The following is a 118,926-nucleotide window of genomic DNA, read 5'->3' on the forward strand; positions in this document are numbered from 1 at the left end:
TTTATTGTGTAATCTGTAATAGCTATTTGTGGCATACTAGGTGCAATGCTCTGTGCTAAGCATCTTCTATATGTAATCCTATTTAATCTTCATAGGAATCCTATAGATATTCTTGATTTCATAGAGAAGGAAACTGAAGTTGAGAGGTCACACAGCTAGTAATAACTGGATTCAGACAAATCTTTATGACCATTAATTTTAATTTTACGTACTTGCAATCATAATGCTCAGTAAGTTTGATACACCCTTTCCACTTAATATTACATACATCACTTTGAAAAATATTCTACAGCATCGTTGTGCTGTTTCCGTCACATTTTGGATCCTATTCTCATAGGTCTTGACGTAGTGAAGGGTGAAAACGACTCCTGATGTATATTCATGAAATCGGTCTGAATGGGTTGTAGCGTTTTGAAATGCGGAAAATTTTTGTCTTGAAATATGGACAGTTTCAACACTTTTGCAGCATTTGGAATCAAAATAAAGCCTCTATAAAGCAAGAAAGTACCTCAAATTTGACTTGAATTTCTTTGAAATTTCTCCTTTCACTTATAGGTTCTACTTCTCACCTAGAATGCTTGACTTTACCTCTCCCATGACAACTTAGAGTTAGAAGAGGCCTCAGAAACCATCCAGTTGAAATCTCTCTTTTTCCAGATTGGGGAAACAGGTCCAGGACAAGTAAGTGGAGGGCTACGGGCAACACCCACCAACGCAGGGCATTTTTTTCTGCTATCTTACTAGCTCCAACCTAGAGTCTGACTGGTTGTTAGAAACGACAGTAATACATTACAATCAAGGCAGGCCTATCTCTGCAGTATTCAAAGCCTTTTGATACGCATTTTGTCACAAAAAAGAGCTGGGTATCTTTTGGTCAGTAGACAGACCCAGTGAGGGGTGGAGCAGGGCCTCTCTGAGCTCTTCTACTGGCTATATTAACAAGAAAAAAAAAGCCCAGCTCGAACTGAACCACTCTTTGTAAAGAAAGACTTTTTTAAAAAGACATCTGCGGGGTACCAGGTTCGCATCCAGCGGGGCCGAGGCGGAGCAGGGCCAGGCCCACCCGGCGGAGGGAGCGGTCCAGCGCAGGGCATTGCGCAGGCGCAGGCGTGCACCTGTACTGGTGCAGGGGCCGCGCGCCCGCGCCTGCCGGCGGCCTCGCGCGGCTTCCCCTCCCACCTCCCTCAGCTCTCCACCCTCCAGGCCCCGCCTCGCCCGCTCGGCGCGCCGGGTTTTCTCCTGCAGTCGCCCTGTGGCTCCGCGGGCGGGCAAACTGCGTGTTGCTGCGTCATCGCCAGTGGCCGGTTTGAATGAGACTCTCGTCGCACCCGTGCTGCCGCCACTACCGCGCCTCTGCCTTGGCTGCCGGCGCTGCTTCATCGCGTCCCTTTCCCTTCGACGCCCTTGCCAGGCCCAGCCTTCCTGCATCGCCGCCGTCTCTTGTGCCGCCATGCCGCTTTATTCCGGTGAGCTCCTTCCTCGCCCTGCAGTTCCGTCCTGCGCTAGGCCTCTGAGGAGGCCGGGCCTGCAGGGCAGGCACCCGGCTGAGCACGGGGCGGGGGAGGGGACCGGTCAGGCATGGGTGGGGGGCACTGCGGCGTGGCGACGACTTGGCCCCTTTCTCTCTGCCCGCTATTTCCGAGCTCTACAACCTGAGGGATCGCTGTCCCTTCTGGCCCGGGTGGGTGGCGAGTGGAGATGGGGAGCACGAGTCAGCTCCTCGGAGTGGTGACTCTGCAGAATAGTTTTTGTCGCTGTCCTAGTGAGCCACGAGAGGTGAGGGTGTGTCCTCCTCAGGTACCCGGGACCAGGCTAGAGGTGTAGTGGGATTTTCTTGGACTCCTTAGTGGTAGCTGTGGAAGGGGAGGGTCAAGGAGGGGGAAGCCTGAGGTAAGGGAGGGATGGAAGGTTAGCTTTCATGGTGCTTGGGGTTTCTCTTAACAGCTCCCCATAGCTTACGCCTTGCTGCCTTTGGCTCAGACACCCATTTTGTACGAATTTCAGTTTTATCCCGAGGTAGACTGTGAACTTTATGCTTTGTTTTCATTTCATCAAACGTTATATTGGGTTTCTACGTCTGAATCAATAGTGTTAGCTTCGAGACTTAGGTGAATGCAAATACCCGCAGGCGTCATTTCCTTTTAAAAGGCGTTTGACAGTTTTTATTTTATTTTGCTTGAGGCAGTCCAAGGTATTAGCCGGGGATCACATTTGCATTTAGTTAATGGACCTTGCTGTTCTTAGTCTTATTCAAAATGGCACCTAAAACGTATGTGTTGACTTCGGTTCACTATGGATGTATGATTCATTGGCCATTCCTAACTCTATCATAATTCCTTTATTGAAGATTCAGCATTTTCAAAGAATGATACGAAACAAAGGAGTAATGTTTAATTTCGAGGTGGATTCTTGGTGTTCTAGAATCTTGAATGGAATGCCTTAATGATTGCTCAACCTCTTTATAAAGCCAAGATTAAGAGTAGAATGGTACTTGAAATTTTCTATTTATGCACTGTAGAATTGAGGGGTTATTAATGAGTGATGGCGATAAATACCAGTGTATGCTAATACTTAAACACACTGGTAGACTCACATACAACACCACTAACCCCCCTCTTTGTTCCCCTCAAAAAATACTTATATTCACCAAACTATCTATCTTAACATTAAGTTTTTTCTTAAATATTTAACCGTATCTTTTCCTTATTTCCAAAATGAGAGAATTGGAGTAGATGTCTCAGGTTTCTTCTTTGACCTCTCCATATTCAGAATTTATATTTTCAGGATCTGCAAAAATCCCTATATTAAAATGAGAATATTTTAAGTACCATTTCATAAGTTTTAGTAGAAAATTAAATAGTCCGATTTGTATATGGTTAAGGATAAGTGCTGTAAAAATTAATGAACACCTGTATATCTGGCACAAAGCTAGTGTTTTTATACATGTTGCTTTGTGTTAATCTTCAACATAATCCTGTGATACTGGTATAATTCTCTTTGATGGGTATGCAGAAAGTTTAAGTAACTTGTTCATGGTGACGCAGCTAAATCAATTTCAGATAGGTTCCTCTTCATTCCTTTTTTTTTTTTAAAGATTTTATTTATTTATTTGACAGAGAGAGAGATAGCGAGAGCAGGAACACAAGCAGGGAAGTGGGAGAGGGAGAGCAGGCTTCCTGCCGAGGAGGAAGCCCGATGTGGGACTCGATCCCAGGACCCTGGGATCATGACCTGAGCCGAAGGCAGACGCTTAACGACTGAGCCACCCAGGCGCTCCCCTCTTCATTATTTCTGATACTGTTTTGGTTTAGTCTTATCTTTTACTTGTACATTGTTCTCTGTTCCTAGTTTATTTAAAGATTACAGTTGTGCCCTCTTCAAACCCATTTTTCCCAGCTGCTGCTAGAGTGATCTGATGTTCAAACCAGACTAAAGTGGCCTTTATGGAAACTTTTCACAGATACTGCACTTCTATAACATTAAAGCCCAAAGCCTGTATGTTTTACCATGACTTACGTTATCTTTTGTGACTTGATCATTCACCAGCTTCTAGTTTCAGCTTCCTTCCCTTTTCTCAAGGAATTACTTAAATCTCAGAACACGTAATGTTTTATGCTTTTGATGTTTTTCTTATCTTTTCCAGGAATGCTTATATTTTAAGTGTCTAACACCTAATATTTTTCTTTGAGACTCAGAGTTGATAGTTAGAACCCAAAGTTACCACTTCCTCCAGGGAATCCTTCACTCATGAAGCATTCCTTTGTGATCCTGTAGCATTTATAATATTTATATTGTTAATTATTTCAATCCTTTCTCCCCCTTTTCTCTCTCTTATTAGATTCTAAGGTCATAGCATCTTCCCAGTGCTTGTCCTGGGGCTTATTGAATGAATGCTAAACACATTAATTGAACTAGTGAAGGAGTTGGGATTTGGAGTAAGGATTAGTTTTTATATTTTGGTTTTATTAGGAAAACAGGGGCACGTGGGTGGCTCAGTCTTTGAGCATCTGCCTTCAGCTTAGGTCATGATCCCAGCATCCTGGGATCGAGCCACACACTGGGCTCTCTCCTCAGCGGGAAGCCTGCTTCTCCCTCTCCCACTTCCCCAGCTTGTGTTCCCTCTCTGGCTATATCTCTCTCTGTCAAATAAATAAATAAAATCTTAAAAAAACCAAACCAGACAACTGTTAGTTGTGGGATTCTCATTTGAGTAGGTATGAAGTTTTCAGTGGAAATAAGCTATGTATATCCTTAGGTTATTTTTATGTATTTCAAAAGTTAGCTATTTCATGAGGCCAATTGAAATTTTTTTATTATATGGTAAAATATATGTAACAAAAAAGTACTATTTTAACCATTTTTAAGTGTACATTTTTGGTGATAAGTACATTCATACTTTTGTGCGACCATCATCACCATCCACCTTCAGAACTTTTTCATGTTCCTACACTGAAATTCTGTACCCATTGAACAGTAACTCTCCATTTCCTCTTCCTCCCAGCCTCCTGGCGACCGCCATTCTACTTTATGTCTCTCTGAATTTGACTACTGTAGATACCTCGCATAAGGGAAATCATAATGTTTGACTTTTTGCATCTGGCTTATTTTGTTTAGCATAATGTCTCCAAGGTTCATCCATGTTGTATAGCATGTATAAGCATTTCATTATTTTTTAAGGCTGAATAATGTCCATTTTATGTCTGTACCACATTTTGTTTATCCGTTTATCTGTTGATGGACACTGGATCACTCACATCTTTGAGACTTTTGTGAATAATGCACTATGAACAGGGGTATACAAATAGCAGTTTGAGTCCCCGCTTCACACTTTTGAGTATATACTTAGAAAGGAATTGCTGGATCATATGATAAGTTTAATTTTTTGAGGAACCACCATACTTTTTTCTGCAGTGGCTGTACTGTTTTATATTCCCATCAGGAATGCTTGAGGGTACTAGGTTTTCTACATCCTCACCAGCACTTGGTATTTTCTTCTTCGTCTTCTTTTTTTAATAGCCATCCAAATGACTGAAGTAGGATTTCTGTATTTTTTAATGATTTAGTTATATCTTTGGATTCTTAATATTTAACCACCTCTTGCTTAGGAACCACACCTTTCAATTCTCCCATGGAACGTTTCTTATAATTCAGTATAATTCAGTATTCCTTAACCTGTTTTAAATATGCTTTATTTTTCCAAAAAATTTTTTTTATCTTTCTAATTTTTCTTTACTCTTTCTATTCCAGCAGTATGTACTGATTTTAATAATTGTTAAACACATTTTGAAGTCTGAACCTTATTCTGGGAAATATTCCAGAGTGATCATATTTTTCTGAGAGTATTAGAGTAGGATTCAGAAGGCTTGAATATTTGCCAACTAGTTTTGTGACTAGTAAATCAATCATCTTCTCTTAAGTCTCCGTTTATGAAATGAGAAGTTGGATTGGGTTCAGTTAAGTTTTATTCACGACCTACTACATTCAAGTCACTCCTGATGAGGTAGACAGTATGAGCATATAAAGAGGAATGACATAGGCTAGTTCTTGAAAGCCAAACTAATGGGTCCTCTAGGGATCTTCTAAATCTGAAGTCCTTTTATTTTATAAATGAAAAAAATAAATTATGGTTTTGCTTGCAGTTACCGTGAAATGGGGAAAGGAGAAATTTGAAGGTGTAGAGTTGAACACTGATGAACCTCCAATGGTATTCAAGGCTCAGCTTTTTGCACTGACTGGAGTCCAGCCGGCCAGACAGAAAGTTATGGTGAAAGGAGGAACATTGAAGGTAAAATTTAGTCCAGATTTTCATTCTATACTATTATATAATTAGTGGAAACAAACACCAGAAAATGTAGCACTTGAGGTTTTTTTTTTTTTTTTTTTTTTTGGTGAGAGTACTAGTCTATATGAATTTAAAACTGTCTTACTCATGTTAGGGTAGGAAAAAACATTGTAGCCATTTCAAAACACTGTGTTATAAAAGCATCATTAAAATTTTCATTTTAAAATGCTTTGTATCAGTGACTACTCCTAGGAGTCAGGGGAGTGAGGAACTTTCCATTATCTCTGTTGTTTGGATTTTTTTTCTCTGAGGGTGTGTTAAAAGTATTTTATTTTGTTTAGATTAATACAAAAATCTATATATCCTTAGTAGTTTTCTGTTATGGGGCGGAGAAAATTTTATCTCTGTTAAAAATACGGAACAGTATGGTAGATTAAAAAAAAATACAGAAGGTATTTTTTTACATGTATTCAAATGTTGAAATTCAGAATAGTTCAACATCTTTATCAAAGCCCCACTTCTGGAATACTGGAAAATTGTTAATTTTTTCTTTTGGCCTGTTTCATATTCTACCCATTAAAAAAAGGGCTCCTATCATTTAGGGTGTATCACTGTGTAAAAACTGTTTGGAGGTGGGAGAAAAAAAATTTTTGTTTAAAAGGAGAACATAATTTTTCCTTTAGTTTCCTTGGAATGGTCATATTGACTACAGTTAGGAGTCTGTAAACTTACTGGCATCATTGGTGACGGGCCACAACAAGGTGCAAGTATTATTGTTTGTAAAACTATGGAAGTAGAGTTTTAAAAAAATATTATCCTCAAGAGTTTGGTGTGAAATGCCAAAGAGCTGTAGTTAACTTTAGAGATATGGCTTGGTTGCCCCTGTCAGCTGGGCAGTAAAATTGATGTTGGTGAAGAAAACATTGTTTCTCCTCCAAGTTGCAGTATGAGCTTTTTAGTCATTAGTGAACTTGATAATTGAATTTGTGATGAGCTGTGTACTGGTGATGTACTGTGGAGAATTAAAGAGAAATGGTATGTAAATGAAACTGACTATTAATAGCTATCACTTACTGAATAATTTTCTGTGCCAGGCTTTTATTTTCTTCAATTCTCAACTCTTTGTTTTCTAAAAATGAACGTAAATATATTTTAAAATTTTCATAAATGAGAAAACTTAGCATCAGAGAGATTTAAGTAACCTATAGCAAGGTACTGGAAGAGCCTGTGATTTATAAGTCAAGCCGATCTCGGTTCATTTTTCAGCTTGGTGTGACCTTAGATAAGTGATCTGAGGGAGCATATATAGTTATCATTCCTTATGATTAATAGAAATGGCCCTTAGACTGAGAAGGACATTTAGGAAGTTACTGTTGCACTTTGAAGCAGGATGTCCAAAGAGATAATTAATGGCACCACCAAATGGAAAAGCATATTGCATGCCTGGCATCTTGTCTAAGAAAGAAGTAATGTGGAAATGACTTTATCCTGTGAAGGGAAAGGGCTTAGCTGCAGTAGGCCAAGATATCTGGGGGCCAGTCATGGCATTAAAAAAAATTGTTTTAACTGAATATATTGAAGTGAAAGTAATTACTTCATAGATATGAAATTTAGGACTTTAAAAACATTTGTGGACACAGCAAATGTTATTAAGGGTTAGTTTGCCTCTGGTAGTGCTGGTATAACTAAAAAAAATTTTTTTTTAAAGATTTTATTTATTTGACAGAGAGACAGCAAGAGAGGGAACACAAGCACGGGGAGTGGGAGAGGGAGAAGCAGACTTCCCACTGAGCAGGGATCCTGCTGTGGGACTCGATCCCAGGACCCTGGGACCATGACCTGAGTCAAAGGCAGATGCTTAACAACTGAGCCACCCAGGCATCCCGTCCTGGTATAATTTTTAATAGCACTTTCATTCTCAAGAATCTTCTGCTTTGGAGGCACCTGTGTGGCTCAGTTGTTAAGTGTCTGCCTTCGGCTCAGGTCATGATCCCAGAGTCCTGGGATCGAGCCCTGCATTGGGCTCCCTGCTCCGTGGGAAGCCTGCTTCTCCCTCTCCCACTCCCCTGCTTGTGTTCCCTCTCTTGCTGTGTCTCTCTCTGTCAAATTTAAAAAAACAAAACAAAACAAAACTCCTGCTTTGGATAGTAAATTATATAATCATTCTAATTATGTAGACCTTATTTCATAAGTTACTCTTTATTCCTGTCACATAAGCTAATTATTAGTTTTGCTGGTTCCATACATGTAACAAACATGCAAAAAAATTAGTATCTGTCATTGTTTTTTAGTCCTTTTGGTACAGTTAGGTTTATTGTCTTTTAGATTGTGTCTTTTGTAGTTTAAGCAACTGTAAGACTTACTGACTTTAAGACTGCATTTTTAAAGTACTTTTGATTATAGCAATTTTAAGTAAAATCTGCAAACAAAAAATTTATTCTATTTTGGAGTAGCTTAAATTCATTGATTACTAGAATATGTTCAGATTATACAGGAGTGGTTAAATGTTTTTCATTTGTTTTTAAAACAGGATGATGATTGGGGAAACATCAAAATAAAAAATGTAAGTATTATCATAAGAGCACTTACTATATTTCAGTTTCTTAATTATTACAAATGCAGTCCAAATGCCTTTTTTCCGTATATATATCCAGTTGTTCCAGCACTATCCTTTGAAAATACTCTCCTTTTCCCATTGACTTGTCTTGGAATCTTTTTTGAAAATCTGTTATAGGTTTACTTTTGGACTCCTGTTTCATACAGGATACATTTCATTATAACTTATGCTGGTACACATGGTCTTAGTGATTAAAGCTTTATAATAAGTCTTGAAATGAGATAATGTAAGTTCTCCAACTTCTGCAAGAATAGTTTAGCCGTTTTAGCTTCTTTGCATTTCCTTATAATTTTAGAATAAGTGTCAATTTTTACAAATGGACTCTTGGAATTTTGAGATTGTATTGGTTCATTGTTCAGTTTGGGGAAAATGGGCATTTTAACAGTACTGAGTATTAAAATCCTTAAAATGTACTCTATTTAGGTCTTTATATTCTCTTAAACTGAGTTTTGTAGCTTCTTAGTGTAGGATCTTCATGGTTTTTGTTAGAGTCTCTGAACTTAAGGTTTCGTGGCTGTTAAACGATATTTTAAAAAATTTGTGTTTTCTGGTGTTCATGGGTAGATTATAAAAATACAGATCCTTTTCATCCTGTAACCTTGCTAAATTCACTTAATAGTTTCATTAGTTATTTTCTAGATTCCACTGGAGTTTTCTTTTTATGTACATGAGCATGTTATCTGCAAATAGAGGTATTTTTACTTCCTTTCCAGTCTTTATGACTTTTATTTCTTTTTATTGCCTTGTTTCTCTGGGCTATATTATTTTTAATAATACAGTGTTGAATAGAAAGTGGTGAGAATGGGCATCTTTGTCTTATCCTAGCTCATTCACTAAGACCTTTTAAATTATGAATGGCTGTTGAATTTTGTTAGGTTATTAAAAAGATCATATGATTTTCCTACTTTCTGATAATCTGGTTAATTTCATTGATTTTTATTTTTATTTTTTTAAAGATTATTTGAGAGACAGAGCACGGGTGCATGAGCAAGGGGGGGGGGAGGAGCAGAGGGAGAGGGAGAAGCAGACTCCCCACTAAGCAGGGAGCCCGATGGGCTCGATCCTAGGACCCTGAGATCATGACCTGAGCCAAAGGCAGACGCTTAACCGACTGAGCCACCCAGGTGCCCCTCATTGATTTTTTAATTGTTAAATGGTACATTCCTGGGATGTGCAACTCTCAGTTTTTTTGGTTTTTGCAGCCCCATTTATACTCTTAAAAATTATTATTTTTAAACCCCAGAGTTTCATATATATTAGTTATATCTATTGACGTTTACCATATTAGAAATTAAAACTGAAATTAAAAAACCTATTTATTTAGAAATAACAATGACAAACCCATTACATGTTAATTTTATATTTTGAAATGTTTTCCCAAAAATATCGTGAAAGGACTGGCAGTGTTCTGTATTTCTGCAAATCTCTTGAAAATCTAGCTTAATAGATATAATTGAATTCTCATATTTGCTTTTGTATTCAGTCTGTTGTGATATGTTGTTTTAGTTGAGGTGTATATAAGAAACCTGGCCTCACATAAACAGTTGGAAAAGGGGAGGTATCCTTTCGGATAAAATTGTGAACATTTTTCTTTCATAGTACATCCAAACTCAACATATAATAGCTTATCATTGGTTAGTTTGTGGTAGAAACCACATCAGTGACCTTTCGTGCATAAAAATCTATTTGTAACAGGGAAGGTGCCAAGTACATAGTGACAGATATAAAATTCTAATTTTCTCTCAAAAGCTCTAATTTTGTCATTGGCAACTATATGTAGTCAGTTTTTCCTAAGGCAGCAAGCTCACTTCATTTATTTTTGAGAAAATGTTGGCTAAATACTTGAGTATAAAAACCCATAATTTGTAGTTTTAAGTAAAAATGATATTCCATTGAAAAAGCAACTAGTCCAGTTTGCAACTCAGACATTTACACAAGCTTATCCTGAAGAAAATGATCATATTTTGGTATGCAGATGTGTTATTTCTTGATTATTTTCATATATATTTTATTGATTGGTTGATTTTTTTTTTAGAGAGAGGGAAGGGGTAGGGGCAGAGCGAGTGAGAGAGAGAATCTTAAGCAGGCTCTGTGCCCAGCAGGAGCCTGACACAGGTCTCCATCTCACAATCCTGAGATCATGACCTGAGCCAAAATTGAGTCGGACATCAAGAGTTGGATGCTTAACCAACAGCTATCCCGGCGCCCCACTGATAGATTTTTAATAGACTTTATTTTTTAGAACAGTTTTAGGTTCACAGCAAAAACTGAGTGGAAGAAACAGAGCTTTCATAATATATCCTTTTCCCCACACATGCAGAGCCTCCTCCATTACCAACATCCCCTACCAGGATGGCACATTTGTTATAATTTTTCTTTTAAAGAGTTTGTCAGAGAGAGCATGTGTGCTTGCGAGTTCACAAGCAGGGGGAGCGGCAGGCAGAGGGTGAAGCAGGCTCCCTGCTGAGCAAGGACCCCCCCGATGTGGGACTTAATCCCAGGATCCTGGGATCATGACCCGAACCGAAGGCGGAAGCTTAACCGACTGAGCCACCCAGGTGTACCACATTTGTTATAATTGGTGAACTTATATTGACACATCATTGTTGCCCAAAGTCCGTGGTTTACATTAGGATTCAAATCTTGGTGTTGTACATTCTGTGGGTTTGGACAAATGTATGATTACATGTATTTACCATTATAGTGTCATACAGAGTAGTTTTATTACCCCCCCAAATTCTGTGTGCTCTGCCTATTCATCCCTTCAGCCCCCTGACAACCATTGATATTTTTACTGTCTCCATTGTTTTGCCTTTTTCCAGAATGTCATGTAGTTGGAATCCTACAGTATGTGTCCTTTTCAGATTGACTTCTTTCACTTAGTAATATGCATTTAAATTTCCTTCATGTCTCTTCATGGCTTTGATAGTTCAGTTCTTTTTAGTGATGAATATAGTCCATTTTCTGAATGTACCACAGTTTTATTCACCTACTGAAGGAGATCTTGGTTGCCAGGACAAGTAAGTCTTTTTTGAATGGGTATTTCCCATTTCATAACACAGAATATCACAAAGAAATGTATTCAGAGGTTGAGATTTAATAAAATTAATCATTTTAACCAATTTATTTGATATCATTACTTCGATGTGTGCTAAACTATTAAAATTTTTAGCCTCAAGTGATTTTCCACCATTAATGCAGATGTCAGCACAGTGAAAAAGGGACAATAACATCTTAGCCTTATGAAAATAGTTTTGATCTTGCCCTGTGAAAGAATTTCAGAGACCAACAGGGGTTCACAAACACTTTGAGAAGTGGGACAAACCCATTGAGTCATGATGTATTTATCTCATTTATGCATTGCTGGATTTAATTTTCTCATTTTTTATTTTTTTATTTTTTTAAAGATTTTATTTTATTTGAGAGAGAGAATGAGAGAGAGAGAGCACACGAGAGGGGGGAGGGTCAGAGGTAGAAGCAGACTCCCTGCTGAGCAGGGAGCCTGATGCGGGACTTGATCCTGGAACTCCAGGATCATGACCTGAGCCAAAGGCAGTCGCTTAACCAACTGAGCCACCCAGTCGCCCTAATTTTCTCATTTTTTAAAAAAGATATTTGTATATATGTTCATGAGGGGTATTGATATTTTTATTTGGGGACATATTGCCCTCTCTTTTTTTTTTTATTTATTTATTAGAGAGCACAAGCAGGGGGAGCGGCAGGCAGTGGGAGAGGGAGAAGCAGACTCCCCACTGAGCAGGGAGCCCAATGCGGGACTCGATCCCAGGACCCTGGGATCATGACCTGAGCCGAAGGCAGTCCCTTAACCAACTGAGCCACCCAGGTGTCCCTGCCCTCTCTTTTCTAAATGAGTTTGTGTAAGACTGGTATTATTTCTGTAAATACTTGAAATAATTTACCAGTGAATTTTTTCTGGACCTGGATTTTCTTTGTGGGAATTTGATTGATATTTAATTCCTTTACTAGATACAGGGTATTTAGATTTTCTGTTTTTTATGTCACTTTTGATTAATTTTCTCTTTTGAGAAAATTTGCTTAAATATATTGAATTTATTGGCATAAAGTTGTTCATAATATCCAGACTTCATTAATTATTCTTTTATATCTGTTATCTTTATTTGTTGAAGTCCCGCCTCTCCCCCCCCCCCCCTTCCTGATATGCTTTTGGTGTTTTGTTTTTGGTCAGTGTTGCTAAGGATCTATCAATTAATCTTTTCTATTTTTTATTTTATGTATTATCCGTTTTCTACTTTACTGATAACTACTCTAAGTTATTTCCTTTTTTTCTACCTTGGGTTTAAATTGACTTCATTTTCTTTTTAAGGTGTGTGCTTAAATCATTGATTTTTTTTTTTTTTTTAATAACTTCTTTCCTTATGTAGGTGCTTAAAATTATTACTTCTCTTTAATCACTTGTAGATACAACTTTAGATGTGCTATGTTTTTATTCAGTTAAATATTTTCTTATTTATGTTGTGGGTGTTTTGTTTTGACCCATGGATTGTTTAGAACTGTGTTGTTTAATCTCCAGTTATTTTGGTCTTTTTCTAATATATTTGTGTTACATAGTTCTAATTTGATTCTGTTGTAGTCCCATAACATATCGATATTATTTTGGTCGTCTGAGATTTATTGACCCTTTTTTATGGCCCAGAAAGCCTATGTTTATTATATGGTCCTTAATAGGAAAGGTTTGCCGACTCTTGGTATAAAGGGTGCTAAGACGATGTCTTTGAACTGCTGCTCTAGGATTTATATTCTATATCTTTAACTTATCATCCTCTGCCTTAAATGACAAATGACTTCAGGTATAGTGTAAGATTCTTAAAAGAGTATACTTCCATTTCCCTGGTCCTTGGTGCTATTGTTACACAGTTTACTTCCACATGTTAGAAATCTTATACTTCATTCGTATTTTTGCTTTAAATAGTCAATTATCATTTAAAGAGATTAAAAATGTTTAAAACTCATATTTACCATTTTTGGCATTCTTCCTTTGAAATCCAAATATAAATTTCCATCAGATATCCTTTTCTTCTGTCTCAAGGACTTACATATTTCTTGCAGAGCATATCTATGAATTTTCTCTGCTTTTGTTTTTTGAAAAGCTCTTTATTTCACCTTTTTTTTGTTGTTTTTTTAAGATTTTATTTAGTCATTTGATAGAGAGAGACACAGCGAGAGAGGGAACACAAGCAGGAGGAGTGGGAGAGGGAGAAGCAGGCTCTCTGCTGAGCAGGAAGCCTGATGCAGGGCTTGATCCCAGGACCCTGGGATCATGACCTGAGCTGAAGGCAGACGTTTAACGACTGAGCCACCCAGGCACACCTCACCTTTATTTATGAAAGACATTTTGGTAGGTATAGAATTCAAGATTAACACCTTTTCTTTGAATACATGAAAAATGTCTTCTGATTGCATAGTTGTGGTCATTCTTTGTTCCTTTGCATATAATGTGTTTTGTTCCTCGTGATGCTTTTGAGATTTTTCTCACTGTTGCTTTTCAGCAATTTAATTACATGTTTTGGAGAGGTTTTCTTATGTTTATTCTGTTTGAGCTTCTTGGATTTGTGGGTTTATAGTTTTTACTAAATTTGGGAAAGTTTCAGCTATTTAAGCTTTTTTTCTGTGTGCCCTTCTCTCTCCTCTTTTTTGAGACTACAATTACAGATGTTGAGTAGTTTTGCCCATTGTAGAATTTTGGTCCCTTTTATTTGTGTTGCGTGTGGGTGTGCTGCGTGTGGGTGTGTGTTGTGTGTGGTGTGAGTTGTGTGTGTGTGGTGTGGCGTGTGTGGTGTGGGGGTGTGTGTGGGTGGTGTTTGTGGGGGTGTGGGGGTGTGGGTTGGGGTGTGTGGGTGTGGGTGTTTGGGTGTGGGGGGTGTGTGGGTGTTTGGGTGGGTGTTGTGTGGGGGTGTGGTGGGTGTGTTGTGTGTGTGGTGGGTATTGTGTGGGGGTGTGTGTGGGGTGTGTTGTGTGTGTGTTGTGTGTGTGTGGGGTGTGTTGTGGGTGTGTGTGTGTGTAGGGGGGTGGTGTGTGTGGGGGGGTGGTGTGGGTGGGTGTGGTGGGTGGTGTGTGTGTTGTGTGGGTGTTTGTGTGTGTGTGGGTGGGTGTGGTGTGCGAGACTTCTGTTTTCTAAAACTTTTACAAGTTTTAGTTATACTTAGGTATATTATCTGTTTTGAGCAGACTTGTGTTTTTTGTTAAGTAATGGTGGAGGTTTATTTTTTTTTTCATATGAGTGGTCAGTTGTATGAGCACATGTAAGTTTGTTTCTGGATTCTGTTCTTCTCTTGATTTGTATATGTACCTTTACATCGATACCCACTCCCACTGTCTTGATTATTCAAGATTTGAAATCAAGTAGTAGGAGTCTGATTGTTCCTCTTTTTCAGAACTATTGGCTATTCTAAGATCTTTGCACGTCCTTTGTACGTTTTAGACTCAGCTTATTTTCTACAAGAATCTGCTGGGATTTTGATTGGAATTACATTGATACTATATATCAAATTGGGATGTCTTTTTAAAAAATTTTTAAACATTTTTTAATTTTGAGAGAGAGCCTGTGTGCATGAGTGGGGGGTGGGGCAGTGACAATAGCAGCAGGAGAGCGAGAGAGAATCTTAAGCAGGCTCCACGCCCAGCATGGAGCCTGATGGGGGGCTTGATTTCACAACCCTGAGATTATGACCTGAGCCAAAATCAAGAGTTGGACACCTAACTCAGCCATCCTGGACCCCCAAATTGGGACATCTTAATATTGAGTCTTCTAAAAAAAATTTCTCACAGCAGTGTTCTATATTTTTTTTCTTTTTTTTTTGAAGGTTTTATTTATTTGAGAGAGAGTGTGTACATGAATGGGGGGCAGAGGGGGAGGGAGAAGCAGACTCCCTGCCAAGCAGGGATCCTGATTCAGGGCTTGATCCCAGGACCCTGGGATCATGACCTGAGCCAAAGGCAGACATTTAATTGACTGAACCACCTAGGGGCCCTGTTTTCTTTAATTTCCTTTGCCTTTCCCCTTTCTTCCTTTTCTCTTCAAGATTTATTTATTTGAGAGAGAGAGAACATGTGCGCACTGTGCGCGTCAGGGGAGGGGCAAAGGGAAAGAATTTTAAAGCAGACTCCCTGCTGAGCATGGAGCCCAAGGGGTTTGATTTCACGACCCATGAGATCATGACCTGAGCTGAAACCAAGAGTTGGATGCTTAATCGACTGAGCAACCCAGGCACCCCTTTTATTTTCAATACAGGATCGTACACGTTTTTTTAAAAATGTCATTAAGTATTTCATGGTATTTGGTGCTATCACAAATGGTGTTTTTTAAATGTCGTTTTCTAATTGTTCATTGCTAACATATAGAAGTAGAATTAATTATTGTATATTGATCTTGTATCCTGTGATTTTGCTGATTTTTACATATTTGTTTAGGATAACGTAGATGGGATACAATCATGTTGCAAATATGAAAAAAATTTTTTTTTCTTTTTCAGTCTCCATGCCTTTTATTTTTCTTTTTCCTTGCTTTATTTCACTGGTTAGGATGTTCAGCACAATATTGAGTAGAATTGGTTCACAGTAGGATTTTTCCTGATCTTAGGAGAAAAGTCTCTAGGTTTGGTTGGAGTTGTTTTATAGATGTTCACCATTAGTTTGAAGAAGTGCTCTATTTGTAGTTTGTTGAGAATTTTTATTCATGAATGGGAGTTGAATTTTTCAAATACTTTTTCCATATCTATTGCAAAGATCATTTTTTATCCTTTAATCTGTTAATGTGAAATACATTGACTCTTTTGAATAATAAACCAACTTTTCATTCTTGGGATAAACCCCACTTAGTCATTATGTATTTTCCTTTTTATATATTGCTGGATTCTATTTGGTGGTATTTTGTAAGGGATTTTTGTATTTCTGTTTGTGAGAATTACTGGCTTATAGTCTTCTTGACTTGTCTTTGTCTGCTTTTGCTATCAGTGTAATCCTGGCCATATAAAATGGGTTAGGGAGATATCCCCCACCTCTCCTCTTTTCTGAAAGAGATTTTCTTTAAATGGTTCATAGAATTCTCCAGTGAGGCTTGGAGCTTTCTTTGTGGGAAGACTTTTCATTTAGGAATTTAGTGTATTTAATAAATGTAAGACTATTCAGATGTTACATTTTCTTTGACATCTGTTTTGGTAATTAGCATCTTTTAAGGATTGTCCATTTAATTACAGTCTTGTCAACTTGATTGGCATAATGCACTCTTATTATCCTTTAATTCTGGAGTCTCTAGTGGTGTTTTCTCTCCTTTTTTTCCCCCTGGAATTGGCAAATTGTGGTTTCTCTCTCACTTTCTTCATTATCTACCCAGAGGTTTGTCAATTTCATTGATTTACCCCCCTCGCAAAGAATCAACTTTTGCTTGTTCATTTATTATTTTACTGATTTCACCTCTTTGCTTTATTTCCTTTTACTTTGGTTTTAATGTATACTTTTTCTAGCTTCTTATGGTAGAAGCTTTATTTTAAGCCTTTTTGTTTACTGTTTATATCTTTTGTCCAGTTTTCTATTGTGTTCGCATTACTGATTTTTTTTTTTTTTACGTGCTTCTATATAGTGTAACCTTTTTTCCATTTTTTCCTTTTAAATTTGACTGGTAATGTTTTGCAGACGTTTTCAAGGTATATGTGGTAACATTAGTCCATTCATCTTTTATGTCAATTTTAGAAAATATTCCAGCAAAGCAAGATTCTTTTTTTTTTATTCACTTACATGTTTTGATAATTATATGTTTTACTTATTTATTTTAAAGGACTTTATTTTAGAGAGAGCGTGAGCTCATGTGTGCAAGTTGGGGGAGGGGCAGAAGGAGAGAATCTACAAGCAGACTCCTGGCTGAGTGTGGAGCCCATTGTTGTGGGGCTTGATCTCCCCACCCATGAGATCATGACCTGAGCTGAAACCAAGAGTCGGATGCTTAACCCATTGAGTCACCCAGGCGCCCTTTGTTTTATTTTTTAAGTCTTTAATTTGTAATTCATTTTGGGTGCTGAAAAGCAACAGTGGGGTGGAGAACTGATATTTTTTTCTAAATTATCCAGTTTTTCTCAACATTCTTCATTGTATAATCTATTTTCTTACCTTAAATGGCATTATTTTAGTCTTTATTCTTTTTTAGAAATTTCTTAGCTGTTATTATGGGTGTAAACTTGGTACATGAATGAATCATTTTGTAAAGTTTCAAAAAAGAATTAAATTTATTAATTTGGAATCACATCTTTACAGTAATTTTTCCTGTCTAGAAATTGTTCATGACTTTTCAATGTATTATTTAGGTGTTTTTTATATTCCTAAGTAAAACTTTATAGTTTTCTTATTAAAGTATTACATATTTTGTTACGTTTATTCTTAGATATTTACTGATTTTCTTTTCTATCATATTTCTAACAGACTATTTGCTAGTACATTGTTTAAATATTTGGTTTTTCTGAGAGAGTAGTCTTTGGAAAAAGATTCTTTAGTGATGGTTTAGTATTCCTTTGCTATTATCTCACAGAAAGTTTAAGTAAAAATAACAGGTGATAGAATAAAGGTTATTGGATTTCAGCATAGGTGCTCTCAGGACTGAGTTTGTTATCCTTATTTTCTTCTAAAAAATTTTTTTTTAAAGATTTTTATTTTTAAATAATCTCTACACCCAAACATGGGGCTCAGACTTAAAATTTTGAGATCAAGAGTCCATGCTCTACTGACTAAGCCAGCTGGGCGCCCTGACCTTATTTTCTAATTTTAATCCTCATCTGGAAATTTTTATCTTCTCTTTCTTTTTTCTTTTTAAACTTCCATTTCTGGCTCTTTTTTTTTTTTTTTTTTTAAATCTCCCTACTTTTCTTTGTCTTCTACACAGATCATGTTTATGTCTTCCAGAGTAAGTTATTGTTAACATTTCAGGATTATGTGATTTAGGGGACAGTATCTTCATTGTTTTTCTGTTGTATGGAATGTTACATATGTGTTGAATATGAATATTCCCTTAGGTTAGTAATGTAGAATTATAAAATTGGATATTTTGAGCTAATTTATGTGTTTGGTGTGATGTTTTCCAATAATGGAGGGTTGGGTGCTCTCAAAATAATTCTATTCATTTGTAAGTAATTGTTACAGTTATACAATAGACATTCACAGAAAGAATGCTATCTGCATTTTGTTTGTTATGGGAAGAAGTGATTCCACTAAACGTTAATGATCATTTCGAGAATGCCCTCCCCTCCAATATTATAACATTCTCAACTGTCTTTGTGACAGTATTTATTTTTCCCCTAGCTTCATTGAAGTATAATTTATATGGATTAAAATTCACCTATTTTTCGTGTACAGTTTGAATTTGGTTAGTTTAATACAGTCACGTAACCACCACCATACAATCAAGATACAGAATATCCACCATTCTGAAAAGTTTCCTTGTGCCCCTTTGCATATAAGCAGGTGACCTCTGGCCTGGAGCAGCTACTTTAGTACTTTTTTTTTTTTTTTACTGTTAGTGATTTTTAGTATATTGACAAGATTGTGTAACCTTCACCACAATCTAATTTTAGAACATTTCCATTACCCCAGAAAATAATAGGTGTCTGTTTAAAGTCACTCCCTCTTCCCACCTTTAGCCCTAGCAATCCCCAGTCTCCTTTGTGTCTCTGTAGATTTACCTTTTCTGGCAAATACAAGCATACAGTATGTTTTATTATTCTGTGTCTGGCTTCTTTCATTAGACATAAACATTATCAACTTTTGAGCATTTTTATGAAATTAAATTTTTTTTAAAACAGGGAATGACTCTACTAATGATGGGGTCAGCAGATGCTCTTCCTGAGGAACCCTCAGCTAAAACTGTTTTTGTAGAAGACATGACAGAAGAACAGTTAGCATCTGCGGTAAGATATACCACGTTTTATATATTTGATTGCTACAGGTACCAAGATGCCTTTCAGAAAGTAGCATCTAAATGTTTTAAAGATTTGGGGCGCCTGGGTAGCTTAGTCGGTTAAGTGTCTGACTCTTGATTTCGGCTCAGGTCATGATCTCAGGGTTGTGGGATCAAGCCCTGTGATGGGCTCCACCTCTAAGAGGAGTCTGCTTGAGATTCTCTCCCTCTCCCTTTGCCCCTTCCTTCCGCTCAAGTGCACACACTCTCTCCCTAAAATAAATAAATCTTAAAAAAAGTAAGTGTTTTGAAGATTTGATTGGTAATATCAAGGTGTATGCTTTTGTTTATTTTAAAGATTTTATTTATTTAGAGAGAGCGCATGCATGAGTTGGGGGAGGGGGCAGAAGGAGAGGGAGAATTTCCAGCAGACTCCACGCTGAGTGTGGAGCCTGACCTGAGGCTCCCCAATACGTATGTTTTTAGAAGTAAAACGTTTTATTTTTGAAATTGGCTTTTGAGGAGTCCTTGTCAGTGTAAAATCAGTGTCTTTAAAAAGTATCGGGCAGTGCTAACAGTGCTATTATTTTATGGGAAAAGAGGCTTATAGAGGATAAGTAGTTTAAATGCTGGGATGTTAAGTCTTAAAACTTTGCTGAAAATACATACAATTTATCTTTAACTGCAACATTGGTTTAGAAAACTGGTCAGCACACACTTGTCAAATGTCATTTTTTTACCATCCAGCATTTTTATAGTATTTTCTTTTTTTGAAGTGTTCTATGTATACTTTGTTACCCCATTCTAATGATAAGCTTTCAAAGGCAGGGGGCAAGACTGATTTGATTGATCACATTATTTTTGAGAAGGGAATTAAAACACAGAATGTTTCTCAACATAATGCAAGTGAACATTTCTGTTAGGAGTATAAAACGTTACTTTTGGGTAAAGTTGGAATAAATTGGTAGGAGTTGGTAAATTATACTTCAAAGTGTGAACTTTAATGATTTTATATATGCTATGTCATTTTATAAAAATGTGTTAATCCTTGTCCTTATCAGATGGAATTACCATGTGGATTGACAAACCTTGGCAACACTTGTTACATGAATGCTACAGTTCAATGTATTCGTTCTGTGCCTGAACTCAAAGATGCCCTTAAAAGGTAAGACAGAAGATAAATGTTGTGAGTCCTTTTGGTGGGTAAGGGAGGCTCACATTTGGATGAATAGTGTTTTGTGTATAAATGTGTGTATAATTTTTTAGCAGCTTTACTGAGATACTCATTTATTGTACAATTCATCCATTTAAAGTATTCAGTTAAATGGTCTTTATTCAAAAGGTTGTACAACCGTCACCACAGTCTAATTTTAGGTTCTTTTCTTACCCTCCGAAAGAAACCTTACATTCACAGTCACTCATTTTACCTTTCCCACCTCCAGCTCTAGGCAACCAATTTTATGTGCTGCTGAAGTGAGCAACCATTTATCCACTTTCTGTCTTAGAGATTTCCATATTCTGGACATTTCATATAAATGGAATCATGCAGTGGGTGACTTTTTGTGACTGGTTTCTTTTACTTAGCATAATATTTTCTGGGTATAGTCATGTTGTAGTATGTATCAGTACTTATTTCCTTTTTATGTCTGAATAATATTCCAGTATTAGTGGACATACTACATTTTGTTAATCTGTTCATCTGTTGATAAACATTTGATTTGTTTCCATTTTGTAGCTCCTTTAAGTAACTTCACTGTGAACATTCAAGGACAAGTTTTTGTGCAGACCAGTTGTTTTCATTTCTTTTGGTTATGAGTGGCTTGCTTGGCCACATAGTAACTGTTAAACAGCATTTTGAGGAGCTGCCAAACTGCTAGGCACCATTTTCTGTTCTTACCACCAATGTAAGGGAGTTCTAATTTCTCCACCTCCACGCCAGTATTGTTATTGTATGTCTTTGATTATAGTCATCCTAAGGGTAAAATGATCTCTCATTGTAGTTGTCGTTTGCATTTACGTAATGACTAGTGATGTTGAGCATCCTTTCATGTGCTTACGGGCTTGTATATCTTCTTTGGAAAAATGTTTAAGTCCTTTGCCTGTGTTTTAAATGGTTCCTCTTTTTATTATTCAGTTATAAGTGTTCTTTATATATTCTGGATACAAGTCCTTTTTCAGATAGATAATTCATAAATATTTTCATTTTGTGAGTTGTCTTCACTTGATGTCATTGTTTTGTAAAAAAAAAAGTGTTTATTTTTTGATTAGTTTAATTTTTCTCTTGTGTTTTGTGTGTGTATCTTATGTATGAAACCATTGCCTAATCCTAGGTCACAAATATTTACTCCTATTTTTTTTAAGAGCTCTATAGTTTTAGCTCTTAAATTTAGGTCTCTGATCCATTTTTATTCTGATCCATCTTCAGTTAATTTTTATGTATAGTGGGGAGTTGATATCCCATCCTCTTCTTTTGTAAATAGCTATCCGGTTTTTTGAGTACCATTTGTTGAAGACTACTCTTTTCCCTGTGGAATTGCCCTAGCACACTCATTGAAATTCATTTGACCATATGATGTATGTAATAAGATTTATTTCTGGACTCTTAATCCTAGATTGGAAATAAATACATTGATTTGTACTGATTTGTCCTAGTGCTAGTGAGTAATGGTTTTACAAAGAAGTAAAACTTTTATACCATTATACAGACGAAAAAAGAATAATTATCCATGTTTTGATAGCCTATGAAATAGTCTATAAATGAGAATCCCTTCTCAGTGAGTATAAATATGTAACTTAAAATATATAACTTAATTCTGACTAAATTTATTACAGCTGTCTTGGTATATACATTGCCACTTCTTAATGTAGGGTAGAATTGTAAACTACAATTTGGATTCTTAGCCAGCTTTATGAATGTTGATTTTTTTTTTTCCTTAGTGGCTTGGGAAATGCTTTGATAGAACTGAGCAGTAGAGAGGAGAAAGGATTTTGCAGAAACCTGAGAGTAACTGAAAGTTTTCTAAATTTCTCTGAAGTGAATACTTGTCAGGTACCTCCAGAGTTGCCTAGATTGTAGCTGATGTAGTTATTAGTGTACAAGACACAGGACCTGTGTTCCAGGCACTTACAGTCTTAATTGAATTGAGAAAGGCTATCAAGTTTGGGACTGTTTCAGAACTGCTTTGATGGGAAATGTTCCTCAGAGGTTTATAGTTATTTCTCCACTATTTTCACATGCCCATAGTTACTGATGAGAGATCTAATATCATTTTCATTTCTTACTCTTTTCTGTTAATAACTTTTAGGATTTTTTTATTTTTGTTTTTCAGTTTTCCAACAGGGTAAGTGTGGGGTTTTCTTTCATTTATCTTAGTGCTGAGTGAGCACTTTTTTCTTTTTTTCCTTTTTAAGATTTTTTGAGAGAGAGCGAGCGCACCAGTAGGGGAGAGGGGCAGAAGGAGAAGTAGACTCCCTGCTGAGCAGGGAGCCCAATGTGGGGCTCTGTCCCAGCACCCTGGGATCGAAACCTGAACCGAAGGCAGATGCTTAACTGACCGAGCCACCCAGGTGTCCTGAATGAGCACTTTGATTCTAAGGACTCTTGTCCTAAACTGTGGACATTCTTGACTGTTATTTCTTGAGAAAATGCTTCTCTGTTTTATATAACTTCCCTAATACTCTGAATAATAGAATTTCTGGATCTATTTTTCATGTTTTTTTTCTCTGCACTTTTAATTTTTTATTTTTATGTGCTGTGTTCCGGGAGAGTGCCTCAGTTCTGTTTTACATTTCACTGATTTGTGCATTAGCTTTGTTTCACAGCTGCTTATTTATCACAGCCTTTTCTTTAATCTCCTGTTCTTAATTTTGGATGATTCCTGCTTTTATTTCTCCGAGGCTCTGACGTACTCTTATTTAACCACCGCCACCACCCCCCCCCCCCCCCCGGCCAATTTGGTCCTTTCAATTTTAACTCTGTTCTCTTTAGATGTAAGGATTGATCTCTCCATTTGTTTGAAGATTGTGTACTTAGGCAACCACTTTCTCTTCCTTATGTTCCAATTGCAGATGATCTATGAGCAGCTTGCTGGGCAGCTCCCTGCCCTGGAAGGTAGCTACTTGGGACAGACTTGTCTTTATTCCAGGATTTCCTCTGTACTTTTTTCATCTGGGATACCTTCTAGCTTCTATTCCAAAGAGAACTCTTTCATGTTTTGGAGTTATTTCTCTGAGTTTTCTTTTTTTTTTTTTTTTTTAAGATTTTATTTATTTATTTGAGAGAGAACGAGAGAGAGCACGAGAGGGAAGAGGGTCAGAGGGAGAAGCAGACTCCCTGCTGAGCAGGGACCCCCCCCCCGATGCGGGACTCGATCCCGGGACTCCAGGATCATGACCTGAGCCGAAGGCAGTCGCTTAACCAACTGAGCCACTCAGGCGCCCTCCGAGTTTTCTATAAGCAGAGGAGATTTCATCCTGTTGAGTTTTCTTGAAACCAGATGAAGTATTTTTTGAATGCTAAGTTTTTACAAGAGGTTGGAAACCCTTCTACTAAACTAACTTAATACAAGAGGACATGGATGGGTTGTATGTCTTTGGAAAAATGGCATTAACTGATAAAATAGGAAGGAAAGAAAATTTCCATGGAAGGTGTTTTACAGCTGGTGATGCTGAAGCTCATCCTTAAATACTTAAGGATTTTTATTTGGCAGGTTCTGGAGAGTGGGATGTATTTTATAAAGGCTAGAAGGAAAGTAGACTGGGTTAGCTGAAGAGGCAATGAGGGCCAAGAACCAGAGCTGCAGGTGAAATCTGGTTTGCTTGATGCTGCCCAATAGTGGAACCTCATGATAATGTAAGAGTTCTGAATTTAGAACTTAAAGTGAAAAATGTATATAATAAAAATTACCCTTAAATTCTATGAATTACTTACAAAAGACAGCATCTCATGGCCATATTTTTATCTAACTGGAAACTGGCAAGGCACCTTTTGGTAAGAACCACATAGTTTTTCATTAGCAATTACTAGGTTGCTGTTTTACTTGCATTTTCAAATTTGTATGATTGATCTGTTCTTGATAGAACTTAACTATAAAATTGGTGGGACCCAGCCCTTTTTTTTTTTTTTTTTTTGCATTTTAAAGGTACATTTTCTGTGTCTTTTAGAGTAATTTTTTTTTTTGATTTTTTTTTTTTTAAAGATTTTATTTATTTGACATAGCGAGAGCAGGAACACAAGCAGGGGGAGTGGGAGAGGGAGAAGCAGGCTTCCCGCTGAGCAGGGAGCCCGATGTGGGACTCGATCCCAGGACCCTGGGATCATGACCTGAGCTGAAGGCAGACGCTTAACGACTGAGCCACCCAGGCGCCCTTTTAGAGTCAGTTTTTAAAATTTGTTTTCCTATGAATTTGTCCTTATGTCTTTAAGATATTTTAGCATAAGAGTTCTCTATTTTGGACCTGTATTTTCCCCCATTTTCATTTCTTATTTGCTATATGTATAGAAATTTATATATATAAATTTCCCCTTGATTATCTTGCCAGAGGTTTGTATATTTTATTTTTCACAGAAATCAGCTATTAGATTTATTCAGTCACTTCTTTTCATTGTCTGATTCATCCTACTTTTGATTTATTTGTTTTCCTTAGGCTGCTTTATTTTCTCAAGTTGTACACGTAGGTCATTTATTTGTTCTTGTGTATTAATGAAAGTACTTAGTTTTGAGTTTTTGCCTCTATTCCCTATTCATTAGATAAGGCTGTTCAGATTTTTTTTTTAAACACTATAAAATCTCTTCCTTTTGACCCCAAATTTGTTTTTAATTATTGATACAGCCATTAACATACAGAGAAGTGTGCGAACGAATTATCCCAGAGTGAACACATATGTGTAACCAACACAAACAGAACCCTATCAGCTTCTAAAAATCCCCTCATGACTCTCCCTTCCTGATCGCTACTCCACCTTTCTGTTCAAAATTGTTAATACTAGTGTGACTTTTAACCTCATAGATTAATTTTACCTATTTGGAACTCTTTATGAACAGAAACCTAGATTGTGTTCATTTGGGTCTAGCTCATTATTTTTGTGTGTAGTTGTAGTTCGTGTTTATGCTATATAGTGTACCACTGTACACTGTACTACCAAATAATTATCCATTTTTCTGTTGATGAATGTTTGGGTTGAGCATGGTGTATGATTGATGTGAATATTTCACAGATGATAGAAAAGTCAAGGCATACTCTTTTTGTAGGTGATAGATAGGTATTAATAGACATTAAGTTGATGAATTATATTCGTTATATTCAGATTTTCTATATCATTCTATATCATTACTTAATTTTTATATATTATTGACTTGATAGAGACTAGAAAAGGTACTCTTTTTTGGGGGGTGGTCTGTAAAACCTCTCAGTATTTCTGTTATATATCTCAGTACTCTTGTCAATTCCTCCTTTCTAACAGTTTTTCTTTGTAAAGTTCAGTTGTTAATGTTATTTGGTTTATTGGATGGTTTTATTTTACTTAGGAATTAAATGTTGGCGTAACGAGAGTTTTTTGTGGGGGTATGGTATTAAATCACTCATGATTTTCCATTCTCAGTTATTAAAAAAAGATAATTCATTAGTGTAGCCTTTGCCATAAATGTAGGAATAGTTACTTAGCAATGTCACCCTGTAACTAGAAGGAGAATCAGTAACAGCGGCAGTTGTGTCATTCCATACTTCACTGATCTTTTGGGGTACACTTGCTTTATTAGTGCTTTATTTCAACTTCAGAAATGCCTTTTAGGTAGTTGTAAACTGAGTGGGAAACTGTTATGATTTTCACTTTTTAAAATGAACATATGTAATTTAGACATTGTTATGAATTGTATATTGAAAAATTAAAAAAAAATTTGAGCCATAGCAATTTCTAAAAGATCTAAAGAAACGAAAAAGAAAAACAGAACTTCTTAATTGGATATAATTTAACATATTTTTTCTGACCTCTTTCATTCTACTTAGCGCAGAGGTTTTTTTGTTTTTGAAATCAAAATATTTACATATAGTAAATACCAAATATCTTGTGTTTGGTGTGATCAGTTTTGATAAATGCAAATTCTGTGTTACCCATTTTACAAACTGTAGGACATTTCCCTCACCCCAGGATGTTTTTGTACTTGTACCTTTTCCCAGTCCTCATCGCCTCCACCACCCAGCTCTGCAAGCAGCTACTGATCTCTTAATAGTTTTGTGCATTCTGGAGGTTAAATGTACAGAATGTAATTTATTTTTGGTTTGGCTTAGTTCATTCAGCATGGTCTTTGAAGTTTACCCATGTTATTGATGGTGTGGATAGTCTCGTTGCTCCACATTCTTGCCAGTCTTGGTTGATTTCAGTTCTTTCGTCTTAGTCCCTCCAGTGGGTGTATTAATCAAAGTGAATAGGCAGTAATTCCTCTGCCTCTCAATGTTTGATACTATCTGAGTGATAATTTCTGATCCTATGTCATAAGACATTGTATGAGTGAATACTATCGTTTATTTCCTTTGGATGGCCAGTCCTTTGTGCTGTTGTAAATTAAATGAGAATTATAAATTGAAAGTGAATTTAGAAGTCATTTAATAGAAACACTCCAGTATATAGGTAGCAGACGGACTTGAAAATTAAGTGCCTTATTTAATGTTACATAGCAAGTTAATGCTGAATGTAGGTGTATTGACTTTGATTTAATGTTTTTGACCTAAGGCTTTTTTTTATTTCTGAAAGCGTATTTTCTTTGTAATAATGGACATTAAGAGTGTACTTTTTTGTTTGACACTGTTTTCAGGAACTTTTTTTTTTAATAAGTTAGGAGAAAGAATTTAAAATAGGCTTCATTTATCTAAATTCCCTTTTTTTCTTAGTCATGCTTAAGGGAATAAGACCAGAAGAGAAGAAAATAGAAAGATGGGAACAACTCTGATAAAGTTGCAGTTGAAGATGTCATCATAAGCTCTTTTAATTAGTTTCTTCCCTTTTGAGTTTCAGAATGAATTAAATCCTATTTAATTCTGCCTTAATGTTCCCAGGTATGCAGGTGCCTTGAGAGCTTCAGGGGAAATGGCTTCAGCACAGTATATTACTGCAGGTCAGTATCTTAAATATACTCCTTTTTTGACAGGGCAGTGTAGTATTCAATAAATGTTATTTTTCACTTACAGTTTGTTTAGTAGCTTTCTGTTTACAAAATGTGTTTTGTAAAACATCTCATTAAAATTGGAGTATTTATACTTAAGCAACTTAAAGACTTAGTTTATTGTTCAAATTATAAACCAATGATCTCTCTCTTTTCTGAAAAACAGTCTGGATGTTTTTGGATTAAAGTTAATTTTGGCTTTGGGTTCTATTAGTAAAATATATCTCTGGGGACATCCAGAGATAGATTTTATTGTAGTTGATGCAATCATTATAAGAGAGAGTCTTAGTGTAAGGATATCATGAATGAGGTATTAGGAGAAACTGAAATTCTTAAAGGCTAGAAATAACTTATTTCTTCATTGCATGGGACCATGTATTCTGTCCCCATTTGTTTTGGGCTAGTTTTACAAATGAATACTCTTAAGGGTTAGGTCGATAGGGTATTTTTATAGCCATGCCTTCTTGGGGGCAGGGGTTAACAATTTTATTGAGATATAATTCATAGCCCATATAATTTACCCACTTAAAGTGTACAATTCATTGTCTTTTAGTATATGCAGAGCTATGCAGCCATCACCACAGTCAATTTTAGAAAGTTTTCATCAACTTGAAAAAGAAACTGTAACATTTAGCACTCATCCTATTTTCTTCTCACCACTCCCAGCCCTATGCAACCACTAATCTACTGTCAGTCTCCATATATTTGCCTATTCTAGACTTTTGACATAAATGGAATTATACAGTATGTGGTCTTTTTTGACTGGCTTCTTTCACTTAGAATGTTTTCAAGGTTCATTCACATTGTAGTATGTATTAGTACTTTATTCCTTTTTATTGCTGAATGAGATTCTGTTGTGGATATATCACATTCCATTTGTCCTTTCATCCTTGATAGACATTTGGGTGGTTTCCACTTTCTGACTATTACAAATATTGCTGAAAACTTGTGCAAGCATTTCTGTGGACATAATGTTTTTATTTCTCTTGGGTATGTATCTGGGAGTGGAATTGCTCGGTCATATGGTAACTATATTTAACCTTTTGAGGAACTGCCAGACTGTTTTCCAAAGCAGTTGGCATCATTTTATATTTCTCCCATGAATGAGGGTTCCAATTTCTCTTGATAATACTTGGTATTGTCTGTCTTTGATTATAACCAGCCTAGGGGTGTGAAGTGGTATCTCATTGTCAGCTGTTAATTTGTAATACTATAAACAGTAGGTTTCTCTGTGTCATTTGGAGTTAGAGATTTTCCTTTGACCTTTGTTTCCTGAAACTAGATTTATTTGTTGAAGTTTTTAATGAGAAAAATATCACTTATATCTAGTTTACTTGATTGCTTGTGTATCTGAGAGTGACTCAGAATTTCAGCAATTCTCCAGTATCCTATGAGTCTTGTAGTGAAGGGATGAAAGATACTGTTCTTCATTTTTAAATTTTATTTTGTGCTAAATTATAAGAACAGTTCCAAGGATTCACCAGTTATTAACTTTTTGTCACATCTGGTTCATCATTCTCTATAACCATGTTCTTTATTTTCTGAACCATTTGAGAGTAAGGTACAGACATCCTGTCTTATTCCTAAATACTTCAGTATGTATTTCCCAAGTATAAGTACATTGATAACCACAAGAAAATTACCATTTTTCAAAATCTAGGAGTTTAACATGGATAAAGTACTCTAAAATACAAACTACTTATATTTTGGCAGTTGACCCAATATTGCCCATTATAAAGTTGTTTTTCTTTTTTGCTTTGGGAGCCAGTTTAGGATCACATATTGATTGCAGGTTGTCATGTCCTACTAGTCTCTTTTAATATACAGTGAGTGCATTTTTTACTTTATTTCAAACTAATGAAATACTTTGAGATGCTCTCTTTATAGGATATGTTAAATCTTAAATCATTTATTTTGAGTAATGTGTACCTTAAAGTGTTATTACAATTTAGCCTTTTTTATTTTAAGAAACATTAGATTGGTAGATAACGTGATTTTTAGCTGTCCCTCCCCCCCAAATTTTTTTTTAAAGTTTTTTTTTATCTGTCAGAGAGAGAGCACACATGCACACAAGCAGTGGGAGCTGCAAAGGGAGAAGGAGAAGCAGGCTCTCCATTGAGCAGGGAGCCCGATGTGAGGCTCGATCCCAGGACCCTGGGATCATTACCTGAGCCGAAGGCAGACACTTAATGACTGAGCCATCCAGGTGCCCCCTAAAAATATTTTTAAACACCATGTTTAGTTGATTTATTTGGGAACATTTTATTAAACACTGGCTTTGTGTTGGGATATAATATTTGCTGGGCTTCAGTTTGTATAATAATGGTAGATAACATTTTACATATTAGCTAACAAAATAAGTCAAGCTAGGCTAGACTAGAATTTTGCCATACATGAGGTAAGGGCAAGGTGTGATAGCTAGGAAGCCAGCAGAGGAAAAGTATTCTGAACGCCCAGAGCGGGGCTGAGTCTATGAGCATGAGATTTATGAAGGTGAGAGAGGACAGTGAAGGAAGGATTTTGAAGAAGGTTTTTAGCTCTCACTAGAGTCAGGAAGTATGTTTAACAGATTTTAAAATTTCAGAGTTGAGTAGATGGGAACCAAGTACAGGCTTAAAGGGAGGTGGGTTGAGCGTGGTAACCTGATGGCCTGATAATGGCATAGTAACAGAGCACTAACATTAGCCTATTTGATCCCTAGACAGAGGTTATGTGTTTTCTCTGGTGAATGAATATGCCCTGCTTTGTTTGGGAGACAAAGGCTGGCAAGGAGAGAGACTGAGGGGCAGGACTCAGAAGTTGTTCATAGTTAGTGATTACGTTATAAAGTCTGGTCAGTTCTTCAAGATTTAAAAACAAATCTTATTGGGAATTTGACAACTACAAAAGGAGTAGATACGCTTAAAAATATTCCTCAGCAGTTTTGTTTGTATTAATCTAGAATTAATTTACAGTAACATGTATTAAATATGTCACATTTATTAAAGCAGTGTTTGCTTTGTTTTTAAGCCCTTAGAGATTTGTTTGATTCCATGGATAAAACTTCTTCTAGTATTCCACCTATTATTCTACTGCAGTTTTTGCACATGGCTTTTCCACAGTTTGCAGAGAAGGGTGAACAAGGACAATATCTTCAGCAGGTAAACAGGGCAAGGTTCTGTGGTTTTCATTTTGTAAATGTAAAACCTAGGTGCTGTACACTTAACCATGTTTATTTGTATTTCCAAACATACTCCCAATTATCAGTCCTTTCTAGTTCACAACATCATTGTTTCTGGCCTAGAGTGGTCTGTTAACTATTACCTTGCTTCTGTTTTTGTCCTGCAGTGTTTCTCCACACAGCCTCCAGAGTCCTTTATAAAATGTAAACAGGATTATGTTGGTCCCTTGTTCGTTACCTCTAGTGATTTTCTTTCCCTGTCCTGAATAATCTAGCCCCTGGCTTCCTATCTGAGCTCCTCATGTGCCACTCTCCCCCTTGCTTACTTCTTTGGCTCTCAGACACACTGGCTTCCTGGTTATTTTTTAAACCCTTCAGTATCCTCTTTCGCAGGGTCTTTGCTCTTATTTCTGTGGCTCTCAGATAAGTGCATGGTTTGCTTCCTCACCTCTTTCCGGTCTCGTAGCTCAAATGTCAAGGCATCACAGAAGTTTTCTTGACTATCCTATTGAAATAGCACACTTCTTTCCCCTCATCACTTTCTGCTCCTGTATTGCTTTTTTTAATTCATAACTCTTCTCTTTAGATGAATTTGTTATATTTTGTTTATGTCCCCATTGAGAACTTTTTCTGTGTTGGTTACTGCTATGTGTCTAAAAAAGAGGATAGCAGGAAGGGCAGAATGAAGGGGGGGGAATTGGAGGGGGAGACGAACCATGAGAGACTATGGACTCTGAGAAACAAACTGAGGGTTCTAGAGGGGAGGGGAGTGGGGGGGTGGGGGTGGGTGTTAGCCTGGTAATGGGTATTAAAGGGCACATACTGCATGGAGCACTGGGTGTTATACGCAAACAGTGAATCATGGAACACTACATCAAAAACTAATGATGTAATGTATGGTGATTAACATAACATGAAAAAATAAAAATAAAACAGTGGTTAGCATAAGGAGGAGCTCAGTAAACATCTCTTGAATGAATGAATATTCTCGAATCCTCACTGTTTTGAAGATCCTATAATATCTAATTTGACTTAATATTTTTAAATTAAAAAAAAAACAGCTTTCTTCCCCTTCCCTAAGGAAACAGCAGTTCTTTTGGAAGGATTTTGTAGATAAAACAGTATCAACAGCCAGGATTATTTACTTTTGTCATTTTTAAATTACAGGATGCTAATGAATGTTGGATACAAATGATGCGTGTATTGCAACAGAAATTGGAAGCCATAGAGGATGATTCTGTTAAAGAGGTAATTGACATGTTTGTGATTATAGATTTTCATTATACCTTGATAAGTATACCCCCCCGGCCCCAAAACTTGAAATAAATTCATCCTAATAGACATGTACTTGAATACTTTAGATGCTCAATCCGTAGTTGGAATTTGAAAGCTTGCATCTGACGCTTGAATTCATTGTATTATTTATTAAACTTAATTGATATTATTGAGCATCTGTGGTCTTTTGGTAATGTTTTTTGAACAGTAGAAGGATTTTACAGAAAGGGATTACATTTTAAAAAGCTTAAAATATGTATTTACTAAACTGGATTGTGTGAGGAAAAATATACATTAGTACCTATATGAAGTAAAATTGGAATTTTTATTTCATTTTAATTTTTGCAGACAGATTCTTCATCTGCATCAGCAGTGACACCTTCTAAAAAGAAAAGTTTAATTGATCAGTTCTTCGGAGTTGAGTTTGAAACTACGTATCCTTATGAGCCAAGATTTGTAGAGACTACTCATAACTTAGTAGAAGTGAATTGGTATCAGTAACATTGTTGACTGATTGGAGTGGTTGGTGGGGTATGTAGAAAAAATCTTCAGAGGCTTTTATGCCTAAAAGATAAAATGAAACTTTAGGAATTTGGAAAAATACCTCATCAGAGTAATCCTAAAGTTTACATAAATGTACACTTTAAGGGTATTATTTTTTCCTAAGAATATCTTTAGCAGAGTCAGCCTCATTAATTCACTTCATAGGGAATTAATTTTTAATTGTATGAAAGAGTATATCAGCCAGATTATATACATGAGATTGAACCAATTCATAAAACGTGAATTCAGAGGAGGACTATTTTCTAGGTCATGGGTAGAAACTGAAAGATTTCTGTTTATATATCTTTGTGTTAAAACCATTTTAAGACTGTGTAAGTACCAGCTTATATTTTTTTAGAGTTTATCCTTTTTTATTCATTACTCATATTGTTGGTAAGTGCATGAAGCACTTTATGTTGAGACAAATGTGGGGAACCAAAATATTTAAAATACCAGTGAACGATGCTAATTAATTCTTTTAATTCCAGTATGGTTAATATACAGTGTTATATTAGTTTCAGATATACAATATAATGATTCAACAGTTCCATACATTACTCAGTGCTCATCACAATCAGTGTACTCTTAATTCCCAATACCTATTTCACCCATCCCCCACCCACCTCCTTCATTCTTGTTGAGAATGGAATCATATGGTATTAATCTTTCTCTGACTTATTTCACTTAGCATTATACACCTTGGATCCATCCATGTTGTTGTAAATAGCAAGATTTCATTCTTTTTTATGACTGAATAATATTCCATTGTATATACCCCCCCATGATCTTTATCCATTCATCTGTTGATGGACACGGGTTGCTTCCATAATTTGGCTATTGTAAATAATGCTGTAATTAAACACAGGGGTGCATATGTCTTTTCATATTTTTTTTTTTTTTTAAAGAGAGAGGTTGGGGTGGGGGAGAGGGAGAGGGAGAATCTTAAGTAGGCTCCATGTCCAGTGGCAGAGCCTGACATGGGGCTCAATCTCAGAACTCCAAGATCATGACCTGAGCTGAAATCAAGAGTCAGATGTTTAACCAACCAAGCCACCCAGGGGCCCCTAACACTTGTTTTTTGTGTTTTTGATTTTAGCCATTCTGACAGGTGTGAGGTGACATTGTGGTTTTGATTTGCATTTCCTTGAGGATGAATGACGTTGAGCATCCGTTCGAGTGTCGGTCATCTATATGTCTTTGGAGAAGTGTCAGTTCTCTTTATGTCTTCTGCCCATTTTTTTAATTGAATTATTATTTTGGTGTCATATAAGTTCTTTATATATTTTGGATACTAACCCTTTATCAGATATCATTTGCAAATATTGATGCTATTAATCTTAATACCATTAGGATAATTTATTTTATTCAACATACAATTTATTATATTAGCGCAGATTGATTACCTGTTGGTATATTCCTTATCTTATTTCTCAAAGCATGAAATGTACAGAATCTGAAGAAGAAGAGGTCACTAAAGGAAAGGAAAATCAACTTCAACTTAGCTGTTTTATCAATCAAGAAGTCAAGTATCTTTTTACAGGACTTAAATTGGTAAGATCAGTTACAGTTGATCCTCATTATAAATAGATTCTCTATTTGCAGGTGTATCTACTTGCTAAAATTTATTTGTAACTGTAACAACAGTACTTGGTGCTTTCATGGTCATTTGTAGACATGTTCCGAGTGGCAAAAGTTTTGAGTTGCCAGACACAGTCTCACCTGAGGTCCAAAAAAGTGATGCTCTCCCTTCTTGTTTCAACTCATACTGTTAACAAGTGTCCTTTTACTGTAATTTTAGTACCACAACTTTCTGCAATTTTGTGCTTTTTGTTGATTTGCTGTTTAAAATGGCCTTCAGGCATAGTGCTGAAGTGCTATCTAGTGTTCTAAGCCTGAGAAGGCTGTGTGTGAATGTTTATTAGATAAGCCTTAAGGAGAAAATAATGTTTGTTAGATAAGCTTCATTTAGGGATGGGTTATAGTATAGTTGGCTGTGAAGACAGAGTTATCATTAAATAGAAACACACATGACACAAGATTGTGTATTGATAGGTAGACAGAAGTGTTGTGACCAGAGGCTTGCAGGAGGCCTCTGAGGGTATTATAATGAGAATTTATTAGTGATGAGGTATCAACTGGGATTGTACTGTGTAAATCAGGCCACGTAGGCCCTCTGCCTTTGCACCAGTATTGCACCTGAGGCCCTGGAATGTAAGTGACTTCATTGCTTTGTCACAGAGCTGTGTCTAGAACTTGATTCTCTCATTCGCCAGTTAGTACTCTTTCCCCAGTTTCATACTACAGAATGCACTCTAATGAGCCGATTGATAAAATATAAGTTTTGCTTGCTAATTTAGTACTTTGATATGGTTTGGGAAATATGTACATGTTTTGAAGGATAGGCAATGAATTGGGGCAGGGAGTGCATTGATAAACAAGATAATTTGTCATCAGGGAGTTCCCATCTACAACTTGGGGTAAGATCAGTTAGGGGAGTGGTTGGTAAATACATAAGAGGCAAAGAGAGAAAGTAATATTCTCTGTCCTGTGATACTGAGGGGGAGTGTAGTGAGGCATACTGGCTTTTGAGAGAAGTTCATTTTAAAAGCTTAAAAATAATGGCTAACCCCTGAGAGTCCTATAACAAATTATGTGCAAATTTCAGGACATCAGAACATGAAACATAAATGTAATTGGAGAGTATTGAATGGAATGTTTTGGCAGGGACTCTTCAGGATGATATTTTTTTCTTCATAATTTTATAAAATTCCAGAAAAACTAAATGTACTTGGAGCTTCTAGGTGATAGTGGATTGGTGATAATATGTATAGCTTACCTGACGAATAACATCACACCAGATATGTGTTCTTGAAAAGCATGTATTTATGAGATGTATTGTCTTGCCCATTGTTTAGATGCTTTATCATCATTTGTTCTGATTATTCTAGAGTAATTTGGTTCCATATTTCTTTACCCTTTTGCTGTCGAACAAACTTGATTAAATGTTAAAAAGCTACACGGATGGTGATTCCTTCTGTAATGAGATTAGTAATTTTTGGAAATTAAAAAAAATTTTTTTACACAAGTAACATGCTTATAGTGAACATTAACAGTAGATTTTTAACTCTAATTTCTTGTGTATTAATGTTCTTACAAAGCAGAGCACATTAGTAGTGCTTTTTTTAATATTAGAAATAGTAGCTTATTGAATTCATTGAATGTAGAATGTATGCCAAATGGTTGTCCATGTTTTTTTACATGTACTAACTTATGCAGTTCTCACAACAGCACTATGATATAGATATTATCATCATTTCTATGTGATGCCCAGAGGGGATAACTGTCTTGCTCAGTGTCACATAGGCTGTAAAAAATGGAAAGGCAGACATGATGGTTAAGATATGTATAGTGGCTAAAGGCTTTTCCACATTTGTTAGATTAACAGGTTTTCTTTGTGATGACTTTTCTCAAATTTGAGAACAATTGGCTCTAGAAGGCTTTTATACATAAAGGATAAAGAACAGGGGTTTCCTACATTCTCATAATTGTCCTCCTGTGTGAGTATTCTAATAATCTGTATGTAGGCAGAAGCCATAAAGGCTTTTTTACAGTGTAAACTCAGAATCTGAGCAACATTTGGGTCACAATTTAAAACTTCAGACATTATTTACATTCTGAGGAGTTCACACCAGTATAAATTGATACCTTTTAAGGACTGAATTGTATCTAAAAGCCTTCCTACATTGTCTTCATTGAAATTATTTTTCAGTGGCATGAATCCATTGACGTATATTGTCTATTAAGGAGTACTAATTTTTAAAAGAATTAAAAATGTGATTCTAGGGGCACCTGGCTGGCATGCAACTCTTGATCCTCGAGGTCATCAGTTAAAGCCCCACTTTGGCTGTAGAGCTTACTTTAAAAAAAGTGTGATTCTATATTGCAGAAAAAATACTTTAAAACTAAAAACGTTTGGTCTTCTGTTCTTTTTTTAGCGACTTCAGGAAGAAATCACTAAACAGTCTCCAACATTGCAAAGAAATGCTTTATATATCAAATCTGTAAGTTTTGCATTCCTTTTGAATTTGAATCCATTTTGATGAAAGGTTTCAGTTAGTTAATTTTATGCAGTCTTTGTTTTTTTACCAAACATTAAAAACTTCTGTGGTATTTGCATGTGATAGGATTTCTTGCATTTTCTTTCCCCTCAGTCTAAGATCAGCCGACTACCTGCTTACTTGACAATTCAGATGGTTCGATTTTTTTATAAAGAGAAGGAATCTGTGAATGCTAAAGTTCTTAAGGTTAGTAATGAACTTCAGTATAATAAAATATTGTAATTCTTTGACGGCAATCCCCAATTCACAATAGGTTTCTTTCTTCCTTTAGGGATAAACTTTCTTTGAAATATTGTAAGTAGGGACGTTATTAACATTAGACAAGTGGTTCTTTTTTTTAAGATTTTTATTTGTTTGTTAGAGAGAGGGACAGCATGCACAAGCAGGGAGAGCAGGAGGCAGAGGGAGAAGCATGCTCTCTGCTGAGCAAGAGACCCATGTGGGACTCGATCCTAGGACTCTGGGATCATGACCTGAGCTGAAGGTAGACGCGTAACTGACTGAGCCACCAGGCGCCCCTGTCCTTTTTATTTTAAATCATACACATGCCTGACTTTCACTACCAGCCCACCCCTAGCAGTTGATTAAGTAGGACCTGAAGTCCTAAAAATTTTTCATAAGATTCCCAATTAGTTCTGATGGATGCCCTCCACTCCCCAGAAATCCTGCTCTAGACCAGATCCTCAACTCCACAGATACTGACCCCAGCAGGTTTAAAGGATGGAAGTGTGGGGTAGGAGGCATGCTGCACTCTCTCGTGCTGTAGTTGTAATCTCTTGAGTAAGAGCCAGCCTTATGATGTAGCTGTTCTGTAGAACTGTAGCTCTGCTACATATCCACAGTCCGTGATCCCTGGGAGAGGTGTCTATAATTCTATCCTCTTGACCTGAAATTCATAATACACTTTCAAATATACTTACTGTTACATCAAAAACTAATGATGTAATATATGGGGATTAACATAACAATAAGAAATAAAAAAGCCCCAAAAAACCCAAAAAACACAAATATACTCACTGTCATATGATAAGGTTAAATGTAGTTGGAGTATTTACAATGTTAACTTTATGTATTAATATTAGTTTTGAACCGTATCACTATTATTTCTTTGTAAAGGTGTATTTCGAATTACAAAAGTCATTAAGTGACCCCATTTGTAAATTGATTCCATTGTCAGTTTTAGGTATCCATTATTTTCACAGCAACTGTTGTGCTGTGTTTCTGAAATGCTTCTTTTGTCATATAAATTTGGTGACTCTTCTGTGGTCAGAGTCTTGGGTTTAATTGGAAAAAAAAGCTAAACAAATGTTTTTAATCTTAAAAAGTTAGAACCAGGTGCCTGGTTGGCTCAGTCAGTAGAGCATGCGACTCTTTATCTTTTAAGATTTTATTTATGTATTTTACAGAGAGAGTGAGAGACAGAGACAGAGCATGAGCAGCGGAGAGGAGGAGGCAGAGGGAGAGGGAGAAGCAGACTCCCCGCTGAGTAGGGAGCCCGATGTGGAGCTCCATCCCAGGACTCCTGGGATCATGACCTGAGCTGAAGGCTGATGCTTAAGCAACTGAGCCAACCAGGTGCCCCCCCGACTCTTGATCTTAGGGTCATGAATTCAAGCCCCACACTGGGCATGGAGCTATTTAAAAAAAAAAAAAAAAAAAGTTGGGACCACATTGAAAATAAGCACTATGATGTTTTCAGCTGCATAGATTTGCAAGTGATTTTTATGAATTTTATTTTCAACTTCATTTGAATTATGAAAGTACTACTATAAAAGTATGATAGATATTTTAAATAAGTACCTTTATAAGGGTGTTTACACATATTCTTTCTTTTTGGTTTGTATATAGGATGTTAAATTTCCTCTTATGTTGGATGTGTATGAACTGTGTACCCCAGAACTTCAGGAGAAAATGGTCTCTTTTCGAACAAAATTTAAGGATCTAGAAGATAAAAAAGTGAATCAGCAGCCAAAGACAGTAGGTTCTTATTGCTGATTTAATCAGTGTTCAACAATTACTGTTAATCTCTTAGTAATTACTTTGTTAATCTCTTAGTAAAAATGGATGAACCTTTATTTTATTTAGCACATATACAAAGTTTTAGGTGTATTTTAGCATAAGAAAAAGAACTCTAGTTATGGTAAATAGGCCCTTTATGGTAGAGTAAGCTTAATATTTTCTTTTTTCCTGGATATCTGTAGCCTATATTTCTTTTATATTTATCTCCTCAAAGCATTTCACATAAAGTGTTGTCTAGTCTTTTCAGTGTATTTTATTGTTTTCCTTGTAAGTCATGGAGTTATTTCTATTTTTAGATGGAATTAGTGGTATAGAATATTGGCTCATCTATGCCTATAGTGACAAATAAGTTGTATCTTTTTAATTTTGTATTTAATTTTTATTTAAATTCAAGTTAGTTAACATAGAGTACAATATTGGTTTCAGGAGTAGAATTCAGTGATTCATCACTTACATACGACACCCAGTGCTCATCATAACAAGTGCCCCTCTAATGCCCATTGCCATCTAGCCCATCCCCCACCTGCCTTGCTCCAACAACTCTCCATTTGTTCTGTATGGTTAAGAGTCTTTTATTGTTTATTTCCCTTTCTCTCTCTCTCCCCCCCCCCCCATGTTTATCTGTTTTGTTTCTTAAACTCCATATGAGTGAAATCATATGGTATTTGTCTTTCTCTGACTGACTGACTTCACTTAGTGTAATACACTCTAGCTCCATCCATGTCATTGCAAATGGCAAGATTTCGTTCTTTTTGCTGGTTGAGTAATATTCGCGTGTGTGTGTACACACGTCTTTATCCATTCATCAGTCGATGGACATTTGGGCTCTTTCCATAGTTTGGCTATTGTTGATGGTGCTACTGTCAACATCAGGATGCACGTGTCCCTTCGAATCTGTCTTTTTGTATCCTTTGGGTAAATACCTAGTATTGCTGTTGCTGGGTTGTAGGGTAGCTCTATTTTCAACTTTTTGAGGAACCTCCATCCTGTGTTCCAGAGTGGCTGCACCAGCTTGCATTCCCACCAACAGTGTAGGAGCCTTCCCCTTTCTCCACATCCCGCCAACATCTGTTTCCTGACTTGTTAATTTTAGCCATTCTGACTGGTGTGATAAATTGTATCTTTTAATAAGTGCTGCTTGTATGCCTGCTGTAACTGCTAAAATCACAACCTGAGGAAACTTTGTATTTAATAAGTTGTATTATTTTAGGTTCAGATAGGGTACAGCTGAACTGTGTTGGATTATTTTTTTCCACAATGAAAAAGATCTTTCCTGATAACTAGAAATATTTCCAGTGTGATATTATATATCAGATTTAAATTCTGCAAATTACTGTGTGTGTGTAGTGCGTGTGTTAGTTTTTTTAAACATTAAAATTTATTTTGAGATAATTGTAGAATCACATGCATTTATAAGAAATAATATGAAGAGGGGCATCTGGGTGGCTCAGTGCATTAAGTGACTGCCTTCTGTTCAGGTTGTAATCCCAGTGTCCTGGGATTGAGCCCCGCATCAGGCTCCCTGCTCAGCTCCCTGCTTCTCCTCCCCCTGCCTGCCACTCCCCCTGCTTGTGAGTGCACTCTCTCTCTCTCTCTGTCAAATAAATAAAATCTTTAAAAAAAAAAGAAATAATATGAAGAGATCCAGGTACCTTTTACCAAGTTTCCCCTGTGGTAATAGCTTGCAAAATAATAACACAGTATCACAACTTGGATATTGACTTTGATGCGGTCTAGATACAGTACATTCTCATCACTACAAAAATTCCACATACTGCCCCTTTGTAGACAAACCCACTTTCCTTTGGCCCCTGCCTCCTCTTCAGTTCCTAGCAACTGTTAACCTGTTTCTCCATTTCTGTAGTTTTGTCATTTTAAGACATGAAATGGAATATATATATATATAATACTCTATTATACATATACTATATATATACTGTATAAATGGAATCCTATCATATATAACTTTTTGGGATTTTCTTTTCTCAGCATACATAATTCTCAGGAAATTAGTCCAGGTTATTTTGTATAGCAGTAGTTCCTTCTTTTTTGTTGCTAAATAGTATTCCATTATTCATATACCATATTTTGCTCAACCATTCAGCTATTGAAGGACAGCTGGATTGTTTCTAGTTTCATTTATTTTGAATAAAGTTGCTATATGTATTCATGTACCATTTTTTTTTTTAAAGATTTTTTATCATCTGAGAGAAAAAGCATGAGCCAGGGGGAGGGGCAGAGAGAGAGGGAGAAGCAAACTCCCTGCTGAGCAGGGAGCCTGATGTGGGACTCGATCCCAGGACCCTGGGATCATGACCTAAGCCGAAGGCAGATGCTTAACCGACTGAGTCACCCAGGTGCCCCTCATGTACCAGTTTTAGTGTACACATAACTTTTCATTTCTCTGGAAATAAATACCCAGTAGTATAATTGCTAGATTGCATGATAGTAGTATATTTAATTTTTAAAGAAACTGTCAAAGGTTTTCCATAGGGACTATACCATTTTAAATGCTCATTAGCAGTATATGACTGATCCACTTTGTGCATTCTTGCTAGAATTTGGTGATGTCAGTATTCTTTATTTTAGCCATTTGTTTTTTTTTGTTTTTTGTTTGTTTTTTTTTAAAGATTTTATTTATTTATTCATGAGAGACAGAGAGAGAGGCAGAGGGAGAAGCAGGCTCCCAAGGAGCAGGGAGCCCGATGCGGGACCCGATCCCAGGACTCTGGGATCATGACCTGAGCTGAAGGCTTAACCATCTGAGCCACCCAGGTGCCCTATTTTAGCCATTTGATAGGTTTGCAGTGATATCTCACTGTGGTTTTTAATTTGCTTTTTCCTAATGGCTAATAATGTTGAGTGTGTCTCCATGTATTTATTTGCCATTTGTATATCCTCTTTGGTGAAATGTTTCTTCTTGTCTATTCATTTTCTAATTGTGCTATTTTTCACTCTTGAATTTTGAGAGTTCTTTATATTATAAATACTAATCCTTTGTCAGATACATGGCTATCATATATTTTCTCCTTGCCTTTGTCTTTATCTTTTCATCTTTTTTAGGGTCTTTTGCAGAGGAAAAGTTTTTAATTTTTAGGTAATCCAGTGTATTTTTCTTTGGTTGTTCTTTTGGTGTCTTATCTAACAAACCATTGCCTAGTCAAAGGCCACAAAGATTTATGTCTGTTTCTCTTATAAGAGTTTTAAAGTTTTAGTTCTTCCCATTTAGTTCTTCCCTGGTTTTTGATCTGTTTTGGGTTAATTTTTGTGTGTGGGATGAGGTGCATATCCAAATTCATTCTATTGCGTGTGAATATCCTGTTCTTTGCCCACTGAATGGTCTTGGTACCCTTGCAGAAAATCAGTTGACTATAGAGATCTATATATCTGGACTCTGTTTTATTCCACAGGTCTTTATGTCTGTCCTTATGCCAGTACCACAGTCTTGATTACTGTAATTTTGTAGTAAGGATGTAACAAAGTATGAGCCTTTCAGCTGTTCTTCTTTTCAAGATTGTTTTGGCTCTTATGAATGCCTTGTATTTCCATTTTTTTAGGATCAGCTTATGTATTACTTCAAAAAAAACAATTGGAATTTTGATAGGATTGCAGTGAATCTGTAGATAATTTGGAAAGGATTGCTATTTTAACAGCATTAAGTCTCGGCAGTCCATGAACTTGATGTCTTTGTATTTATTTGTATCTTAATTAATTTTTTAACAATGTTTTATAGTTTATAGTATATAAATCTTATACTTTGGCTAACTTTATTCTTAAGTATTTTATTCTTTTTTGATGTTTGAGTAAATGGCATTGCTTTCTTAATTTCATTTTTAGATTATTCTTTGTAATTGATTTTTGTATATTGATCTTTGCTGAACTGGTTTATTAACTGTTTCTTTTTTTCTTTTATTTTTTGAAAGATATTGTAGAATTAGTGTTAATTCTTTTTTAAAGGTTTGGTAGAACATTGGTAGAAAAAAAGCAGCCTGGAGATTTTTTTCCAGGCATTTTTAAATTAAATATTTGACTTCCTTTGTAGTTATGGGCTATTCAAATGATGTATTTCATATTAGGTTTGTTTTGGTACTTTGTTTTCATGGAATTGATCTGTTTTATCTAGCTTGTCAATTTTGTGTTGTAGAGTTGTTCCTTGTATTATTTATTTATTTTTGATGTCTGCAGGGTCTGTAATATCTGTCCCCTGTTTCATTCCTGATATTGGTAATTTGTCTTTTTTTTTTTTTTCCTTTGTCTTGTTAGAGGATTGTCAGTTTTATGATCTTTTCAAAGAACTGGCTAAATGGATTTTTCTCTTTTTCTGTAATATTAATGATTTCTACTCTTCTGCTTGTTTGGGGTTTATTTTGTTCTCCTTTTTCTAGTTCTTAAATTGTGGGAGCTTAGATTTTTGACTTCAAACTTTTCCCTAATGTATGCATTTAGTGCTATACATTCTCTCTCAGCAGTGCTTTTACTCTGTCCTACAAATTGTTATATTGTATTTTCATTTTCATTCTGTTCCTTGTAATTTTTTTTTTTAAAGGTTTTATTTATTTGAGATGGAGAGAGAGCACAAGAGTGAGAGCATGACCAGGGGTTGGGGAGGGGCTGAGGGAGAGGAAGAAACAGATTCCCCACTTGGATCAGGACTTGAGCTGAAGGCAGATGCTTAACCAACTGAGCCACCCAGACACCTCTCTATTCCTTGTATTTAAAAAAAAAAAATCTCCCATGGGACTTCTCTTTGAATTTGGATTATTTAGAAGTGTCTTGTTTAGTTTCCAAATATTTGGAAATTTATTATCTTGCTGTTACTGCTTCTAGTTTGATTTCATTGTGAGAGAACACACTTGTGTGATTTAAATTCCTTTAAATTTGAAGTTTGCTTTATGGCTTAGGATGTGATATATCTTGGTATATGTTCTGTGGGTACTTGGAAAAAAAATTGCATTTTATGGTTGTTGAATGGAATGAATGTTCTGTAGATGTTGATTAGATCCAGTTGGTTGATGGTGGTGTTGCATGTTCCTGTAACCCATGCTGTTTTTCTGTCTAGTTCTATCAGTTTTTGTGAGAGGAGTGAGGAAGCTAAAATTGTGGTTTTATGTGTTTCTCCATTCAGTTCTGTCCACTTTTGCTTTTCATGTTTTGTAGCTCTGTTATTTGGTGCATACACCTTTAGGATTGCTAAGTATTCTTTTTTTTTTTTTTAAGATTTTATTTTATTTATTTGAGAGAGAGAGAATGAGAGATAGAGAGCACGAGAGGGAAGAGGGTCAGAGGGAGAAGCAGACTCCCCACAGAGCAGGGAGCCTGATGTGGGACTCGATCCTGGGACTCCAGGATCATGACCTGAGCTGAAGGCAGTTGCTTAACCAACTGAGCCACCCAGGTGCCCTAGGATTGCTAAGTATTCTTAAGTGGAGTGACCCTTTTATTATATGTGCTGCTGAAGCGAGCACTGGAGTGACCGTTTTATGTTATGCAGCGTCCCTCTCTGTCCCTGGTAGTTTTCTTTACTCTGAAGTCTTCTTTTCTGATACTATTGCCAATGCTGCTTTGTTTTTGTTAATGTTTGCATGATGTCTTTTTGTATTCTTTTACTTTAAATTTGCCTGTATTATATTTGAAGAGTTTCTTATAGACAGCATAGAGTTGGTCGTGTTTTTTAATACACTGTTAATCTCTTATTGCTTTATTTAGACCATTTACATTTAATGTAAGTTGATTTGTTAGTTAATTGTGTTATATTTTGCTTTCTCTTTGTTCTGTTTTTCACTTCTTTTTATTGCCTTCTAGGTTATTGAACATATAATAGAATTCTAATTTGACTTATCTACAATTTTTTAAAGATCTTTTTCTTTGTATGCCTTTTTCTATGGTTACTCTAGGTGTCAAATTTTAATACAAAAAGGAATGGTTGACTTAATTGCCATTTTTTTGTTGTGGGAGCCTTTGACTTCTTGTCACTCTAGTGATCTTTAAACTACTTGCATTGTGTTCATTACCATTATAGTTTTCAAGAACTTTGTGCCCATATGCCTAGATAAGTTTAATTTTTTTGTATTACACACTGAAATGGGTTGAGGCAGGGAATTCCCACCAAAGATCTTTGTCTAAAATAGTGAATCATCTCTTTCAATATTAGGTAAATATTTGCTGAATTAAATATTTCAGCTCATTTAAGCTAAGTTCATTCAGTTCATTTGAGCAGGTGGCCATGTCTTAGTAGGTTTAATGTTAGTTGCAGTAATTCCACTTTTCTGTTTCATTGAGGTATCTTTTTTTTTTTTTAATCCTATGTGGTTTGATAGGATTTTGGTAAAAATATAGAATTGGGTTTTCCTTTCCTACCCTAGAGCATTGTTTGTACTCTTATATTCACTGATATGCTGTAGGTTTAGAGGCTTATAGTTGGTCCTAGAATTAGAGGGTCTGTTACTGTGCATACAAGATTGTATATTGTTGAAGTATAGCTCCTTTGGGTTTACAGTTTTGTGTTAACTATAGTTATATTGTTTTAGTAATTTGTAAGGTAGTGTTTTGTATTGTAGTCACTAAATATTTGTGGAAAGAATATTTATTGAATAGAATACAAATTTTATTTCCAGTATCATGATTTAAAATTAATTTTTTTTCCTCTCAGAGTGACAAAAAGAGTAGTCCCCAGAAAGAAGTTAAATATGAGCCTTTTTCTTTTGCTGATGGTAAGTGGAAAAAAAATCATTTCAATTGAGTTACTGTGTGTGTGTGTTTAAGGTAAAATTATTGTCTTGGCACTTCTCTATTTTTTTTCAGATATGCTTTTTTAAAAAGAATCATTTTTTTAATTAAAGATTTTTTAAAATTTATTCATTAGATAGAGAGGCAGAGGGAGAGGGAGAAGCAGGCTCCCTGCTGAGCCGGGAGCCCGATGTGGGGCTCAGTCTCAGTACCCTGGGATCATGACCTGAGCCGAAGGCAGACACTTAACCATCTGAGCCACCCAGGTGCCCCAGAAAGTCAGATTTTTAAAATACAATTTACCTTAATTAGACACACAGTAAAAATCAGTCTTTTTAGGATGTAGTTCTATGAATAATATCATACATCTTAAAATATCTTCCATAAATCCTTAACTTTGAACTGTAGTATCTTATTGAATTCTAATAATAGGCTAACCTATTGTTACCTAGCTGGAGAAATCACGTCTCTTCATTATCTAATATTGTTGGATTTACATCTTTCTTCAGACATTGGCTCCAATAATTGTGGATACTATGACTTACAAGCAGTGTTAACACATCAGGGAAGGTCTAGCTCTTCAGGCCATTATGTATCATGGGTGAAAAGGAAACAAGGTGAGGATTGTTTTTTTTTTTTTCTTTCCCAATAGTTAATTTAACAGTTTACTTAGTACAAATTTTTTGCACAGTGGTTTTCAAACTTTTTGGTCTCAGAACTCTTTTACATTCTTAATTGTTGAGGTCCACAAAGAGCTTTTGTTTGTGAGGATTTACTATAATAGAGATTAAAACTGAGAAATTAACTCATTGGAAACTGACAGTAATAAACCCATTACATAAATAACAAAGATAACAGTATTTTCCAAAACAAAAAAATAGCAAGAAATAGTATGGATTTGTTTTTGTAGGTCTGCTTTGTCTGGCTTAATAGGAGACACCTGTTTCTGCATTCAGTCTCTTGCTTTATCACACATCCTATGACTTCTGGAAAATTCCAAAGCACACTTGAGAGAATGAGGGAAAAAGGCAAATAATACTTCAGTAGTGATATAAAAAAAATTGTGACCTTCATGGTACCCCTGAAATGGTCTTGAAACCTGAGTAGTCCCTGGACCACACTTTGAAAAATGATAGTATGGCAGATGGAATACTGCTGTGCATAAAATTACTCAGTACCTTTTTTGAAATGGAACTGAGAAAACATGTATGATATTTCATTTTCTTCTCTTGTTCTTTAGATGAATGGATTAAGTTTGATGATGATAAAGTCAGCATCGTGACACCAGAGGATATCTTACGGCTTTCTGGTGGTGGAGACTGGCACATAGCATATGTTTTACTCTATGGGCCTCGCAGAGTTGAAGTAATGGAAGAGGAAAGTGAACAGTAATCTTCATTTTAGCTATTTATGTTTAGGTGTGAAATAAATGTTACTTGTTGATCATTTCTATAATTCAGAGCTGTAGAGGAAGATATTTAGGTGGTTTTATGTGTTTCCCCTCTCATGTGGAACAAAAGAGGGTGAAGCAGACCACTTTGTGGATCAAACTAAAAATTACAGAAAAAAAATTGCCTTTGGACTGTGTGGTTGCAGGAAGACATTTTTAAAAAGCTTATTTCTTGCATTAATTTTTAAAAATTCTGATTTGAAATGCCTTTCAGCCATTACCTTCTGTGATAAATTTTTTCTCCCTGCCTTTTTCAGCCCAGGATTCAGCAATTAGATGTTTATTGCACACCTATTACTCTCTTTGTTGTTGTTGTTCTTGCATGGTTCAAACCACCGGTGATTCATAGCTGCCCATCCTTTGCCTTATCTAACAAAAATTTTGCCAGGAAGGTGGAAAGGAAGGAAGTGTTGCTCTCATTGTGTTACTCAGTGCTGCTGCCCACATCCCATGGAAACATGGGTACAATCAAGTATTTGTCCAGCCTGACTGTTGCTGGCTTTTCATGACTTTAAAATAAATTGTGATCAGTAATAGTACATTTGATTATACATTCATTATTGTGTCTCTCTGATGTACTATGGTTTGTATATTTAACTTTGCAATGGTTTTGTAGTAATCAACCTTAAAAAGTTGACAAGCTCTCATTGCTTATTTTTAGAAAATGAGGATATTTAATAAAAAAAAAAAAGAGGGACTAACAGCTTCTGACCTCAAGTCTTTTGTCTACTGAGTGTTGGAGCTTGGGTTAAGTTTAGGTATATTTAATATCACACAGTTGCTGCAGGTTGTTAGTTTTACTCTGCTGTTAAGCATCCATTTAAAAATGTTATCTCTTCTGCCTCACATTATGTTCTGTTTAAAAGAAATATAAAGTTGTAAAAGTAACGGAGTTCTTTGGATGCTGAATGCAACGATGTTTATTGGTCTGTCTTTTCTTTGGCTCAGTTTTTTACTCGTCTGTTCCCAAAATCTTAATGTGTATCTCAGAATTGAATAATAGCAATGATTTTTAAAGTGATGGTAAAAGTACCAAGAGTAAGTGGTGTTTCAGTATGGTAGGTTTCTTACATTTTAATATATTCTAATTCCTCATCTTTGTTTCAAGAGCCTTGATTGCTAGACAGAGGATAGGAAATTAGCTCATTTGTCTCTGATTTTGAGTTAGGTATATAAAATGAAGCTTGGGGGATTATCATGAAATCACCTCTCTTAACCCTGTTTTCATGCTCTGCAGAGCATAGCACCAGTAACTATTAAATTCCTAGAGAATAATGGCCAATTTCCTCTCAACTTTGAACAATGTGATAAAACCTGAGAACCCTAGGAGATAAAATAAGCATTTCAGGGAAACTTATTTGTAAATAGCTTCTTCAGCTAAGTGGTGATTACTGGCAATCATTATTCCCTTCGCCTTGGCGGAGGGTGCAGAATAGAATAAGGAAGAGGAGACCATAAGAAGTGTAATGATTCTTAGATATTGCTATGATGCTTGTGACTCTGCATTTTTTACTTATGGTCTTACTTGGTCTGAACAATTTTGAGGACATAAATTTAGCGATTAGAATTGATTTCTGACTTGCAGGATGCTGTAGCTAGTAGATGAGGTAGGTTTAGAACAGTGTATGTCTTGTATGGAGTTAAGATTTTTAAAATTGTAATTCCTTGTTTTAAAGATGGATTTCATTTTATTTGACCCAAATAAGCATTATTCCAAAGATTTTTTTTTTTTAAGAAATTGGACTTATACCAGTATTTTAAACTACTAAGGCTATTTGAGTTCAGCCTTGCATATAAGGTCTTTGAGAAGGGAGAGTGATCAAGAAAATGTCTTGATTTTTGTGTGCCTTATATGCTGTGCCATGAGCACTGAGGCCCTTTTGATATTAGAGCTGTGGTGTATCACTGCTGGACTAGCCAGTGAAGTTAAGTCCAAGCAAGAACATTTATGGTGTAATAAGCACTTAGGTGTATTACGCACTTAGTAGCCTTTCAGGATACAAAACATACAATGATAACCTAATGTTAGAGCCCTACAGGGTAATTATGCTTATGTGGGAATGGGAAAAGTAGATGGTACTGTCTCCAGCCATTATTACATAGTGCTTTGCTGTTTATAGATAGCTTTCACCTATATCTCAAACTTCACATCAATCCTGGAAGTATGTCTCCCTATTTAAGGACTTAGGATTTTAGACTTCACCCTGTTTTTTTTCAAGTTGGGGGCTGGCAAACATTTTCTGTAATGGGTGGGGTGGATAGTAAATATTTTAAGTTCCGCAGGCCACAGTCGTTGTCACAGCTTCTTAACTCTGCTGTTGTAGCATGAAAGGAGCCATAGATACTTAAATCAGAGCTGTGTGCTGATAAAATTTTACTTGTAAAAACAGGTGGGAAATGGGCCAGTGTTTACTGATCCTCTGCTTTAAAGCATAAATAAGAAAGACTAGAGCAGTCATGTTTCAGAAAGTCATTCTGGGATTTTTAGAACAGCAAGTTAAATTTTGTAACTATTAATGGCATGTAGGAAATGAAGTTGGCATAGTGTATCTTAGGAAACACCATGCTCCCTAAATATTGCTTACTGACTTCATTATAAGTATTTTAACAAAAAATATGTGACCTTGAGGTCGCTTTATTTTGTCCATTTTCTCAACCTACTCCCTTCGCCTGAAACCCTGAGGTCAGTTATCAAGAGCCAATACGCCTTCTGTTGTTCGTGGAGCACCAGCCAACTGTACAACAACTGTTATAAAAATGTTTATTGTTTACCAAAACCATTGGACCTCTTATCAAATGCTGCTTGGTAACAAAATCTTATCACAGTTTTAATAAAAGAAAGAAAGAAAGAAAGAAGCTAACTATTTGTCTCATTGTCATTAGTTAGACTTTCTGCAAGGTCACTTAATCCGGACTTATTCAGTGCGTTCATCAGATTCTCAGGTGTTGCATGTACTCCCTCTTGATCTTGCCAGGCGACCAGTAGCTGCTTAGCTCTCATCTTCATGTCTTCGCTGTCACACTCAATTTGTCTAATTTCTGAGTCTTTCATTTCCAAATAGGGAGCCAGGATCTTCCATTGCTCACCCAGTTTACTGGCAAACACCTCTATTTGTTCCCCTGTTACAGGTTTGTCTCGGCGAACATCAGGGCCTAGAAAACAGAGGAGATGTAAATTATGTACAAAGCGTGAGGACATGTACAATTCAAAATATACAACAGAACAGGGAAGAAACAGGGCCACTGAAATACTAATTACCTTTCATAAGCTTTATTTTAAAAGTAAAAATTCCTTTCTATATTTTTCATGGGGTGAATATTGTTCTTATAGTCATGATCACTAGGTGTCAATACTTTTAAAACTAAAGCTGTTGGCTCTGTTGTAATTATGAAGGCCTCCCCTGAAAGCAGGTGCTCTCTTCTAACCCCCCCAGCCATTAACAAACAGGTGAGTCACCTTCAAATCTAAGTACTTTCCTTCCCATCCCTTCCAAATTTTATTGCATAAAGTATAATATTTTAAAAGTTGTCAAGCAATGTTTAAAATTCCTCACTATAAGAAATAGCAGAGATAAATGGTAGAGGTTGAGAAGTAGATCAAATAACGTACCTCTCAACAAAGAACCCCAATCTTTTCCAATTTTGTAAAATAGCCAAGAAAATTCAATTCTTACTTTCATTTTCCTTCAGTAAAGCATCATTATCTTCCTCATCTTCATCCTCACCTGTTTTTATTTCTTCAGAAGGAGGCTAAAATGAGGAAGAAGAATGTTTAAAAGAATGCCAACTTGTAAAATAACGGGATACTTTTGGTTTAGATATGAGTGGTTGAGATTCCACATTACAGGGCACAGAACTTGATCCTTGAGCGTGTTAAATGTGAATGTCAGGTAAGGATCACAAATGGGATGGTGTTAACCTGGAGAAGGAGTGGACGGGAAAGACTCCCCACCCCCCACACATGGGAAGAAGGGAGAGCCAGTAAAGAGTATGGTAAGATGATTTGCAAATATCTAGCATATAGTAATGATGGGCTGGAGAAAACTAGGGGAGCAATTGGGTTCTTAAAAAATTTTTTTAGTAATTTTACAATATAGTTATTACCATATTGTAGTAATACAATGAGAAAATTGTATTGGAAAGGAGAACAGAGTAGAAAGGTAGGTCAAGGTACCTACTGCTACCCGTTAGAGATCCTGTCTGATAAAAGACAACACATTGGCAAATAGGAAAAATTCATGTCTGAGTTTACAGGTGAGATGATTGTTTAACCAAAATACTGTGGGCTTTAAAATTAAATTACATGCTTTATAAGAAATTTATCAACTTATGTACTTCCTGTAAATCTACACTCAAATGCATTTTTCCTTATTCTTAAACATGAAGGTTTGTGGATTGTTTTTTTCCACACGATAAACTGTAAATTCAGCTTAGTGATAGTAGATAGTAGTTTTAAATAAGATAACGAAGAATATGAAAATGTTGATCTACATTACTTACTGGTAATTCCTTTGCTAGCTTTATTACCATGTTTTCGAGATATTCTGGCAGACTTTTAAATTGCTGATTGGTTGGCTGGAAGAAGTGAGGGCTTCTCCGTGCTAATAGTCTCAGGGCTCTCCAACCATAATTGGAATTGTTCACAGCCCTAGGAAAAGAAATGTCAGTCTTGTAATTTATGGTTTTTTATTTCTATATGCCTTCCAGTTAGTGTATAGAGTGTCACATGGCAAATTACATTAAGTAGCTGAAGGCACCATTCTTTTCATTCTGATCTTATTCCTAAAGAACCTCTGAGTATGCAGTACACTTATAAATTAACACTAGAAACAGCAGAATCTGATGATGCAGGTTCATATGCAGCAAACACATCTGAAAAGTTTAATACACATTTTACTTAATTTAAAAAGTCAATTAGTATGTGTATAGTAATAACTAGGTGTTCTGTGTGTAGGACAGTAAACATCTACGTCTTCAGAAAAAAAAAATTAATAGGCTTACTATATTCAGTGAGCTGATACCCATACTGGCAAAGCCACCTGCAGGTGTGAATTTCAGAATATAAGTTCAACACTGAGTTTTGACCATATTCAATCAATACATCATTCTCCATTTATATAAGCATCTCATTTTAGTTTAATACCAAAATGAATAAAAATGGTTCCAAAGCTAAAAGGGAAACCTCCAATAGCCACCCCAGTGAGCAGTGATACAGAGTGATACATAGTAAGATGAGAAATGGAAACCTCACAAATTCTAAAGATAATGTTCCAGAACCAGCCAAGCTGGAGAAGAATCCAGAGCACAAATTTACTCTGTGAATTTTTGCAAGTCATTTGGAAGATTCCCCCTAAGTTCTTAAGGGTAGCAACCTGGTTTATTTAGTCCTCCTCTTACAAATGAGCCTCTACTTTTAGCAAGTGCATAACTACTACACTGGTCTTGCCAACTTAATGTCATGGTACAAGGCTTTGCCTGATCCGTTAACCAGCCTACCTCTCTGACACATTTCCATTTAAGCAGTTTGTCTTTTAAGCATTTTCAAAATTCCACCAGTTACACATACAAACTTTCTTACTCTCCAGAAATCCATACCATTCAGGTTCTTAAACCAAGGTTCGTGGAGAACTCTCATTCATTCAACAAATACTTGGTGAGCTGGGCACTCAGACCTTAGGGGTACCCTGAAGACTGGAGACACTACAATCTTGCAGTTAAGAGCAGGGCCCTGAGGCCAGAGTGATTTCCTGGCTCTGGCATTTACTAGATGAGAACTTCAATACATGATTCACCCTCTCTCTCACTTTAACTGTAAAAGGGAGATAAGGGCAGTTTCTACCTTAGACGTATAGGTGGTAAGTACTTAGGGAGGACCAGACAGTGAATGTGGAAATGTGTTGGCAAGCATCATTACTATGGATAAACACAAGGTACAAGAATTTCACACAGTGGTAAGGGATAAGAAGAACATGAGAAATGGGAATTTCAGATAGGGAGGAGCTTCTGGGCCAGGGAAAACTGCCCTGAGACAGTATCTGAGAGGAGAGCAGAAATGAGCCCACACCACAGGAATAGCTTGGGGAGAAGTGGAAAGACCTTTGAATTGAAGAACAGAAACCTGGCTGGTGTAGAGCAGAAAGAAAATGAACAAAGAGGAGACGTGATTGAAAGAGTAGGCAGCAGCCAGACGGGTCTTTTAGGTCCTGGTGAGTTTGGATTTCATCCTAATTTTACCAGGCAGTCACTGGAAGAGTTAAAGCAGGATATCAGACTTGTGAGTTTAAAGATCACAGTTCGCATGCTGGAGAACTGACCAGAGCATCATTAGTTAAGAGATCACAGTAACTAACTCGTAACTAGTCACAAGGTCACACGAGTCAGAGCACTGTATTTCCTGTGTGCTAGCTACATGTCCTGTGTGGCTCAAAGTGAATCCTCTTATTTTATCCTCAGAATAACCTCATGAAATGGGTATTACACTATTTAGCAATGAGAAAACAAGCAGAAAGGGGTTATAGTAGCCCTAGACGCCTAGCCAGTGAGTGACAGTGTCTTGGGATTGGAACCCAGGCAGTCTGATAAGAGGGTCCTTGCCCTTAAATGATGACACCAAAATGCCTATTTAAAACCATGGGGCTGGGACTCCTGGGTTGCTCAGTCGGTTAAGCGTCTACCTTCGGATCAGGTCATAATCCCCGGGGTCCTGGGATCGAGTCCCGCATCGGGCTCCCTGCTCAGCGGGGAGCCTGCTTCTCCCTCTCCCCCTGCCTGCAGCTCCCCCTGCTTGTGCTCTCTCTCTCTCACAAATAATCTTTAAAAAAATAAAATAAAACCATGGGGATGGGGTGCATGGGTAGCTCAGTCAGCTGAGTGCCCAGCTCTTGGTGTCAGCTCAGGTTATGGTCTCAGGGTTGTGAAAGTGAGCCCAACGTAGGGCTCCACCCTCAGCGTGGAGTCTGCTTGACATTCTCTCCCTCCGCCCCTCCCTGCTGGCACGCTTTCTCTCTAAAATAAGTAAATAAAATCTTAAAAAAAAAAATCTTTAAAACCACAGGGCTGTGTGGTGTTGCCTAGAAGATTAGATGAAAAAGCTGAGACTGAGTCCTGAGGTTACTCCAAAATCTGGGAGCCAGCTGAGATGCAGTGAGGCAGGAGTGTAGTTTAATGGATGTCAAGAGAAGAACACATTACCTAAGGAAGGAGAGACAAGTGGTGAATGCTGCTGGGAGGTCAGAAAAAGATGCCATGACCTTGAGGAGCACTATTTCAATGGAGGGATGGGGAGGCCACCCAGTGGCAGTGAGCTGACAAGAATGGGAGGTGAGGAAATGAAGGCAATGGTTATCAACACGTCTCGGGAGACACTGATTTGAAGGGGAAAAGAGGACTGTTGGGAGGGAGGTAGGAGGCCCAAGGCATTGTTCTTATTTTTCGAAACAAGTGTGATTCTACTTCGTGTTCGTCAGTGGGCATGGTCACTGAAATCAGGAGTGTGCACTAATGTGAACTTGGTACATAAATTCACCTAAGAGGAAAAGTACTACCCTATCAATGGTCTCCCTTAGTGTTCTAATGTACATACAATTCCTAAAAAAAATACTGTAGAATGTTAGCGCATAAGAAACACTACTTACTTGTATTCATTTTCAACCATGTTTTCAGGGTCTGCCTGTTCAATGGCTTCCTCAAAGAATTCCTCCAAAGTTGGCATGTATTCCCTGGGTGTTAAAAAACAACTAGTGAGGATCATGTGTGTTCGTTCTTAATAATAAAATACTCCTAAAACAGTGGCATTGAAAGATTCTAATTATGACCCACACTTGAGTTAGTTACATTACTTAGGAACCCAGATTTTTAAGGGGGTAAATGACTCAAAACTGAACTTCTCAAAGAGGACCATAGAGGGGCAGTTCGGTGCTACACTGTGTCATATACTATACTCCATGTAACCTAACGGTCACTGGGCTCCACACTAATATTACTGGTCACACGGACGGCTGGGGCTTTCACAGCATTTGAACTTCCCCAGCAAGGAGGAAAATGTCACATCCAGTGTCCACATCCAAGAATGTTTTTTCCTTAAGCCAGAATTAATAAAACCCACACTAATAACCAGACCATACTGAGATTTAAAGAGTTTAACTGTGAGCTTATTTTAGGTCACTCCCATGACAGCATGGTTGGTTTTTAATTGGATCTTTCTGGAATTTGGTTTTAGAAATAAGATTTTGGTAGCCAAGCAAATAAACAAGATCCAAGGGTCTGATTAGAAGACAAGTTGACTAACACTAGAAAAATGGGCTCTGTAAGGAAAACTCAAGCACCCAATCTTACAACTTTCAGTACAATAACACACTCTCTAACTGGTAAACATAAGAGGGCTGGAAGGTTTCCTTGGAGTTTACCACCACTCTTTTATATGTCACGCTAGACAAAGCAAGGTGACACTAAAATCCCAACCATACTATCATTGATCAGTGTTTGGAACCATTTATTAGTTTAAAAATTACTATACAGTTGACCCTGGAACACCACTGAGCTTGAGCTATGTGGGTCCACACTTATTTGTGGATTTTTTTCGATATAGTACTCTAAATGTATTTTTTTCTTATTTTAATATTTTCTCCAGCTTTCTTTAGTTAAGAATACAGTATATAATACATATACAAGATGTGTTGATATTTTGTGTATCAATCATATCACCTGTTTATGTTATCAGCAAGGCTTCCAATCAACAGTAGGCTGTTGGGGAATCAAAAGTTACTTGTGCATTTTTTACTGTGTGGGGGTTGGCACCCCGAACCCTGCGCTGTTCAAGGGTCAACTATACAGTGATCAATCAAGACTAATTAACAGAATGAACCTCCCAGGCACTGCCATATCTGACTTTTACAAACTACAAATACAACTCTCCTCTCCGATCTCATTCTCTTTCCCCAGAGGTGGCCACTCTTCAGAAATTGGTATTTATCACTCCCGTTGTTTTTTTTTTTAACTGAGCGTATACCGTTTTGAAGCTTTTCAAACTTTTATAATGGAACCATGCTTGTACCTTCTACAGCCCTGATTTTTCTGAAGTACGCCTGTCTGATACAGTAGTCCTCAACCTCATTCTGGTGCCCGATGTACAGCGGTCCGCTACACGAACGTGTCACACGTTATCCATTCTTCCACTGATATTTAGGTAGTTTCCCCATTTTTGCTATGACACTGCTAAACGAACATTCTTGTACCTGTCTCATTTGTGCAGGTGAACTAGTTTCTTTAGACATTATGGTGTTCAAACTTCCCCTACAACTCACAGTAAGGAATTAATTTTATATTACAACCCAAAACACACACATAAATGCAAGCATGTGTATCAAATGTAAGTAAAGCTAACGTTTCACAAAAATATATTTTCTATTTCCCTAAAAAAAAAAATGTTGGTGGCAACTAATAAACTGACTTCACAAATCACTGATTCTCAACCTGAAGTTTTAAAGGAATTACTTTAAAGATCAACCAACCCAGGAGTGGAATTGTTAGGACGTAGAGTATGCACATCTTTGACTTTTAGTTACTGCCAAATTGTTTTCCAAAGTGGCTGTACCAATTTAGGCTCCCACCAGCATCACTGGCAAATTATTTATTAAAATTAACATGTAATGTATTTGTTTCAGGGGTACAGGTCTGTGATTCATCAGTCTTACACAATTCACAGTGCTCACCATAGCACATACCCTCCCCAATGTCTATCACCCAGTCACCCCATCCCTCCCACCCCCCACCACTCCAGCAACCCTCACTTTGTTTCCTGAGATTAAGAGTCTCTTAATGGTTTGTCTCCCTATCTGGTTTCATCTTGTTTCATTTTTCTCTCCCTTCCCCTATGATCCTCTGTCTTGTTACTCAATTCCTCGTATCAGTGAGATCATATGACACTTGTCTTTCTCTGATTGACTTATTTCGCTTAGCGTTAATACCCTCTAGTTCCATCCACGTCGATGCAAATGGTGGGTATTCATCCCTTCTGATGGCTGAATAATATTCCATTGTATATATGTACCACATCTTCTTTATCCATTCATCTTTTGATGGACATCTAGGCTCTTTCCATAGTTTGGCTATTGTGGACATTGCTGCTATAAACATCGGGGTGCACGTACCCCTTCGGGTCCCTACATTTGTATCTTTGGGGTAAATACCCAGTAGTACAATTGCTGGATCATATGGTAGCTCTATTTTCAACTTTCTGAGGAACCTCCATACTGTTTTCCAGAGTGGCTGCACCAGCTTGCATTCCTACCAACAGTGTAGGACGGTTCCCCTTGCTCCGCATCCCTGCCAACATCTGTCGTTTCCTGACTTGTTAATTTTAGCCATTCTGACTGGTGTGAGGTGGTATCTCATTGAGGTTTTGATTTGGATTTCTCTGACGCCAAGTGATGTTGAGCACTTTTTCATGTGTCTATTGGCCATCTGGATGTCTTCTTTGCAGAAATATCTGTTCATGTCTTCTGCCCATTTCTTGATTGGATTCTTTGTTCTCTGGGTGTTGAGTTTCATAAGTTCTTTATAGATTTTGGATACTAGCCCTTTATCTGGTGTGTTATTTGCAAATATCTTCTCCCATTCTGTCGGTTGTCTTTTGGTTTTGTGGACTGTTTCCTTTGCTGTACAAAAGCTTTTAATCTTTTTTTTTTTTAAAGATTTTTTATTTATTTGACAGAGATAACGAGAGCAGGAACACAAGCAGGGGGAATGGGAGAGGGAGAAGCAGGCTTCCCGCGGAGCAGGGGGCCGGATGTGGGACTTGATCCCAGGAACCTGGGATCATGACCTGAGCCGAAGGCAGACACTTAACGATGGAGCCACCCAGGTGCCCCAAAAGCTTTTAATCTTGATGAAGTCCCAATAGTTCATTTTTGCCCTTGTTTCCCTTGCCTCTGGCAAATTATTCTTACCCACAATTCATACAAAATCCCGATGCATTTAAATTATTGAATTTCTTGGCTATGAAGCTGCCTGCTTTGGTTTTTAATCTGATGTTTCTAGTTACTACTGATGTTGAGTATTAAGATTTCCACTTTTGAAATTGTCTATTTCTTTGTCCATTTTTCTACTGGGTTGACTTCTCAGATTTGGCAGGGATCTAAATGTACTAATTGGCTTGCTAGCATTTTTAAAATTTTCCTAGTTTTTAAAAAAATATTGGTTTTGCTGATGCTATTATTTGTTTATCTTACCGATTTCCAGATTTATTTTACTTTCTTTGTAATTTACTTGGTTCAGTGTTACATTTTTTTTCCAAGTTTTTATTAAATTCTAGTTAGTTAATTTACAGTGTAATATTAGTTTCAGGTGTAGAATCTAGTGTTTCATTACTTCCATACATCGTCCTGTGCTCATTACAAGTGCCCTCCTTAATCCCCATCACCCATTTAATCCATCCTGCCACCCCACCTGTTCATTCTCTCTAGTTAAGTGTCTGTTTTGTCTTTTTTTTTTTGTTTCCCCCGCCGTGTTCATCTGTTTTGTTTCTTAAATTCTACATATGAGTGAAATCATATGGTATTTGTCTTAGCATAATACACACTAGCTCCATCCATGTTGTCGCAAATGGCAGGATTTCATTTTTTATGGCCAAATAATATTCCATTACAGACACACAAACATCTTCTTTATCCATCAGCTGATAGGTAGACTCTTTCCATAATTTGGCTTTGTAGATAATGCTGCTATAAACATTGGGGTTCGGTGCTGGATTCTTAATTTTAAGTTAACTCTTAAGTTTATAGACATTTAAGGTCGTAAGTTTTCTATTTCTCAAAAGTTTAAACCTATAATACATTTATCAGTTAATTCTGTTTTCTAATTTACATTATGATTTTTTTTTTTAAAGATTTTATTTATTTGAGAGAGAGCTAGAGTGAGAGAGCACAAGCAAGGGGAGCTGCAGGCAGAGGGAAAGGCAGAAGCAGATTCCCCACTGAGCAGGGAGCCTGATGTGGAGCTCGATCCCAGGACTCCAGGATCACGACCTGAGCTGAAGGCAGCCGCTTAACCGACTGAGCCACCCAGGCACCTCCTTATTCATTAATTATTTCCACCTGTGTCTAGTCTACTATTTAACATGCCTATTAAATCTTATAATTCGATGACTATATTTTCTTATTGCTAGAATTATTACTTGTTTTTTCAAATTTGCTTGGTCCTGAGAGTGTCCTCTTCCTTTTAAGTTTCAATTCCTTGTTTTATGTCCTTAACTATCTTAAATATACTTATTTTAAGCTGTATTTACTTGATGGTTATATTAAGTGGTTGTCTAACTTCTGTTGTTTGTTTTGTTTGTTCTATCCCCTGATCCTTTCTCATGGTAGATTGTTTTCTTGAACGTTTTAAGTTCAGATGGTTGAGTACCTTCAGACTTTTATCTATAGGATCCTTGTGTGGCTTAGGTTGAAGGTGTGACCTCCAGAAAGCTTTGTATCATCACACTGAGACATCTAAATTCACCCCCTTAGCGAAGGGGTTCCTTTACACTGCTGGTAGTATAAATTTAAACTGGAGGACTCCATGACAGCAGACTTGTGGTTATAATTTCTCCGGGTGTACTTTTCTCCTTTTCACCCATACCCCAGTTAGAAGTGGACAAGCTTGTTTCCTGCGCCAGTGATCAAGTCCTTCCTCCCCAGTCTGCTCTTCTTTTTATGTTTAGTGTAGTGCTTCAAGGGCTTCAGATTTATTCAAAGGAAACTCAGTTACAAATCTGTGCAGGCCCAAGGCCTTACCTTCTGACCTTTTGTGGCTCTTAAAACCTAAGTTCCCTGGTTCCCCAAAGTGGGAAGCATCTGCAAGCTTCCCAGCTAGAAGCAACCATATTGGCTCATACTTTGGTTTTCAGTTCCCCCTTCTTTTGTGAATTCATATTTTTCTGTGATTTCTAAAATTATTTTATCAACATTTCTAGGTGTTTCATGGTGGGAAGCCATATTCTGCTATGCCAAAGTCAACCATAATAAATTAATTTCATTCACTTAACATTTGAGAAAAGCAGTACCTCATGTGAAACATTTTAAACTTGCCTTGTCTCTGATTTGCAAGCTTCCATATTATCAGGACAGAGATTCCAAAGCCTTGTTAACTCCTCACTACAAAACAGACACATAAATAAATACATTTTTAATGGACATCATCCTCATATGCCGTAAAGTTGTAAAAACACTTAAATAGTGAATTTTTAGGTGGTGATAGAATGAGTTTTAATTTTTCTCCATTAATTTTTGGTATTTGGCAAGTTTTCTATAGAAGTATATATTTAATGATACAATCCTTTTTTTTTTTTTAAACATTCAAGCAGAGTATAGAGCAATGAATAATTAACTGGAAGGTAACAGAAATTGAAGGATTATGGTACCTTGCAGCAACCAGAAGTGAGCTGGATCAATCTAACAGTGACTGTATTGTCTATGACATGGAAAACGTGGAACAGCCTAGAGCCATGGATTTGGGAAGCAGGAGACAAAATGGAAGCTTATCTTTCTGCATGAATTCATGTAATGGGCCCTTGAGACTGAGAGCGTGTGGTCTGTTTTAATCATCTATGTATGTACCAAACACCAAAAACACGAAAAACACATACACTGGGGAGCTCTTACAGTAACATCTTCAAACTATTAAAAAAACGAATACCATCCCACATATGGAGACAGGTTAACCTACTTTCCCATCAGAATCTTTTTGTTGGGTCCTTTCCCTAGGAAGTCCTCTGGTGCTGTTCTCTTGCGAGCTACTCTTGTCGGCTTGGTGTCTGATGTTCTGTGGTGAATGAAACAAACTGGAATTACAAATGGATAGCACACATAAAAAGTGTTTAATGTAAAAGAAAATTCAATTATTGTTTTCTTCCTATAAAAATATAAAAGCTTCCTATTATTATAGAACACTCATCAGATAGAAGACAAAAATGCCACACCAGGGGACAAATTACAAGGAGTGGGTATATAGCATTTTTTTCAATAATAATAATTTGTTCTGGGAACTTAATGATAAGAAATCTGAGGTGAAAGATTCAACTAGAAGTAAATCAAAATGGTTGTATGCTTACAGAGTTCAACCTATACTTTTTAATACGAAATATATACATATATACTTCTATACATCATGTAAAATAATCACGTCAAACTGTATTTTGAAATGCCTTTCTTCTCATAGTGCTTGGGTATATATTTACCTTTCTTTCACAAAACTTGGGCAGCCTTCATTTTTCCATGAGTTCCAGTTTTCTTCAGTGTTTAATATATGCTGGAAAAAACAAAGAAATTACATTTGTATAATGAAGGCCTTTGAAATTCTATTTGGTGCTAAGAAGACTGTAAATATAAAACACATACCTCTACCATCTTTGAAAATCGTTCTCCATCGGGGGGGTTTTCAGATAGTAGCTGTGATTAGAAAGAATATACTAAGCTTTCAACAACTTTCTGCATCATAGGAGTGGTTTGTAGGCAGAGGACCAAGAAGTGTTCGTGGTCTTGTACCTGAGCTTAACTTTATCCTTATTTTCCTATTTGGGGCTGAAACAAAGAAAATTCTAAATTTCCATTTTGTTCAATCATGGGTTTGTTGCATGTTGAACTTACTTGATAAACTGATTTTGTAGTATCTTCAATCCAGAGTGATTGCTCATCAGTTAAAACATAGTTTGAACTAGGAAAAAAAACAATAAAAGCATGCTTGAGTTATAGCAATGTATATTCAATTTTAAGGCTTATATAATGTCTTATAAAAACCCAAGGCATGTAACAGATAAGTTAACCATACTAGTGTCAAAAATTACCAAGATAAGAACAATCACAAATGAGGGGATTATAAGAGAAAATTCTTGCACTTCATTTAGGATTGTTAGAATTGAAGACACAAAGGTGGATGAGGGAGGATGACACTCTTATCAGTCTGATTAACTATGAACAGAGCAATGAGTGTTTCCTAAAATAAGAAATTTAATGTGGAATGAAAACCTCTGAGACAATATTAACATATTCCTCTCCATGTTGCACATTCAGATATATTCCTTTAAAAGGCAATCAAAACACAATGAATAAAAAACTCCCAAACCTTAGAGAAAGCTGAAGGCAGACCCAAAGTGTTAATGGGTGCCTTTAATTCAGCTCTCACTAGCACTGGATGCTTTATAGCCAGCCAATAATAGTGATAGACTACTGTGCCAGGATCTGAGCACTTTGGACACATTATTCATTTAATTCTCAGAATGAGGATGTGTGCGTATTAAACAGAGACCATACAGATAAAGCTTGAATTCAAACCGAGGTCTGGCTCCAAAGTCCTTGATCTTCCTACCATGCTATATTAAAACTCAACAACAGAAGGATAAGAAATAACATTTTGAGTACTTGCTATGTGTCATCTTAAAAATCACAAGTCTGAAACAGCTAAATTGCACTGAGTCATGAAAGTGGGATTCAAAGCCAGCAGGTAGTAAAGGCACGTTTTCCACACAACTAATAAATGCAACATTGCTTTGCAAACTTAAAAATGCCTTTGAGTAATGGTGAACTTGACTTCAGTTATGGGTAGGATAAGAGGAAGTGGTCTATGCTACAGGTGGAGGTACTCAGGAAGGAGAGGAACTGATGAGGTTTTCTGAAACCCCAAAGAAACTGGAACTCCTCTGTTCTTCCAAAATTTACTTCACTTTTTTGAGTTGTAACGTCCTAGACCACTCCACACCTCATGAGAGAAGTCTTACAGGCTTAGTCGTCCAATCAGGTTTGGAGAAGGCCTGGGTAAGGTGAGCGGGGTAATGGTAGAAGTCTGGAACAGAGATGCACCCACACATCTGAGGACCCCAGGAACCCCAGTGCTCAGCAGGAGAGACTTCCACTGACAGTAGATATAGTCAACACCTTCTCTCTGAAATAAATATCCTAACATCTAGAATCTCTAACAAAAGCCCCTGATTCTCTAGTGTTGCTGCAAAAGGAAGGTTTCAGGGATGTGACCCTCATGCATTAAATGTGTCTGATACATAAAAAAAATATATCAGTACGTGAGTCCTCTTTTAGAGAGGACTGTTTAGAAATCATTTACTACCCATATTAACTTACCTTTTGAATTTGACCTGCCCCTTAAGATACTGGAATAAAATGAGATACTGCAACAAGATGTGTCGACGAAAGTTACTGTCACTCAGTTGTAAATCCATCAACTAGTTGAAAAACAAGCACACACACACAAACACAAAACACAGTAAATTCAAGTTTTGCCTAAAGGTACAGGTTATGCTAGTACAGAAAGGAAAGATTTTAATTAAAAAAAAAAAAAAACGTTCACGGAGGGCTGAGTATGAGGCATTACTGCACGGGCCCTAGGACACTGGAGCAAAGGCTTCAGATTTTTTAACCATTTTATCCCATGAGAAATTTAAATGGTGGTAGATAGCACTATTACATCTGTGGTCCTGAAGTCAAGACAAAGCAAAGCAGAAATATACATAGGTAAAAGTATGGCTGCCACTTGCTCACACAGAAAGCAACAATGGCCAGAGCGGTCCATACACAGGTAACAAGGGATGCTGCTCATTTCTGTAGCCCTACGAAGTGCCTGCAACAGAGCTGGTGCTCGGTAATAAACAAGGAATTAAAGTGAAAAAATCATCTGTGAATTAAGTGGACCATTTCCTTGTATTTTAGAGAAAACTATCATATTTGTATTATCACAGAATCTGCATTAGAAAGGACTTGAAGGTCCCTTATGAGGAAGTTCTTCAACAACTGTGCCCCGAGGTGATCAGGAAGAATGGCCTCCAGCATTAAGGCTGATTATGTCCCCAAAGCACTGCGGAACGCTGGAGTCCATATCCACAAACGTGTGCTGCTTCGGCCTTCCAGAGCTAAAGCAACAATGGCAAGCTGCCTTATTTTAAATGGATGACCAACCTGTACGATGCCCGAAAGCCCTAGGAATGGTATCCAGTTGAAGGTCCCAAGTTCCTTTGGCTATGTTTCCATTACCCAACATTCACTAGCCACTTCTTCCTTTTTAAACGTCATTGGCCTTCCAGTCTGCTGTGCTTCCCCTTTCAGGATTGACTCTGATTCCGTTATTTACCAGATTAACTACCTCATCCCAAATTGAATGGCACAACTCCCCAACTTCCTTTCCTGCAACTCCTGGGTGACTTCATCATCTCCACCCAGGCTCTCAAGTTCCTTGACAGTTCCACAGACAGGCATAGCCTCTACTGTGGCCCCGCTGCCATGGCCAAAAGCTCGAGCACAGCTGCCCCAGCTCTGAAACCTTCAACTCACAATCCTCTCACTATAGCCTCCTATTCTTCCAGTCTCACTCAGCTGTCCCAAGACCTGACTGAGACCTTCAGTCCCTTGAACCCTCTATTTCTACCTGTCAGTCCCCTTCTGTTTTTACTGTAACCCTATTTTGGTTGAGATAAGGGGTCAGCAAACTTTTCTTAGACAGTAAATATTTTAGGCTATGTGAGCCAAGGGGCATATTATAAGATGTTACACAGGTACTTTTGTAAACATTAAAATGAAAAAAAAAAAAAAAAACAACACAACAAAAGAAGCAGTGGGCCAGATTTGGCCTGTGGCTGCAGTAAGCTGACCCCTAGTCCTGAGTTTTTGGTTTATCTCTTTAACCACTCTGTCGCCAACTTCCTCAACACCTTTGTGCCACACTTCTGTCACATCTACGGTGCAAACTGGCAACCCCGGATCAAATTAAGTTACTCACCTTCTATCAACACTAAGGCTTCCCATGCAGGCTGCAGGTGGAACTGCCTGAAAGAGAATACACACCATACAGCTCTGCAGATGGTAGCACCTCTATGCTGCTGCCTCCAACTTCAAACTCTGGTCTCTACTTGGCGAGCTTTCTCTATTCTCCAAGGCTCTTATTCTCTGCTCTGCTCCACAGCAATTACTGCAAATCCTTTTCGACTTAACACAAACATTACTTAACTACCCTCTCACTCTCAGTACATAACTACTGACATCTTCAATGAGAAAAAATTCATTAAACTGGAGTTTTAGCTTCACGCACATCCTTGCTTCCTCTGTCTTGACATCTTCATTGCTAAAGGTAACCCTTCCATCTGGACATCCCAATCTCCCTACGTTAACTGGGACCCATCAGTTAACTGTCCTGGTGCTTGTTATCGCCCACCCTTTCTTCTTTCCAAGCTCTTTTCCATTAGCATTAAGTAACTTCTCTCAAAGAGATCCTCAGCCTCCCCGCATCCTCCCTGAACAGCCAAACTTCTTCAAAGAACTGGCTATATTCACGGTTTCCAATTCATCCCTCAACCTGCCAAAATCTGTGGCTTCCTGGTTCACCAATTCACTGACAGTGTTTTTGCCAAGATCACCAATGACTTATTTGTTGTTAGATTCAGTTGAACAACCCTCCCTTGCCCACCCAACCCGGCCCCATGAACAGTCCCCCCCACCCAATCCTCATCCTACTTGATATGCTTGGATTCCATTGAGGTCATACTTTTCTACTTTTTCTCCAATCTCACTGGCTACTCTTCAATCTTCTTCCTCTTCCCTAACTACCCCACCCCTTAAATTTAATTGGTTTTCTTGAGGATTCAGTCTGAGGTTTTCTTTCCTTTCCTGTCTATATTTTTCCTTGAATTAACACATTTAAGCTGGTAACTATACTATATACCAAATCTATACTCTCAACCTAGATTGTGTTCCTAATCTCCACATCTGTATACTTAAAGAAGCTACTACATATCTCTATTTGAATGTTCAACTGACACTGGATCAGATTTCATATTCAAGGGAAAACACACCAGTTTTCCCGACAAAGCCTGCTCTTCTCCACTGTTGGCTAATTCAGTAAGAGGCTCCACCATCCATTTGCCTAGGCAACTCTAGGAAGACTGCCTGGAAAAAGCACCACTATATACCACAGGAGTAAATCTCTAGTTGGAGTGCGCAAGAAGAAAGAAACAGGAGATACCAAGGCTCTAAGCCCAGTAAGAAACTGGCCTGTCTGAAGACCGTAAGCAGTTCAACCAGTTGGGAGTGAGGATAAACAAGCCTCCTGGCTTGAAGAAATGGGCTGAAGTGGCTAGGCACTGTGTAAGAACTCTTCCTTTATCTCAGGCTTTAAGTCCCCCCACATTTATTTATGTTGGAAGATAGTTTTTGATGGGAACAATGGACTGAAAATAGGAGTCAACAAGACTGAATCAGAGGTGGGAAGGGACCAGTGTGATCATTCAAGCTAACTGCTTCACAGTATGCTTATGAAAACTAGGACCTCTGCAAGATCACAAGGCTAGTTTGTGACAGAGCTGAGACTAAAACTGACACACTCAACTGTACTCTTTCTTCCATAACATATATTTTCTAAGTTCTACTTTTCTTTGGTTATTTAAAAAAGTACACCATTTATATCATGCAATGGGTCAAATATTTCTTCGTTGTCTTTGTTTCTTGAACAAAGGCTTTTTATCATCCTTAGCTTTTACTGCACATCTCAGCTCAGGCCTCAGCATACCTGATTATTATTCTAAACCTAAAAAGGATCCTGCTATTCTTCTTAGTTATCTTCATGTACCTTTCTGTCAATAAACTACATGTAAATAATATTCCTGGTAAAATTAAACAAGTATGAAATCTTCCATTTCTGTCACTTTACAGAAAGTACTTTAAAAATCTGTACTAGAAAAACTATTAAGAGCTTTCTCATTAAAATATTACTGATTTGCCATTAACACATTACCTGTATCAAATTAGGAAAATTTTAAATTTTTCATAAAATTTAAAGGTACATTTAAGTAATATATCCTTAAAGTACTCAAGTAAAGGTACAGTTAAGTAATATAACATTCATGTCCCCCTATCCAGTTATACATCAAATCCTAACATTTTTACTTGTTCCACATTTGTCAAATAAATAGTTATTACTGAAACTGGTGAAGCCTCCTCTGTAACCTCCCTCTCCCGCTCCCCCTCTTTCCCTCTACTATGGTAAATGCTACCATGTATATGGTGTTCATGATTCTCATGCATATTTTATACTATTACTACATAAGTAGGTATCTATAACATATTGAGGTATTTTGCATGTTTTCAAACTCTAATTACATATTATTCTGCAATAAGCTATTTTCACATGACATTATGTTTGAAATTTATACAACTTAATACATGTAGCACTAGTGCAGGGGTTGGCAAATTTCTGGAAAGGACCAGTTAGTAAATTCTTTTAGGCTCTGTGGATCATACGGTCTCCGTCACAACTACTACTTTCTGCTGTGGCCATGCAGAAGCAGCCACGGACAACACCTGGATGAATATACAGCAGCAGTGGGCTCCACTAAAACTCATTATAAAAACAGGTGGGAAGCCAGATTTGCCGACCCCTGCTCCAGTGAACCCACTTTCAGTGCTTTGTAGAACTCTACTGCATACTGTGATTTACCACTCAGTCTCCGGCTTATGAACATTCAGGTTGTTTCCAAACTTCCACTTACAAATATGTAATTTACAAATAATGAATCTTATGTATTTCCTTGTGCATGTGTATGATTCTCTAGAGGCCACATCTAAGAACAAAAGTTTTAATTTTGCTAATTATAAAATTGCTCTGCAAGTGGTTGTATCAATTTATACTTCAACCAGCAGTGTATCAAAGTGTCCTTTCCCACAACTTTGCCAATACCATTTATTGTCAGGCTTTTTTGGTTTTTGTCAATTTGGTAAGCGTGAAACGATCTCATCATTTCAAATTTTTTGGCTACTAGAGATGGTTAGCATCTTTTATAAGTTTTTCAGCTATTTGTTTCTCTAGCTGTAAGCCACCTGCACATACCATCTTTCCAGTTTTCCACTGGCTTGTTTTTAATGTTCAGAATATTAATCTTCATCATACAGGTGATAAATATCTTTTAGTTTGTGGCTGTCTTTTCAATTTGTCTATGGTATCTTTTACTATTCCATACTTTTACATTTTTATATTAAATGTATTGGTCTTTCCCCTCATGACTGGTGCTTTTTGTGACTCAAGTAATCTTTCCCTACTCCGAGTGTACATATTTTACATATACTTTTAAATGTTTCAAAGTTTTGCTTTTCTCATTTAGACTTTTAATTAACCTGGAATTGAGCTTTGTGCATATAACAAGGTATGAACTGGATTTATTTTTTTCCATATGGATGACTTGTCCAAGCAACATTTAATAAGAATAATTATTCTTATTATTTTTGTATTATTATTATTATTTGTATTATTATTATTAATTTGTAATGTAACTTCTTTTGTGTATCAAACTTTCTACAGTTTGTGCTTTCTAATGTTCCAATGTTTTTCCTTCTTTATACTGTACTAATATTTACTTCACTGTTTTAATTATTAGACCTTTACGGGTTTTAATCTCTGATAGAGCAGTTGTTTCCAACTTCTTCCGATTTTTCTTACTTCCTCTTGGCTTTTTCGTAAGAACTGTAGTATCAACTTTTAAAGTTACCTCAAAATTCACATTTGAATTTGATTCAAAATACACTAAATTTATGTGGATAAATGGCACTGGGTTTTCCTATAAGTGTACTCATACCTCTCCATTTTTCTAATTTTCTCCATGGCATTAGTTTTCATTGCTAATTTGACTTACATTTTGTAATTGGTTACTTGTAGGAACACCATTGATGTTTCTCTTGTAACCTTGCTGAAGCCTCTGTAATTCTACTAATAGTTTGCTGGTTCTCCTGGATTTTCTCTGTAGACAATTATATTGTCTTCGAATAGGGACAGTTCAGTTTTTTCTCTTCAGTAATTATAGCTCTTATTTTTCTTACTGAAATGACTAGGTCCTCCACTATTATGCTGAACAGAAATATGGTTAGTAGACATCCATGCCTTGTTCTTGAATTTACTAGGAGTATTTCTGAAAATTAGATCATTATGTATGATACTTGCCACAGGGTTTTGATTAATTCGTTTAGGTTAAGAAAATCCCCTTCCACTTCTGATTTGTTTTTGTACTGAATATTAGATTTTACTGTAAGAATTTTCTTGCATCTGAGATGACTGTATAGTTTTTAAATATTTAAACCTTTAAACCTTAAGGCTGTTAATTTGGTATTAATCTTTCTGATGTTGAACTTACATTCCTAGGATAAATCCTATTTAGTCTCTACTTAAAAAAAATAACTACTTTAGATTTGTTGAGTTAAAAAAATTTTTTTTCATCTCTATTTGTGAGATTGATATATATACTTTTTTTCCTGTTCTATCCTTATTGGGATTTTAAAGTTACATCAATCTCATATTAAGGACCTGGCTGCTTTTCTTCTTCTAACCTCTGAAAATTTTCACTTACAGTAAGAATCGTCTATTCCTTGAACTGCTGATAATATGTGAGGAAAAAAATCTGAGCCTGATATCATTTGAAAGATGTCATTTCGACTACAATTTCTCTAATAGTTATTTGTTTATTCACGTTTTCTATTTCCTTGTGAGTCTGATGATTAAATTTTTCTACAGAGTTACTATTTCATTAGATTTAAAAAGGTATTAGCAGAAGTTGTTCAGAATACATTCTCTTACATATTTTCAGTATTTCTGTACTTTCAATTATGCCCATTTTTATTATTTATTAATCTTACTAATATTGTTTACTGGTACCTTTTCACTTTTTTTGTCAGGCCTGCTCTATACAATTTTTATAAAACTTGTTTCTATACAATTTTTCTTTAAAAAATGGCTTTTGGTTTTACTAAAGTGTTCTATATTTTCTTTGTTCTACTTCATCAATTTATGCAATTATTATAGTTACCTTCTACATTCTTAAGATTCTGTACCTAGCTTCTTGAACGGTATTCTCAATTCATTTGTCATACTTAAATTTTTCATTAATGCATTTAAAGCTGTAATTTACTCTTCTGACTTTATTTGTAACCCACACATCTGACATATAATACAGTTTTGCTATACAATATCTTTATAACAAATACAGAGTTTCCATTTTGATTTCCTCTTCAACTCCTGGGGAAAGCTTTTCATGTTTCTATTTATTTACCTCCTTTTAAGCCATCCTTTTTATAATTCTAATTTAACTGCACTATGGCCAGAGACTATGTTCTGCATGATAAAGAATCTTTCAAATTTGCTAAGATTTCCTTTATGCCTAGTACACAAATTTTGTGAATGTTCCATATGTATTCAAACAGAATAATTACCTCTATTTGTTGTGTACCGGTTTCCAAATATACTACAATAAGCTTATTACTTTTATTGTTCAGATCTACCATACACTTCTTAATACTGGTCTGCTTGATCCATCAGTAAATCAAGATTATTTTGGCTGTTCAAATCTTCCATATACTTGGGGCGCTTGGGTGGCTCAGTTAGGCAGCTGTCTTCAGCTCAGGTCATGATCCTGGGGTCCTGGGATCGAGCCCCATGTCCGGCTCCTTGCTCAGTGGAGAGCCTGCTTCTCCCTCTCCCTCTGCCTGCCACTCTGCCTACTTATGCTATCTGTCAAATAAATAAATAAAATCTTAAAAAAAAAAAATCTTCCATATACTTACTAATTTTTAGTCTGCTCAACCCATCAGTGTTGATGAAGGCACTTTAAAATAACCCATTATAATTGATGATCTGCCAACTTCTCATAATTTTACAAGTTTTTTCTTAATAGATTTTGAGTGCATATGAATTCATGACATCTTCTTGGTGACTCATTAATGTAGTATCCTTTATCCTACTTAAGCTTTGTGCCTTAAATTCTATTTTATTTGGTATTTATGTAGCTTTTGTTGTTGTTGTTGGTTCTCGCTTGGTGTGTCTCTTTCCACCCTAACATTTCAACCTTTTTGAATAGTTTTTAAGGCATATATTCTATGTGGATGGAAATTATAACAGTGTCCCATATTCCATTTGTTAAATTTCTCCTGTGTTCTTTACCACATAAGTTTTAAGCTACTTAGGTCTATTTTTCTTCCCTTTTTTTTTTTTTAAAGATTTTATTTATTTATTTGACAGAGAGAGAGACAGCAAGAGAGGGAACACAAGCAGGGGGAGTCGGAAAGGGAGAAGCAGGTTTCCCGTCGAGCAGGGAGCCCAATCCCAGGACCCTGAGATCATGACCTGAGCCGAAGGCAGTCGCTTAACTGATCCACCCAGGCGCCCCTATTTTTCTTCTTTCTTAATGCAACCCTCTGGAATTACAAAGCTCAGCTATGTACTGCAAATGAAGTAGGAAGGGTACAATTCTAAGACACAAAACTCTTTAAAAGGAAGCTGCTGCTCCCTGGAAGACAAATATACCAATGACAATTGAGTACATGGAAAGCTGAAAGCCATCTGTATAGATGTGAATCTATGTTTTACTCTTGAGCCTTTAGTGAAATAGGCTCCTACATGCCTTATCTGAGCAGTTAGAATGTTTCCTTTCCTTGGAATATAAGTGTCCTGTATAATCTCTAGTTTGCCTAACAACTTCTGATAAAAATAATCAATCTTAATATTAATAATTTAACAATTTCTTCTGTTCATTGAGTATTAGGCTCTTTTTTTTTTTTTTGTGAAAGCCCACTGAATTGTGGGTCAGGGAGCAGGAAATCAGGCAGCTGTCTTTCTGATGCCTAAGTAGTATGGCTGCAGGAATTGCAGATTTCTCAAAAAAAGTAATGAGTATATTAGTATATTGTACAAAACTCTAGTCAACTGTGTGTCTTGAGAGATTTCTAGAAAAGTAAAAATCTCTCAAGTATACTAGAGTTCCTTCTTAAATTGTTTAAAGGCACCACTAAGTTTTTTTTTTGAGAGAGCACGTACATGTGCAGGGGGTGGTGGTGGTGGTGGTGGTGGTGGTGGTGTGGAGGGGAGAGGGAGAGAGAGAAGCTCAAGCAGCCTCCCCGCTAAGCTGGAGTCTGACACAGGGATTGATCTCAGGACCCGGAGATAATGATCTGAGCCAAAATCAAGAGTTGCACGCTTAACCGACTGAGCCACCCAGGTGCCCGAGCACCACTAAGTTCTTATATTTCTGGGAGAGCTGTGAAAAACTCTTCTTAGACAATTAAGAAAGAAATAAGCCAAAACTCCAAACGCTTTGAATATTTTTATCCATTTTCTCCCCAGACTGGGAGAAATATAGGTTCCAGAGTCATTATTTTAGAAAGAGAGCCATCATTTAAACTTTTTAAATTTTCAAATGTTGGATGTTGAATTAGAGTTTAGCAGACTAAATTGTAAAATAGGTATTAAGGAGGGCACGTATGGCATGGAGCACTGGATGTTATACGCAAACAATGAATCATGGAAACTACATCAAAAACTAATGTATGGTGACTAACATAATAAAATTAAAAAAAATTGTAAAATAGTTTTCTACCTGGAATAGGTTCATATATCTTATTCAACTAAATTATCAAAAATCTGGTTTCTGAGTAGAAAAAGAATATATAACACTAAATTATAAACTTAAATAGTACTCCTATTTACTAATAATTTTTTTTAAACTTTCCTTCAAAAAAAAGTTAAAAAAATGAAAAATCTAATTTTAGTTTAAGGATCTCAGTGTCCCTGCTGAGTTACAGGATAAAGAAAGGTATGTTCACAGTTATGAATATACTACTTCATGCTTTTGTGTAAATCGTGGCTATGTAAAATGAGAGCTGTCATTTCTAAAGGAGCAAACATTTTAATATTATTAATTATTAATTTCTATTAATAATTAACAGAAATGGCTATTAGTTTCTATTACTCTGGCTAATGACATAGCAAGGTTGGTATTTTCTCATTCTATCTTGCTTTTATCTTTATCTTATCAATTAACCAGTCTCCTCTGCCAACTCTTTTAGACTTTGTCCCTCTTCTGAATCAGGCTCCAAATCCATGGCCTACGTTGGCAGGGTACCTTTTGTACCATTTCTTTAGCCTTTCCTGGATGGCTGCCTGGCAGCATCAGAGAACAGACTTTTTTATCTTGCTTGCATAACCATAGCTTGAATCACACACAGAGGGGATTCTAAAAATAACAGAGTGATGAGTATGCTCTAAATTTTCCAGTATGCTCAATGATATTTAAAGAGCTACCCTATTTGTCAGGCCCACAAAGCACAGAAGTGTCACAATAAAGAGCACAGCTCATGCCTCCCACTTTGATGACCACTTCAGATAGATTTTATTCATATAAAAAAAGTTAATCAGATAAAAAGGTTTTAGAAACTGCATTTATCTTTTCAGATAGGCGGGTGCATACCCACATGCTAAAACTGACGTGTCAGCAAAACACTTCAAATTGCGAAGTTTGTAAAGCCCTAAAGATTCATCAATGCCTTCACTGCCCATAGCAGAGATAGGCAAACATCCAAATAAAACTCTGAAAAATAAAGTAACCCAAAAGTTTGTACATAATTCAACTGACGTGTCTAGACACATTGTCTATAGTTTATACAAGGAGATCTATAACCTGGTCTCTCTCCTCAGGAAATATTAATGGTAGGCCAATAAAGTTTCCATTTACTTTCCATTCCTCAGTGGCAACCCAAGGCCCACCACTGATGTGCCTTGTGTTTGATTATTTCAAAGCCCAAATCAAGTCTGTCAAACCATTTTAATCACAGCTGTGAGAAGCCCTATCAGCTGACTCAGATGAGCAGTGTCAAGATGTAAGGCTTGATGACTGATTTACATCAAGTTTTGTTAGTAGAAAATGCCACTCCAATCCTGCTGGGAGCTGCTGAGTCCTTATATGATTTTTAAAATGTAAGACCTTCTTCCATCTTGGAACTAAAAGAAAATGTCAGCCCTTGCCTATTTAACAGCCTCTGCTATCAACTTTCTTCTCTCAAGGCACAGGGTCCAACAATCTAGTTTCTATTTAAATTTCAGACCATGATAATGACCTACAAGAACCTCATTGTAAAGTCCTGGAATTTGCTGGACAGCTGGCTCTATCTCTGGCCTGCAGACAAAGAAAACTAAGCTGGGTTCTAGAGCTGTCCAAAAATTTCCCAGACCTGTTTAAAGGGAGGCTCCCATGAAACAATTAATGAGACAAAATTATAGGATACGGATTAGCCTGTTTGTTCCTAAGTAAGCTGTAATATGTGTCATAAAGGAATAGACCCATCTTTGCATTCACTGCAAAGATTCAACCTCGGATACCTCTCAAATGGATACAGAAAGTACAAAAAAGTTAAGGCAGAACAACTTTCTGCCAGGAATGCTTTTTTAAATGACCAAAAGTCTTTCAGAGTTCCACATACAAAGCAGGGTCTGGATAGGTTAATTTTCTTTTCTCCATGAACAAGAATGGCCTTAATGACCACACTAGGATCAATAGTTTGGGACTCTGGGCAGCCACCCTGGTTACTGCTGGCTGCCAACTATTCCACCTGATCTTTTCCATTTGGACACTGAGTCTCAACTGTAGAACAGGAGTTAGTGCTGTGAAGAAGTGGGCAATCCTGATGTCTACACCTAGTTACTAGTAGTACTCTTTTCTATGAGAACTCAAAGATACCAGAATACATTCTTTTAACTATCATGTTAATATCATGGTACTTAAATATTTTAAAATGTTTCTGCTTTTACATGCTACATAGTGCTGAAGGAGGAATCTCTATAATACCAGTGTCTTTCATGTGGGTATGATAAATTGGACAATTAGAGGTGAAATTCTCCCTTAAATATTTCTGAGTATGACTCTGGACTAATCTTAAGGAACAGGTACTTCTCCACCAAAAAAACCGAAAAGAAACAAAAAACCCCAAAGTCCTCAGCACTACATTTAGTGACTGCTATTGTTGAATTATTTTACTATGCTAACAAGAAAACTGTGTTGTTAGAACTTAGTGTTTGCAATCATACCCAAGGCAGCATAAAAAAGTGGCCCTTGAAAATTACAATACCACTTGTTTCTAGAGGAAATATCCCTCTTTGAGAAAGAAGGTATGATAACTTACAAAGACACCTACTTTATTTGTAGAACCCGTGCCTACCTGTGGTTACCATATAACTGGCCTGTCTAGGACTATAAAGGTTGTATCATCCTTTCCATGCACTGATCCTGATTCTCCCTCCCTAAGGAAAAGCATGATTACATTCATGTAAGTGAAACACAATGCTTCTGGGTAATAACATTCCCAATAGATGTGTGAGTATATCAAATGGATTTAAAACATCATGTAAAGTATTATAGAGATGTGGAAGGCTTCTTTTAGTGGAACAGTAAAACTTATAAATAAAATGGTGCCTACTTTTCATTAAAAGTACAGGTAATGCACTACACATATTTTCACTTGGATACTGAGTAGTAAACACTGGAAATACACTGTAAAAATATGAAGAATGTGCAAGAAGGGTTCTTACACAGATCTAAATTTAAGATAAAATTGTTGCTTGAGAGGCAGTAAAGAAGAAAACTGAAAACACAAAACATTACATGCTTCACATTCTATTTCTTACAATTCTCTGTGCCTTTTCTCTTTTCCATATTATGAAGTATGAATCTTCTCAATAAGTAATAGAACTCCAGGGCTTACCCTGGAAAGCTCATGCTCTCCTAACTGCTAGTCAAAGAAAGCTCCAGAGTTAATAAAGAAACTACTCAGAGAGCCAGTTCTGAGACAAAGTGGTCAATGGAAACCAGTACAAAGGCACAGATTTTATACTCCAATGTGGAGATTTCTCTCAGTGTGTATTCTTATTGTTTTCTATTATTAAAATAAAATGTCCTTGGAAATGTTATTTATACAAAGAACTTTAACAACATCCAGTTTTAAAGCAGCTGTCATGTCCTGAAAAATGTTACCTGTAACTCCTAAAAGTATACAGAACTTTCACTGGTTTTATTTTGGAAGTTTTTTGCCCCAGTATTATTTAAATAGACATCTAAGCTTTCTGAAGTGTGTCTTTAGGAAGGTTCTTTGTTAAAGCTAGAAGAACTTTGGGATTTTCTTCCCCTCTTCTAAATAGGGTAAAACAAAAATTTTGATTTTTTTTAAAGATTTTATTTATTTATTCATGAGAGACAGAGGGAGAGAGAGAGAGGGGGAGAGAGAGTGAGAGAGAAAGAGAAGCAGAGGGAGAAGCAGGCTCCCAAGGAGCAGGGAGCCTGATGCGGGACTCGATCCCAGGACCCTGGGATCATGACCTGAGCCGAAGGCAGACGCTTAACCATCGGAGCCACCCAGGCGCCCAAAATTTTGATTTCTTTATTCAACCAAAGAGTTTTTATGTTTCAATTAATAAATATGGTCAGATTTTAAAAAATCCATTCTGATAATCTGTTTTAAATCTGTTTACACTTGCTATTATTGCTATATTTGGACTTATTTCTGCCTTTCTGTTTTTTTTTTCCCCTCCCTTCCTGCTATCACTTGGGTTTACAAAATAGTCTGTATTCCTTCCTGTGCCCCTTTTAGCTCTTTGCTGTTTAAGAGCTACAGGTTGTTTTCTTTTGGTGGTACTCTTTTACTATATATGATGAAGTCTAAAGTCATTTAGTATTTTTTTCCTCTGCCAGAAGATTATAAAGATTGAAGTATATGCTTAAATTGCTCATTAAACATCTGTTTTTCCTTCCCATGTTATTATTGTCATCTAGTTTAAATTCCACAATAGGAATTTTTAAAAATCAGTTTTTATGACATTTTTATTTTTAATCAATAAATTTACTGTTTTTCAATTTTTGTGGTCACCACTGCTTTCTGCATCCCACTCCTTTCTAAAGGTTCAATTTCCTTCTTCCTGGAGAACATCCTTTAGTTTAGTAGTTTTTAAGAGGGTCTTGAGTGGTATGTTTTTCTGGTCAATGAAAATGTATATTTTGTCCATTGTCTTGAATGCATTTAGCTGGGTATGAAATTCTAGATTGATAGTCCTGTCCTCCCCCCTTAGTACTATAATTCTTCACTGTCTTCTGTCCTTTCTAGTATATTTGTCTTTTTTTCCCCCTTTGGTGGTTTTTAAAGTTTTCTCTTTATCCCTGGAGTTATAGCATGATGTACTGAAGTATGAATTTAATTTTCATTCTCCTGCTGGTAGTTGTAGGATATTTTTAATCTGAGAACTTGGTATTACCTTTAATTCTTTTCAATATAGTTTTCCCACCATTCCCTCTATTTTGTTCTTTAAAAATCCTATTGGATATTTGCTGGAATTTCACAATCGACCATGCATTGCTTTTAACTGCTCCTTCAAGTTAACAAAGAAACCCCACCCCCACTCCCTGTTTCTGCATGTTCTAGGTGAACTTCTTATCATTATCTTCTGGTCACTAGTTCTCTTTTCATCTATGTCCAATCTGTAGTTTAATTCTGTGTATTCTGCTTTGGTTTTGATGATCACATTTTTCATATCTAAGTCTCTCAATTAGTTGTCATATTCAACCATTCTATTTCATTTCTGCCTGTTTCAGCTTCACAATTTATTCATTCTCAGTGGATGTTATATCATCAATTATCTCTTTGATAATCTAAAATATGTATTTTAAAGTTTTTAAAGTCATGGTCAAGCCATCTATCTGGAATAAATATATGTATATCCCAATAGTTGATTTGGTTGGTGATCTTTCCTAGTATTGGATTTATGAATTTTGGAATTGCAATGTATCAATGAGAGCCTTTTGCTTTGTTTACTTCTCCTTCTTTCTCCCAGTATACATCCTTTCTTGTCAGTAGTTTTGCATTTGCTTCTACCAGAGCCCCTGGAGTCAAGTTTGGAAAAAGTCTTGTGATGAATTTCTGAAGCCAACTATTTCATTGGTATATTGTGTATATCATATATCCGGTCCAGAGCAAGCCGACACAAAGCATGACACAAAGCGTGACACAAAGCTGTGTCTTTGTTATCCCGTGACCCACAGCTTCCTATGAATCCACAGCCCTGGGCAGAAGATTGGTAACATTTTTTCTTAGCTTCTTTTCAAAAGTGGGTAAAGTTCCACCCCAGTTCCCGGCTTCAAGCAATGAATCTGGCTCTGGTCCCTGGTCCCACATGAAACACACCTGGTGTCTATCACCTTGTAGCCAAACTCTTGGGTGCCACCACCTGCTCGGGATGAGGCCAGCAGGCCTGAGACTTCAGTTTCACTCACTACTTGGTGTTTCTAGTCCATTAAGGTATTTTTCTTGTTTCTGGAGGGCCAGCTTTGTCTTTTGGTTTTCTCCTTTTATATTTTACTTGTCATCTCTATGTGTTTGGAGCAAAGGGAGTAAGTCAAAACGTACACTTAATGTGCCATCTTGACTGGAAAATTTACATAATCCCTTAGCATTGTATCTGAACAAAATTTACTGATTAAACTGTATAAATAAAATTATCAGGGAACGTTTAAACCCCTATTTGTACCTAAATGACAAACTAATTACAAAATACTGTTTTCATAAATGCAAATTAAATCCTAACTTGAGGTTCAAAATATATACACCTAAAAACAATTAAACTGCAAAATAAGCCTACAAAACAGACAATGCAGAACTTCTTTCACCTCTGGAATCAAATCAGTCTTACTTGTGCAAGGAATTCACAGGACTCTCAAACTAATACTTATCAGCTTTAACCAAAAATACACATTTCTATGAAACTTAAAAATATCAGTTAAATAGAAAAAAAAGACCACTATTTATTATGCTTAGTAAAAAAGAAAAATTTATACCTTTTCACTTGTTAAAAATTTTGCAAAATATACATGTTCTCCTCCTGTTTTTAATTCTTCCATCTTTTTCCTGGAGGCCTGAGTATCATCTAATTTATAACTCTTAAAAACAGCTAGAACTTCTTCAGAATACTGCAAAGTAAAAATACCAATTAGTTTTATTTGGCATTGTTGCCCAATAATTTTTTTAGTGCCTTTCTATATCAAAATACCTAGAATTTACTTGTAGTTAACCATGTATGCACACTGTAAAGCACATTAAACAAGAAAAAACTATGATGGCAAAATGGGATTAAAATTACTTGGTATGAAGAGTTCATGGTATTGTCAAAGTAGGAATAAACTCTCTACTCCTGAAGAAAGGTAATTTCTTATGCAGTTTGTGTAAACGGCAAACAGAGAAAGTGATGCTTCGAAAGTACACAGAAATTTGCCAGTGAAATTAGATGTTTAACCAGCTATGGAAAATGCTCAAGCATTTCTTGTGCTAAACGCTGTGACCAAATAAAACAATGATGTCAAATCCTAACCAGTTGGGGAACAATTCCGGATGATTTCTCACTTATCACTTAATCTGAACACATACCATGCTACTTTTAAGAGCTACCTATTTACCTTGGATTTTGACTACAACCAAAAAGGACAACTGATATTTAAGTAGCCAAGTAAAAGAAATATAGAGAATTCTTATAAAACAAGGACTACCCAGTTTTTTTTTCCTGATAGTATGTTAGACTTTTTTTTTTTAAGATTTTATTTTTAAGTAATCTCCACACCCCAAGTGGGACTTGCACTTACAATCCTGAGATCAAGAGTAGCATGCTTTACTGACTGAGCCTGCAAGGTGCCCATAAGCTTGTTAACCTTAAAAATAAAACTACCATGGGCACCTGGGTGATAAAGTCTTAAGCCTCTGGCTCTTGGTTTCAGCTCAGGTCATGATCTCAAGGTCCTGATATGGAATCCCACCTCAGGCTCTGTGCTCAGGGTGGAGTCTGCTTGAGATTCTTCTTCTCCCTCTGCCTCGCCTACTTGTGTTCCCCCTCTCTCTAAAATAAATCTCTTAAAATAAAATTAAACCGCCAGTTATTTCACCAGCAAAAAAAATGGGTTTATTTGGTAAGAGCTAAGAATTGTAATCTGGGACAAGCAAGCTGCAGGTCTGGGAAAACAAGGACGAATGCTCTTTTATAGAGGAAAGAAGGAGTCAGGAGGGGCTGTTATAAACTAAAAGTCCATTGGAGTAAACTGGGAGTTCCAAGTATAGTGGCTTCTCATTGGCTGAGCTGTGACTGCCTCTCATCGGCTGGGCTGTTGCTGGGAGAGGAAGAACTCTTCCTTTCTTCTGTTGGGATAGTAAAGTACTTTGACTGGCAAGGTCCATCTCTTCCAGCTGGCTCTGTAAATGACAACTAGTGCTGAACGTGAGAGTCTCCCTGCTGGCTTCCTGAGTCCATTTTATTTTATTTTATTTTTTAAAGATTTTATTTATTTATCTGACAGAGAGAGAGACAGCGAGAGAGGGAACACAAGCAGGGAGAGTGGGAGAGGGAGAAGCAGGCTTCTCGCTGAGCAGGGAGCCAGATGCAGGACTCGATCCCAGGACCCTGGGATCATGACCTGAGCTGAAGGCAGCCGCTTAACAACTGAGCCACCCAGGCTCCCCATTCCTGATTCCATTTTAAATGAGGTTTCCTTCTATTAATTTTCATAGGCTATATGGCTCATATGGTCTCAGTTACACGGCTCAAGTCTGCCATTACAGCACACAAAGAGCTACAAGTATCAGCATGGCTGTGTACCAATATAACTGTCTACGAAAACAGGCAAAGCCTGGATTTGGCCCAGAGCCATTAGTTTGCAACCCTTGTTCTAACAGGATACTTGAAATAATTTTGTGCAAAGACAATATATTTGACAAAAATTCATCAATTCATGTTGACAATACTATGTAGAAACAAACAAAAAAACCCAAGGCTGTAATTATGAACTTTTAAATCCCTAAATCATTTATAAACTACTCCACAAAATCAGTGGTTGAAATTATGAAATAGGAATAAAAATGTACGAGGTAAAATTAATAAAAAGTATGCTGGATAAGAGTCAAGTTTTGCCTCTGCCATTAACTGTAAAATATTGGGTTTTGGGTAGTCTATGATTGGCAACTCACCTTAAGAAAAGTTTTCCATGAAATCTTCTCATAGCATTGCACAGGGTTCCTGAAGTAATCCTGAAGTGACCAGAATTTTCGATACAGGTTGTAATCAATTGGAATGGAGCTAATAAAATAAATGTTATGTTAAATAAATCACTTAAGTTCTTTTAGAAATATCTAAGTGTTCCTAACTTTTCTTAGGTCATACACCCCTTTAAGAAGCTGACGAAAGCTACAGCTCCTTTCCCCAGAGAAGTGCATATTCATACAAACTTTTATAAACAATTTCAGGGGATTCATAGACCCTAACAAGGCCCACTTTATCTATAGTGGTAGAACCCCTGAATTGTGGCCCAATACATGATTATTCAGAATTAAAGACTGTTTCTCAACCTCTCTTGCAGCTAGGTGTGGCCCTGTGGTTCAATTCTGGCTAGTTGGGAGTAGAAGTCATATATGCAAATTTTGGGCCATGTTTTACCATTTTCCTTTTTCCCTTTCTGCTGGCCAGAATGCAGATATGATGATGAGCCACATGGACTATAGAAAGAAAAAGCAAACACTAAGAGATGGTGGGACAAGAAGTTAGGAGGAACATAGGTCCCTAGACAATCTCCCAGCTCTGAACTGCCTGTCTCCAGACTTTTCCATAAAAAAGAAATCAACTTCCACATTGTTTAAGGTAATGTCACCTGGAACCTATGCTAAAAGCCACAGCATGACACAAATATGTAAAATACATATCAACTCAGTATTATAAAAATAAGCCTTTTCTTTAGTGTCTTTATTACAGCATTACTAATTCAACTTGCATTTTCACTGTTACAAATCTGCAGTGTCAATACGTTCTTTTAATTTTTAAATTTACCAAAATTATATTATGTTTTAATTTTAAAAGTTAAACATTTCAAACTTTTTTACCCAAAAGATTTTTGTTTTTAACAAAATCTTCTATATCATTCAAAACAGCCATTATCAAAAATGCTTTAGGTATTGACTACTTCATATCTTCAAATATCCACAAAAATTTTCAACATCACCTCTGTAAAATTATTTTTATTTGTAAACACAATTGTGTACTACCTTCTATTCTTTCTAAATAAACCTTAATAAACTGAATCTATGGATTACAGTTGGCATTTTTTTCTAAACATCACAGCCATACAAGTGTCCCAAGAAGACTGTAATTTCATGTGGGAAACAGGAAGGGGGTTTAATGGTCACTATGATATTAAGAGTCTTACCTTCTCTATTCTGGTCAATAATAGGAAGTAAGTAATCTTCCACTCTTCATCTTTGAGATGGATATATTTTAAATTACTTTAATGACTAGGGAGTATTGGGGGCCATATCATAATGCATTTTAAAGGATTATAGTAAAGTAAAATGAGTATAATTTCTGTCATGTACTTTTTAAGTTTTTTTGGGGGGAGGGTAATGTTTAAAACTCTGAAAAATGCCTTACTTTATATAAAGGAAGGTTAGAGTAGAAAATAAATTAAAAAATAATTTGCTAGTGTAAAAATCAGTTTTCTACAAAAATGTCTGAAAAGGCATTAGTTAAGAATGACAAAGGGAAAAGTAGTTTAGTATAACATGGAAGCACATGTGATGAACATTCTCACCATATGTGACTCTAATTCACATACGGTTAAGATTACAAACTACAAGTTGGTATCATAAAATACCTGTTTAAAGAATTTTATTAAATTTATATTAACTGCCATATCAATTTAAAAAAAACCACATACATCCAAACACATAGTAACAGATCACTTATCTTACATTCACACTTCTGACATCTGTTAACTGTTTGGAACAAAGCTATGAACTTGACAATAATTGAAAAAGCCCTTGGTCTGCAAGGAAATAGCAATCACAGAGTGCATGCACTTTATTTTACAAGAGAGGCTTGAAATTATGCTTAGGTACTTACCCAGATTACAGTCACTTTGAATTATGTATAAAGGTAAATAATTAAGCAAGCTAGCTAATTTTGATAAAAGAACGCTAACTTTGCTAGAGCAATTACTAGCATCTGAAACATGTGGATCTTGCTTCAAATCAATAATGAAGAATACTGACAACTTTTAAATGACCAAAACCCAGCTCCTGCCAAAAGTTTTATCAAGAACCAGCAGTATTTGAAAGAATCTAATGGGCATGTTAACTTTCACTCTTTCTACACTTTTCCTAGTAACAACTCTGAAAACAGGAAAACAATGATCTGGACTTCAACTGACATAAACTATTTTCTGTAACTGAAGCAATTTCATTGATTTATAACAATAAGATTATAAGTCTGGGTTTTCTACAGATCAAGTTAAAAAAAAAAAAAAGCCACACACACCAAAAAACCAAAGCCACAAAAGGAACATTTTCCAAAATGTGCAAGTAAATTGGAAAAAGAAAAAGCTACATATAAAATGATTTACACCCAAGAAATAATACTGTAACTGATATATGTGTAGTTCTACACTTAATGTTTTTGAAACAAAACTGCTTTTGAAGATTTTATATAGTTTTATACATATATAGTTATATGCACACACACACAAACACACAGTGTTACTCAGTTACCACATATAAGAATATAATAAACACCTCCTGAAATGCAGTATAAGGAAAGTTTGCCTGTTAAGAAATGGGACACTACCTCTAATCAGAGAATGAGAATTAAGTAACCAGTATATGTTCCATTACTGTCTCAGTTGCCAGAAAACTCACATCTTAATTTAATGCTTGATACTAACAATAATCTAAGGTGTTAATTATCATCTCCTACTTGTAAAAGCTTCTGATCTCCTTTTATTTTTAGTTGGCCTAGTATTTATTTGAGGTGCTTCACAGAAGAAATTTTAAAGTAGTATTAATATATGACTACTAGGAAACTTTTACAGTTGAGGCACTAACATTTAAAAAAAATCCTGTCCTCTGAAAGTTCCAATCCATGCTGTGCCTCCATGGCTTTTCCTTCACGTCTAAACATCTTGAAAGAGTTGTCCACATTCAATGTCACCACTTCTTTACCCTCCTTTAATGTTCTGACCCACTGCAATTTGCCTTCTAACTTCACCTTTCCACAGATACATCTGGATTCTGTATTTATCCACACAAATCAAATGTGATTACTTATTATATATGCAAACCATAACAAATTAAGATGAGGTTACTGTCTAAAAATAGAATGTTTTGTAACTATTTTAACCAAGATGTTCTGCAACTTGACATATTTTTTTTAAATGTTGAATTAGTGATTTTATAGAACATTACATTGGAATTTTTTTTTTTTAATACAAAATTTTTTACTGGTGTAGTTGAGCCAAATCTGAAATGGGCTTCCTACTGTAGATACATGGGTAATGTGCTCTTCGTAAATTACAGTGCCTAAGACAATCTGGTGATACAGTTGGTCACAAAGTAATTTCCCAATCTCTTCCTCCATTCAAAAAATAAGTGAGGGGATTAAAAAGTAAAACTTGCAGTTTTAAAATAAGTCACTCAAATGTACAGTATAGCATAGGGAATACTGTCAAAAATACAATATTGTAATCGTATGATTGACAGACGGTAGCTAGACTTATCCTGGTGATCACTTCCTAATGTGTATAACGTTGAATCACTATGTTGTACACCTGAAACTAATGTAATATTGTATGTCAACTTCATTTCAGAACAAAAAAAAAAGAGAAAATATAATGATTGTGACAGACTGAGAGGAAGCTGAGTGCTGAATCCTGTTTAAGTGATTTTTCTGCATAGCTTATAAACAATTTTATATATTATATATATAATGGAACTACACATATATATATAAGCTATATAAACATAGCTTATAAACAATTATAAACTAGCTTATAAACAATTAATGGGGCTGACATATCTATAAAGGCTTCAGCAGAGTCTAACTACACAAAACTGCACTGGGCAGTTTGTCTTTGGGGGCTTTTTTTGTATTTCAGGTGACCTGTTATGTTGGAGCCTACTACCTTGGTCCTTTATGTTGCTCAGGCCAGACCCCAAAAGTATATTCTATCCATAAAGTACATGAACAAATAGGTCTTAAAAAAAAAACAAACAAACCCAAAACACAGATCTATAGCTAGTAATAATAGCTACTGAATAAACACTGTTCTAGCGCTTTCCATATATCACTATATGTAACATTAACAACTATGGTAACAATAAGGATAACTACATTGTACCTTAACAGACCATGTCCAAGCAGCATCTCATTTAATAATCTCAACAAGCAGGTAGGTGGCATTACTACATTTTAAAGACACTGAAACTGAGTTGCAGGGAAGTTAGGTAACTTGCTTAAGGTTACACGACTAGGACTGGAATTCAGCCTGGAGCCACACTACTCTCGATGCTTCTTTGGAGATATGTGTTTGATCTGAAATCTGGGATGCCAGGAATATGTCTCCCTGTGCAGATACTGGAAACGCTTCTTTTTCTTTTTTTTTTTTAAGATTTTATTTATTTATTTGACAGGGAGAGAGACAGAGAGAGAGGGCACACAAACAGGGGTAGTGAGAGAGGGAGAAGCAGGCTTCCCGCTGAGGGAGAGCCCGATGTGGGGCTTGATCCCAGGACTCTGGGATCATGACCTGAACCGAAGGCAGATGCTCAACCCATCTGAGCCACCCAGGCACCCCTGGAAACTGTTCTTGATCCTCCAGAAATTCAACTGCAACTGATGATATAACTTTTGTCACCTCAGACACCTGGAAGTGAAAATTTTCCTTCATATCTCCCTTTTTCTCTTCCTCATTGCTTCTAATCAGCATTAGGAAGAGATTATTTGGAAAGAAAGCACAGAGTTAGCAGATGAGATAGGAAACAGGAGATGGGAGTGGGAAGGGGAGAAGATGGAAAGGTTACTTATTCCTCCTACTTCCTTAAAAACTCAGCTCATTATCCACAGGCACTGGGTCCACAAAGTTAAATGCAAGGAAAAAGGGGAGGAGTGCCCCGGTTGCCTATGGCTGGCTTTCCAAATGTTAGGAATATGCATAAAGTAGGCCATGTAAATAATGAACTGTCTGCACGTAATTTAGAAACCAACTAACAGAGCCTATTAGTGATTTAGGATTTATAATTTTAAGTAATATACATAAAAAATACAAATAAAAGAAATCTTTAAGCATAATTTCCTTCCTTTGTGTATATGCTGACACTAGTAGTTGATAAGTCATTAAGGTACTAGTTTTGTAAATCACGAACTCTGAACTTCTAAAACTCACCAAGTTGTTGGAGCTTCATCATCTCCCATTTCACCTTCTTCTACGTCCATTCCTTCTTCTCTATCCTCAGTGTGCTAAATTTAAAAAAATGTAGTGTGTTACAAAGCAGTTGTCAGGCAGAAGACACGCTGGAATAATATCATTCACACATAACTGACAAACACTGTTAGAGAAATCTAGTTGCACTTCTGTCTAGACTTACAGTTAATCTTTAAGGCAATGGCAATTCTATGTGACAAGATCTGAGAACTCAAGAGCAACATGACAATGATATAAGATAGTCATGAAGATATAGTAGAAAGTTTTAACTCAGTATTTCTCCAAACATGTTCTGTAGATTCTCTATGGGAATAAAGGGTCTACAGCAAAATAAATTTTAGAAATATATTACAATGAACTTTTAGAGAACCGAGATTATTATATTAAGAACTCTAAGAATTGCAGTAAATGACTCGAAGTATACTTAAGTAGTTTTGTCCCCAACTTTAATTTGACCGTAGAAATTCTCCCCAACCCAACAGAGAACTCTTATTATTGGGGAACACTTTAGGATTTGCTGAGTGTCCAGCTCTATAGTGAGAAATTAAAAATAACAAGTTTACATGAAATAGTCTAAGAAGTACCAAAAGATATGTACCGGTGAAAGACAAAATTTTTAAAAACCTTAAGTCAACATCATTTCCAAATTGATAATAATTACATTTAAAGGAACAAATTACATAAGATAATCTAATTTACAGTGAGATATTAGTTATATCTAATTGATAATTTTTAAAACTTCATAACTTGTTCCTAAATGAAGAACAAGTGTTGAATGTCCAAAAATTTGCCAACTCTGGACTGTCTTCTGGATATACCATAAATAATCTTTAAAAATAAAGTTGATTATACCTGATGTTCTTCTAAAAAATCAGTGGGCAAATATGGATTATTTAACAAATGGTTCTGAGATAACTGGCTCACTATTTGGAAAAAATAAAATTATAACTCAATCTATTCCATATACCAACATTCATACTGGATTAAAGATTTAAAAGAAAAAATAAACCATAAAAGCATCAAAAGAAAACAAAAGGGCTTATATATTCTTCTGGAGTGGAAGCCTTTAGCATGACACAAGACCAGAAACAACTAAACAAAAGACCAACAAACATTAATATTATATCCAAATTTAAAAGTTCTATACAGCAAAGACGCCATAAATAAAGTTGTAAGAAAAACTATAAACCGAGAAAAAAAAATCAACAAAAAGGTAGGCAATGAATTAATAATATTCAGTATGAGCTTCTATACATCAGTAAGAAAAAGACATTTCAAAAGTAAAATGGGCAAATGGCTTGAATAGGTAATTCTCTTCCTCATTGCTTCTAACTGGCAGAGAAGAAAAGTAAATTCCAATAAACATATAGTAGGTCCCTCAACTTCACTAATAACCAAGGATGTAAGTCAAAACAAAGATTTACTTTTCAAGTATCTATCAATTAAGCAAAAATTTTTAAAAATTGGTAATTCCCAGGGTTGGTGTGATGCTGTGGGAAAATGGGCAGGCATTCTCCCAGTGCCACTGGTGATGATATAAATGAGTACAACCTTTCTGAGAAGTAACTGGTCAACAGCTATCAAAATCTGATATATGCATACATTTTGACACAATTTCATTTATTGGAATTTATCCTAAGGAAACACCTGCATAATTTATTTTTTATTTTTATTTTTTTTAAAGATTTTATTTATTTATTCACGAGAGACAAAGAGAGAGAGAAAGAGAGAGAGAGAGAGAGAGAGAGAGAGAGAGAGAGAGAGAGAGAGGAAAGCAGAGGGAGAAGCAGGCTCCCAAGGAGCAGGGAGCCCGATGCGGGACTCGATCTCAGGACCCTGGGATCATGACCTGAGCCGAAGGCAGGCTTAACCACCTGAGCCACCCAGGTGCCCCAAACATCTGCATAATTTAGCAATGATATATACAGTACTATTCATTGTAATGCTGTTAACAATTTTTCACTATTAGAAATTACCTAAATGCCCATTGACAGGATTATGATAAATATCCACTTAGAAGACTTAACATGAACCATTAAAACACTAAGATCTAAATGTACTGATGCAGAAATGCATCCATTTCATACTGTTAAAAGAAGAAAGTGAATTTCAGAATATGTATTGTATGACCTCATTTTTGGAATAAACTACACACACACAGTAAGTCCTGTAAAGACAGACAGACCATGCTAAGAGTGGTTATCTTTGGGGCCTTAGATTACGGGGTAGTTGTACTTTCTATTTTAAATATTTCTATTTTGTGTGCATTTTCTACACAGAATACACATTATTTCTTTAAGTTAGAAATAAAGGTTTTTAAGTTTTTCAGTGACTTAGAAGACCCATTCACAGGAGTTATCTTAGTAATACACTTATAAATATGATTAGATATTTATAAGTTTTTGTTTATAAGGTTGGATTTCTTATCAGCCTCACCTTCTGACCCAGGGTGCTTTCTTGCTCATTGGTATTGAAAACAGTGACATTTTCCAGATTAAATTGACTCTGCAAGTTAAGACCTATTAAATAGAAGAAAAAAAGATTTTCAAAGCAATTCCACCAAACAACTAAGCTTAAGACTATAACTTTGTTGTCATATAACCAAAACGTATAAAATGATAAATCCATAATTAAACAAAAGATCAAGTCAGAAATACCACCACACTTGATTTTCAAATCCTTTCTAAAAGTCATTCTTTAAGGTGCCTTTAGAGTATCCAGAATTCTACATACATTATAACAAATATAGTTGTCCTTGTTATTAATGGTCTAGAAAAATTTCAGAGTGCAATACATAGTAATTTATAATTTCGCTGAAGCACAAATAAAAATTGTATTAATCAATATTCATATGCTGTATATACATATAATCAATACCGTGTATGTTGTATAACATATACAGTAAATATACTTTAGCTAATGAGAGCTTTCTCACTGTCAAAGAAAAAACTTATAAACGAGCAGGAATAGGGGCGCCTGGGTGGCTCAGTTGGTTAAACCGCTGCCTTTAGCTCAGGCCATGATTCCAGGGTCCTGGGATCGAGCCCCACATCGGGCTCCCTGCTCATGCAGGAAGCCCGCTTCTCCCTCTGCCTGCCGCTCCCCCTGCTTGTGCTCTCTCCCTCTCTCTCTCTCTCTGTGTGTGTCAAATAAATAAATAAAATCTTTAAAAAAAAAATAAATAAACGAGCAGGAATACTGGTGCTGGATTAAACTCAGAAGTATCAGTATGAAATCATGGTTCTTGTTGTTGGTCATTTAAAAATACATACATAGGCAGATACAGAAGTAAATATAGATGTATATGCATACATGGGTTAGTATACATATACATATGTTTCCCAGCTCTGTCCAGCAACAGAACCCAGAAGGAGTGATACTCCACTAGTAATGAGCAGATCTGGGGCCCAGATATTGGGGGCTTCTAAATACCATTCTTAAATAAAAGGTATCAGGCTCTCTGGAGAAGTGGGTGATTCTAGGGGTGGGGTAGAGAAAACAAAAGATGAGCCCAGATTCTCTTCTCATACCAGGAAAACATAAAAGAGCTCCCAGTGGGCAAAACTAGAACAATCTGAGCGAGAAACTAAATAATTATACTATGGGACTGTAACCCAGAGAATAAAATATCTACAAATTCACACTGAAACAGATGACTGAATTAATAAGTAAATAAGTGAGAGGAAACAACTTTTGCTTTTGAAGAATCCCAAGTAATACATGTAGAAGGCATAAGAGAAATAGAAAACCACCACCAAGGCAATCTAAAAATTATTGCTATAGGCAAAATTCACTGATGAATGCTAAAATTAGTGGGCAAAGGTCTAAAGAGAAAAAGAGTATTTGCAAAGCCTCAAAGTATTTCCCTTCAAATATTAATTACGAATGTAAAAATAGTAACTTAGCAACAGAAAAATATGGTGATCAAGGATAACACCACCAATAACAAGACATATCAATATCATGTTGAAATGATACACCAAGTAGGGCACAGCACCTCTGTAGTCTTTCCCCAAACCCATACCCTCAATCTAATTATGAGAAAAATCAGACAAACTGAAGGGCATTCTGCAAAATACCTGATCAGTGCTCTTTAAAAGTGTCAAAGTTATGAAAAAAGCAAAGACTGAAACTGGCGAGAGTAAAGCAATGTAGCAACTAAATGCAATGTGGGATCCCTAAACAGAAAAAAGAAAAACATAAAACTAGTAAAATCCAAATAAAGTCTATAGTTAACAGTGCTGTACCACCAATGTTGATTTCTTAGTTTTGGTAACTGCACCGTGATCATGTAAGAGGCTAACATTAGGTGAGGGTTATTCAGATACTCTCGCTATTATCTTTGCAACTCTTCTTTAAGTCTAAAGATATTTCAGAACAAAAAGTTAAAGTGAAAAAACCTATGCTAGATCAAGTCATTAAGCTAGTGAATGAATCTGGTTGCCCGTTTAGCACTGACTACTAAAAGTCTGTCTACTCCCTATTTATTATTCAGTATAGCACACACCATAATTACACCAAAAATTTCAGTCATACTTCACCACATGCTAAATTACATGCTGAACTGGCTTTTTGAAGGTCTGGGGATATACCCTAGTGAATGTCAAGCATCTACAAATGTTTAAAAAAGATAGTATAAGAAAATATCTCAAAATGCCAACCTAGCTTATGTTAGGGTGGTAGGATTAATCATAAACAGCTTTTTTCCTTCATTTTCCAAATTTTCTGAAATAGGTTATATTATTTTTATAATTTAGAAATTAAATGTAAAAATATCATTTATAGCATATAATGTCTAAAGCTACTTTAGCAATGTTATTACTTTTTCAACCAGTCAATAAGAGAAGGAAAAAAATGGTTTCTCTATGTCTCGCCAATTTAGTAATGCTGTACATTGAAAAAGAGGTCTAAAATGTTCTTTAAAAAATGATGAGATCTACAAATAAAGGGGATTAAGAGGACACTTATCTTGATGAACACTGAGTAACAGAATTCCTGAATTATATCATACACTTGAAACTAACAAAACACTGTTAATTATACTTCAATTAAAAAAACAAAAAATAGAAAGAAAAAAAAGCTATAAATAACATACATTTGAAATTTTAGACAACATTCACAAATTCCCAGGGCAAAAAGTTACCAAAACTGTCTCAAGAAAAAATGAAAAGTCTGAATAGTTCCAAATCTGTTGCATAAATCAAATCCATAGCCACAAAACTTTATTGTGGCTGTTTCACTCGTAAATTCTACCAAACATTCAAGAAAGAAATAATAACAATTACTCCAACTCTTCCAGAAAAGAAGAAAAATGTGAAAACTTTCAATTCATTTTATGAAAGTAGTTTAATTTGCTATAAAAATCTAACAAGATCATCATAGGGAAGGAAATTTACAGGCCACTCTCCTTCCTGAACTAAATTCACATATCCTTAAAAAAAAAAATTAACATTCCAAATCCAGCTACATTTTATAAAAAGGCCATATCACAACCACATTTAGATTATACAATGTAAAAAAAAAAGAAAAGGATGAGAGTGGAAGCTGGAGATAACCAGGAAGGACAAAAACAAAAAGGAAAAAAAAAAGGCTGAGAATTGAAACCTTGTTCTTAAGTCTTCTACAACTTCCAGAAAAGAAACTACAAATTAGTAATTAGGAGGGGGCACACTTGTTTCACAAAACACAGTCTTCATTTATCACAGATTTAAATGGCAACTAGGTGTCTGGCATTGTTCTAGGCACAGAGAACAAAGAAGTAAACAACACAAACACACTGAAAATGCCAGATGGTGTTAAACGCTAAGAAGAGATTTGAAATCAGATGGTGATAATGGTGACTGCGGTGGCAGGTTTAGATTAGATGCTCAAAGAGAGGCTCCCTAAGGAAGTAAAATTGAGACTAACAGCAAAAGTCAGTAGTGTGACAAAAAAAGAACAAAAAGGTCTACAGAGGGGAGAGTTAGTGCCAACACCCTTAGGTTCCACTGACCCTGGTATTTTGAAGGCATCAAGGTGAGATGCCAATTCAATGGAGAAAGAATAGTTTTTTCAACAAATGATGCTAGGACAACTGGGTATTAACACACAAAAGAATGAAACTGGACTCCCACCTCACACCATACACAAAAATTAACTCAAAATGGACCACAGAGCTAAATCTCTTATAAGAAAACACAAGAATAAATCTTTGCGACCTTAGATTAGGCAATGATATATACAAGGTATAAACCATGTTCACAGTGCTGTTCTAGGCAATGAAGTAAAATTTTTTTTTTTTTAAAAAACAGTAAAGAGCTGACAAGAAAGTAAGGGATATGTGGCAAACATCCAGAAGGCAAGTAAGATAAGCAATGCATCATCAATACTTAAAGCCACTTCTGTCTTGAGTACATCTGCCAAACAGAATTATCAGTTGTAAAATTGAGCTACCCTTTTCGTAGCTTCCTGAAGCTAGAATTATAAAGCAAATCTGGGCCCAAAAAAGGTGGGGAATCCAATAAATCCCACCCCAACCATCTTCAAGGCTGAGAACCTATAGGGCTATAACCCTCAGATTAAAATAAACCAAATTATAGTTCAGCGCCAAGTCTTCTCAATGTTCGAAGGAATAACAGGCCTTAAACTGGGCTGAATTAAGGTAACCGTGGAACGGTGATAGCCTCCTTCTAATAGGTGCCTGGCAGGAGCAATGAAAACTCTATCTGGAGAAAAGTATCTATCCTAGGCCTCAAAACTAATCCCTCAATATTTTCTCAAATATAACACCCAATACTAGCCAGATACACAAACAGATAAGACATCCTGAGGAACAGTAGAAACAAACCCACAAAGACTTAGGGTACTGGAATGATCAGATCCATAACAATGCTTACCCTGGTTAAAAAACTAAAGCACAAGTTTGAAAACATGAGCAGGGAATAAAAAACTAGAAAGTGACACAGCACACTTAAAAAAGACCTTCAACAAGTAAAAAATAAAATACAATGAAAACAATAAAAACTAAAATTAAAAACTCATTTAGCAGCTGATCATTCATAGTTTAAGAAAGATAGTGAACTGGAAAACTGTTCTGAAGAAATTATTCAGAATGCGACAGCTAGAGATAAATAGATGAAAACATAGAAAGAATAAGAGACAGAGGACACAGGGACAAGGTATCATAATGTTTACCAGAGTTCCAGAAAGAAAAGAGAGGTATACACAATATTTGATGAAATAATGGCTAAAATTTTTACAAACTGGATGAAAGACACTAATCCACAGATTTGAGATTCCCACAAATCTCAAACATGATAAAGAAATCCACAGTAAGATACATCATAGTACAACTGGAAAAAAAAAACAAACAACCAAAAACCCAAAACGAAGAAAAAAATCTTAAGAGCAAAGAGAGAAAAAAAAAATCTAGATTATCTTCAAAGAGGTTAGACTGATATTTGTGTTGTCTAGAGAACAACGGAAGACAGAAGGCAGAGTAATGATTATCTCACACATGATGAAATCCTCTATCTAGTGCCAACCTAGAATCTTTTACCTATTGAAATCATTCTTGAAGAATAAAGATTTTCAGACAAAACATAGACCTGCACTAAAGAAAAATCTAAAGGGGAAATTTTTCACAACTAGAAGGTCAGAAATACAAGCAGTAAATAACTTAGAAATCTAAATTAATCTTGATCACATTAAGTAGGAAAGAAAAAAACCCACAGATCTAGCATGACAAAAAAGAAAACACACAGAAACCACTGCCATCATATACTATGGGTCTCACTTCATGCAGGCACCGTTGTAAGCTATTCATGTATTTTAATTCATTTAATCCTCACAACAACATATGAAGTAGGTGGTATATTAGCCTGATATTAAGGGAAGAAGACCGAAGGAAAGAGGTATTAAAATCTGGCATATGTGAACAGAATGTGGAGAGCTCTGGAGAACTGGTTATATTCCATTTCTGGAGTTTGACAGTGGTTACACAAGGATTTAATTCGGAATTATAGTCTACATTTATTTTATGCACTTTTCTATATGAATGTTATATTTCACAATAAAAAAATGGTAAAAGAAATGAAAGGAAATAAATGTGCCTCAACAGTAGTTACTGTGAGGGAGAAAATGGAAGCAGAAAAATTGGCATACATTATAAAATGAAATACAGGCATGACAGTTCATACCTACATATCTGCGATTCAACTACACATTTTTATTATTAATAAGCTTGGAACTTAAAGAACCAACTGTCAAATTACTATGTTGTACATCTGAAACTAATATGTCAACTATACTTCCAAAAAAAAAAAAATCAATGACTTTAAGGGTTACTTGTATTATACATTAGCAACAGTATAACTATTAACCAATCAAAGAAAATAAAGTGACAATTTTCTATGCTTTTAACTTTATAGAACTCAATAATAATGATGATGATAATTCTTGATAACACTTCTAGAGCATTTACTATATGTCAGACACACTAAGTGCTTTAAATATACTAACACATTTAAGCCTTATAATCCTATGAGGTAGATAATATTACCTCCAGTTTATAGAATGGGAAAACTGAGACACAGAGAAGTTAAAGAACTTGCCCAAGGCCATAGAGCCATTTTTCTTGTTATCATCACAGCAGCTCCTAATCCATTAAAAACTGAAAAATATTTTCCTTCAAAGCATTTATTTAATGTATAAAAACTTACCTGATTTCTCAGATAAAGGGAAAAGCCTGGCCAAGAAGAGTTGAATTCGTCCACAGAAGACTGTATTCTGGGATTTTGATAATCTTCTCAAGAGATCTAACAATATATGGAAATGAAGGTTATAGGAAATCATTCTACGTTTATTACAACTATACCCAAATTTGTTAATCAGTCTGTCAAGAGTATTTCCCTAAAGCAGTTCTCAAAATTGGAGTAGAAACTATTATCCCAAAAAAGCATCAAAAAAATTAGGAATAAAACTAATTTAGCATGGGCAAGAAAAACTTCACTGAATTTTTTTTTTTGGTTTTATGTTTATACCCAGAACAGGAACAGTTTAATTTAAAGTGAATGATCAGTTTTAATAAAACAGTCTGTTATTTAAAAATGAAGATACTAATCTATTTTTAAAATTTCATCACTTGTGTTTAACTCAACTACTAGCCACATTTGTTTTAAAAAAAAATCATTTACAATTGAATTACTTACCATTGCACATACGTAGTAAGTAATTTTTCCCAGCAGAATAGAATGTGTTCTGAAATTAAGACAGAAATTATCACTACTGTTCAGAAGTTGTTGCACTCTTCAATAAGTCACAGCAAGTAAGACATTAAAGAACACTGACATACACTGAGTCTACTATGCCACTTTTCACTTTTTCCCCCACAAATAGCATTTTCAATTAAGTATATGTTCACATATATAACAAAACATGATACTGTTTTAAACACGTGAAAGTGTGCATTTTCAAATTAATTGTTACTACTCAAATTTTGCACTTCAACTTTTTCTACACCATGACTCTTACTTGGCCCCCTCAAGACAGCAGTACAATTCCCTCAGAAGGACAAACATTTTGGCAGTCAGCAATACTAAAATATAAGCAAAAAAAAAACCAAAAAAACTATCTTCTGAACTCTGGATCTACAGAAATATATTAGCAGAAAAAGAAACTAAGGCACTTACTGATTTCCAAGTAGCAACATTTTTTTCCACAAAAGTGAATATTGTGTCACATTGATCCAAAGGAAGACAATCCAAAACATCTCCCAACAATACAAAAGGTGTAGATGCGGTACAAATACCTTCAAGTGGAGCACAAGCCAATTTAAAAGTTTAAAAAAAAAAACTGTACAGTAAAATAGCCCATGCAAAATAATTCTGAAGAATATCTTAACAGTATACTTAGTCACTCCTAGGAAATTTTTAAGAGACAAGAAATGGAAGCAACCTAAAAGTCTCCAAATGGGTCATACTTAAGTAATTTTTGGTATGTGCACTCAATAATAATGATGATGATAATTCTTGATAACACTTCTAGAGCATTTACTATATGTCAGGCACACTAAGTGCTTTACGTATACTAACACATTTAATCCTTATAACCCTATGAGGTAGATAATACTACCTCCAGTTTATAGAATGGGAAAACCGAGACACAGAGAAGTTAAATAACTTGCCCAAGGCCATAGAGCCAGTAAGTGGTAGAGCTGGGATACGAACCCAGGCAGTCTGGCTCCACAGTCTGTTTTCTTCACCACTAAGCTATTCAAAAGAATATAATGCAGCCAATTAAAAACGATGGTTATGACGACTATAATAACTTGGAAAATGCTTATGATATAATGTTAGGTGAAAAAGGCAGGATTCAAAACTGTATGTTATTATGGTTACAACAATAAAAGTTTTTAAAAAGACTAGAGAAACAAAAAACATATACCAAAATGAATGGTAGTTTTTTAAAGTAGAGGAATTATGAGTAGTATTTTCCCTTTTGCTCATTTCCAAATGTTCCATAATGTTGCTAAATATCTTTGTGATTTACCTTCAAAAAAGGTAAAAAAGTTTTATACTGATTTCAACTATTAAACATTTAAAATAAAAGCATCGTTTGAGGGGAGAGAATGGTATAGTAAAAAGTTGTTTATTTCAAAATTCAATGTTACTTAACTAAAGCAATAAATTAAAACATTTTTTAAAGAAAAGGTCATTTGGACTGGCTAAACATACTCCCTGCTCATTCTTCCTTCTATTTTAAGGTAACAGTAATACTTGGTTAAGTGTTTAAGAAAAGTAGCCTTTTAAACCTTGTACGCAAAGAAAATATCTAGGGAGCACTGTAAGCCCCAAACACTGCAGTTAATATAGTATGTTCAAAAAAAGAAAGTAATATATTCAGCTCTACTCTGCACTGGTATGATCACATCTGGAATATGATATGAGGGAAACTGCCAAGAACCAGTGGGTGGCATAAGGAAGCAGATTTTAACTCAATACAAGGGAAACCTGACAAGATTATCTAATAGAAATCAAAACAGTAAGCCCCATCCAATCGGCATAGATGCTGGATGACCACCTGCCAGGAACATTACAGAGGCGGGGCAGGATAACCAGAGATAAGAATGGGCTAGGCAACTGCTGAAGTCCCTCACCACTTAAGGTTCTGAGATACTATATGTCCTGTACACCTAAGAGATTTGCAAGGCATACTCCCTGCCTGTAGTTGCAACATAGTTTGACATAAGTTAACTCAGAATTATAGAAATTAAGAATTACCTAGATTCCACTCCCAAAGATTCTGATTCAGTAAAACTAAGCTAAGGTTTTGCAATCTCATTTAAAAACAGAGATTCACTGGTAATTCTGATGAACTGGACTACAGCATGATCTCCCAGCATTTTTTCACAACCTGCGCCCCAGCCTCTGAACGCCTTCTTTGCTTCACCTTAACCTTGTCCACAGATACTCTCTCTTCAGTTCCCAAGCACCTTGCTATGTTGATACTTCTATGGTTTTGTATACAATGCTTTTTTCTACCTAGTCTTCCTCCTCTCGATCATGTGGCAAATTCCTGCTCCATCTTTCAAAGCACACAGTAAATACCAGTGCATCTAAAAAACTCCTGATGCCTTTGAACAGGCCACCCCATCTATATTTCTGAAGCACAGTATGAGTAAATTATAGCATTTATCATAGCTTGTTTATTTTTATGTAGACTATGAGCTTTCTGAGGGCAGGCATTTTTGTACTTTTTAACCAGTAAAGTGTCTGACACTAAACAGAAGCTCAATAAATATCTGCTGAGTTGAATTTAACAAAACATATTTATGGATAATTTGAAAACATGTCACATAAAGAATACAATAATAATCTCTCTCCAGAAGGACAGGACTTTTCCCCATCCAATTAAAATAAAAAAGCATCTAAGCTTTTATCATAAGTCCTTATCTTTCTCAAATAAAGTAGAAGTTCTAAAAATAGACTGTACAACTTTAAGAGTTAAAAATATTACCAGTCTACAAGAGTAATACATCAAGGTAATCAATGAACTAAGCAGACTGCTGTTTGACAGAAACTGGACAAGGAACACTCTGCTGCAGAACTTATTCAAGTATGCTGAAAGAATGAACATCTTGTATAAAAGTTTAACATGTGAAGTAAGAATTTATGAATTATGCTTAAGTTCACAGAATAGCTTGCTGCTACACTAGCAGACCACTTTTACCTTGAATGTTCTAGTTTTTGTAGGAATAGGTATCAAAATAAATATGTAAGTAATGCTTTGCAGATTAAAAGGCACTTTTCATATAAATTGCCCGAATTAATAAGTATTTCAACTAAATTTGTTAGAGTACTGATGAACTAGTTTTTCAGTTTCTTTATGCAAATATTTAATGAGCTCCTACTATGTGTTAGGCACTGTGTACTTCCTATACGCCTTTTTTAGTCTTGAAACTAGCCCCCACTGCCACTGCCCCCATTTTAACAGTCCCCTACCTGTTGTCCTGCCAGCAGTCTCTCCCGATCCCACTCCTCCTTCATAGCTCCGTTAGCATGGTATACAAAGCCCTTTACAAATGACCCTAAGCTACCCCTCCTGCTTCCTTCCTCACCATTGTCATCATCCTCCCACCCCTCTGCTCCATGCAACTTTTTAGCCAGGCTGAACTTGCCTTTACATAGCTATGTACTCCTTTCTCTTTCTGCCTGACAAATCCATCATCCCTCACATCCCAGCTCCTGTTACAGCTTCCCTTCTAAGACCTTCCTGATTCCTTCAGAGTTTAGAGAGTCACTTCAACCACACTTCATTCCCACTTCACAGTAATTATACCTCAGTAAAAAATGTACACCTGTTTCTTCCATTAGCCACTAGGCTCCTTATGGGCAGGGATATGTTTTCTTTACCAGCGAATCTTTTAGTCCTACCTCAGTACCAGGCACATAGTAGATGCTCAATAAATATTTACTGAATGAATGAAACAACTGGAGAACAAAGAAAGTGCCAAAATGTGTGCTGTATACTAGAGATGAGAAGTGTGAACTAATTTCATTGGGACAACTTCTTGGCAAAGGTGGTAGGCAGAATTTGAAAAATGAACAAAATCAAATAGATGGAGAGGTACAGAGAGAATAACTTTTAAATAAAGCATGTCACGTCCATGATTACTTTAGAAAAACAACACTGTACTTACCTTCAGTTACTCCCCCAATAGCAAGAGAAATAATAGCTAAAACGTTTTCACATGATGAGTGATTTATCTACCAACAGAGGAGAAAACAATTTAATTTAGGGGCCAGAGTCCAGACTAGTTTGCTAACAATAAAAACATATCCTCTGACATTAAAGTATCAGAAATCTAAGATAAACATATTTCTTAAAGAAAATAAAATTACTTTCTAAGATGAAAATACAAAAAGTGAATAACAGTAATAGAATCATTGTTAAAAAAGATCAAGTAAATAGGGGGTGATTCACTTAAAATCCAATGGTCTTAGGAAGATGGTTACATTAGCATGATTATGGCTACAAGCTAATCAAGTACAGAAGCACTGAGGCTATAACTCAATCAATGGCACAGGGCAAATGGAGGGCCAGGGGAATTAACTATACTGGTGCAACGAAGTGTCTTAGGGTTTTAATAGAAGGGAGGTAGTGCTTAGATTCCATAACATTATAGAAACTAGCATTTTTTGAGTGTTCATTATGTATTGTTTTATACAACCTTGAAAGAATGTTATATTCCCTCTTACAAAGGAAATTGAGGCTCAGAAAAGCAAAGTAACTTGCCCAATGCCTCACAACATGTAACTGACTAGGTCTGAAGAAGAGGAAAAAAGTGAGTTTTGATAGAGAATTGTTCAAAAGAAAGGACACTGTATTATGGCCATTAAAAAAGGATCTAGCTTGGGCGCCTGGGTGGCTCAGTTGGTTGAGCGACTGCCTTCGGCTCAGGTCATGATCCTGGAGTCCCGGGATCGAGTCCCACATCGGGCTCCCTGCTCAGCGGGGGGTCTGCTTCTCCCTCTGACCCTCTTCCCTCTCGTGCTGTCTCTCATTCTCTCTCTCTCAAATAAATAAAATAAAATCTTTAAAAAAAAAAAAAAGGATCTAGCTTCTTGGGACACAACTCTCACTTGACCAAGAATAAACTGCTGAAAGTTTTCCCTTCCTTTGGGTGCCCCACTAATGGTAAATAAATTCAGAGTTTTCATGTTTAGGTTAAAATTTTCTACTGAAGTTGGATAGGCTTTGGTTATTTTTGTATACTAACTAATGAGGTTGCCACAGGAAAATGAGGGCATGGAATCCAATTCCCATGCTGAACATCCTTGGACTAGACCTTCACGCTACCAAAGGTGGGTCACTGTTTATAGAGCAATGTGAGAGGGTCCACCTTCAAATTCTAGTTCTGGCTCAGGAAAATCTCATATCAACTTTTCTTATATTCACTTGGAGAGAGCTCATTTGTTAGACCAAACCCTTAAATTGCACTTGGGCTGTCAAAATCCTTAACTATTACATAACTCCTATACTATGATCAAGTCAGCTTTCACAAAGTAGCAAGCTCACTATAGAAAAAACAATCTTGTTTAAATATCCATTCTGAGAATAAAAACAATTTAAAAAATAACACTGATTAATTTAGCAGCCAAATTTTAAGAGTAAAGAAAAACATACTTACAATTTCTTCTTCTAGAACACCTCTGAAAGCTTGGTCAAGGGTACATTTTTTTTCATTTTCACTATTAAAAACAAAAGACACCTACATTTTTTAAACAGCTCAAGGTAAGTATAAAGATCTTGGCAAGTGTATTTCGTGGATATCAATGCCTTACCTGCCAGGTAATTGGCTGAAGGTACTCAACAATGGCTTGATATTTTTGTTGTTCAGGGCTTCTCTGGTAGACTTCTAGAAAAATAAAAATAGTATGTAAGTGGAAAGACAACACTCATCAATATTATGTTCAATTGGAAATGCTTATACTTGGAAAAAATTACCTATCAGTCATTACATCAGTAATTCTTATTCAAATACCACTAAATGATACAGATCCTAATCACTTTAAACTTGACAAGAGCTTGCCAACTAGATTTTCTCATTCCAGGCTTTCCCTCCTACCATTTCTTTAAATATCACATTCATGAGAATATTCTGCCCTTTTTTAAATCTCCAAATGGCTCCTTATTTACAGGCTTTGGTTTTAAAATTTCATAGCCCCCTCTCAGGTCCTTAATTTTATCTCCCTCAGTCTATCCAACCTTCTTTCCCACAACCGCCTAACAGTCTCCACTAAGGTCTAGCTATTTTTTTCATTATTTTCTATCAAGTTCACTCTAGTGTATTTACTCACTGTTCTTCCCACCGGCTCATGCAAATTCTATCCATTCTTCAAGACCCATCTCAAGCCCCACCTTCTCTAGTTTGCTCAGCCCAGTCCCCGACACAGTCAATATTGAATACTTGTTAACTGTCTTAGTCATAATTCAAAGCCAAAACAATAAAAAGGGATTTTGGCTCAGTAGGTAGAGCATGTGATGCTTGATGTTGGGATTTTAAGTTTAAGCCCCCCTTTGGATGTAGAGATTATTTAAAAATAAAACCTAAAAAAAAAAGAAATATGAAAGACAAAAATATTGCAAAGTCATTCATTCTGTGGAAATTCACATGCACTTGGAAAGTCATCTCATTACCCCCAGGAGTCTGATTTACACTGGAAATGTCCATTCCCAATTCTGCCAAGAGTAGACAGTATAATGTTGGGCATATCTCCTTATCTCTTTGTGCTTCAATTTCCTCTTAAATAAGGGGGCTGTTGTAGATGCTTATTACTAACAACAACAGTGGCATCACCTGGGAACTTGTTAGAAATGCAGACTTTCAGGCTCCATTCCAGACCTACTGAACCAGAATCTCCAAATGATTCCACTGCACACTGAACCTTAAGAAGCACTGCGCTAGATGATCTCAAATTAAACGGTCCCATCCGGGACTAATATGATACTGGATATTTCTAACAGTTACTCTTAGCAGAATTTCAGAGCACCAGGGATTACAGAAAGAAAACGACTCTAAAGACATAAACAACATATAACCTGATTAACAAACAAACCCTCATTGTATGGGATAAAAAAAATAACGTGCACACAAGAAAACTTTTTATTCTGGCGTCACTAGAACTAGGTAAGCACAGTTAAATATCTGAGTAGTTGAATCATGCCTTGAAATATTGGCGCAAATGCTAAAAACAAATACAGGCAAACAACTTAAAACTGGGTTCTTCATGCTCTGATGGGCAACATAAAAAGAATACTGGGTCTGAAGTCAGAAAACCAGCGAAGTACATCACCTTACTTCTGGGGGGGGTGTGGTCTCAAGTTCTATCTCATCTATCAGTATTAACAGAACTTTGCCTACTTCACTGTGCTATTCTGAGTTAAGGTAACACGAAAACACTCTCTAAGGCGTTTCCCAAATGCTCAAACTACTCTTCCTCATTGTGTAAGAATAAAATGACATCCGACAACAATTCCCAAGCTGATCTGTTTGCCTTTTCCTACTTAGGATCTCCTCGTTAATCTCTTAGGAGTCAGACACCGAGGGTTAAAGGGTGGTGAATGAGCGGCCGGAACTACCACCTGGCAGCTAAGGAGGCGGAGCCGGCGCCAGTTCTCTGGGCTAAAACCACTCGCACCCTCACCCTTAAGCAATTTTGGAGACACCTGTCTGGCAAGCGAGCACTGCAAAAGAGCTCGACCGCACCGGAGGTAGTCTGCGGCTGAGTCCTCCACGCGGGCCACAAAAGCGCCCAGAACGCCGGGTTCAGAGACCTGCGGGCAGAAGGACGGCGGCGGACAGCACACGACCCACGGAAGGGGCAAGTAATGCGTCTTTCCCACCTCCCAGCCCCCGACGGGGCCGGGAACCGACATCGCGGCGTACACACCTCAGTTCCCGCTTTACCACAGGGCAAAATTCGAGTATTTTCAGGGAGACGAGGAAAAAGATAGAGGCGGGTTAAGGCCCCACCCTGCCACCGTCCACTCACCGTAAACCGCGTCCGCGCTTCAGGCAAACTGAAGAGCGGCGGCGTCGGAGACATCTTCTCGGCGGCGCGTGCCCGCCACCGCGCTGCGGCGCCCGCCGATGACGTCAAGCGGGAGCAACGAGATTGCCGTCTCCGTGCGCGGCTAGAGCGGCCTATGAGCCGAGGGGTGGGCCCGCCGGCCTCTGGGAGCTACTGTGGTGAGAGTTCAGCCGGGCGTTGGAAGGCTGAGTCGGCCACACTATGCTAAGTTCGGATTCGTGGAGAACCCTAGGGTGACAGCTCATGGGCATCCTCGCCCTGTAAGCTCGGTGCTGCCTGGCGGGAAATAGGCCGGGACGCGCACCAGCGGTGATTTTCCTGCTTAGGGGAAGCCGGGTGAATGACGGCTAGTAAGGCTTACTGAGTCGCGCGGGAAGGTAACCGGCCTGGGAATCCAGGGCAGGTGGGTTACCTGGAAGTGCCCCACGCTGGGAAGTGTTGGCAGTGCCCGTGATTTCAGTCATTCTTCCTGAGGGAGTGGTCTTAGCTACCGCCTTGCTGAGTAGTTCATGGACCCTGTAGTTCACTGGGCTCTGTGGCTTAGGAGCAGTTCCCTCTTCTGTGAAATAGAAACAATGCTGGTTTCACAGGACAGTCGAAAAGCGCGAATGAAATAATGAAAGCAAATGTAGCTTCTCTGGGAATATGAGTATCATTATCAATATCTTAGTATCCGTTAACTTTGCTGCACATAGAAGCCTCTGCTGAAAGAAAGACCGAAGAGGAATGCAGTACTCGGCGCTCGTTTGAAAATGGGTGGCACTGCGTCCACGGTAGAGGCACCCGTTGCAAAATCCTCTTCTCCTTAGCAACTTCCTCCCTTGTCTCCTGACTGGAGAGGCTTGACCAATGAAAAGCCAAGAGGCAGTAACTTTCTCAGTTGGAATTATGCTGTGGGGAAAGCAGCACTGAACTAAACGCTCTTATTCCCTTCCATGTGTACCTGCTCCCTTCGTGGACATCTAACGAGAATACAGGAAGTTTAACCAAAAGATAACTTTGCATAGTCTTGCCCTTAAGTGGGAATTGTGAACAATGGTGGCTACTTGAAGCATTACAGTCTTCTTTAAAATTAACAGAATCATTCAGGTTTGTATGACTTAAATTCCAAATTGGCTGAAAAACCTGGTATTAATTGATTTAACAGGTAGCTGATGTAATAGGATTATTATTATATTACAGATGATTATTAACTATCTGGAGCACAACTAAGACCTGAGAGGTAAATAAATTTCTCTTTTTTACGAGAATCCAAACATAAGAGCTGGAGTTTCTTGACTCATTCACTAAATCCCAGTGACTTAGAATTTTGTTTATTCAGCAAACATCTGTTAGGCACTTTGTACACAGTGGACAGTATTTGGCGAATGAATAATAAATATTTGAACAAATGTTTGAATGAACAGAATAATATAGCTTAATTCTTTTTTGAGGAACTCTAGTTGACCTAAAAGAAATAACCACGGTATACAATTTCTATCATAAGTAATTTAGATAATAGCTGCTATAAGTGATCAAAAGAGAATCAATACCATATGTGGTGGTCAAGGAACCTTTGTGGAGAAGACAGACTATGAGCTGGACCTTGAAGGATTCCAATAGATGTAGGTAGGAGTAGCAAAGAGTGAATAGGAGAAACCTTCCCAATGGAAGGAATGGTATGAGCAAAAGTGTGGAAGGGAGAAGGCACAGTGAAAAATAGCCGTTTATTTTGACTATAACATTCTGCACAGAAATAGGGCTGAAGAGTCAAGCTGGAACTAGATTGTATTAATGTTTGAAACCAAAGAATGTTAAGGGTTTAAAAATGGCTTTTATAGGGGGCACCTGGGTGGCTCAGTCAGTTAAGCGTTTGCCTTTGGCTCAGATCATGATCCCAGGGTTCTGGGATCGAGCCCCGCATTGGGCTCCCTGCTCTGCGGAAAGCCTACTTCTTCCTCTCCCTCTGCTGCTCCCTCTGCTTGTGCTCTCTCTCTCTCTCTGTCAAATAAATAAATAAAATCTTTTTAAAAAACAGCTTTTATAGCAAGTTATTACTGGCAGTATATTTTGGAGTGAAGAGAGAAATGAACATGTTTTGCTGCTAATGAGTGAAGCAACACCAGATGGAAGAGTAAGAAAAAAAAGTAATCATCAGGTGACAATGGAGAGTTATTGTTTAATGAGTGCAAATTTTAGCTTGGGATGATGACAAAGTTCTAGAGATGGATAGTCATAATGATTGCAAAACAATGTGAATGTACTTAATGTCACTGAAGTGTACACTTAAAAATGATTAAAATACTAAATTTTATGTATATTATACCACAATGAAAATTTAAAAAGAAAACCTGTTTTTAAAAAGGCAGCAATCTGGTGCTAGATAGCTTAAAAAAGGCAAAAACATCAAAAACATTGGTATGATCTTGAGAACTCAGGATAAGGTTATATTCAATAAGGCCAAGAAGTAGAGAATGTATTTTTGAAAGGTGTGCATCAAAAAACATTATAGCAAAAATATTTTAGCATTTAGATCATGTTAATAAATGCTTTATAATTCCAAATGCACTTGACATGTAGTACTGCATTTGATCCGCTATACGATATTTTGAGGTAGGTAGTACAATTATCCTACAATTATTTCATCCATGATGACGCAAACTCAAAAGGATGGGGTTCCTGATAGAGGCAATCAGCAAAATAAGACCATCCAGGAGTTTTGATTCCAAATTTCGTGCTCATTACACTATGTTATATTGTCACAAGTAATGCTCAAGTTTTAGTGAGTACCTCCTTATGACACTTTCTTGTAGTATTTCTATTCCCTACAATAATATTCCACATAATTATATAACAGTGAGAAAACAGGTTCATCTGTCCTAGCTCACATGGCTAGAGAAAGCTAATTTGGGATTTGGGCTGAGCTTTAATCCCAGAGCCTGTATTCTTCTCAAGTCTTAACTCTTGAATCATTACCAAGCCACAGGCCTAATTATTGTCCCATAAATTATTTCCTTATAGTCGGATAAAGGTGAGGATCATATTGTCATAACAAAACATTACGAGTTTTCAAAAGTATGTAATAACACTCAAAGGGCAGACATCCAATGGCACATAACAACTTCACTTACAGTTATTGAGCACCTGTTTTTCTTAGCAAGGTAAAGTGGACCAGGGACTGCTTCTCTCAGCAAATACCCTCCAATGAGGTTTAGATAAGTTCGAAGCATTCACATCACAATTCCCCTTCTTTTCTTTGGTATACTGTCACTGGGATTCAAGTTACCGTTGGAGTGATGACAGAAAAGGACCAAGGAAGCAGCTTCGTCTTCTTTGTTCTGGTCTTTATCCTCTAGTCTGGGCCTAAGGAAATGCTCACCAGTTACATTAGGATGTTGGATTGTAGCTTTTGCTGGTTCAGGTTCTGGGCCCTGCCATCTTTCCCTTTCTGTTTGTAACTTGAGTGGATTGAAATAGAGAACTGATGTTTGAGAGGAAAAAGTGAGCAAAAAGAATGAGACTCCTGCATTTGGAGAGGAGTGGAACTGTGAAGAATAAAAATGGAAGAGGGATGGCACTTTGTACATATTTGGGACTTAATTTTTGTGGAAAAAGGGGAATTATATGAAAACTTTGTGTGGCTACTGTATTTTTTATAGGGTGTTGGCAATTTTCAAGCATTTTATATTGTTCATATTGTACTAGTCATTCGATACATATTTATTGAGTGCCTACTATCTACCAGGCACAAGTACAATGTTATTGGATTATATATGTAGTATTTTATTAAATTGTAAGTCCTGTAAATGTCATTGTCTAGTGTACATTGTAAAATCCTGTCTGGTAAGCTTGGTTGGACCACACAGACGAGCATAATTCAAGGTGAGAATAGAAGTCACAGAGATGGATGAATGGATGACTTCTTGCCCTGCAGGGTAAGCCTAGCTTCCCTCCACGGTTTAGGCAGAGATTTTGCCTGAAATCGTACCATTGCTTGGCTTGTTCCCCTTTCCTGTCCTGATTCTCTCTCTCCCTCCCTTACTGGCTTCTCCTGACAGCACCTAAATGATTTGCCCACAAATTCTCACCATAGGGTGTGCTTCTGAAGTTTCTGACTATGTTAATTTGGGTCTACCAAGAAACAGACACCAGCACAGGATTAGTGTGCAAGAATTTGTTATGAAGGGAGCAGAAGTAGGCAGAAAAGCCTCTGGACCACAACGTGGGATGGTACCTGTAGGAGGAGAGAGGGAAGGAAAGAAGCATAGGTAGGAGTTTCTAAGTGAAGTGCAACTCCAAGAAAGGTCTGACCTTGCCAATGAGGAGGTCCTCACGTCAAACTTCTTCTCAGAAGAGTCTTGCAGTTTTCCAGAATGAGCCTGAACTAAGACCTCTGCCATGCTCAGTCATTGACTAGAAGCAGCCCTCGGAAAGTCTGGCCTCCGTGCCAGCGTGGTGGATCCAGACATTAGCAGGTAGGGCTGTCAGTCATTTGTGTACCCTACAGCAAAAAGATCTGAGTGGAACATTTTCAGGGCCACTACAGTATCCTAGGGTATTCATATAATGTTTTATTCATTCATTTTTGGAAAATATTTTCATTTATTCTCAACAAATAAATATGAACCAGGCACTGTGAACAAAACAGAAGAGTCATTGCCCGCATGGAGCTTTTATTCTGTGGGAGAGTAGATTTTTTAAAAAAGTGAATAAAAATAGAATTTCATTGGGTGATAAATGCTATGCAGGAAATAATAGCATCTATTGAGTGTGGTTGTGTGCTTGAATTCTAAGTGCTTTACATCTGTGAACTCCTTTTAATCTTCCCAGCAAACTTATGAGGTTTACTCTTATTATTCCCAGTTTACAGGTGAAGGGCTTGAACAGTGCTGAAGTAACTTAGCCCCATGGTCACTCAGAATCAAAGGAGTGTGAGACTCAGGCAGACAGTGCTTGAGCAGTATGTTAATAGAGTTGTCAGGAAGGACTTCCCTGGGGCGCCTGGGTGGCTCAGTCATTAAGCGTCTGCCTTCAGCTCAGGTCATGATCCCAGGGTCCTGGGATTGAGCACCGCATCAGGCTCCTTGCTCAGCGGGAGGCCTGCTTCTCCCTCTCCCACTCCCCCTGCTTGTGTTCCCTCTCTCACATGTCTCTCTCTGTCAAATAAATAAATAAAATCTTTTTTTAAAAAAGAAAGGGCTTCTCTGAGGGAGTCATGTAAGCTAAAACTTAAAGGATGGAAAGGCATTAGTTGTATTTGTGAGAGTGGGATTTGGCAGGAGAAGGCAAGAAAGAACATCCCAGGTAGAAGGAACAGTATGTGCATGGCTTGTGTTAGGAAGGAGGTTAGCATATTTGAGAACTGAAAGAAGGCATCATGGGAGCTAGAGGGAAAGCAGTGGGCAGTGAGGTTGGAGAAATGGACAGGGCCAGATTGTTCAGGACCTTGTATTTCATTGAAGTTTCATTCTCCTCTACAGTATACTCTAGCCTTCTGGAATCTCACTGAACACACAAAAGTTTATTTTAAAATTTCTCTATTTTTTGTGTAAATTGTTTCAGAGGAGAGTCATTTGCTTTCATTGGCTACCTTGCTTCCACTCTGTGGAGCATCTGATTTCCTTCATGTTACTGGTGATTTTTCATTATGTTTTCATGTTTATAAATGAAGGTCAAGATGGCCCAGTCCTAGGAGCTATAGCAGGGGCTCTTCAGTCCCTACACTTCCCACCCCTCACTTGCCATTCCCACCCCCCTTTCACCCTATTCTTGTAACAGACAAAACGGTGGTGGGCATATGACTGGGCCTAGCTACCTAGCTAGCAGTAAGTCTTTGAAATTTTTCTTCTGTGTCTGGAAAATATGGCTGTCATTAGTCAGAGTTTTCTTTTATAAATAACAGGGAAACCTACACTGGTTAATGTTTTGTAAAGTAAGTTTTTGGGAGGGTATCAAGAAGTTAATACAACAAAGGCTAGAGATAAATCTTGGGCAGGACTCAATGGAAGCAAGACATACCATCAGTCTTGGGGCGCCTGGGTGGCTCAGTCGGTTAAGTGTCTGCCTTCGGCTCAGGCTGTGATCCTGGGTCCCCGGACCAAGCCCTGCCCCGAGTTGGGGTCCCTGCTGAGCAAGGGCGGGAACTGCTTCTCCCTCTCCCTCTGCCCTTCCTTCCCGCTACTGCTTGCTCTCTCTCTCCAATAAATAAAGTCTGTAAAAAAAAAAAAAAAGACATACCATCAGTCTTAAGATGCCCCTGATAATGCCATCTTCAATGGCTTGGCTCTGCTCCTGGTTTATGTGGTCTGTGGACACCTGCCATCACATCACTGAACACTCACCACCACACCATGCTGCTGCAACTGTCCTGTATCACCTCCAGTCCTAAAACTTTGCACCTCTTCCTCTAGGTTCGAGATCATGGCTGGGAGTATCTGATTAGCTATACTCAGCTCTTGTGTTCATGCTTCAGCTTCCAGAGAAGATGAAAAGTGATATTCTTTGCTTCCAGCTTCTGTAGTGAGCTCCATTTGGAATTTCCCTTCAATTGGAAAGGGTCTTTGGGTGCCAAACAGTCAGTAGAATGATATCCATTGGCCATTCTGGCTGCCTAGTACAATTTTCTGTTACCTCAGGGGCTGAGGTGAATTTTGAGTTAATGTTGCCATCTTCCTTATCACTTGGACTAAGCCCATCTGCAGAAAGAGAAAATGCGGCCAACACACAGAAACAGATGATGGGCTATAGGAAATGAAAAGAGGAGGAGAAAGATGTTAGTGGGGAGGAGAGATGCAGTGAGGAGAGAGAGATGGGAAAGTGTTGGGGAAAGATTAATTGCAGAAGAGTTGGAGCACTGCTCTTTTTCATGTCAGATGACTGCTTCAGTGCCATCTTCACAGAAATAATTCCCTTTTATAATCGTTTAATGCTATTTGGAGTTGGATTTCTTTTGTTTGCCATCAAAAAGATCGAATCAGTGCAGGAGCTGAGGTGGGTTTCATCTACAACTGTGTAAGTTATTGTTTGGTTTTCTTTTCATTTCTCAATCCCACAAAGAGGAGGCTGGGCCACCCCTCTGAAGTTCTGATTTTCAAGTGATCCAGTGCGCTGGAGATTATGATCTAGCAGGTGTGTACCTTTATTACCTCCCAGGAGCCAGGTGAAGTCTGTAGTTGGATTTTGCCTTAGAGCAGTGGTAGATCTCTTTCTGGTTGCATCGGCAAGTAGTAGGCATGCCACCTCTTAGGTAAGGCATGACTTGAATGGCTGTAGACATGAATATGAGCCTATCATTACATGACCAGTAAGTGATCTGGTAAATAGGATTCCTTTTCTGTGGTATTGGTGACACTAAGACCTCAGTTTATCTCAACAGAGCTTGGGAAGTTTGGGAGAGGGATGGAAAAAGAGTGTTTTGGTTTGGATTACCCCCCAAAATAAGCCAAAGACTTATGTCCACATAATTTATTTGAAACGTGATCCAAGGAAGCAACGGAAGTAGGAAGAATGAAACAGAGGAGGAAAAAACCATTACAAAGCTACCTTATAGTGTTGGTCACTGCTGCAGGTGAATGGAACTCAATGGCACTGGAGTCTTTTGAGAAGCTGTATATAATGTGCCTCAAAATTGCCTGTCCAAAGAAATGGGAGGAAAGCATTTATGCATTGACTTTGAGTCTCTAGTCATCAAAGGCTGACTTGAAGGCCATTGCTGTTGTGCATGCAGGAGGACATAGAAGGTTCCCACAGGGGTTCTTGAAATAGCACAATATTGGAGAAGTCTTCGGGCAGAACAAAAAGATGTATGATGCAGCTGAATCGCTGTGTGGAGCTGGCTGTCAGCAGTGGCGAGAGTAAAAAGTGGGTCCAGGGGATATGAGACAGGACCAAGGGATGTCAATATAAGGGGAGGAAATGTGCTGAATTCTTAATCATACTTAAGGGGAGCCAAAATATTTAGTTGGGTCTTAGCTAAGTACAAAAAATATAGATTAGATTTAAAAACATAAATGATAACCATTAGTAGAATCTAAAATAATATGTATGCCCCCAGATCACTGGAGAAAAATAATAATAAGAAACAAAATAAGTTCATATTAACAAAAGTTAGAAGACCGGGAAACTGCAAAAGTCTTCTCTTCCCTCCCTTCCCCTCCCCTTCCCTCCCCTTTCCTTTCCCCCTCCCCTTCCTCCCTCTCCCTGTCGCCCTCTCCTGCTCTCTCCCTCCCCCTCCCCCTCCCCATACTTCTCTCTCTCTCTCTCTCTCTCTCATGTGTGCGTGCGCGCGTGTGTGTGTTTAGATGGAGAAAGAGCGTGAGCATATGTATAAGTGTATACACATGTATATATAGTAAATTAAAAATTATGATGGTAGAAACAAAAACATATACATCAAAGGAGGGTTGGATCTAGCCTGAAGTTTATACAGTTTGGGAGAGTTGGTCTTTAAGAAGAATAACACAAAATTACAAATACAAATTAGATATGAAGTGAATATTTATTTGGAAGGAGGAAAAAATGACAATCCATTACGGATGTCACAAACATCATGAAATTGAAAGTTAATATTAACTACCTGATAATCCCTCCATAATGCTTTCTCCTGCATTTTTGAGGCAATAAATCTGACAACTTTTTAAATTTTGGAAACTTTTTGTGAAACACAACTTACCAAAACTGTTTTATGAGCCTAGCATAATTCTGATTTCACAATCTTAGAAGTATATTATAAGAAAATGAAGTTACAGACTAATGTCCCTTACGAACTTAGGTACAAAAGTCCCAAAAGAAAAAACTCAAATCCAGCAATATGTCAGAACGGTGAGTGAATACATCATAAGCAAGTAAGATTTATCTCAGGAATATAAGTTTGGCTTAATATTTGAAATATGTAATTCATCATGTTATCAGAATAAAGGAGAAAGAATATAAGCATCTCAATAGATACAGGAAAAGTGGTAAAATTCAAGATCCATTCATATTTTTTTAAAAGATCAGCAAACTAGGAATAAAAATGAATTTTTCAATCTGATAAAAGGTATCTTAAAAAATCTTCACCTAACATAATAATAGTAAAATATTTAAATCTTTACCCCTAAAATCTGGAAGATAATGATGTTAACATTCATCACTCTTATTCAACATTATAATGAAGGTCCTAGCCAATGCATTAACACAAGAGAAAAACAACAAAAGACAAGAATTCAAAAGGAAGAAATAAAGTTGTCTTTATTTGCAAATGGCATGATTTTTTTTATGTAGGAAATTCAAAGGTATAAAAAAGTATATAAAAATTAACTATTAGTATTAATAAGTGAGTTTAGCAAGAGTATATAAAATCAAGAGCTATAAAATCAATCTGTAGTTTTATTTCTTTGTAGTAATCCTAAGAATTTGGAAAATAAAATTTAAAATAAATACCATTTTTAATAGCATAAACCCCATCATATACCTAGGAATGAATTTAATAAAAAAATTTTTAAAACATTGCTGAGATAAAGAAGACATGAATAAGTGAAAAGACAAATGATGTTGATGGATTTGAAGATTCAATACTGAAAAGGTTTCAATTCTTCCCAAATTGATCAATTGATCAATTGGTTCAATAAAATCTTAATACAAAATCCCAGCAAAGATTCTGTAGAAATTGGCAAACAGGTTTTAAAATTTACAAAGACATGCAAAGGACTTAAAGTAGCTAAGATAATCTTGAAAAAGAACAAAGAGATTTTCTATAAAGCTATTATAATAATGTCAATAAAATAATAAGGAAAAAAAGTAGACCAAAGAAACAGAAGAGAGTCTAAAAATAGACTCAGACAGTTGGCCACTTGATTTTTAACAAAGGTGTAAATGGAATTGGAAAAGGAAGATCTTTTTTTAAAAATTTTATTTATTTGAGAGTGAGAGAGCTCACATGAGTGGGGGAAGGGGCAGAGGGGGAGGGAGAGAATCTCAAGCAGACTCCCTGCCAAGCGTGTAGACCAAGGTGGGGCCAATCCCATGACCCTGAGATTATGATCTGAGCGAAAACCAAGAGTTGGATGCCTAACAGACTGAGCCACCCAGGTGCCCTGGAAAAGGAGGATCTTTTTGAATGACTTTGAAAATTAAGTGAAATAGAGAGTAGAAAAACCATAGAAAAAAATCAGTGAAACTAAGAGTTGGTTGTTTGAAAAGATAAAATTGACAAACCCTTAGCTTGACTAAAAAAAAAAAAAAAGACAAAATCAAATTAATGAAAGAGAAGATGTTGCAATTGATGTAACAGAAATAAAAAGGATCATGAGACTACTATGAACAATTAGATACCACCAGACTTGCTAATCTATAAGAAATGAGTGAATTACTAGAAACATACCAACTTATCAAGAATGAATCATGAAGAAAAAGTCTGATCAGACCTGTAACTAGCAAGGAGATTAAATCAGTAATCAAAAACCTCCCAATAAGCAAAAGCCCAGGACCACATGGTTTTACTGGTGAATTCTACCAAACATTTAAAGAATTGATGCCAATCCTCAAACTCTTCCAAATAATTGAAGAGGAGGGAACACTTCCACATGAGACCAACATTACCTTAATACCAAAACCAGAGAAAGACCCACAACAAAGAAAACTATAGGTCAATATCGTTAAGGAAGATAGATGCAAAAATCCTCTACAAAATACTAGCAAACCAAAGTCAGTAGCATTAAAAGGGGTATACACCACGACCAAGTGGCATTTATTCCTGGGATGCAAGGATAGTCCAACATATGCAAATCAATAAACATAATAAATACACCACCTTAATAGAATGAAGGATAACAATCATATGATAATTTCAATGGATGCTGAAAAAAAATTTGACAGTCAAAAATTCAATACACTTTCATGATAAAAACTCTCAACGAATTAGGTATAGAAGGAATTTACCTCAACATAATAAAGGTAGTATATGAAAAGCCCACAACTCTCATACTCAGTGGTAAAAACCTGACAGCTTTTCCTCTAAGCTCAGGAACAAGACAAAGATGCTGGCTGGTTCACAAGCTCCTCAGGATCTGAAGGATCTGAAACTGGCCCCCACACGAGGAGGGCAAAAAAGACTGAAGAAGGAGGCAGGCCACTCCAGATTTGTAGGTGGCAGGTTTAATAAGAAAGGGGACTTATACATGAAGCTTGACTTGGATGGCAGCAAGAAGAGTATATCTCCATACCTGCCCAACAAATCTTAAAAGTTTATATAAAGGCTATCTATCATGGTCTATCATGAGGCTATGTTCTTGGGGCAGCCTCAGGGAGCAGGGAGGCCAAGCAGAATGCACATTCCATGGACAGGGGAGAGGGTGAGGAGCCTGTTATTGCCAGGTCCAGCTCAGGAATCAACTGGCTGTTATGTTACCTTGATGACCTCTCCTGACACTCTACCCTTTGTGACTGGCTTTTACAATCTCACAGGCCCCCTCTTCTGCAATGGGCCCTGAGCAGTTGGCCAAGGGTTTCCCTGGCATGGAGGTGGCTATCCAGCTGCATTAGTGGCAGATGCCACAGCAACAATACAGGCACATTTAAGAGAAAACCCAGAAAAGGACAATAATTTTCAAAATCAGTGACAATTTTTTTCACCAAGAACCCAATGATCTGACTTATTAAGTTCCTTAAGCTAGAGGGTCAGATCACTCAGGGCATTTACTTGTGTCCTCATGGGATTTAAATAAAGATGACACATTAGCAGGCTTATCAGGTATGAACATACACAACATTCTGTTTGGGTAATGGCACAGGTGACTCATGATGCAGTAATAATGTCCAAGGCCATCCTATTTTGGAGGATAGCTTTTTTCATTAGAGACATTTCAGTGTTCAGTAAGGACAGGCTTTGTTGACTAACATTTAAGGATTGTTGGGTGAACTTAGGAAGAGCTTCTATATGTGCCATAACATCTTCCAGGAGCATGGAGGGAACAAAGATAGTGGCCAAGTAACCCTAACAGTAGGTAACAGAACATGCCCACCTGGCCATGAGAAAAGGGAGGTTGACAGTTTTAGGAACTTGACATGGTTGTTCCTACCATACATGTTGGCTGGGGGAGACAGCACTGTCAGGTGTGAGGAGATGGACTGGGGGCAGGATATGCTAGACCAGGACCCTCACCTTCTCCTCTCTTTCAATGGTGCATGTTCCATTTTAGGTATAGTGTGTTTCAGCAGGTCCAGCTTGCAGCAGGACAGTAAGATCCCAAGGGAAATTGAGTAGTTTCTCTTTACCGGGGGGTGTAAAGTTACCCATTCCAGTGGGGTGTCCCATTGCAAATTCTAGTAGGTAATACCTCTCTCAGGTGTGATGGAGCTTGGTGTTCCCAGGAGCCTAGCATGTTGATCCACGGTGAGAGTCAGGGCAATGGTTATTTCCCATGACTTTCATACCTTTACGGTATTGGGTGCCTTGGCAGAAGTCCCCAGTCTGCTATATGGGACAACAGGCCCTAATGGTTGATCATTCAGATATATTAAAGCCTGAGACAGTACTTTAGGTCATCTGCCCAGGTAGCTTTACTTATTAGTAATTTAGTCCACTGCTTTAATATTCTGTTTTTCCTTTTTACCAACCCTCTTGTTTCTGGGGAGATGGAACCTCTATTTAATGTCATGGTTTTTTGCCCAATCGTATACTTGATGGCCTTTGAAATATGACCCCTGATCACTGTCTAGTTGATGAAGGTATCCATACATGGTACTCAGCTTCTCTAAGCCTCTAATGGTGGCACTTGGTTTGCATGGCGACTGGGAAAAGCTTGGGTTGGGCAGATGTGGTGTCCACACAAACCAAGACTTATTTAGAACACTTACTCAGAGGGAGGGAGGCGGTATAATCCATTTACAAATCCCTCACTGGCTCGGAACTCTGGTGGATGGCCCCAGACTCTTTTGGCAGTTGCCTTGGGCACTGTTTAGAATACACAGGACACGCTGCTATCACATTAATCAAGTCACCGTACTTCAAGGGCAATTCAGCATCCTTAGCAACATCCATCCCACCTGGGCACTGAGGTGGCCACTCTTTCTATGCATCCAATCTGCTGTATCTTCTGAAGGGTTGGTTGCTAGGGCTTCTACCCAGCCTAGGGCTTGTACCCGAGTTAGGGCATCAGCTTCCTGATTGTCAGTGCCTTATGAGCCGGAACATGGAAGACAGTGAGGACCACGTCAGGCTCTTACAGAGGTGGACCCAAATGTCCCCACAGACATCCTGACCCCAGAAGGACCCACTCATGATCATCCATCCCTTGGCTTCCCTATGTCCAAGACATAGGATCAATCTCAACTGTTGGTATAAAGGTTTAACGGCCAGGGCTCACCATCCAAACCATTCTGAGTTCAGTTCACCGTCTACTGTGGTTTCTTCTTTCCTAAGAAGCTCCACCTGGAGGAGTGCTATGTACAGTGTTAGGAACTGTTGTTCTGCAGGGGTATGTTGGATTTCTGTCCCCTTCCAGAGCTGGGACCAGAATCCTAGGGGCACTCTCCCTTTCTTTTGTCTCTGTCACAGTGTCTGACCCATATCTCCCAGAGTCACATCTGGGAAGACATCTAACTTCAGTGGCAACCCTCCTTGGGAGATGCCCAGAGCTTTAATCAGCTATACTAGTATTTTTGTCTTCTCAAGGGTGGCTTACTGCTCTGATCCCCACTCCTGCATGTGCCCTTTCTTTGCCAGGGACAGAGACACCATGCCAGATGGGGAATAAAAGGCTTCCAAACCCCCAAATCCTTACAAAGGCTTGCACCTCTTTCATCATTATAGGGGTTGGATAGGCTTGTACCTTATCAATCATAGCTTCTAGGACAATGCAAGTCTTAGTCAACCAAATGACTCCCCAAACCATATGGGCCTTGAATCATCTGGGGATTCACTGGCCATCCTTCTTCTCATAGATCCTCTAGCAAAGCCTGTAGGGTGTCCTACTGCAGAGGCAAATCGTCATATGTTAACATTATATTATCAATGTAATGGCTCGTTTTACTGATGTGGGGAAGGAGAATGGGGACAGGTCTCAAGCTACCATCCCGTGAGATATGGTGGGACCATGTGCTTTAGGGAAGAAGAACCTGAAAGGTTTATTATTTGTCCCTCCTATATGAATGCGAATTGATGTTAGTTATCAGAAAAAAAATTCTTTTCCACAAATCTCCTTGCAGATGGACTTTTACAGGAACACTTTCTTTTGGTCAGAGCATCAGAGTAAAACAGTAACTGTCTGTAAATGACAAAGACTTAAAAAATGGCCATGGTTAAAAATCTGATGAGAGTTCATTTTAATGTAATTGACAAAGAATTTTTGTTGTTGCTGTGATACACATTTTAAAATTATGACTAATAACATTATACCAGGATATACCAGATTTTTAGGAATTTCATAAAAATAAGAAAGAAACTTTGCATCACTTCTTATTTGACAGTACTTTCCATGAGATTTAATGTATAAAAAGTTACATAGTTATAAAAACTTAGCTCTTTTAATGGAGAAGACTCTGTTTTCTTAAGTATTCAAAGACCTGATAAAGGCAAAACAGAATCTTTTTTTTTTTTAGGCAAATTACATTAAGGGTAAAGAAAAACCTTTTTAAAATTTCTTATTAAGAGCAGACCAATAATCTAAGAAAACTTTGTCCTTTTAGTGGAGAGAAAACCAAACTATAATTTTGTACCGTGTACTTTTGGTATTAAAATTCTCTCTCTCTCTCTTTTTCTTTTTAACCCTGTGGGGAGTGTTTTGGTTGTCTCCAGGGGTTTACGTTTCAAAGACATGATAGGATTTACAGTCTCAAGGGACAAAGAAAAAGAAGTTTTCTCTCTAATTCTTTCTAAGAGTTTTCTGGTAATTGCTATTTAAAATTTTCCCTTATATTAGGGGTCAGTTGGCTTGGACGTGAGTCCATTTCCTCATCAATCACCACATCTTCCTCTTCCTTCTCATCAATTTCCCAGAGATTCTATCTCTTAGCATCTGGATCAGGCTTTATCCAAAGCATCTTGTGCCCTCCTAGCTTTGCAAAAACACTTGTAAAATAGTCTCCAACTTACTACCCTGCTCTCCCATTTTGTCTGCCAGTCCCAAAGCTAGCAGACCAGGGGACACTTGCACCTCCTTCTCTAACCTTAGCTCTTCTAACTTTCTAACTTGAGCTTCAGCCTCTAGTTGGGCATGGTGACCAGCCCACTGTGGCAGCCATGTTTCCCTTCTTTGCTGCAGTGTGCTATGTGCAGTGTCTCAAACAAGCTCATTAAAGGAGCCAGTGTTCTTTTGGTGTTCCTGTACTCATATGGCGGTCCACAAGATTCAAATGTACAGCCTATCCCACGCACAAAGAGGTCAACGGCCAACTTGGGATTTTCCCCAAGGATGCCTCTTTCCCAAGGCCTGTTTCTTTGGTTTCCTGGCTGGCTCAACAATTGGTTCACAAGCTCCCTGGGAGCTTCCCAGGTATGATCTGAAACTGGCCCTTATATATGGAGGGCAGAGAGAGACTGAAGAAAGAGGCAGGTCACTTCAGATTGGTAGGTGGCAGGTTTAATAAACAAGGGAACTTACATATGAGGCTTATCTTCAGTGGCCACAAGAAGAGTAGATCTCTGCACCTGCCTGCCAAGTCTTATATGGATGCCTTAACTGGTTTTAGTTACATAAACCATCCAGATGGTCTCAACATCACATCACTATCACAAAGCCGTGTCCTTGGGGCAGCATCGAGGAATGGGAAAGGCAAGCAGAGTGCACATTCCAAGGACAGGGGCAGGGGTGAGGAGCCTCCAGTTACTGTCCAGCCCACAGATCAACCAGTGGTCACTGTTTCTCGATGACCACTCCTAACAATGCCCACTCACAGCACTCCTATACAGTGTAGTACTGGAAGTCCTAGCCAGAACAGTTAGGAAAGAAAAAGAAATGAAAGGTACTCAGGTTGGAAAGGAATAAGTAAAATTGTCTCTGTTGCAAATGACATGATTTTGTATATAGGAAACTC

At 37.0% G+C, this 118,926-nt stretch overlaps 2 protein-coding genes across 3 annotated transcripts; one reads left to right on the forward strand and one right to left on the reverse strand.

Moving 5' to 3' along the window:
* Nucleotides 1-1,273: 1,273 nt before the first annotated feature.
* USP14 (ubiquitin specific peptidase 14) lies at nucleotides 1,274-47,306 on the forward strand. Of its 2 annotated transcripts, XM_028095960.2 has the most exons (16): nucleotides 1,274-1,466; nucleotides 5,640-5,785; nucleotides 8,313-8,345; nucleotides 19,223-19,327; nucleotides 20,379-20,482; nucleotides 27,370-27,428; nucleotides 30,486-30,616; nucleotides 31,804-31,884; nucleotides 32,260-32,345; nucleotides 33,891-34,005; nucleotides 36,450-36,515; nucleotides 36,666-36,758; nucleotides 38,421-38,549; nucleotides 45,241-45,301; nucleotides 45,827-45,934; nucleotides 46,558-47,306. In XM_028095960.2, the coding sequence occupies exons 1-16, from the start codon at nucleotides 1,451-1,453 to the stop codon at nucleotides 46,707-46,709; spliced, it is 1,485 nt and encodes a 494-aa protein (XP_027951761.1). In that variant the 5' UTR covers nucleotides 1,274-1,450; the 3' UTR covers nucleotides 46,710-47,306. The 2 variants fall into 2 exon arrangements, with proteins under 2 accessions (XP_027951761.1, XP_027951763.1); XM_028095962.2 differs by lacking the exon at nucleotides 19,223-19,327 and having other exon boundaries at nucleotides 1,353-1,466.
* Nucleotides 47,307-49,514: 2,208 nt separating this feature from the next.
* THOC1 (THO complex subunit 1) lies at nucleotides 49,515-103,003 on the reverse strand. The gene is made up of 21 exons (XM_028095954.2): nucleotides 102,898-103,003; nucleotides 100,687-100,760; nucleotides 100,533-100,593; nucleotides 99,042-99,108; nucleotides 95,533-95,651; nucleotides 95,053-95,101; nucleotides 94,564-94,659; nucleotides 88,301-88,383; nucleotides 85,826-85,899; nucleotides 80,592-80,700; nucleotides 78,422-78,553; nucleotides 62,877-62,977; nucleotides 61,392-61,458; nucleotides 61,143-61,193; nucleotides 60,983-61,053; nucleotides 60,472-60,567; nucleotides 59,835-59,900; nucleotides 54,402-54,485; nucleotides 51,268-51,415; nucleotides 50,442-50,517; nucleotides 49,515-49,920 (listed from the first exon to the last, which is right to left on the reverse strand). The coding sequence occupies exons 1-21, from the start codon at nucleotides 102,949-102,951 to the stop codon at nucleotides 49,625-49,627; spliced, it is 1,974 nt and encodes a 657-aa protein (XP_027951755.1). The 5' UTR covers nucleotides 102,952-103,003; the 3' UTR covers nucleotides 49,515-49,624.
* Nucleotides 103,004-118,926: the final 15,923 nt, after the last annotated feature.

The sequence above is a fragment of the Eumetopias jubatus genome, unplaced genomic scaffold, assembly GCF_037043125.1.
Source record: "Eumetopias jubatus isolate StellerSeaLion01/CBP00866 unplaced genomic scaffold, mEumJub1_p1.0 scaffold_16, whole genome shotgun sequence".
Lineage (NCBI taxonomy): Eukaryota > Metazoa > Chordata > Mammalia > Carnivora > Otariidae > Eumetopias > Eumetopias jubatus.

Coding starts and splice junctions, on each gene's coding strand:
- USP14 (XM_028095960.2), top strand. Junction 31,885..32,259: donor AGGATGATTCTGTTAAAGAG/GTAATTGACATG, acceptor TAATTTTTGCAG/ACAGATTCTTCATCTGCATC. Junction 38,550..45,240: donor TGAATCAGCAGCCAAAGACA/GTAGGTTCTTAT, acceptor TTTTCCTCTCAG/AGTGACAAAAAGAGTAGTCC.
- THOC1 (XM_028095954.2), bottom strand. CDS start 102,951: ATGTCTCCGACGCCGCCGCTCTTCAGTTTGCCTGAAGCGCGGACGCGG. Junction 78,554..80,591: donor CATGGAAAACTTTTCTTAAG/GTGAGTTGCCAA, acceptor TTTACTTTGCAG/TATTCTGAAGAAGTTCTAGC. Junction 62,978..78,421: donor AATTTTTAACAAGTGAAAAG/GTATAAATTTTT, acceptor TTTTTCAACTAG/TTGATGGATTTACAACTGAG.